The sequence below is a fragment of the Xenopus tropicalis genome, chromosome 1, assembly GCF_000004195.4.
Source record: "Xenopus tropicalis strain Nigerian chromosome 1, UCB_Xtro_10.0, whole genome shotgun sequence".
Taxonomy (NCBI): Eukaryota; Metazoa; Chordata; class Amphibia; order Anura; family Pipidae; genus Xenopus; species Xenopus tropicalis.
The window spans coordinates 211,821,340-211,953,839 of NC_030677.2; the positions used below are offsets into that span (position 1 = coordinate 211,821,340).

General features: G+C 47.8%; 5 protein-coding genes across 15 annotated transcripts in view; 3 read left to right on the forward strand and 2 right to left on the reverse strand.

Moving 5' to 3' along the window:
- Window positions 1–218: 218 nt before the first annotated feature.
- vwa5a.2 (von Willebrand factor A domain containing 5A, gene 2) lies at window positions 219–24,711 on the forward strand. 6 transcript variants are annotated; one of them, XM_031898705.1, is made up of 24 exons: window positions 224–471; window positions 3,985–4,043; window positions 6,434–6,636; window positions 6,981–7,203; window positions 7,624–7,793; window positions 8,014–8,128; window positions 8,632–8,801; window positions 9,168–9,256; window positions 10,019–10,163; window positions 10,596–10,675; window positions 10,774–10,888; window positions 11,211–11,369; window positions 11,465–11,568; window positions 12,693–12,907; window positions 13,593–13,643; window positions 14,952–14,993; window positions 16,486–16,599; window positions 16,703–16,786; window positions 17,634–17,717; window positions 21,203–21,262; window positions 21,350–21,433; window positions 21,813–21,943; window positions 22,112–22,238; window positions 24,251–24,711. In XM_031898705.1, the coding sequence occupies exons 2-24, from the start codon at window positions 3,998–4,000 to the stop codon at window positions 24,328–24,330; spliced, it is 2,691 nt and encodes an 896-aa protein (XP_031754565.1). In that variant the 5' UTR covers window positions 224–471; window positions 3,985–3,997; the 3' UTR covers window positions 24,331–24,711. The 6 variants fall into 6 exon arrangements, with proteins under 6 accessions (NP_001008062.1, XP_031754565.1, XP_031754570.1 ...); XM_031898708.1 differs by lacking the exon at window positions 224–471 and adding an exon at window positions 1,769–1,880; XM_031898710.1 differs by lacking the exon at window positions 21,203–21,262.
- Window positions 24,712–33,578: 8,867 nt separating this feature from the next.
- Window positions 33,579–54,916, forward strand: LOC101734291 (von Willebrand factor A domain-containing protein 5A-like). Its single transcript, XM_031906796.1, has 18 exons — window positions 33,579–33,818; window positions 34,945–35,167; window positions 36,208–36,377; window positions 36,585–36,699; window positions 37,017–37,177; window positions 37,637–37,725; window positions 38,436–38,580; window positions 41,097–41,176; window positions 41,275–41,389; window positions 41,703–41,861; window positions 41,955–42,058; window positions 42,887–43,101; window positions 43,390–43,454; window positions 45,072–45,150; window positions 48,318–48,365; window positions 52,855–52,985; window positions 53,154–53,280; window positions 54,461–54,916. The coding sequence occupies exons 1-18, from the start codon at window positions 33,579–33,581 to the stop codon at window positions 54,538–54,540; spliced, it is 2,346 nt and encodes a 781-aa protein (XP_031762656.1). The 3' UTR covers window positions 54,541–54,916.
- Window positions 54,917–56,292: 1,376 nt separating this feature from the next.
- Window positions 56,293–68,355, reverse strand: pigo (phosphatidylinositol glycan anchor biosynthesis class O). Of its 3 annotated transcripts, XR_004221053.1 has the most exons (12): window positions 68,253–68,355; window positions 65,077–65,577; window positions 63,618–63,761; window positions 63,251–63,374; window positions 62,475–62,634; window positions 62,060–62,239; window positions 59,939–61,517; window positions 59,175–59,378; window positions 58,233–58,414; window positions 57,604–57,674; window positions 56,582–56,777; window positions 56,293–56,493 (listed from the first exon to the last, which is right to left on the reverse strand). XR_004221053.1 is itself a non-coding variant. In NM_001126911.1 (11 exon segments), coding segments are annotated over 10 exon segments (3,267 nt in total). In that variant the 5' UTR covers window positions 65,570–65,577; window positions 68,253–68,296; the 3' UTR covers window positions 56,295–56,647.
- A 61-nt stretch (window positions 68,356–68,416) lies between these two features.
- kif27 (kinesin family member 27) lies at window positions 68,417–94,083 on the forward strand. Its single transcript, XM_031894957.1, has 18 exons — window positions 68,417–68,498; window positions 72,310–72,676; window positions 80,328–80,528; window positions 81,217–82,157; window positions 83,712–83,855; window positions 84,373–84,582; window positions 85,227–85,408; window positions 85,675–85,781; window positions 86,470–86,619; window positions 87,077–87,282; window positions 88,016–88,213; window positions 88,439–88,552; window positions 88,660–88,836; window positions 88,924–89,139; window positions 90,590–90,796; window positions 91,187–91,385; window positions 91,471–91,626; window positions 93,299–94,083. Exons 2-18 carry the CDS (start codon window positions 72,343–72,345, stop codon window positions 93,736–93,738), a joined length of 4,182 nt encoding a protein of 1,393 aa, XP_031750817.1. The 5' UTR covers window positions 68,417–68,498; window positions 72,310–72,342; the 3' UTR covers window positions 93,739–94,083.
- Window positions 94,084–119,452: 25,369 nt separating this feature from the next.
- The window catches only part of cntfr (ciliary neurotrophic factor receptor), a 283,796-nt gene continuing 270,748 nt past the window's right edge, over window positions 119,453–132,500 (reverse strand). For 3 of the 4 annotated variants that reach the window (XM_031892423.1, XM_031892427.1, XM_031892417.1), the window contains 3 exons: window positions 121,772–121,952; window positions 120,908–121,061; window positions 119,453–119,883 (listed from right to left, as the gene is read on the reverse strand). In XM_031892423.1, the coding sequence (XP_031748283.1) occupies window position 119,883; window positions 120,908–121,061; window positions 121,772–121,952 (336 nt within the window). In that variant the 3' untranslated portion in view covers window positions 119,453–119,882. 4 annotated transcript variants of the gene reach the window in all.

Genomic DNA, 132,500 nt, shown 5'->3' on the forward strand with positions numbered 1-132,500 from the left:
AGTAAGATTTGGGGGTATCGGGTACTTTATTAGGGGGACATTAGTTGTAGGGTTAGGGACTGGAATGACAGTAAGATTTGGGGGTATCGGGTACTTTATTAGGGGGACATTAGTTGTAGTTAGAGCTGGCATGCAGCCCCCTTTCCTATATAAAGACTAGTTATAGGGATGACTATAATGATATATGGGGTTTGGACCCATTAGGGTTCGGGTAGAACGTTCATTAGTGCAGTAGTTCGGCGGGTCGGTACTTGGGCTCGGTGCCAGCTGATCCCCGGGGCCCTGACCCGTCTCCTTATCTGGCGAATCCGGGGCGATATCGGGCTCACATCGCTCCTATCCCTGTGCGACCCGCCGCGGCCCCCCGGCTATTTACTGGCACTGACGCTGCTTCTGATCCGGGACCTTCCGGCAAGTGCCGCGCCCAGTTGCAGCCTCAGTGCGACAGCGTCGGGATCCGGCAGCGCTAAGGTGTGTGCAACTGCCGGCTATGGGGGGTACTGGGCCGGGGAAGCAGAACCGAAGCCGAACTCACTCTCTGGGACTGGAGATAAGATTGGGGGGGCGGCTGCCAAAACGTGGGGGAGGGGTCTGTGGAAGTGGGGTCGGGGGGAGGGGCCGTTACAACTTTGGGGGCACCTGTGTGTGTGAGAGAGGGAGAGGAGCTACTAAATCCTGAGGGTCCCACTGCTGGGGGAGAGGGGCTACTAAATCCTGAGGGTCCCACTGCTGGGGGAGAGGGGCTGCTAAATCCTGAGGGTCCCACTGCTGGGAGAGATGGGCTACTAAATCCTGAGGGTCCCACTGCTGGGAGAGAGAGGCTACTATAGCATGGGGGCTACTGCTGGGAGAGAGGGGCTACTATAGCATGGGGGCTACTGCTGGGAGAGAGGGGCTACTATATTATGGGGGGCTACTGCTGGGAGAGAGGGGCTACTATATCATAGGGGGCTACTGCTGGGAGAGAGGGGCTACTATAGCATGGGGCTACTGCTGGGAGAGAGGGGCTACTATAGCATGGGGGCTACTGCTGGAGAGAGGGGCTACTATAGCATGGGGGCTACTGCTGGGAGAGAGGGGCTACTATATCATAGGGGGCTACTGCTGGGAGAGAGGGGCTGCTATATCATGTGGGCTACTGCTGGGAGAGAGGGGCTGCTATATCATGGGGGCTACTGCTGGGAGAGAGGGGCTACTATATCATGGGGGCTACTGCTGGGAGAGAGGGGCTGCTATATCATGTGGGCTACTGCTGGGAGAGAGGGGCTACTAAAACTTGTTTGAGGGCCCCATTGGGACAGAGGTGCCATTATTATAAGCCAGTGGTTTCCCCTTGGGCTCCAGACAGTGTATGGGGGGGGGGGGGGGGGCAGGTACTTGACTGAACAAATCCCATCCGTCCCATTAACTTATGGCCTTGGGCAAATGACCCGATGCTGCCAATTCAACCAATTCCAATGCCTGTTGGAAAGTTGCTCAGGATTTAAATTATCTTCCATTAAACACATATAGGGTGCAGTTCCCCTTTAAATGTTAGTTGGGAAAATGCCATAAGATCAGTCACATTGCATTGATAAATATGCCCCCCCCCTCCTCTTTACAGGGTTTCTGTGGAATCCTTTTAACTTAAATGTCCTTCCCCTCAGCTCTATAGGCTCCCCCCCCCCTCCCCAATTATTCCCATATGGGCCAATAATTACCCACTGCCCAAGGCTTCTATTTCCCAGGAACTGGATTTGCTGCAGCAGCCCCACCCTTTCCCTATAACCCTGCCCCGGTGCCTTTATACACCCTCTTACTGCCCCAGCCCCTCCGTCTACTGCCCCAGCTCCTCCATCTACTGCCCCAGCTCCCTGCACTGTGTGCTGGCCCTTCTCCTGGTGAGTCTGCATGTGTGCCCCGGGTACCCCTGGAACTATAGCAGGTTGTTACCCCAATGTTTCTATATATCTGTAACCTTGTTATGGGCTAAGGGGGCCCAGCCTGAAGGCCAGTTAGGGGGGGATTTGGGGTGAGTGCTTATTTGTGCCCTGGGTACCCCTGGAACTATAGCAGGGTGACTGTTACCCCAATGTTTCTATATATCTGTAACCTTGTTATGGGCTAAGGGGGCCCAGCCTGAAGGCCAGTTAGGGGGGGATTTGGGGTGAGGGCTTATTTGTGCCCTGGGTACCCCTGGAACTATAGCAGGGTGACTGTTACCCCAATGTTTCTATATATCTGTAACCTTGTTATGGGCTAAGGGGGCCCAGCCTGAAGGCCAGTTAGGGGGGGATTTGGGGTGAGTGCTTATTTGTGCCCTGGGTACCCCTGGAACTATAGGGGGGTGACTGTTACCCCAATGTTTCTATATATCTGTAACCTTGTTATGGGCTAAGGGGGCCCAGCCTGAAGGCCAGTTAGGGGGGGATTTGGGGTGAGTGCTTATTGGTGCCCTGGGTACCCCTGGAACTATAGCAGGGTGACTGTTACCCCAATGTTTCTATATATCTGTAACCTTGTTATGGGCTAAGGGGGCCCAGCCTGAAGGCCAGTTAGGGGGGATTTGGGGTGAGTGCTTATTTGTGCCCTGGGTACCCCTGGAACTATAGCGGGGTGTTACCCCAATGTTTCTATATATCTGTAACCTTGTTATGGGCTAAGGGGCCCAGCCTGAAGGCCAGTTAGGGGGGATTTGGGGTGAGTGCTTATTTGTGCCCTGGGTACCCCTGGAACTATAGCGGGGTGACTGTTACCCCAATGTTTCTATATATCTGTAACCTTGTTATGGGCTAAGGGGGCCCAGCCTGAAGGCCAGTTAGGGGGGGATTTGGGGTGAGTGCTTATTTGTGCCCCGGGTACCCCTGGAACTATAGCGGGGTGACTGTTACCCCAATGTTTCTATATATCTGTAACCTTGTTATGGGCTAAGGGGGCCCAGCCTGAAGGCCAGTTAGGGGGGGATTTGGGGTGAGTGCTTATTTGTGCCCTGGGTACCCCTGGAACTATAGCGGGGTGTTACCCCAATGTTTCTATATATCTGTAACCTTGTTATGGGCTAAGGGGGCCCAGCCTGAAGGCCAGTTAGGGGGGATTTGGGGTGAGTGCTTATTTGTGCCCTGGGTACCCCTGGAACTATAGCGGGGTGACTGTTACCCCAATGTTTCTATATATCTGTAACCTTGTTATGGGCTAAGGGGGCCCAACCTGAAGGCCAGTTAGGGGGGGATTTGGGGTGAGTGCTTATTTGTGCCCTGGGTACCCCTGGAACTATAGCGGGGTGTTACCCAATGTTTCTATATATCTGTAACCTTGTTATGGGCTAAGGGGCCCAGCCTGAAGGCCAGTTAGGGGGGGATTTGGGGTGAGTGCTTATTTGTGCCCTGGGTACCCCTGGAACTATAGCGGGGTGACTGTTACCCCAATGTTTCTATATATCTGTAACCTTGTTATGGGCTAAGGGGGCCCAGCCTGAAGGCCAGTTAGGGGGGGATTTGGGGTGAGTGCTTATTTGTGCCCTGGGTACCCCTGGAACTATAGCAGGGTGATTGTTACCCCAATGTTTCTATATATCTGTGAGAGTATGGAGAGAAGCTATGAGGGGGGGGGGTTGCTGATATCACTATTGGGGAGGTCCCCATAAGGCGGGTTCTGCACGGATCAGATTATCTCCTATTAAAGGGCAACTGTACTTTTATAATATATATTTATATTTATGCTTCATTTCCTTATTTCCCTAGTTGCATTTTTAGCATTGCCCCATAACCCCCCTCTTGTGTTATATTCACAAGTCCCAGAGTAGAAAGCCAAGGGAGTGGTTTGACACCACAGGACCTGCCTTTAGGGTGCTGGGAGTTGTATAGCGGTTACTGTGTGTGAGTGCAGATCTGTACAACCAGATACAATGCATGTATATATCTGGGGGGGGAGGGGGGACAGTTTCTGTTAAACAAATCCCAAAATTTACTGTCTTTTTTTTTTTTTTTTTTTATCTTCCCTTTAAAGTAATTGAGACAACATGGATTCCTGCTGTGGCCTTATCATCTCCTGCTCCAAGGTCCCCGGTATGAGACTTTTCTGTTTAATCTTTCCTCCCTCTTAATCACCCTTCCTGTTACTGTGCCGTGCAGAGGATGCTGGGTAATGTAGTCCCAGACAAATGCCTCAGAATGCGCCTTGGGAAGCCAATAAGTGACAAACTGCGAAAAATACCTTCTTGGTTTGGATCAAGCAAAAGCCTTTGACCGGGTGCAACACCCGTACCTGTGGGCTACTTTGTCTAAGTATGGCATCCCGGTTCCATTTGTCAATTGGTTGAAAACATTATTTGCTTCCCCTTGATCAATGGTTGGCAGGGCGCTAGGTTCCCGGTGGGTGCTGGGGTGCGGCAGGGCTGCCCGCTCAGTCCACTCCTGTATGTTTTTGCCTTGGATCCTTTTCTGAGGCGACTGCGCAGTGGTGGACTGGTTGGAGTCTGCATCCCTCGGTCTCCTCCGGTCAGCTTGGTGGCTTATGCTGATGATGTCTCAGTTTGGGTATCTGACTCGTCAGAGGTAGATATCCTGATGGAGGCTCTTGACACCTATTCCGAAGCTTCGGGATTGGCGGTTAACATGGACAAGTCAGAGGCACTCTGGGTGTCGGACTCCAAGCCTGCCTTCCAAGTGGCGAGTTTTCCGACGACCTCCACCAAAATTAAGGCTCTGGGGATAAAGTTTGGGAGGGACGTGTCTGGGAAATCCAATTGGGAGGAGAAATTAGATGCCGGAAAAGAAAAGGTTCAGCGCTGGTGCAAATTGCGACTGACCTGCAGGGAAAGGGTTGCTATAGTCAAGGCTTACTTGGTCCCTATGTTTCTGTACCTGTCCTACATTTACCCAATACCTGCCACACTGTGTGCAGCTTTGCAGGCTATGTTTTTTACAATGCTCTGGGGTAACAAGATCACTTTGGTTAAGAGGGGCATTACTTACCTGCCAAAGAGCAAAGGTGGCCTCGACATGGTGTGCCCCATAGCCTTTTTTGCATCCACATTCTTGACATTTAACTTTTCCAAGTTGGATGCAGACCCCCCTGCATTGTGGCAGATAGGAATCTCATATTGGTCTGAGCCAAACCTCACCAAGTGGTATAAGGGAGAAAGGTTGACCCAAGTCAGACGGAACAATTGCAACATTCCTGAATATGTCATCACTGCTTTGGTATGGGTCAGGAAGTGGGCCTTGTCCAAGCGCCAGCTCGATACGGTCCCCCGAAAGGCCCTGTATAGTGAGATTGTTCAGGGTTATTTTGTTGCTGCCCCTGTGCTCAGTGACTGCATCGGTGACACCGCAGAGCGCTCACTTCGTCACTTGAACAGCAAATCGTTACCTCCCAAACTGTACGATGTTCAGTGGCTGTCTCTGCATGGGAAACTGAAGGTGCGGGGTAATTACCGGCACCTCTCTCGGCCGGACAGGGTGTGCCCCTGGGGTTGTGCTGTTGAGGAAACTCAATGCCATTTTTTGGTTCACTGCCCAGTGTCAACAGCGGTCAGGCGTTCCCTAGCAACAGAGTTACAGTTTCCTTCTCTCAAAGTGGCCGGATACGCTCACCTGGCCTATGGAACGCTAGATAACGCCGCCTACAGTGCTGACCACACCTACATCATTGTGTCGGTCTTTAAGTATTTCCTGTGGCAGTTCCGGTGCAAGCAGACCATTGGGCACCCTAACACCTCTGTAGACACCATGGTGAGGGCAATGGTTAGTGAGTTGGCCAAGCTGCACATCCCACTGCCATGATACCAGGGCCCACATTAGCCGCCCTTACCCTGTTAGCTGCTGCCTGGCTTACTGGTTATTTGTGCTCTCAACTGGGATCCCCATGGGGCCATAGTTCAGGTAATAATGTGTTTCTCCCAGGTTTTCTGGGAGTTGTCACGTTGTTATTAGACTGGGTTCTTACATGGGACTTAGAGCTTTCTGGACCTGCCAAGCTCACTATGTTGGATTTTGCTCCTTCAGACCCCCGGGAGCAACAGGATGTAAATGGTTTTGATTTTCTATCATCCTCTTCCAGAAATCCACGGCAAAATCATAGACTCTTCCCAGGACTGAGACTGCTTTTGTCCATATGTCAGGATCTTCATCAGGACATTTGGCCAGTGGACTGGGGGGGTGAATTTTAGTTGTAACTTGAAATTATTGGCCGGCATGTCGGTCTGAGTTCTGTTAATTCTCTTTTGTGAAGTTTTTAATAAAACCCCATAAAAACCCTTTCTGCTATCCAATTCTGACTCCTGAAACAATGTAGCAAATGTCAGTTCTCCTCTGGGGGGCCAATCAGCTGGCTGCTGCTACATTGAGTCAGGAGTCAGAGCCAGCAGTGCAGGGAATAGAGCCAAGGAGGCAGTGCTGTCAGTAACAGTGAGGATGAATGGACAGAGTAACAGTCTGTATTTGGCGCCCCCCAGTGCCGCTCCGTGGGATCTCGGTGGAGGTGCAGGTAAAAGGCTTCGTGGCTGATGTATGTGCCACACTGAGGTACAAGAACACGGAGGAGAAGCCCATAGAAGCCATCTTTGTGTTCCCTCTGGATCAGGACTCTGCCGTGTACAGCTTTGAGGCCACGGTGGAAGGGAAGACGATAGTGGCAGAGCTACAGGAGAGGGAGCAGGTAAGTGATCTGCCCCCGAGAGACAGGTGTCCCATAACCTGACTGCCCTTACAGTAAGGAACCCCTTCCTATGCTGATGGTGAGATCCCCTTTCCTCCCCACCCCGAATGAATCACTCATTCCCCCTCTCTTGGTAGGGAATCCCCATAACCTGACTGCCCTTACAGTAAGGAACCCCTTCCTATGCTGATAGTGAGATCTCCTTTCCTCCCCACCCCCAATGTATCACTCATTCCCCCTCTCTTGGTAGGGAATCCCATAACCTCTTTGCCCCCTTATCCACTGATCATATGCCCTCTAAGACACATTTTGTTATATTAAATGCCCCCCCTCCTGTCTCTCAGGCCCACAAAACCTATGATGAGGCCATTAGCCAAGGCCAGGAAGCTTTTCTGCTGGAGGAGGATAAGAGCTCTGGTGACATTTTCAGCTGCAGCGTTGGGAACCTTCCCCCTGGGCAGGAGGCTGAGGTGAAACTGAGCTTCGTGCGGGAGCTGCCAGTGGAGTCAGATGGTGCTGTGCGCTTTGTGCTTCCAACTGTCCTGAACCCCAGATACACCCCAAAAGGTAATGCAGGGGCCCCGGGGCAAGGAGGAATCAAATGTGCAGAGTTTTATGGTATCTCTCTGTACAGGCTATGAGCAAACTTAGGGGGCTGTTCCTGCTGAATTGTGCTTAGTACAGGGGAATCCCTATGTGCCATAGTTTTATGGTATCTCTCTGTACAGGCTATGAGCAAACTTAGGGGGCTGTTCCTGCTGAATTGTGCTTAGTACAGGGGAATCCCTATGCTGCCATAGTTTTATGGTATCTCTCTGTACAGGCTATGAGCAAACTTAGGGGGCTGTTCCTGCTGAATTGTGCTTAGTACAGGGGAATCCCTATGTGCCATAGTTTTATGGTATCTCTCTGTACAGGCTATGAGCCTGTGAGCCCCCCTGTTAGTTATGGGGGGGGCTTATTCAATTCCAATTCTTTTACCCCCAGATCACGACATGAGCGTAACGGCTGCCATCCCACGATTGCCCGCTGATAAGATCCCCTACAGCCTTGCTCTGAACGCTCACTTCCAGTCCGTCTATGGAATCTCCAAGATTGAGTCCAACTGTCAGCTCGAGCCGATCCAGTACACTGATGGGGACAAACTGTCGGCCAAGGTGAGTAAACCACGCGTTGGTAACAGGGTGTGTCACATGGCCTGGGGGCTGGAAGCCTATTGGCTGAGCATTCTCACCATAAGGTTCCTATACAAACCTCAATATTCCAAATCAGAACCTTAGTGTGTTCTGCAGAACCGTTGCTGATGGGCCCTTGTGTACCGACACTTCTCCTCTGTATTAACCCTTTACTGACCCTTTTCTCTCTCTGTGCCCCCAGGTGTCCCTGGCGCAAGGGCACAAGTTTGATAAAGATGTGGAGCTGTTGGCCTATTACCTGCAAGCAAACACCCCCAGCGCCATGGTGGAGGCGGGGCTTCCTGATGCTGTGGAAGGTAATACTAAACTCCATCTTTTATGATAAAGGCATCAGGAAATGCACACGTTTAACCAGAGCTCACTGGGCACATACAGTGCAATGAGCTCTCTCAGATCCCGGGGCTTTTATTGTCACTTCTGCTCTGGAGCCAAACTATAAAGTGACGGCATATAATCTATTGTTTTACCACCAAGTGGGGGTCATTTATAAAGCCTGGGCAAATTTGCACCTGGGCAGTATCCCATGGCAACCAATCAGATGTTTGCTTTTACTATTCTACCAGCAGCTGGCTGAAAAAAAAGCTAATCAGTGATTGGTTGCTATGGGATACTGCCCAGGTGCAAATTTGCCCAGTGTTTATAAATGAGCCCCTGTGTCTTGGCCAAACAGTTCATAACAATGGAGCCTTAGGAAAGACTGAAACTGCAGGGGGAGCCGGTAACCCGATAATTATCGGCGTGTCGTGACCCAGTCCTGGGCCCAGTGTGCGGTGCGTTTAACTGCCCTTCTCCTTCGTAGGTTCTATCATGGCCGACCCAGTGGTGATGCTGAACTTCTACCCCAACATTCCAGAGACAAAGGAGAAGGCGAACTCCGGGGAGTTTATTTTCCTGATGGACAGGTCTGGGAGTATGATGGACAACATGAGTTCCGAGCAGAACGCCCCGCGCCGTATCGACAGCGCCAAGGTCCGTGCAGCCCTAAACTTCTCCTGGCAGAGAATTTACAGTTTGAGCTTGAAAGGACCTAAATGTTAGCAGTTTTAGACTGCCAGTACCAGGATTTTGGCTCAGCCACTCATGGAAAGGCAGTGGCTCTGGTGTTAAGTGAATATGCAGGTCAGGCCCAGTCACTGGGGACTCTGAAAAGGCTGGTACTGGCAGTGTAAAACTGCTAATGTCTCATAAACCCTAAGGTACATGTCACCAGATCCTGTTGGGCAGAGTTGGAAGGTCTGTGGCCCTACAGCTACACTGACACATTCCAGATTGGGAAATGGGTAAGTATGGGCTCTCAGTTCTGACTCATGATATTTGGTCTGATTCCCTACACAGGAGACCCTGATCTTACTGCTCAAGAGCCTCCCCCTCGGCTGTTACTTCAATATCTTCAGCTTTGGCTCCGAATTCTCTTCCATTTTCTCGTGAGTGTTAATCCTTCATGTGTGACTGGGATAAATAACTACCCAGCATAGGGATTCCCCTGTACTAAGCACAATTCAGCAGGAACAGCCCCCTAAGTTTGCTCATAGCCTGTACAGAGAGATACCATAAAACTATGGCACATAGGGATTCCCCTGTACTAAGCACAATTCAGCAGGAACAGCCCCCTAAGTTTGCCCATAGCCTGTACAGAGAGATACCATAAAACTATGGCACATAGGGATTCCCCTGTACTAAGCACAATTCAGCAGGAACAGCCCCCTAAGTTTGCTCATAGCCTGTACAGAGAGATACCATAAAACTATGGCACATAGGAATTCCCCTGTACTAAGCACAATTCAGCAGGAACAGCCCCCTAAGTTTGCCCATAGCCTGTACAGAGAGATACCATAAAACTATGGCACATAGGGATTCCCCTGTACTAAGCACAATTCAGCAGGAACAGCCCCCTAAGTTTGCCCATAGCCTGTACAGAGAGATACCATAAAACTATGGCACATAGGGATTCCCCTGTACTAAGCACAATTCAGCAGGAACAGCCCCCTAAGTTTGCTGAGAGAATAACTGAGAGCTCCGGATCTTTCTGTACAAGCCACATGATCCTTTTAATTTGAATTTGACTCTTCTATAAAGTGTTGGGTTCAAGTGTAGAACGTGGGGTTCTAGGGGCAGTTGCAGTTTGGATGCAGAACACGGAACCCCATTGCTATTATGACCTGGGGCTGATTGTTGCCCCGTTGCAGGGAGAGTACGGCCTACACCCAGGAGTCCATGGCGGAAGCTGTGAAGCTGGTGAATCAGATGGATGCCGATATGGGAGGAACCGAAATCCTAGAACCATTGAAAAGGATCTACAAAACGGCTGGAAGGCCCGCTCACCCCAGACAGGTAAGGCTCTAGCATCTTTTAGTCCTTGCTGCTTCTTCTGGGAGCCAGTTGCCAGCACCCACTACTCTTTCAGTAGCACTTCCTGAGCACCCAACATGGAGCCCCAGAGCGCAACTTCCTACCTACAGGGGCATCAGTGCCAATTGCACCAGAGGCAGTTACCTATAACAGCCAATCAGATCTTTGATTTCAATTTCTAACTTCTTGCCAAACCCATAGCTTTTGGCGCATAAAACACAAGCATTTGTCCCCTAGAGGTCGCTGTTTCAGTGGAGTCTATGGACGAGTTGGCCTGCAGATACCCAGGTCTCCATTTGCACGATAAGCTGTGATTTCATGTCTTTGGAACATTTTATATGAAAAATAAGTGCTATATAGGATATACTTTGCCTTTAATTGATGCAGAAATCCCACAATGCCTTTTCCTTCCAGTTGTTTGTTTTCACCGATGGAGAAGTCGGGAACACAAAGTTCGTTATAGATGAAGTAAGAAGGAACGCCCATAATCACCGGTAAGTGGGTGGGGTCAGCGGCAGATAAACCTGAAGCCCAATGTGGCCAGCACGTGTCACTCCTGTTCCTACTTCTCATTGGTTATTTCTCCCGGCAGGTGTTTTACATTTGGTATTGGGGACGGGGCCTCCACGGCCCTCATTAAGGGCTTGGCCAGGGCGGCCAGTGGCACCTTTGAGTTTATCACTGGGAAGGAGAGGATGCAGCCCAAGGTAAGGGGCCCTTGTACAGGGGCCACTAAACTTTAACCTATCAGATTCATGAGCCAATAAATAGGGATTGAGAAACAGAAAGCACTTTCATTTTACACTGGATCCTCCCCCTGGTTCCTACGAGCAATAGTGGGAGGAGTTAATTCAATTTTCATCCACCTGTATAATAAACTCCTCCTTATCTGTAAGCCAGCAGTTAGGGGAGGGGTTTGTTTATCCAGAGATCTTTTTTAATATAGAAAAATATGATTTTTTTTTTTAGCCCTGAATATACTGCTATAGTGTTTCTCCATTTAATATCAATTGCCCCCTCTTTCCCTAGGTTCTTCAGACCCTGAAATGTTCCCTGCAGCCCATGGTGAAGGACATCACCCTGACATGGATTCTGCCTCCTGGGGTGGAGGCCAAACTGCTGTCTGGGACTCCCACTGCCATATTCCAAGGCCAGAAATCCATTGTGTATGCCCAGCTAAAGGGCAAGGTGAGCTGGCAGAGAAAGGGCACTTTAAAAAGGGGGGGGGGGGTAAAGGCAAAGTAAACTCCAGGAGCTGAACTGTTGTGCCCTTTCCCATCCAGGTGGAGCAGGGAACAGAAGGGCAAGTCAGCCTGGCATACAGCTTTAAAGATGAAATGGTCGCCAACGTACTGCGCTTCACCCTGAAGCTCACACAATCGGAGAGGTGGGCACTGCTGGCCGGCTTCCTGGCAACGGGCTAGTTATTGGGCGTGAAAGGCCACTGGATCAGGAAGCAGGAAGTGTTACTTTACTTAAAGGGTAGTGGGTGCAGGGAACTCACTTTCAGCAGATGCAGCTGAACCTTAGGGAAGGAAGGCAATAGTAAAAAGGTTAATGGATCCGAGTCCTGTTGTTCTGTAAGGGCCAATTCTAGTGGAAGCAGGAGGGGCTTAAGGATGGTAGGAAGTGCTACTTTACTAAAAGGGTAGTGGGTGCAGGGAACTCACTTCCACCTTAAAGTTATCTTTTAGTACTGCCTATTCTAAACAACTTTTTAATTGGTCTTCATTATTTATTTCTTGTAGTATTTTATCTATTTGCCTTCTTCTTCTAACTCTTTCAAATGGGGGTCACTGACCCCGGCAGCCAAACCTTATTGCTCTGTGAGGCTCCAGTTTTATTGTTATTGTTACTTTCTATTCCTTATCTTTCTATTCAGCCCCTCTTCTATTCATATTCCAGTTTCTCATTTAAACTGCTCCCTGGTTGCTAAGGTAATTTGGACCCTAGCAACCATAATACTAAAAGTTAACTCAAAGGTGGTAATGGTAAGAAGTGCTACTTTACTAAAAGAGTAGTAGGTGCATTGAACTCACTCCACACAGAAGCAGTAGAAGCTTAAGGAATGGAGAATAAAGGAAAGGGGTAATGTCAGAAAGGTTTACTTAATTGGAAAGCTGAGGGGTGCAGGGGCTGAAGGAGTAAGGGCAGGGGTTGAATTCTTCAAAAGACCCCCATGAACGTACAGTACGTGTTAATTGTGCAGATAAAGGGTTTTTTCATGTTATCGTTATGTTCCCATATTGTTATGTTCCCATAAAGGCAGTTCTCTTCCCACGGGCCAGGCTGGGGGTGGAGCATGAACGTGAAACAAGGGACTGATTGGGGGTTTCCCCAGTACATGGTTTTCAGTCTGGACTAAGCCCCGCCCCCCTGCCTGACCAGGGGGAAGAGAGCAGCCTGGCAGAGGAAGCAGTCAGAATTCTGTACCTGCAGGGACCTAATGGATCTAATGCCAAGGTGCTGCCTATGGGCCCCAGGTATCACTATGTGTTCCTTCTCCCCAAGGCCCACCATGCACAGACTAGCGGCCAAGGTGGTCATCTCTAACCTGATTGGTGGGGAAAACCTAGAGGAGAAATCGGAGGAAGTGCAGAAACAGATTGTGGAGACCAGTGTCCAATCCGGGGTCATCTCCCCCCTCACGGCCTATGTAGCTGTCAATAAGGAAACCAAGAACCCAGTGAAAGGCCCCCCGGTCCAGAGGTCCATCCCACTCTATGGTGAGACCCTTCTTCCAAGGAGGCATTGGGTGGGGGTGCTACAGTGTATGGCACCGGCTGGCAGCAGCACCCACTATAGAGCTTATTGTGACTGGGGTGCCAGGGGCCCAACAGAAACCCTTGGGGCAAAGGCCACCGCCTCTCTTCCCTCACCCTCATTCACTTATCCTTCCTTGTATCCAATGGGAAGTGGCCAATACAGGAAGCCACTCCAGGCATTTTCCTGGTGCCTCAGGGGGTTTATTACCTCTGGTGAGTGGCATGGGTTGGGCAGTGCCCCTGCCACCAACTATTGGCAGTCTTAGGATTGCCCTGGTTCTGTTACCAAGTACTGCTGCCCAAGGCTGGGGTGTCCCCTCTGCACAGGCACATTAATGCCCCTTCCTGCCCAACATGCCCCACCATTTGCACCATGAGGGTAGAAAGTGCAATTTTGAATATCATTCCAGTTTTACTCTCCTAGCCAAATCAAGTAAACCCCACCAGGCAGCAGTGCTGTAAATAAGCATGCCAGACAAAGTGTGCAATCCCTACCATAAAGCAAGACTGGACTGCTGTGTACCAGGAAGGAAGCACACCGTACCACACAAGCACTTGCACATTTACTATTTACTGTGTTAGTACATACCCTTTATTTTTATGATAATATACCTTTAAAGCAGTTATGTTTTTTGTTTTGCCCTAGGTGCACCAGTGGCAATGGCTTGCTGTATGCCAATGCCAAGAATGATGCCAGGTGAGTTTTTGAACATCTCTTCACTTTTATCTCCAACAACAATGTTCCCTAGCAACAGCAGGGTCAGCGTTATTAGAAATGCTGATTGGCTCCAGACTTAAAGGAAAAAGAAAGGTAAAGTCACTTGGGGGTGCCAAAATGTTAGGCACCCCCAAGTGACTTTAACCGCCTACCTTTTACCCCGGGCTGGTGCCGCTGTCAGGAGAAAATAGCACCAGCCCGGGGTAGCTGCCGGCGCTTCCTCCTTCCGGCTTCGCTGCGCGCGCATGCGCAGTAGAGTGAAAAGCCGAACTTAAACATTTAAGTCGGCTTTTTCGCTCTACTGTGCATGCCCGGCCACCGGCAGTTTAGGAAGTGGAAGGCGGAAGGAGGAAGCGCTGCGCTCCAGGTACCCCGGGCTGGTGCTATTTTCTCCTAACAGGGGCACCAGCCCGGGGTACAAGGTAAGCGGTTAAAGTCACTTGGGGGTGCTTAACATTTTGGCACCCCCAAGTGACTTTGCCTTTCCTTCCCCTTTAAGGTGCCCATATACTGTAAGATCCACTCGTTTGGCGAGGATGCGGATCTTCTCCCGATATACCCACCCGGGAAACAGCGGGTATAGGTGCTGTTGGTTTGGGGACCCCTTTAACGAGTCGATGCGGCCCCTGATCCGACGGAAAAATCAAGCCTGCCCAATTTCAGGCCAGATATTGGTCGGGGAGGCTCATCGGTGGTGCTGAATCGGTCTAAAGGATTGATATCGGCAGCTGAAATCGGCCTGTGTATGGCCACCTTAAGTAACCTATAACAACCAATCGGATATCTGCTTTTAAACAGCAACTGTGTAAACTCTACCTACCAACTGGTTACTATAAGCTCCTGTTACGACACTGCTTCCCCTTGTAGGAAAGGTATGTGATACTGTACAGGTATTTTTTCCCTGTATAACTCAGCCTGCAGCCTTGTGCCTTTATATGGGGGGCACAGAACCCCTCAGTGACTGCTAATATCCTTATCATTTACAGTAGGGGGTACATTATCCCTTATAATACATGAGTGATACTCAGAGTTCCCTGTATAACTCAGCCTGCAGCCTTGTGCCTTTATATGGGGGGCACAGAGCCCCTCAGTGACTGCTAATATCCTTATCATTTACAGTAGGGGGTACATTATCCCTTATAATACATGAGTGATACTCAGAGTCCCCCTGTATAACTCAGCCTAACCCCACTAATTTAGATCATGTGACACACAGTTGCCAGGTATTGGTAGATACATTTGATAGTTTCCCTTTATACTTATGTTCCCTTTTTTGTTTTACCATAGGTGGGCCACCAAGAGCGCTTGCTTGCAGTATGGCGGCACCAGGTGAGTTGTTTCCTGTCTACTTGTGAACATTGCTCCACCTTCATTACCCACAAGCAGCAACTGAACAATACCTTCTGGTTGGTATAGGCTGCTAGTCCTGAGTGACCTCTAATATCCTTATCAGTTACAGTAGGGGGTACATTATCCCTTATAATACATGAGTGATACTCAGAGTTCCCTGTATAACTCAGCCTGCAGCCTTGTGCCTTTATATGGGCACAGAACCCCTCAGTGACTGCTAATATCCTTATCATTTACAGTAGGGGGTACATTATCCCTTATAATACATGAGTGATACTCAGAGTTCCCTGTATAACTCAGCCTGCAGCCTTGTGCCTTTATATGGGCACAGAACCCCTCAGTGACTGCTAATATCCTTATCATTTACAGTAGGGGGTACATTATCCCTTATAATAGGGGGTACATTATAGCTAACTGCATTAAAAAAGACAGCATGAGTGAAATGAGAGCATTTCCCCCTGACACTTGTGTGTTACAGTTATGGGATATTGTGTTGTGTGTTACAGGTGTGTGTTATTCCCTGGATATGACTATTTTTATAATATTACCCACGTTCTGTTTGTATGAGTCCCCAATGGATGGTGTTTCCCCTGTACCCCCCTGCGCACTACTCTCTCCCTTTCCCATCCCAGGCATTGGGGTCCATTTACCAAAGCGTTACAGGTGCAGGTTTAGTACAAGCAGCCATGGAATATGAATGTGTCAGTTACTGATACAGGAGGCGTCTCCTGACTCTGCTCTGCTCTCTCACTGTGACAGGCGCCATAGAACTGAGCAGAGAGCTCCCAAGAGACACCTCCTGCATCAGTAACTAAAGGGCCAGCCATAACAGCAGGGGGAGCTCCAGGTATTAATCCATGATAGTAGCGGTGTAAAACTGCTACTATATTGAAAGAATAAGAAAAATAACAGAAGCTGCAACATTGCTCCCAACCTGCAGATGTGTCTCCCCCAGTGACGCTCTGGTGAACGAGCACAAATCTTTCTGCAATTCTGGGTGAAGGAGATCCTGGCGAATAGGGAGCCGGTGTCTGTGCAGCTTTCACATTAGCAACAGTTGCCTGGGGGTCACTTTGGGCTGAACTCCCCCTGCGCTTGTCCTTGTGGTGCCTTTAGACTGTACCTGATAAGGACCAATAAGGAACTGTCTCCGCCCCCACACATTCCAGATTGGGTAGAACCTCTAGGGATGCACCAAACCCAGTATCCGTTTGTGTAGGATTCAGGGTTCCACCAAACCCCAAAATAGTGGATTTGGTGCCTCCCTAATAACATCATTATTTTTTATGCTTTATGGTTTTTTTAACTCTTTAACCTCCTGCTCTGCACCCCCCCCCCCCTCCCCTATACTGGCACGGTTACCCTGCCCTTCCGCTCTGCGCTGGGGTCTCTATGGTTCTGCTCGTAGGGCACAAATCACGCCGTTTCTCGTTTTTAGTTGCACTTCCACTCATATTTTGTAATTTTCCAGGGGGGTATAAACCCCAAATTGCTGTTTGTCATTTCCCTGCACCCACTCCTATGCCAGCCATGCCACTCTTGCCCACTCCTGAGCTCGCTGACCCCACATCTGGTCCGGCAGAGGGTAGGTTTGGCTCCTATTTGCCCCGAGGGAATGGTGTTGGTTCATGGGCCAGAGGATATTCCGCTGCTGCTATTAATTGGAATTCATATTCTGTTCCTTCCAGGGTTGTCTGAACCAGAAATAGCGGTTTGTTATTGGTCAGACTCCGCTACTGTGAGCGACGGCGCCACATCTGCTCCCGCCGAGGGTAGGTTTGGCTAAATCATGTGACTGTGCCCTGACAGGCAGAGGGGTGTTGGTAACATGGGACTGACTTGGTGCTCATTCATTTATAGTTAAAGGGAAACTAAACCCAAATAAAAGAATTGATGTCGGCTTTCTCAGTCGTTTTAGACTAATATCAGGCTGTCAGCTCTGCAGCTCTTTAAAGGTCACTGACTAAAGATGTAGCAGTCTAAAACTGCAAATATCACAGAAAGGGATTCCAATCCCCCCTGATATATTCTCTCTTCCTTTTGGGAACGTCCATCAGTGGTGAATGGGCCACGCTCCCCCAGCATGTTCTTGCAGGATACAAGGGGTGCCTATAAGGGCATATACAGGCACGGGACCTGTTATCCAGAATGCTCGGGACCTGGGGTTTTCTGTAAGAACTAATTGTAGCTTATTGGTATCGAGAACAAAGTTTTCTGTAATTCGGAGCTTTCTGCATAACCGGTTTCTGGAATAATGGATCCTGTACCTGTATACATTCTGCTCTTAGTGTTGCCTTTAAGAAAATCGGTGTAGCCCTTTCGGTATTTTGCAGTTGGAGTGAGCACACGGGGTTAAATAGGTGCATTCTGTGGGCAAATCCCCTAAAGGGGACCTGTTACCCCCCAAAAAATCCTATTTTATTTTGCTAGTCGGGCAAAATAAACTTTATTTACACTAAATAAATTATTTTACATATTGTTTTTTTCTTGCACCAGAAGGAGGACTTGTCACATGTTCCCATGCACAGGGAGGGGGGTGTGAGGAGAGAAATGATATCTGGGAAGTGCAGAAATGAAAGTGAAAGCTATTAATTGGAATTCATATTCTGTTCCTTCCAGGGTCGCCTGAACCAAAAGTAGAAGTTTGTTATTGGCCAGACCCCGCTTCTGTGAGTGACGGCGCCACATCTGCTCCCGCCGAGGGTAGGTTTGGCTAAGTCATGGGATTGTGCCCCGACAGACAGAGGGGTGTTGGTAACATGGGATACGCTGACTTGGTGCTCATTCATTTATAGTTAAAGGGGAACTAAACCCAAATAAAAGAATTGATGTCGGCTTTCCCATTCGTTTTAGACTGCTAATATCAGGCTGTCAGCTCTGCAGCTCTCTATAAAGGTCACTGACTAAAGTCTAAAACTGCAAATATCACAGAAAGGGATTTCGATCCCCCCTGATATATTCTCTCTTTCTTTTGGGGACAGCCATCAGTGGTGAATGGGCCACGTGCCCCCAGCATGTTCTTGCAGGATATAAGGGGTGCCTATATTGCTGGGCTTAGGCCTGGCTCAACCCCACAAGCTGAGTCAGTGTAGCAAAGGGAATATACAGGTACGGGATCTGTTATCCAGAATGCTCGGGATCTGAGGTTCTCTGGATAAAGGGTCTTTCCATAATTTGGATCTCCATACCTTAAGTCTACTAAAAAATAATTTATACATTAAACCCAATATGATTGTTTCCTCCAATAAGGATTAAGTGTATCTTAGTTGGTATCGAGAACAAAGTAATGTTCTATCATTACAGAGAAAAGGGAATCATTTAACCATGAAATAAACCCAATAGGGCTGTTCTGCCCCCAATAAGGGGTAATTATATCTTAGTTGGGATCAAGTACAGGTACTGTTTTATTATTACAGAGAAAAGGGAATCATTTAACCATGAAATAAACCCAATAGGGCTGTTCTGCCCCAATAAGGGGTAATTATATCTTAGTTGGGATCAAGTACAGGTACTGTTTTATTATTACAGAGAAAAGGGAATCATTTAACCATGAAATAAACCCAATAGGGCTGTTCTGCCCCAATAAGGGGTAATTATATCTTAGTTGGGATCAAGTACAGGTACTGTTTTATTATTACAGAGAAAAGGGAATCATTTAACCATTAAATAAACCCAATAGGGCTGTTCTGCCCCCAATAAGGGGTAATTATATCTTAGTTGGGATCAAGTACAGGTACTGTTTTATTATTACAGAGAAAAGGGAATCATTTAACCATTAAATAAACCCAATAGGGCTGTTCTGCCCCAATAAGGGGTAATTATATCTTAGTACCTGTACTTGATCCCAACTGTTTTATTATTGCAGAGAATAAGGAAATCAGTTTTAAAATTCTGAGTCTATGGGAGACAGACTTTCCGTAATTCTGAGCTTTCTGGATAACGGGTTTCCAGATAAGGGATCCCATACATGTACTGTATAGAGAGGGGTACACTGAGGGGCAGTGTAAGCATATTCCACCCAACAGATCCCACTGATACATTAGACTGTTTCAAGAAAGGCCTTGGGTGCCTTTAGGGAAAATACAGGTTTACAGAAATGAATTCGTAGGGTCCAACTAATAATAAAATCAGTACTATATCACCACCCTGTGAGAAAAGGTTTTTTATTAAACCCCCCTAATTTGGATCTCCATACCTTAAGTCTACTAAAAAAATCAATAAAACATTAATTTAACCCAATAGGGCTGTTCTGCCCCCAATAAGGGGTAATTATATCTTAGTTGGGATCAAGTACAGGTACTGTTTTATTATTACAGAGAAAAGGGAATCATTTAACCATTAAATAAACCCAATAGGGCTGTTCTGCCCCCAATAAGGGGTAATTATATCTTAGTTGGGATCAAGTACAGGTACTGTTTTATTACAGAGAAAAGGGAATCATTTAACCATTAAATAAACCCAATAGGGCTGTTCTGCCCCAATAAGGGGTAATTATATCTTAGTTGGGATCAAGTACAGGTACTGTTTTATTATTACAGAGAAAAGGGAATCATTTAACCATTAAATAAACCCAATAGGGCTGTTCTGCCCCCAATAAGGGGTAATTATATCTTAGTTGGGATCAAGTACAGGTACTGTTTTATTATTACAGAGAAAAGGGAATCATTTAACCATTAAATTAACCCAATAGGGCTGTTCTGCCCCAATAAGGGGTAATTATATCTTAGTTGGGATCAAGTACAGGTACTGTTTTATTATTACAGAGAAAAGGGAATCATTTAACCATTAAATTAACCCAATAGGGCTGTTCTGCCCCCAATAAGGGGTAATTATATCTTAGTTGGGATCAAGTACAGGTACTGTTTTATTATTACAGAGAAAAGGGAATCATTTAACCATTAAATAAACCCAATAGGACTGTTCTGCCCCAATAAGGGGTAATTATATCTTAGTTGGGATCAAGTACAGGTACTGTTTTATTATTACAGAGAAAAGGGAATCATTTAACCATTAAATTAACCCAATAGGGCTGTTCTGCCCCCAATAAGGGGTAATTATATCTTAGTTGGGATCAAGTACAGGTACTGTTTTATTATTACACAGAAAAAGGATCTTTAATAAAAATGGAGTCTATGGGAGATGGCCTTTCTGTAATTCAGAGCTTTCTGCAGGTTTCTGGAATAACGGATCCCATACTTGTATATATTCTGTTTTATTTTGCTAGTCAGGCAAAATAAACCTTATTTACACTAAATAAATTATTTTAAATATTGTTTATTTCTTGCATCAGAAGGAGGACCTGTCACATATAATCAGTGGGAAGGGAGGGGGGGGTGTGAGGAGAGAAGTGACATCTAGGAAGTGCACAAATTAAATTGAAAGTGATTGCTGTGCCTGAGGCTTGCAGTATTGGAATTATTTAGCTTTTTTTCAGTTGGAATTTCAGCATCCATCTGGTTGCTAAGGTCTAATTTAACCTAGCAACTAGGCTGTGAGGAATATGAATAGAGGCCTAAATAGAAAGATAATTAATACCAAGTAATAATAAAATTGTAGCCTCACAGAATAGTTTTTATGGCTGCCGGGGTCAGTGGAGGACGGCAAATAATTCAAAAAGTATAAAAAATGAAGACTAATTGCAAACTTGCTGGGGGTCACTTTGAGCTGAACTGCCCCTGCGCTTGTCCTCGTGGTGCCTTTACACTGTACCTGATAGGGACCAATAAGGAACTGTCTCCGCCCCCACACATTCCAGATTGGGTGGAACCTCTAGGGAGGCACCAAATCCAGGATCTGTTTGTGTAGGATTCAGGGTTCCACCAAACCCCAAAATAGTGGATTTGGTGCCTCCCTAATAACATCATTATTTTTTATGCTTTATTTTTAACTCTTTAACCTCCTGTTCTGCAGCCAATACCCCCCCCCCCCCCCCGATACTGGCACAGTCCACTCATATTTTATAATTTTCCAAGGGGGTATAAACCCAAAATTGCTGTTTGTCATTTCCCTGCACCCACTCCTATGCCAGCCATGCCACTCTTGCCCACTCCTGAGCTCGCTGACCCCACATCTGGTCCGGCAGAGGGTAGGTTTGGCTCATATTTGCCCCAAGGGAATGGTGTTGGTTCATGGGCCAGATGATATTCCGCTGCTGCTATTAATTGGAATTCATATTCTGTTCCTTCCAGGGTCGCCTGAACCAGAAATAGCGGTTTGTTATTGGCCAGACCCCGCCCATACACAGGGAGGGGGGTGTGAGGAGAGAAATGATATCTGGGAAGTGCAGAAATGAAAGTGAAAGCTATTAATTGGAATTCATATTCTGTTCCTTCCAGGGTCGCCTGAACCAAAAGTAGAAGTTTGTTATTGGCCAGACCCCGCTTCTGTGAGCGACGGCGCCACATCTGCTCCCGCCGAGGGTAGGTTTGGCTAAGTCATGTGATTGTGCCCTGACAGACAGAGGGGTGTTGGTAACGTGGGATACGCTGACTTGGTGCTCATTCATTTATAGTTAAAGGGGAACTAAACCCAAATAAAAGAATTGATATCGGCTTTCTCATTCATTTTAGACTGCTAATATCAGGCTGTCAGCTCTGCACTCTCTTTAAAGGTCACTGACTAAAAATGTAGCAGTCTAAAACTGCAAATATCACAAGGGATTTCGATCATTCAGCGGAGGGCGGCAAATAATTCAAAAAGTATAAAAAATGAAGACTAATTGAAAACTTGCTAAAAATAGGCCATGTTATAACATGCAAAACCTGAAGGTTCCCTAATTGTCCTGTTCTTGCCCCGCAGCCAAAGCAGAACGGGCTCTGTTCCAGCTCATCTCCCTGCAGAACGCAGACGGGTCCTGGAACCTCAACTCGGAATTGGCTTCCGTCTTTGAAATGTCCGAAGAGGCTCTGAAAGAGAAAATCCCGGATCCGGTAAATTCCTCTCCGCGGTTGTAATCATTTTATTGGTGTTGCCTGGTTTCTGCTGTTTCAGGAGTCAGAACCCGTAGCTCAGAGAACATTTATGTCGTAATTGTCTCAAGTGACCAGGAAGCAAAATATTTGCCAATGAGATGTTTTTATTGCCCTTCCTGTCCCTAGAGCGTGGATGCCTCACTGTGGGCCACTGTTCTGGCCGTGATGTGGCTGCACGCCGCCCGCCCCCAGCAGAGAGACGAGTGGGAGTTGCTGGAGGACAAAGCTCTGGATTGGATTAAGGCAAAAGCAGGTAATGAGCAGGTTATGGCTGGAGATCAAGTCATTCCCAGACCGGCAGTTATACCCTCACTGGAGGATCCACCAAAGATGTGTCCATCCCAATTCATGCTCTATAGGCCGGGGTTCCAGGAGTATCTAGGGGAGCTAATGGGCTTTCTCCAAATCTCAGCCTGAGTGGCCTTCGTGTTGGGCCCCCCAAGCCACCATAGGTATTTGAACCTTTCATCTCCTCTTCTCCTTTCCGGTGGTGCAGTTGAAGGCCAGTTTCAGTTTAATGGCTCAGTCTGAGGAGCACTTTGTATCTATAATGTTTCATGTTATGCTAAATAACAAACAGGGAAGATATTGGCCAGGGGGACTGGTGGGTTTCATTATTATTGCCTTCCTAACGTAGAACATCACGGAACCCCAGGTCGGGTTGAGCAGTGTTTAAGACCAGGTAGTCAGTTGCGGCTCACAAGCAAACTCGAGGTGAGGGGATTTTAGGAAAGATGGGTTTGTCTTAAATGAAGTCACTTTATTCCAAAACTTGGCTGTTTCCTGGCATGGCCACATCATGGGCACAAAGCTAGATGAATGTTCCGCGTACGTGGGGCACTAGGCCATCTCAGCACTAGCCATTCTGCTTGGGTGCAGTGGCGCAATACGTAAGGCCATGGAGCATTTATGATTGAGTCTATGCCTTGTTGATAGGCTTTATGTGCATTTCACCCTCTGTAGGTCGTGTTGTAGGTCCTAAACGCTAGAGATGGTGATTGAATTGTGGCCACTAGATCAGGCTAAAGTGTTGTGAGCATTTCCTGAGGGGGTGGAGATTGGAGGGCAGAGTCACATGCCAAAGAGGCTAGCTGTGGCCAGGCAGTGGCACCCTGGGTCAGGTTTGAATTGCATACAGACCAAGCAGCTAGTTTATCTCTAGGCCTTGGGTTAAGTCTCAATCATTGTTCATGAGTTATAAATGGACCTTCTGGGACAGCATCTCATGGAGTTGCCATCTTGTGTATATACCGTATATACTCGAGTATAAGCCGAGGTACCTAATTTTACCTAAGAAAACTGGTAAAAACTTATTGACTCGAGTATAAGCCTAGGGTGTTTTTGTTTTTAACTATCAGGCAAGTTTGGGAAGGCTAAGGAAGCTGCCATACTAAACGATATACTTGTATATAAGTATATAGTATATATTTTACACTATATACTGTATAAGTATAGTGTATATATACAAGTATATAAACTATATACTATATACTCACATATGCGGTGCCATAACAAGTTCCCCGTGCTCCTCATATACAAGCAGCTGTCCTCACATAGGTGCTTCCCTTGACTCCCCCCCCCGTGGACGAACGGGTGGACAAAATACTGTTTGTAACTGCAGTTCTCCTTATATAGCTTATTGTATACATAAAGCACCCACTTATAGCCCAAGTGCATTTACAAATACTGTGTAGCTTTGCTGTAGCATACTCTAAACACAGTGGCCAATGGAAGTGCTTAGTCTGGGGGGAACACCTCCAGCAACCAGATTATAATATACCAGACAGAGTACCTGGTAGAACACAAATCTACACCTGATCTGCAATCCTATGAGCAAGCACAATGTGCATATTAACGGTGACTGTAGTAAATCTTCATAGCTCTCATTTATACTGTATCTTCAAACTCCTTTTTGTGGAAGATTTATAGTATACAGTACCAAAATGTTGACATAGCCAAGTTTGAGGACATTGTATTTAGGACTCCATTAACAAAGAAGTGACACGATATATAATTTATAAATACATGTTCCGTCTAATAGTAGTTTAGGTTACCAGCAGAATGTGATAGGGCCTACCTACAACACTTGTAATAGGCTATGAGCAGCTGTAGTTGATACAACTACAAGTGCGCTTTGGTTACCGTCACCCTCAAAGTAATCACTGGGTCGAGTATATACGGTAAGTAGGTGTTGTAAAAGGGGCAGGTAACCCCAAAGCAGGGGGCCACTAGTACAATAATAATACAGTTTATTATTTCCCTCAGCCCCTTCCTTGAGTGAGTGCGTCCGGGCCGGAAATCAGCTGCTGAACTGCTCCGTGGGCAGCGAAGTGTTTGGCCTGTGAGAAGAAGAGGCCAATGGAAACCGGAATCTAAACTGGGAAATACGTCTCTGTGTCATTGGTACAGTTAAAGGGGAAGCTCATCTGAACATTAAAAAAAAAATGTAGGTGGTAGAACGTTACATAAGGTTTAGTTTGTCTGCTCTGTACTGAGAATTAATAGGGTGAACTTGACCTTTTTATAGCTGCTTATTATCTGCTGCACTATAGTGGGGGGAACTGGAGACAATATTAATAACTACTACTGGTTTTAGTGGGGGGTTCTGGTACCCTGGGCCCCTACCTCTTCCTTCTGAACACCCCCAAACCTGAGAAACGGGGTTACTAACAGCCGCACCAAAGATTTTTCATTTTCACTAAAATAAAAGGAAAGAAAAAAAAGAAGTTGCGCCTCATTTGTATTGAGAGAATGTGAAGAAGCGGTGGGGGGGGGGTAATGTAACAACAGCATTTTTTTGCTCCTAGGTGTTTATGGGCTTGGGGGGGGGGGGGGGGAATTCACCAACTGTGCAGGGCTGACAAGGAAGTTGAAACCATTGGGGGGGGTGATTAAAATCTCTACATTTTTGGCCAAGGTGGGGCTCCCGTTTTGTTCAAAAACAAAAATATCTTGCTGGGAAATGTAACAACAGGGTTTTTTTGCTCCGAGGTGTTTATGGACTTGGGGGGGAATTCACCTACTTCCAAGAAGTACAATGCTGTGCCCCCAGCCCAAGGCTGCACAAGGAACACCAGGGGGCAGTAGTAAAATGGTGCCATTTTCAGGGGGGTAGAGAATCCAGGCCGGGTTTGCTATTCATAGAAGACAGGCAATTGTTAGCTCTTTGGGCACCTTAACTAATCGGCAACAACCCCTTTCCCCAGCATCCCGGTGCATACAAATGGCTCCCTGGCTGTGGGAATCCGGCCCATAGAACCATAGCAAGTAACCCCCAGTCAGCTGACTGTGGAAATGGAGTTTAGTTATACCGTATAGAGGGGGGTACACTGAGGGGCAGTGTAAGCATATTCCACCCAATAGATCCCACTGATACATTAGACAAGTGCTGTCCAACTTCTGTGGTACCGAGGGCTGGAATTTTTCTGGCCTACATGGTGGAGGGTCGATAGTGGAAGCCCTATGCTGCCTGTGTGTGCCATACTCTGCCTGCCCTATGCTGCCTGTGTGTGCCATACTCTGCCTGCCCTATGCTGCCTGTGTGTGCCATACTCTGCCTGCCCTACCCTGCCTGTGTGTGCCATACTCTGCCTGCCCTACCCTGCCTGTGTGTGCCATACTCTGCCTGCCCTATGCTGCCTGTGTGTGCCATACTCTGCCTGCCCTACCCTGCCTGTGTGTGCCATACTCTGCCTGCCCTACCCTGCCTGTGTGTGCCATACGCTGCCTTCCCTACCCTGCCTGTGTGTGCCATACTCTGCCTGCCCTTTGCTGCCTGTGTGTGCCATACTCTGCCTGCCCTACCCTGCCTGTGTGTGCCATACTCTGCCTGCCCTATGTTGCCTGTGTGTGCCATACTCTGCCTGCCCTATGCTGCCTGTGTGTGCCATACTCTGCCTGCCCTATGCTGCCTGTGTGTGCCATACTCTGCCTGTGTGTGCCATATTCTGCCTGCCCTACCCTGCCTGTGTGTGCCATACTCTGCCTGCCCTGCCCTATGCTGCCTGTGTGTGCCATACTCTGCCTGCTCTACCCTGCCTTGCCTGTGTGGACCATACTCTGCCTGCCCTGCCCTGGCTGTGTGTGCTATACTCTGCCTGCCCTGCCCTATGCTGCCTGTGTGTGCCATACTCTGCCTGCCCTGCCCTATGCTAAGCAGAGTATGGCACACACAGGCAGGGTAGGGCAGGCAGAGTATGGCACACACAGGCAGCAGAGGGCAGGCAGAGTATGGCACACACAGGCAGGGTAGGGCAGGCAGAGTATGGCACACACAGGCAGCAAAGGGCAGGAAGAGTATGGCACACACAGGCAGGGTAGGGCAGGCAGAGTATGGCACACACAGGCAACAGAGGGCAGGCAAAGTATGGCAAAGGCTGTTCCCTGTGTCTATCACCCATTTAGTTAAGAAGCCTCTGTTTATGTTCCCTTCTCAGGGTGAATACACACGGAGCTACTAGTAGCAGCTTCAGAAACAGACAATGCTGATCATCTACTGATAATTGTCTCTACGTGTGTTTAGCAGGGGCAATTCTCAGTATTGTCTATGGCAGGGGATTTTCTGGTGTTTAGTAGCTGTGACAAGTAGCAGCTACTAAGTAGCCCTGTGTGTGTGTTCACCCTTAATATCCCTCCATAGTAAGTAAGTTGGGTTGAAAAAAGACATACGTCCATCACGTTCAACCATAATGCCTATATATAACCTGCCTAACTGCCAGTTGATCCCTTTGACTTCAAGTTATGTCCCCTAGTTCTACTGACCTTGTGTTGCAGGAAATATTTCCCATTGGAACTGTGGGAATTTCCTACCTATATTTTGAATGTTTTGACTGTATTTTTCTCTCTGTCTCTGTCTGTTTATCTCTGTCTGTCTGTTTATCTCTGTCTGTCTATCAGTTTGTCTGTGTCTGTCTGTTTATCTCTGTCTGTCTGTTTGTTTGTCTCTGTCTGTTTATCTCTGTCTGTTTATCTCTGTCTGTCTATCTCTGTCTGTTTGTTTGTCTCTGTCTGTTTATCTCTGTCTGTCTGTTTGTTTGTCTCTGTCTGTTTATCTCTGTCTGTCTGTTTATCTCTGTCTGTCTGTTTGTTTGTCTCTGTCTGTTTATCTCTGTCTGTCTATCTCTGTCTGTCTGTCTGTTTGTTTGTCTCTGTCTGTCTGTTTATCTCTGTCTGTCTGTTTTTGTCTCTGTCTGTTTATCTCTGTCTGTCTGTTTGTTTGTCTCTGTCTGTTTATCTCTGTCTGTCTGTTTGTTTGTCTCTGTCTGTTTATCTCTGTCTGTCTGTCTGTCTATGTCTGTCTGTCTGTTTGTTTGTCTCTGTCTGTTTATCTCTGTCTGTCTGTTTGTCTCTGTCTGTCTGTTTATCTCTGTTTATCTCTGTCTGTCTGTCTGTCTGTTTATCTCTGTCTGTCTGTTTGTTTGTCTCTGTCTGTTTATCTCTGTCTGTCTGTTTTTGTCTCTGTCTGTCTGTTTATCTCTGTCTGTCTGTTTGTCTCTGTCTGTTTGTCTCTGTCTGTCTGTTTGTTTGTCTCTGTATGTCTGTTTATCTCTGTCTGTCTGTTTGTTTGTCTCTGTCTGTCTGTTTATCTCTGTCTGTTTGTTTGTGTCTGTCTGTTTATCTCTGTCTGTTTGTTTATCTTTGTCTGTCTGTTTGTTTATCTCTGTCTGTCTCTCTCTCTGTCTGTCTCTGAAGCCAATCAGTGCAGCCCTAGCCCCGGTGCCCTAGGGTGTGGCAGTGTAACCCTGCTGTCGGTTCTGACTGGCACTAGTGTATAAAAGAGTTAACTGGATCAGGACTCACTTTGGCGCAAACACCTTCCAGACCATGAGGTGCCTTCGCAGGATCATGGCGGCACAGACGCAGGACAGGAGCTGAAAGATACGGACAGGGGTTAGAACCCGCATTTTAGGGGGGAAAAAAGACAAACCCCCACATGTAATAAAAGGCACTACAGTAACCCATAGCAACCAATCAGCAGGTACAATTACTGGTCACCTGTTCAAAAGCAAACACCTAATTGGTTGCTATGGGTTACTGTTCCTGGGCAAATTTAGTTCCTTTCATCACATGTGGGAGGTTTGTCTTTTTTCCCTTTTATTACATAACCCCAATAAACCCCCCTGTACGTTAAAATACAAGATCGAGACTTTGTGATTTGACAGCCGCAGAACCCAGAAAACAGCCAATCACAGACTGCCCCTGCCTCAGTATGAAGAGCTGAGATTGGCTCAGTGCAGAAGCAGGAAGTAGGCACAGATACAAGCAGGTAAGTACTCAGGAAGCTCTGTATCATTTACCCACTGGTGTTTCCTACAAATCAGCTTCTCACAAATCCCCCCATTTTCTAAACGCTACTCCTCCTACAGGTTTAGGGGTACAGCACCCAAACTCCCCACACATCTTCGCCCTATAGGGGAGCAGGCTGCTTGTGCTTTTCTAAGTGATCCCGCCCCCCGTCTTTTTGTGGCGCCGCACTGAACCCCCTAATTTTCCCATTGACTTTGACAGGGAAGATATTCAAACTGCTGCCACACTTACAGCTTTGAAGCTACACCCCCCAAACTTGAATAACATAATAATGGGGTCACCCCAAATGAAGCAGCAACATTTGTTGGATGACCCCAAAGTGGGAGGGGCCAACAACAGCCAAATTAAATTTTACCCATTGACTTTAATGGGGAAATTGAAACTGCTGCCAAACTTACAGCTTTGAGGCCACACCCCCCAAACTTGAATCACAGTCATGGGCTCAGCCTGAATGAAAATATGAGGATTGTTAGATGCCCAAAAGTGGGCAGAGCTGTGAACAGCCAATCAGATTTTACCTACTGACTTGGTGGAAATCCAACCTGCTGCCAGTCTCACAGTAACAACGCCGGGGTCCCCAAACTTTGAAGGGTTAGGCACCAGGTAACTGCGGTTCAAGGTTAGAAAAAGTGGGTGGAGCCACCAACAGCCAATCACATTTCACCTATTTACTTTCAATGGTGAAGTGTAAAATGCTGCCATTCTCGCACTATTTATGCCAGGGCGCCACTGTTTGTCACGGGGTGACTTCCACTCAAGGTTAGTAAATGTGGGCACACCCACCAACCGCCAATCAGATGTCACTCATTGACTTTCAGTGGGGAAATTGAAATTGCTGCAATTCAGACACTAATAAAACCAGGGCCTAACTTTGCACAGCGGTTTTTACTATATAACTGTGGGTCCAAGGTTAGAAAAAGCGGGCGGAGCCAACAACAGCCAATCCGATTTCATTCACTACATTACTTCACTGGTCTCCCTGCATGTTCCTCGTCGTCTCCTCCGCTCCTCTCAGAGCCTCCGTCTTATTACCCCATCCACACCCACTGCGCTCTCTCGGCTTAACCCTTTCTATCTCGCTGCCCCTTCCCTCTGGAACTCTATCCCTGAATCCCTCCGTAGGGAACACTCACCCACTCTCTTTAAGAAAAAGCTCAGCTGTTACCTTCTGGGGCACTAAGACATTATTTTGCCCAATCCTGCGCTTAAGGGCAAATGCCCATACCTGGTGCCTCTTACCTTCCAGTTTGTGCCCGTATGTTACCCACCCACTCAGACTGTAAGCTCTACGGGGCAGGGACCTCCTTCCTACTGTGTCTCATACCCCATGGCACTTATATATATATATTTATTATATCACTTGTCCTCCCTGTGTGTAATTGTGTATATTGTAAGACTGTACAACGCCCTTGTGGCGCTTTATAAATAAAGTTATACATACATACATACATACATACATTCAGTGACTTCATGTTTTTGTTCTCAAATTTCCCTTTCTAGTTTCTTTCTGTTTCCTGGTTCTGACTCTTGAAACACTGAGTTACAGAGACTATAAACACTCACTGATTTACACCCATGCAGAGCACTTAATGAACACCTACTGGAAAGTTGCTCAGGATTTACATTTTCTTCCATTAGACAAAAAACAATTATGGGGTGCAGTTCCCCTTTAAATGTTAGTTGGGAAAATGCCATAAGATCAGTCACATTGCGTTGATAAATATGCCCCCCCACTCCTTTCTACAGGGTTTCTGTGGAATCCTTTTAACTTAAAGGGGACCTGTCACCCAGACATAAAAAGCTGTATAATAAAAGTCCTTTTCAAATTAAACAAGAAACCCAAATTCATTTTTATATTAACACATCCAAACCCATTATAAAGGCATTTAAAAATCCCAGCTGTCAATCATATATTGCCTTAGGCATAGGGGCGGGGCAGGCAAGTTCTCTCACTTCCCCCTCCCTCCCCCCAATCTAATTGTGTAGCCGGTGCCTGGGCCCCCCCATTCTGGCACATACACACAAAATGGCGCCGCCCTACTTCATGTGATGTGATTCCAGGACTGAAGGAAACAAGATTTATATTACTTATATAATGTAAGTGACGTTTATTTTGCTTAACAAACACAATAGAAAAGAATTTCAAATTATTTCTTAGGGTGACTATAACTGTCCTTCCCCTCAGCTCTATACCCCCCCCCCCCCCAATGATTCCCATATGGGCCAATAGTTACCCACTGCCCAAGGCTTCTATTTCCCAGGAACTGGATTTGCTGCAGCAGCCCCGCCCTTTCCCTATAACCCTGCCCCGGTGCCTTTATACACCCTCTTACTGCCCCAGCCCCTCCGTCTACTGCCCCAGCTCCTCCATCTACTGCCCCAGCTCCTCCATCTACTGCCCCAGCCCCTCCATCCACTGCCCCAGCTCCTCCATCTACTGCCCCAGCCCCTCCATCTACTGCCCCAGCTCCTCCGTCTACTGCCCCAGCTCCTCCGTCTACTGCCCCAGCTCCTCCATCTACTGCCCCAGCTCCTCCGTCTACTGCCCCAGCTCCCTGCACTGTGTGCTGGCTCTTCCCTGGTGAGTCTGCATGTGTGCCCCGGGTACCCCTGGAACTATAGCGGGGTGTTACCCCAATGTTTCTATATATCTGTAACCTTGTTATGGGCTAAGGGGGCCCAGCCTGAAGGCCAGTTAGGGGGGATTTGGGGTGAGTGCTTATTTGTGCCCTGGGTACCCCTGGAACTATAGCAGGGTGACTGTTACCCCAATGTTTCTATATATCTGTAACCTTGTTATGGGCTAAGGGGGCCCAGCCTGAAGGCCAGTTAGGGGGGGATTTGGGGTGAGTGCTTATTTGTGCCCTGGGTACCCCTGGAACTATAGCGGGGTGACTGTTACCCCAATGTTTCTATATATCTGTAACCTTGTTATGGGCTAAGAGGGCCCAGCCTGAAGGCCAGTTAGGGGGGGATTTGGGGTGAGTGCTTATTTGTGCCCTGGGTACCCCTGGAACTATAGCGGGGTGACTGTTACCCCAATGTTTCTATATATCTGTAACCTTGTTATGGGCTAAGGGGGCCCAGCCTGAAGGCCAGTTAGGGGGGGATTTGGGGTGAGTGCTTATTTGTGCCCTGGGTACCCCTGGAACTATAGCAGGGTGACTGTTACCCCAATGTTTCTATATATCTGTAACCTTGTTATGGGCTAAGGGGGCCCAGCCTGAAGGCCAGTTAGGGGGGGATTTGGGGTGAGTGCTTATTTGTGCCCTGGGTACCCCTGGAACTATAGCGGGGTGACTGTTACCCCAATGTTTCTATATATCTGTAACCTTGTTATGGGCTAAGGGGGCCCAGCCTGAAGGCCAGTTAGGGGGGGATTTGGGGTGAGTGCTTATTTGTGCCCTGGGTACCCCTGGAACTATAGCAGGGTGACTGTTACCCCAATGTTTCTATATATCTGTAACCTTGTTATGGGCTAAGGGGGCCCAGCCTGAAGGCCAGTTAGGGGGGGATTTGGGGTGAGTGCTTATTTGTGCCCTGGGTACCCCTGGAACTATAGCGGGGTGACTGTTACCCCAATGTTTCTATATATCTGTAACCTTGTTATGGGCTAAGGGGGCCCAGCCTGAAGGCCAGTTAGGGGGGGATTTGGGGTGAGTGCTTATTTGTGCCCTGGGTATCCCTGGAACTATAGCAGGGTGACTGTTACCCCAATGTTTCTATATATCTGTAACCTTGTTATGGGCTAAGGGGGCCCAGCCTGAAGGCCAGTTAGGGGGGGATTTGGGGTGAGTGCTTATTTGTGCCCTGGGTACCCCTGGAACTATAGCGGGGTGACTGTTACCCCAATGTTTCTATATATCTGTAACCTTGTTATGGGCTAAGGGGGCCCAGCCTGAAGGTCAGTTAGGGGGGATTTGGGGTGAGTGCTTATTTGTGCCCTGGGTACCCCTGGAACTATAGCGGGGTGACTGTTACCCCAATGTTTCTATATATCTGTAACCTTGTTATGGGCTAAGGGGGCCCAGCCTGAAGGCCAGTTAGGGGGGGATTTGGGGTGAGTGCTTATTTGTGCCCTGGGTACCCCTGGAACTATAGCGGGGTGACTGTTACCCCAATGTTTCTATATATCTGTAACCTTGTTATGGGCTAAGGGGGCCCAGCCTGAAGGCCCAGTTGCATTTTTAGCATTGCCCCATAACCCCCCTCTTGTGTTATATTCACAAGTCCCAGAGTAGAAAGCCAAGGGAGTGGTTTGACACCACAGGACCTGCCTTTAGGGTGCTGGGAGTTGTATAGCGGTTACTGTGTGTGAGGGCAGATCTGTACAACCAGATACAATGTACATATAGATCTGGGGGGGGATTGTTTCTGTTAAACAAATCCCCAAATCTGACTTTTTTTATCTTTCTTTTAAAGAGACAACATGATTACCTGCTGTGGCCTTATCATCATCTACTCCAAAGCCCCCGGTATGAGACTTTTCTATTTAATCTTTCCTCCTGCTTTTAATCACCCTTCCTGTTACTGTGCTGTGCAGAGGATGCTGGGTAATGTAGTCCCAGACAAATGCCTCAGAATGTGCCTTGGGAAGCCAATCAGGCGCTACTGAAAATACCTAAAACTCCAAATACTCACAGCCCTGCTCATTATAATAGCCCCACCCAGTTTCTTAAAGAGACAGTCACCTTAGTGGGTAAATGACAAGGAGCTGCCTGCAGTACTTACCTGCTTTTTATCCCTACCTACCCACTCCGATCCCTGGTTCTGTGCTGAACCAATCACAGCTCTGTTTGAGGAAATAATCGGTAATTTACTGGCTTCTGGTTATAGAACCATCACTATTGGCTAAAGCCAATCTTCGCTCTCTTGAGGGGGGCGGGGACTAAAAACACAGGGAGCAGCCAATCAAAAACCTAAATGCCATTGGGCACTAGCGCTACGAGCCTTTAGAGCCAACACACTCGATTGTATTATCCAGGGCAATTAAAGGGTTAAAGTGCAGATAATACCCAGACCTTCCATTTGTGCCGTGACTTATAATATATTTATTCTGTTCAATGTCCCAGTATCCCCTCTTGTTTATTCTCATAGTAATGTGTCTGTGCCATTGGCTCTGTCCCTTTCTGCTATCCAATTCCGACTCCTGAAACAATGTAGCAAATGTCAGTTCTCCTCTGGGGGGGCCAATCAGCTGGCTGCTGCTACATTGAGTCAGGAGTCAGAGCCAGCAGTGCAGGGAATAGAGCCAAGGAGGCAGTGCTGTCAGTAACAGTGAGGATGAATGGACAGTGACAGTGTCTGTATTTGGCGCCCCCCAGTGCCGCTCCGTGGGATCTCGGTGGAGGTGCAGGTAAAAGGCTTCGTGGCTGATGTATGTGCCACACTGAGGTACAAGAACACGGAGGAGAAGCCCATAGAAGCCGTCTTTGTGTTCCCTCTGGATCAGGACTCTGCCGTGTACAGCTTTGAGGCCACGGTGGAAGGGAAGACGATAGTGGCAGAGCTACAGGAGAGGCAGCAGGTAAGTGATCTGCCCCCGAGAGACAGGTGTCCCATAACCTGACTGCCCTTACAGTAAGGAACCCCTTCCTATGCTGATGGTGAGATCCCCTTTCCTCCCCACCCCCAATGTATCACTCATTCCCCCTCTCTTGGTAGGGAATCCCATAACCTGACTGCCCTTACAGTAAGGAGCCCCTTCCTATGCTGATGGTGAGATCCCCTTTCCTCCCCACCCCCAATGTATCACTCATTCCCCCTCTCTTGGTAGGGAATCCCATAACCTGACTGCCCTTACAGTAAGGAACCCCTTCCTATGCTGATGGTGAGATCTCCTTTCCTCCCCACCCCCAATGTATCACTCATTCCCCCTCTCTTGGTAGGGAATCCCATAACCTGACTGCCCTTACAGAAAAGAGCCCCCTCCTATGCTGATGGTGAGATCTCCTTTCCTCCCCACCCCCAATGTATCACTCATTCCCCCTCTCTTGGTAGGGAATCCCATAACCTGACTGCCCTTACAGTAAGGAGCCCCTTCCTATGCTGATGGTGAGATCCCCTTTCCTCCCTCCCCCAATGTATCACTCATTCCCCCTCTCTTGGTAGGGAATCCCATAACCTGACTGCCCTTACAGTAAGGAACCCCTTCCTATGCTGATGGTGAGATCTCCTTTCCTCCCCACCCCCAATGTATCACTCATTCCCCCTCTCTTGGTAGGGAATCCCATAACCTGACTGCCCTTACAGTAAGGAGCCCCTTCCTATGCTGATGGTGAGATGCCCTTTCCTCCCCACCCCCAATGTATCACTCATTCCCCCTCTCTTGGTAGGGAATCCCATAACCTCTTTGCCCTTACAGTAAGGAACCCCTTCCTATGCTGATGGTGAAATCTCCTTTCCTCCCCACCCCCAATGTATCACTCATTCCCCCTCTCTTGGTAGGGAATCCCATAACCTGACTGCCCTTACAGTAAGGAACCCCTTCCTATGCTGATGGTGAAATCTCCTTTCCTCCCCACCCCCAATGTATCACTCATTCCCCCTCTCTTGGTAGGGAATCCCATAACCTCTTTGCTCCCTTATCCACTGATCATATGCCCTCTAAGACACATTTTGTTATATTAAATGCCCCCCCTCCTGTCTCTCAGGCCCACAAAACCTATGATGAGGCCATTAGCCAAGGCCAGGAAGCTTTTCTGCTGGAGGAGGATAAGAGCTCTGGTGACATTTTCAGCTGCAGCGTTGGGAACCTTCCCCCTGGGCAGGAGGCCGAGGTGAAACTGAGCTTCGTGCGGGAGCTGCCAGTGGAGTCAGATGGTGCTGTGCGCTTTGTGCTTCCAACTGTCCTGAACCCCAGATACACCCCAAAAGGTAATGCAGGGGCCCCGGGGCAAGGAGGAATCAAAAAGTGGGAAATTAATGAGTTCTGTAGGGTTGTGTAACTGGAACGATAACATATAATGTGCAGAGTTTTATGGTATCTCTCTGTACAGGCTATGAGCAAACTAAGGGGGCTGTTCCTGCTGAATTGTGCTTAGTACAGGGGAATCCCTATGTGCCATAGTTTTATGGGATCTCTCTGTACAGGCTATGAGCAAACTAAGGGGGCTGTTCCTGCTGAATTGTGCTTAGTACAGGGGAATCCCTATGTGCCATAGTTTTATGGGATCTCTCTGTACAGGCTATGAGCAAACTTAGGGGGCTGTTCCTGCTGAATTGTGCTTAGTACAGGGGAATCCCTATGTGCCATAGTTTTATGGTATCTCTCTGTACAGGCTATGAGCAAACTTAGGGGGCTGTTCCTGCTGAATTGTGCTTAGTACAGGGGAATCCCTATGTGCCATAGTTTTATGGTATCTCTCTGTACAGGCTATTAGCAAACTTAGGGGGCTGTTCCTGCTGAATTGTGCTTAGTACAGGGGAATCCCTATGCTGCCATAGTTTTATGGTATCTCTCTGTACAGGCTATGAGCAAACTTAGGGGGCTGTTCCTGCTGAATTGTGCTTAGTACAGGGGAATCCCTATGTGCCATAGTTTATGGTATCTCTCTGTACAGGCTATGAGCAAACTTAGGGGGCTGTTCCTGCTGAATTGTGCTTAGTACAGGGGAATCCCTATGTGCCATAGTTTATGGTATCTCTCTGTACAGGCTATGAGCAAACTTAGGGGGCTGTTCCTGCTGAATTGTGCTTAGTACAGGGGAATCCCTATGTGCCATAGTTTTATGGTATCTCTCTGTACGGGCTATGAGCAAACTTAGGGGGCTGTTCCTGCTGAATTGTGCTTAGTACAGGGGAATCCCTATGCTGTACAGGCTATGAGCACACTATGGCCCCTAGAAAGCCACTGCTGCCTGAGTCCCTGTTAGTTATGGGCGGGGCTTATTCAATTCCAATTCTTTTACCCCCAGATCACGACGTGAGCGTAACGGCTGCCATCCCGCGGTTGCCCGCTGATAAGATCCCCTACAGCCTTGCTCTGAACGCTCACTTCCAGTCCGTCTATGGAATCTCCAAGATTGAGTCCAACTGTCAGCTCGAGCCGATCCAGTACACTGATGGGGACAAACTGTCTGCCGAGGTGAGTAAACTACGCATTGGTGCCAGGGTAAGTCACATGGGCTGGGGGCTGGAAGCCTATTGGCTGAGCATTCTCACCATAAGGTTCAATATTCCAAATCAGAACCTTAGTGTGTTCTGCAGAACCGTTGCTGATGGGCCCTTGTGTACCGACACTTCTCCTCTGTATTAACCCTTTACTGACCCTTTCCTCTCTCTGTGCCCCCAGGTGTCCCTGGCGCAAGGGCACAAGTTTGATAAAGATGTGGAGCTGTTGGCCTATTACCTGCAAGCAAACACCCCCAGCGCCATGGTGGAGGCGGGGCTTCCTGATGCTGTGAAAGGTATTATTAAACTTCATCTTTTTTGATAAAGGTATCAGGAAATCCACACGTTTAACCAGAGCTCACTGGGCACATACAGTACAATGAGCTCTCTCAGATCCCGGGGCTTTTATTGTCACTTCTGCTCTGGCAAATTTGCCCAGTGTTTATAAATGAGCCCCTGTGTCTTGGCCTAACAGTTTATAACAATGGAGCCTTAGGCAAGACTGAAAGTGCAGGGGGAGCCGGTAACCCAAAGCAGAGATACTTATCTGGCGCGTCGTGACCCAAACCTGGGCCCAGTGTGCGGTGCCTTTAACTGCCCTTCTCCCTCGTAGGTTCTATCATGGCCGACCCAGTGGTGATGCTGAACTTCTACCCCAACATTCCAGAGAAGGCGAACTCCGGGGAGTTTATTTTCCTGATGGACAGGTCTGGGAGTATGAATGAAAAAATGAGATCCGAGCAGAACGCCCCGCGCCGTATCGACAGCGCCAAGGTCCGTGCAGCCCTAAACTTTATTCCTGGCAGAGAATTTACAGTTTGAGATTAAAGGGAGGCTAAACCTAAAAAAAAGGAACTTACTCCGAGTGCGTCTCTAAATGTTAGCAGTTTTAGACTGCCAGTACCAGGCTTTTGGCTCAGCCGCTCATGGAAAGTCAATGGCTCTGGGGTTAAGTGAATATGCAGGTCAGGCCCAGTCACTGGGGACTCTGAAAAGGCTGGTACTGGCAGTGTAAAACTGCTACAGCAACACTTACACATTCCAGATTGTAACATAAATGGGTAAGTATGGGCTGAGGAACCCAGCTCCAGTATCTTCTTATATAAACCCAGCGTCCCCAACACTTAAACGCTGCTGAACATTGCAGCCAATAGGATACTGGGCCAATAAGATACTGGGAGTTGAAGGCTGCAGGCTGACTCCTCATGATATTTGGTCTGATTCCCTACACAGGAGACCCTGATCTTACTGCTCAAGAGCCTCCCCCTCGGCTGTTACTTCAATATCTTCAGCTTTGGCTCCGAATTCTCTTCCATTTTCTCGTGAGTGTTAATCCTTCATGTGTAACTGGGATAACTACCCAGCATAGGGATTCCCCTGTACTAAGCACAATTCAGCTGGAACAGCCCCCTAAGTTTGCTCATAGCCTGTACAGAGAGATACCATAAAACTATGGCACATAGGGATTTCCCTGTACTAAGCACAATTCAGCAGGAACAGCCCCCTAAGTTTGCTCATAGCCTGTACAGAGAGATACCATAAAACTATGGCACATAGGGATTCCCCTGTACTAAGCACAATTCAGCAGGAACAGCCCCCTAAGTTTGCTCATAGCCTGTACAGAGAGATACCATAAAACTATGGCACATAGGGATTCCCCTGTACTAAGCACAATTCAGCAGGAACAGCCCCCTAAGTTTGCTCATAGCCTGTACAGAGAGATACCATAAAACTATGGCACATAGGGATTCCCCTGTACTAAGCACAATTCAGCAGGAACAGCCCCCTAAGTTTGCCCATAGCCTGTACAGAGAGATACCATAAAACTATGGCACATAGGGATTTCCCTGTACTAAGCACAATTCAGCAGGAACAGCCCCCTAAGTTTGCTCATAGCCTGTACAGAGAGATACCATATAAAGTGTTGGGTTCAAGTGTAGAACGTGGGGTTCTAGGGGCAGTTGCAGTTTGGATGCAGAACACGGAACCCCATTGCTATTATGACCTGGGGCTGATTGTTGCCCCGTTGCAGGGAGAGTACGGCCTACACCCAGGAGTCCATGGCGGAAGCTGTGAAGCTGGTGAATCAGATGGACGCGAATATGGGAGGAACCGAAATCCTAGAACCATTGAAAAGGATCTACAAAACGGCTGGAAGGCCCGCTCACCCCAGACAGGTAAGGCTCTAGCATCTTTTAGTCCTTGCTGCTTCTGCTGGGAGCCAGTTGCCAGCACCCACTACTCTTTCAGTAGCACTTCCTGAGCACCCAACATGGAGCCCCAGAGCGCAACTTCCTACCTACAGGGGCGTCGGTGCCAATTGCACCAGAGGCAGTTACCTGTAACAGCCAATCAGATCTTTGATTTCATTTTCTAACTTTGTGCCAAACCCATAGCTTTTGGCGCATAAAGCACAAGCATTTGTCCCCTAGAGGTCGCTGTTTCAGTGGAGTCTATGGACGAGTTGGCCTGCAAATACCCAGGTCTCCATTTGCACGATAAGCTGTGATTTCATGTCTTTGGAACATTTTATATGAAAAATAAGTGCTATATAGGACCGCTCAAAAAAATAAAGGCAACACTTAACACAATGTAACTCCAAGTCAGTCACACTTCTGTGAAATCAAACTGTCCATTTAGGTAGCAACACTGACTGACAATCAATTTCACACACTGTTGTGCAACTGGAACAGACAACAGGTGGAAATTATAGGCAATTAGCAAGACATCCCCAATAAAGGAGGGGTCCTGCAGGGGGCGCCACAGAGCACTTCTCAGTTCCTATGCTTTCTGGCTGATGTTTTGGTCACGTTTGAATGCCGGCGGTGCTTTCACTCTAGTGGTAGCGGAGTCTACAACCCAGACTCAGGTAGTGCAGCCCCCCACAGGATGGCACATCAATGTGAGCTGTGGCAAGAAGGCTTGCTGTGTCTGTCAGTGTAGTGCCCAGAGCATGGAGGCGCTAGCAGGAGACAGGCCAGTACATCAGGAGACGGGGAGCAGGCCGTAGGAGGGCAACAACCCGGCAGCAGGGCCGCTACCTCCGCCTTTGTGCCAGGAGGAACAGGAGGAGCACAGGCAGAGCCCTGCAAAATGGCCTCCAGCGGGCCGTGCATGTGTCTGCCCAAACGGTCACTCCATGAGGGGGGGTATGAGGGCCGACATCCACAGGTGGGGGTTGTGCTTACCGCCCAACACCGTGCAGGACGTTTGCCATGATTGCCGAATTCCCCACCAGCGCCCTGTGCTCTTCACAGATGAAAGCAGGTTCACACCGAGCACATGAGACAGACGTGACCGAGTCTGGAGACGCCATGGAGAACGTTCTGCTGCCTACAACATCCTCCAGCATGAGCGGTTTGGCAGTGGGTCAGTAATGGTAACTACTGAGCCCCATCAGGAGCCTGCCCAGGCGTTGTAGGGGGGCCATACAGGCACGTGGGGGCCACACACACTACTGAGCCCCATCAGGAGCCTGCCCAGGCACTGTAGGGGGGCCATACAGGCACGTGGGGGCCACACACACTACTGAGCCCCATCAGGAGCATGCCCAGGCGTTGTAGGGGGGCCATACAGGCACGTGGGGGCCACACACACTACTGAGCCCCATCAGGAGCATGCCCAGGTGTTGTAGGGGGGCCATACAGGCACGTGGGGGCCACACACACTACTGAGCCCCATCAGGAGCATGCCCAGGCACTGTAGGGGGGCCATACAGGCACGTGGGGGCCACACACACTACTGAGCCCCATCAGGAGCATGCCCAGGCGTTGTAGGGGGGCCATACAGGCACGTGGGGGCCACACACACTACTGAGCCCCATCAGGAGCATGCCCAGGTGTTGTAGGGGGGCCATACAGGCACGTGGGGGCCACACACACTACTGAGCCCCATCAGGAGCATGCCCAGGCGTTGCAGGGGGGCCATACAGGCACGTGGGGGCCACACACACTACTGAGCCCCATCAGGAGCATTCCCAGGCGTTGTAGGGGGGCTATACAGGCACGTGGGGGCCACACACACTACTGAGCCCCATCAGGAGCATGCCCAGGCATTGCAGGGGGGCCATACAGGCACGTGGGGGCCACACACACTACTGAGCCCCATCAGGAGCCTGCCCAGGCGTTGTAGGGGGGCCATACAGGCACGTGGGGGCCACACACACTACTGAGCCCCATCAGGAGCCTGCCCAGGCGTTGTAGGGGGGCCATACAGGCACGTGGGGGCCACACACGCTACTGAGCCCCATCAGGAGCCTGCCCAGGCGTTGTAGGGGGGGCCATACAGGCACGTGGGGGCCACACACACTACTGAGCCCCATCAGGAGCATGCCCAGGCGCTGTAGGGGGGCCATACAGGCACGTGGGGGCCACACACACTACTGAGCCTCATTTTGACTTGTTTTAAGGACATTACATCAACGTTGGATCAGCCTGTAGTGTTTTTTTCCACTTTAATTTTGAGTGAGACTCCAAATCCAGACCTCCATGGGTTAATAAATTTGATTTCCATTGATAATTTGTGTGTGATTTTGTTGTCAGCACATTCAGCTATGTAAAGAACAAAGTATTTAATAAGAATATTTCATTCATTCAGATCCAGAAAGTCTTGTTTTTGTGTTCCCTTTATTTTTTTGAGCAGTGTACTTTGCCTTTAATTGATGCAGAAATCCCACAATGCCTTTTCCTTCCAGTTGTTTGTTTTCACCGATGGAGAAGTCGGGAACACAAAGTTCGTTATAGATGAAGTAAGAAGGAACGCCCATAATCACCGGTAAGTGGGTGGGGCCAGCGGCAGATAAACCTGAAGCCCAATGTGGCCAGCACGTGTCACTCCTGTTCCTACTTCTCATTGGTTATTTCTCCCGGCAGGTGTTTTACATTTGGTATTGGGGACGGGGCCTCCACGGCCCTCATTAAGGGCTTGGCCAGGGCGGCCAGTGGCACCTTTGAGTTTATCACTGGGAAGGAGAGGATGCAGCCCAAGGTAAGGGGCCCTTGTACAGGGGCCACTAAACTTTAACCTGTCAGATTCATGAGCCAATAAATAGGGATTGAGAAACAGAAAGCACTTTCATTTTACACTGGATCCTTCTCCTGTTTCCTACGAGCAATAGTGGGAGGAGTTAATTCAATTTTCATCCACCTGTATAATAAACTCCTCTTTATCTGTAAGCCAGCAGTTAATGGAGGGGTTTGTTTATCCAGAGATCTTTTTAATATAGAAAAATATGATTTTTTTTAGCCCTGAATATAATGCTATAGTGTTTCTCCATTTAATATCAATTGCCCCTCCCTAGGTTCTTCAGACCCTGAAATGTTCCCTGCAGCCCATGGTGAAGGACATCACCCTGACATGGATTCTGCCTCCTGGGGTGGAGGCCAAACTGCTGTCTGGGACTCCCACTGCCATATTCCAAGGCCAGAAATCCATTGTGTATGCCCAGCTAAAGGGCAAGGTGAGCTGGCAGAGAAAGGGCACTTAAAAAAGTGGGGGGGGTAAAGGCAAAGTAAACTCCAGGAGCTGAACTGTTGTGCCCTTTCCCATCCAGGTGGAGCAGGGAACAGAAGGGCAAGTCAGCCTGGCATACAGCTTTAAAGATGAAATGGTCGCCAACGTACTGCGCTTCACCCTGAAGCTCACACAATCGGAGAGGTGGGCACTGCTGGCCGGCAACAGGCTAGTTATTGGGCGTGAAAGGCCAGTGGATCAGCCTGTATCTTACTGTACCAGCTCAGCGTATGGGGTTGAGTGGAAATGATAACTGCTTTAGGAATGGCAGGAAGTGCTACTTTATTAAAAGGGTAGTGGGTGCAGGGAACTCACTTTCAGCAGATGCAGCTGAACCTTAAGGAAGGAAGATAATAGAAAAAAGGTTAATGGATCCGAGTCCTGTTGTTCTGTAAGGACCAATTCTAGTGGAAGCAGGAGGGGCTTAAGGATGGTAGGAAGTGCTACTTTACTAAAAGAGTAGTGGGTGCAGGGAACTCACTTCCACTTTAGAATAGGCAGTACTAAAAGCTAACTCTAAACAACTTTTTAATTGGTCTTCATAATTTATTTCTTATAGTATTTTATCTATTTGCCTTCTTCTGACTCTTTGCAGCTTTCAAATGGGGGTCACTGACCCCGGCAGCCAAACCCTATTGCTCTGTGAGGCTCCAGTTTTATTGTTATTGTTACTTTTTATTCCTTAGCTTTCTATCCAGCCCCTCTCCTATTCATATACCAGTCTCTCATTCAAACTGCTCCCTGATCGCTAAGGCAATTTGGACCCTAGCAACCAGATAACGGCTAAAATTTGTTAAACAAATAGTAAAATATTTAAAAATCCACAAATATTAAAAATTCAGACCAATTGCAAATTGTCTTAGAATATTGCTCTTTACAGTCAGAATTCTGTACCTGCAGGGACCTAATGGATCTAATGCCAAGGTGCTGCCTATGGGCCCCAGGTCCCACTATGTGTTCCTTCTCCCCAAGACCCACCATGCACAGACTAGCGGCCAAGGTGGTCATCTCTAACCTGATTGGTGGGGAAAACCCAGGGGTGAAATCGGAGGAAGTGAAGAAACAGATTGTGGAGACCAGTGTCCAATCCGGGGTCATCTCTCCCCTCACGGCCTATGTAGCTGTCAATAAGGAAACCAAGAACCCAGTGAAAGGCCCCCCGGTCCAGAGGTCCATCCCACTCTATGGTGAGACCCTGCTGCCCATCTGCACAGGCACATTAATGCCCCTTCGTGCCCAACATGCCCCACCATTTGCACCATGAGGGTAGAAAGTGCAATTTTGAATATCATTCCAGTTCTTATAAGGTTTACTCTCATAGCCAAATCAAGTACCAAATCCCTACCATAAAGCAAGACAGGACTGCTGTGTACCAGGAAGGAAGCAGAAATCCAGGAGGCACACACCGTGCCACACAAGCACTTGCACATTTACCCTTTATTTTTATGATAATATACTTTTCTGTTTTGCCCCAGGTGCACCGATGGCAATGTTTTGCAGTGTGCCAATGCCAAGAATGATGCCAGGGGAGTTGGTTACTGCCCACTTTTGAACATCACTTCACTTTTATCTCCCACAACAATGTTCCCTAGCAACAGCGGGGTCAGCGTTATTAGAAATGCTGATTGGCTCCAGACTTAAGGTGCCCATACACTGTAAGATCCGCTCGTTAGGCGAGGTCACCAAGCGAGCGTATCTTCTCCCGATATACCCACAGCGGGTATTGGCGCTGTCGGTTTGAGGACCCCATCAACGAGCTGATGCGGCCCCTGATCCGATGGAGAAGTCAAGCCTGCCCAATTTCAGGCCAGATGTTGGTCGGGGAGGCCTGTCGATGGTGCCCATACCCGGGCAGATAAGCTACCAAATCAGTCTAAACCAATATTGGCAGCTGAAATCGGCCTGTGTATGGCCACCTTAAGTAACCTTTAACAACCAATCAGGTATCTGCTTTTAAACAGCAACTGTGTAAACTGTACCTACCGATTGGTTACTATAAGCATGTAACAACACTGCTTCCCCTTGTTGGTAAGGTCTGTGATACTGTACAGGTATTTTTTCAATGTATAACTCAGCCTGCAGCCTTGTGCCTTTATATGGGGGGCACAGAACCCCTCAGTGACTGCTAATATCCTTATCATTTACAGTAGGGGGTACATTATCCCTTATAATACATGAGTGATACTCAGAGTTCCCTGTATAACTCAGCCTGCAGCCTTGTGCCTTTATATGGGCACAGAACCCCTCAGTGACTGCTAATATCCTTATCATTTACAGTAGGGGGTACATTATCCCTTATAATACATGAGTGATACTCAGAGTTCCCTGTATAACTCAGCCTGCAGCCTTGTGCCTTTATATGGGGGGCACAGAACCCCTCAGTGACTGCTAATATCCTTATCATTTACAGTAGGGGGTACATTATCCCTTATAATACATGAGTGATACTCAGAGTTCCCTGTATAACTCAGCCTGCAGCCTTGTGCCTTTATATGGGGGGCACAGAACCCCTCAGTGACTGCTAATATCCTTATCATTTACAGTGGGGGGTACATTATCCCTTATAATACATGAGTGATACTCAGAGTTCCCTGTATAACTCAGCCTGCAGCCTTGTGCCTTTATATGGGCACAGAACCCCTCAGTGACTGCTAATATCCTTATCAGTGACAGTAGGGGGTACATTATCCCTTATAATACATGAGTGATACTCAGAGTTCCCTGTATAACTCAGCCTGCAGACTTGTGCCTTTATATGGGGGGCACAGAACCCCTCAGTGACTGCTAATATCCTTATCATTTACAGTAGGGGGTACATTATCCCTTATAATACATGAGTGATACTCAGAGTTCCCTGTATAACTCAGCCTGCAGCCTTGTGCCTTTATATGGGGGGCACAGAACCCCTCAGTGACTGCTAATATCCTTATCATTTACAGTAGGGGGTACATTATCCCTTATAATACATGAGTGATACTCAGAGTTCCCTGTATAACTCAGCCTGCAGCCTTGTGCCTTTATATGGGGGGCACAGAACCCCTCAGTGACTGCTAATATCCTTATCATTTACAGTAGGGGGTACATTATAGCTAACTGCATTAAAAAAGGCAGCATGAGTGGAATGAGAGGATTTCCCCCTGAGACTTGTGTGTTACAGTTATGGGATATTGTGTTGTGTGTTACAGATGAGTGTTGTTATTCCCTGGATATGGCACCATGGAATGAACTAACAGACGGTACGAGTATTTTTACGACTATTTTTCTGTTTGTATGAGCCCCCAATGGATGGTGTTTCCCCTGTACCCCCCTGCGCACTACTCTCTCCCTTTCCCATGCCAGCCATTGGGGGCCATTTACCAAAGCGTTACAGGTGCAGGATTAGTACAAGCAGCCATGGAATATGAATGTGTCAGTTACTGATACAGGAGGCGTCTCCTGACTCTGCTCTGCTCTCTCACTGTGACAGGCGCCATAGAACTGAGCAGAGAGCTCCCAAGAGACGCCTCCTGCATCAGTAACTAAAGGGCCGGCCATAACAGCAGGGGGAGCTCCAGGTATTAATCCATGGTAGCAGCGCTGTAAAACTGCTACTATATTGAAAGCTAAAGAATAAAAAAATAACAGAAAAATAACAGAAGCTGCAACATTGCTCCCAACCTGCAGGTGTGTCTCTGGCTGAATGTCCCAGTGACGCTCTGGGGAATGAGCACAATTTAGGGGTTTAGCGGAAATACTATTTATTTTTGTAACAGGGAATGATAACTGCTTTAGGAATGGCAGGAAGTGCTAATTTACTTAAAGGGTAGTGGGTGCAGGGAACTCACTTTCAGCAGATGCAGCTGAACCTTAGGGAAGGAAGGCAATAGTAAAAAGGTTAATGGATGCGAGTCCTGTTGTTCTGTAAGGGCCAATTCTAGTGGAAGCAGGAGGGGCTTAAGGATGGTAGGAAGTGATACTTTACTGAAAGGGTAGTGGGTGCAGGGAACTGACTTCCACCTTTAAGCTAACTTTTAGTATATTACAGAACTGCCTATTCTAAACAACTTTTTAATTGGTCTTCATTATTTATTTCTTGTAGTATTTTATCTATTTACCTTCTTCTTCTGACTCTTTGCAGCTTTCCTTGCAGAACCCCCCAGTGACTGCTAATATCCTTATCAGTGACAGTAGGGGGTACATTATCCCTTATAATACATGAGTGATACTCAGAGTTCCCTGTATAACTCAGCCTGCAGCCTTGTGCCTTTATATGGGGGGCACAGAACCCCTCAGTGACTGCTAATATCCTTATCATTTACAGTAGGGGGTACAGTATCCCTTATAATACATGAGTGATACTCAGAGTTCCCTGTATAACTCAGCCTGCAGCCTTGTGCCTTTATATGGGGGGCACAGAACCCCTCGGTGACTGCTAATATCCTTATCATTTACAGTAGGGGGTACATTATCCCTTATAATACATGAGTGATACTCAGAGTTCCCTGTATAACTCAGCCTGCAGCCTTGTGCCTTTATATGGGGGGCACAGAACCCCTCAGTGACTGCTAATATCCTTATCATTTACAGTAGGGGGTACATTATCCCTTATAATACATGAGTGATACTCAGAGTTCCCTGTATAACTCAGCCTGCAGCCTTGTGCCTTTATATGGGGGGCACAGAACCCCTCAGTGACTGCTAATATCCTTATCATTTACAGTAGGGGGTACATTATCCCTTATAATACATGAGTGATACTCAGAGTTCCCTGTATAACTCAGCCTGCAGCCTTGTGCCTTTATATGGGGGGCACAGAACCCCTCAGTGACTGCTAATATCCTTATCATTTACAGTAGGGGGTACATTATCCCTTATAATACATGAGTGATACTCAGAGTTCCCTGTATAACTCAGCCTGCAGCCTTGTGCCTTTATATGGGGGGCACAGAACCCCTCAGTGACTGCTAATATCCTTATCATTTACAGTAGGGGGTACATTATCCCTTATAATACATGAGTGATACTCAGAGTTCCCTGTATAACTCAGCCTGCAGCCTTGTGCCTTTATATGGGCACAGAACCCCTCAGTGACTGCTAATATCCTTATCATTTACAGTAGGGGGTACATTATCCCTTATAATACATGAGTGATACTCAGAGTTCCCTGTATAACTCAGCCTGCAGCCTTGTGCCTTTATATGGGGGGCACAGAACCCCCCAGTGACTGCTAATATCCTTATCATTTACAGTAGGGGGTACATTATCCCTTATAATACATGAGTGATACTCAGAGTTCCCTGTATAACTCAGCCTGCAGCCTTGTGCCTTTATATGGGGGGCACAGAACCCCTCAGTGACTGCTAATATCCTTATCATTTACAGTAGGGGGTACAGTATCCCTTATAATACATGAGTGATACTCAGAGTTCCCTGTATAACTCAGCCTGCAGCCTTGTGCCTTTATATGGGGGGCACAGAACCCCTCGGTGACTGCTAATATCCTTATCATTTACAGTAGGGGGTACATTATCCCTTATAATACATGAGTGATACTCAGAGTTCCCTGTATAACTCAGCCTGCAGCCTTGTGCCTTTATATGGGGGGCACAGAACCCCTCAGTGACTGCTAATATCCTTATCATTTACAGTAGGGGGTACATTATCCCTTATAATACATGAGTGATACTCAGAGTTCCCTGTATAACTCAGCCTGCAGCCTTGTGCCTTTATATGGGGGGCACAGAACCCCTCAGTGACTGCTAATATCCTTATCATTTACAGTAGGGGGTACATTATCCCTTATAATACATGAGTGATACTCAGAGTTCCCTGTATAACTCAGCCTGCAGCCTTGTGCCTTTATATGGGGGGCCCAGAACCCCTCAGTGACTGCTAATATCCTTATCATTTACAGTAGGGGGTACATTATCCCTTATAATACATGAGTGATACTCAGAGTTCCCTGTATAACTCAGCCTGCAGCCTTGTGCCTTTATATGGGGGGCACAGAACCCCTCAGTGACTGCTAATATCCTTATCATTTACAGTAGGGGGTACATTATCCCTTATAATACATGAGTGATACTCAGAGTTCCCTGTATAACTCAGCCTGCAGCCTTGTGCCTTTATATGGGCCCAGAACCCCTCAGTGACTGCTAATATCCTTATCATTTACAGTAGGGGGTACATTATCCCTTATAATACATGAGTGATACTCAGAGTTCCCTGTATAACTCAGCCTGCAGCCTTGTGCCTTTATATGGGGGGCACAGAACCCCTCAGTGACTGCTAATATCCTTATCATTTACAGTAGGGGGTACATTATAGCTAACTGCATTAAAAAAAGACAGCATGAGTGAAATGAGAAGATTTCCCCCTGACACTTGTGTGTTACAGTTATGGGATATTGTGTTGTGTGTTACAGATGTGTACGAGTGCGTGGAAATTGCACCACCGAATGAACTAACAGAAGGTACGAGTATTTTTATGACTATTTTTATAATATTACCCACGTTCTGTTTGTATGAGCCCCCAATGGATGGTGTTTCCCCTGTACCCCCCCCCCCCGGGCACTGCTCTCTCCCTTTCCCATGCCAGCCATTGGGGGCCATTTACCAAAGCGTTACAGGTGCAGGTTTAGTACAAGCAGCCATGGAATATGAATGTGTCAGTTACTGATACAGGAGGCGTCTCCTGACTCTGCTCTGCTCTCTCACTGTGACAGGCGCCATAGAACTGAGCAGAGAGCTCCCAAGAGACGCCTCCTGCATCAGTAACTAAAGGGCCGGCCATAACAGCAGGGGGAGCTCCAGGTATTAATCCATGGTAGCAGCGCTGTAAAACTGCTACTATATTGAAAGCTAAAGAATAAAAAAATAACAGAAAAATAACAGAAGCTGCAACATTGCTCCCAACCTGCAGGTGTGTCTCTGGCTGAATGTCCCAGTGACGCTCTGGGGAATGAGCACAATTTAGGGGTTTAGCGGAAATACTATTTATTTTTGTAACAGGGAATGATAACTGCTTTAGGAATGGCAGGAAGTGCTAATTTACTTAAAGGGTAGTGGGTGCAGGGAACTCACTTCCACCTTAAAATTAACTTTTAGTATATTACAGAACTGCCTATTCTCTTTGCAGCTTTCTTTGAAGAACCCCTCAGTGACTGCTAATATCCTTATCATTTACAGTAGGGGGTACATTATCCCTTATAATACATGAGTGATACTCAGAGTTCCCTGTATAACTCAGCCTGCAGCCTTGTGCCTTTATATGGGGGGCACAGAACCCCTCAGTGACTGCTAATATCCTTATCAGTTACAGTAGGGGGTACATTATCCCTTATAATACATGAGTGATACTCAGAGTTCCCTGTATAACTCAGCCTGCAGCCTTGTGCCTTTATATGGGGGGCACAGAACCCCTCAGTGACTGCTAATATCCTTATCATTTACAGTAGGGGGTACATTATCCCTTATAATACATGAGTGATACTCAGAGTTCCCTGTATAACTCAGCCTGCAGCCTTGTGCCTTTATATGGGGGGCACAGAACCCCTCAGTGACTGCTAATATCCTTATCATTTACAGTAGGGGGTACATTATCCCTTATAATACATGAGTGATACTCAGAGTTCCCTGTATAACTCAGCCTGCAGCCTTGTGCCTTTATATGGGGGGCACAGAACCCCTCAGTGACTGCTAATATCCTTATCATTTACAGTAGGGGGTACATTATCCCTTATAATACATGAGTGATACTCAGAGTTCCCTGTATAACTCAGCCTGCAGCCTTGTGCCTTTATATGGGCACAGAACCCCTCAGTGACTGCTAATATCCTTATCATTTACAGTAGGGGGTACATTATCCCTTATAATACATGAGTGATACTCAGAGTTCCCTGTATAACTCAGCCTGCAGCCTTGTGCCTTTATATGGGGGGCACAGAACCCCCCAGTGACTGCTAATATCCTTATCATTTACAGTAGGGGGTACAGTATCCCTTATAATACATGAGTGATACTCAGAGTTCCCTGTATAACTCAGCCTGCAGCCTTGTGCCTTTATATGGGGGGCACAGAACCCCTCAGTGACTGCTAATATCCTTATCATTTACAGTAGGGGGTACATTATCCCTTATAATACATGAGTGATACTCAGAGTTCCCTGTATAACTCAGCCTGCAGCCTTGTGCCTTTATATGGGGGGCACAGAACCCCCCAGTGACTGCTAATATCCTTATCATTTACAGTAGGGGGTACAGTATCCCTTATAATACATGAGTGATACTCAGAGTTCCCTGTATAACTCAGCCTGCAGCCTTGTGCCTTTATATGGGGGGCACAGAACCCCCCAGTGACTGCTAATATCCTTATCATTTACAGTAGGGGGTACAGTATCCCTTATAATACATGAGTGATACTCAGAGTTCCCTGTATAACTCAGCCTGCAGCCTTGTGCCTTTATATGGGGGGCACAGAACCCCTCAGTGACTGCTAATATCCTTATCATTTACAGTAGGGGGTACATTATCCCTTATAATACATGAGTGATACTCAGAGTTCCCTGTATAACTCAGCCTGCAGCCTTGTGCCTTTATATGGGCACAGAACCCCTCAGTGACTGCTAATATCCTTATCATTTACAGTAGGGGTACATTACCCCTTATAATACATGAGTGATACTCAGAGTTCCCTGTATAACTCAGCCTGCAGCCTTGTGCCTTTATATGGGCACAGAACCCCTCAGTGACTGCTAATATCCTTATCATTTACAGTAGGGGGTACATTATCCCTTATAATACATGAGTGATACTCAGAGTTCCCTGTATAACTCAGCCTGCAGCCTTGTGCCTTTATATGGGGGGCACAGAACCCCTCAGTGACTGCTAATATCCTTATCATTTACAGTAGGGGGTACATTATCCCTTATAATACATGAGTGATACTCAGAGTTCCCTGTATAACTCAGCCTGCAGCCTTGTGCCTTTATATGGGGGGCACAGAACCCCTCAGTGACTGCTAATATCCTTATCATTTACAGTAGGGGGTACATTATCCCTTATAATACATGAGTGATACTCAGAGTTCCCTGTATAACTCAGCCTGCAGCCTTGTGCCTTTATATGGGGGGCACAGAACCCCTCAGTGACTGCTAATATCCTTATCATTTACAGTAGGGGGTACATTATCCCTTATAATACATGAGTGATACTCAGAGTTCCCTGTATAACTCAGCCTGCAGCCTTGTGCCTTTATATGGGGGGCACAGAACCCCTCAGTGACTGCTAATATCCTTATCATTTACAGTAGGGGGTACATTATCCCTTATAATACATGAGCGATACTCAGAGTTCCCTGTATAACTCAGCCTGCAGCCTTGTGCCTTTATATGGGGGGCACAGAACCCCTCAGTGACTGCTAATATCCTTATCATTTACAGTAGGGGGTACATTATCCCTTATAATACATGAGCGATACTCAGAGTTCCCTGTATAACTCAGCCTGCAGCCTTGTGCCTTTATATGGGCACAGAACCCCTCAGTGACTGCTAATATCCTTACCATTTACAGTAGGGGGTACATTATCCCTTATAATACATGAGTGATACTCAGAGTTCCCTGTATAACTCAGCCTGCAGCCTTGTGCCTTTATATGGGGGGCACAGAACCCCTCAGTGACTGCTAATATCCTTATCATTTACAGTAGGGGGTACATTATCCCTTATAATACATGAGTGATACTCAGAGTTCCCTGTATAACTCAGCCTGCAGCCTTGTGCCTTTATATGGGGGGCACAGAGCCCCACTTCTGTGAGCGACGGCGCCACATCTGCTCCCGCCGAGGGTAGGTTTGGCTAAGTCATGTGATTGTGCCCTGGCAGGCAGAGGGGTGTTGGTAACATGGGATACACTGACTTGGTGCTCATTCATTTATAGTTAAAGGGGAACTAAACCCAAATAAAAGAATTGATATCAGCTTTCTCATTCGTTTTAGACTGCTAATATCAGGCTGTCAGCTCTGCAGCTCTCTATAAAGGTCACTGACTAAAGATGTAGCAGTCTAAAACTGCAAATATCACAGAAAGGGATTTCGATCCCCCCTGATATATTCTCTCTTCCTTTTGGGAACATCCATCAGTGGTGAATGGGCCACGTGCCCCCAGCATGTTCTTGCAGGATACAAGGGGTGCCTATATTGCTGGGCTTAGGCCTGGCTCAACCCCACAAGCTGATTCAGTGTAGCAAAGGGAATATACAGGTACGGGACCCGTTATCCAGAATGCTCGGGACCTGAGGTTCTCTGGATAAGGGGTCTTTCCATAATTTGGATCTCCATACCTTAAGTCTACTAAAGAATCATTTAAACATTTAAACCCAATAGGATTGTTTCCTCCAATAAGGATTAAGTGTATCTTAGTTGGTATCGAGAACAAAGTATGGCCTTTCTGTAATTCAGAGCTTTCTGCATAACAGGTTTCCGGAATAACGGATCCCATACCTGTATACATTCTGCTCTTAGTGTTGCCTTTAAGCAAATCGGTATTTGCAGTTGAAGGAGTGAGGCACATTCTGTGGGCAAATCCATTCTCTCCTGGCCACAAGGGGGTGCCTTTGTGCCTTTCAGCTCCCTGTGAGTTGTCCCCCTATGAGGCCTTTCTGTCTCCTTCCTGCATTAATGATTCCCCCCCCCCCTCAGGACAAAGGTTTTGCCCAACAGTAAAGCTGCCCAATAGGCCGGGCTTGGGCACACCTGACTGACCACTGTCCAATCACTTGTCATTCTTGTCCGGAACCTTGTCTGGCCTCTGTTAATACAGTTTTGGGGCCTGAATCACTTACTACATTGGTGTCGTAAAGGGGACCTGTCACCCCCAAAAAATAACTAAAAATCCTATTTTATTTTGCTAGTCGGGCAAAAATTTGCCGTCATTTGTTTCATAATTGTCCTGTTCTTGCCCCGCAGCCAAAGCAGAACGGGCTCTGTTCCAGCTCATCTCCCTGCAGAACGCAGACGGGTCCTGGAACCTCAACTCGGAATTGGCTTCCGTCTTTGAAATGTCTGAAGAGGTTTTGAAGGAAAAAATTCCGGATCCGGTAAATTCCTCTCCGCGGTTGTAATCATTTTATTGGTGTTGCCTGGTTTCTGCTGTTTCAGGAGTCAGAACCCGTAGCTCAGAGAACATTTATGTCTTAATTGTCTCAAGTGACCAGGAAGCAAAATATTTGCCAATGAGATGTTTTTATTGCCCTTCCTGTCCCTAGAGCATCGATGCCTCACTGTGGGCCACTGTTCTGGCCGTGATGTGGCTGCACGCCGCCCGCCCCCAGCAGAGAGACGAGTGGGAGTTGCTGGAGGACAAAGCTCTGGATTGGATTAAGGCAAAAGCAGGTAATGAGCAGGTTATGGCTGGGGATCAAGTCATTCCCAGACCGGCAGTTATACCCTCACTGGAGGATCCACCAAAGATGTGTCCATCCCAATTCATGCTCTATAGGCCGGGGTTCCAGGAGTATCTAGGGGAGCTAATGGGCTCTCTCCAAATCTCACCCTGAGTGGCCTTCGTGTTGGGCCCCCCAAGCCACCATAGGTTTTTGAACCTTTCATCTCCTCTTCTCCTTTCCGGTGGTGCAGTTGAAGGCCAACAAACGCCCAGTTTCAGTTTAATGGCTCAGTCTGAGGAGCACTTTGGTGGCCACAAGTGGTTTTTTTTTGTATTTATAATGTTTCATGTTATGCTAAATAACAAACAGGGAAGATATTGGCCAGGGGGACTGGTGGGTTTCATTATTATTGCCTTCCTAACGTAGAACCTCACGAAACCCCAGGTCGGGTTGAGCAGTGTTTAAGACCAGGTAGTCAGTTGCGGCTCACAAGCAAACTCGAGGTGAGGGGATTTTAGGAAAGATGGGTTTGTCTTAAATGAAGTTGGTCACTTTATTCCAAAACGTGGCTGTTTCCTGGCATGGCCACATCATGGGCACAAAGCTAGATGAATGTTCCGCGTACGTGGGGCACTAGGCCATCTCAGCACTAGCCATTCTGCTTGGGTGCAGTTGCGCAATACGTAAGGCCATGGAGCATTTATGATTGAGTCTATGCCTTGTTGATAGGCTTTATGTGCATTTGACCCTCTGTAGGTCGTGTTGTAGGTCCTAAACACTAGAGATGGTGATTGAATTGTGGCCACTAGATCAGGCTAAAGTGTTGTGAGCATTTCCTGAGGGGGTGGAGATTGGAGGGCAGAGTCACATGCCAAAGAGGCTAGCTATGGCCAGGCAGTGGCACCCTGGGTCAGGTATGAATTGCATACAGACCAAGCAGTTAGTTTCTCTACACCTTGGGTTAAGTCTTTATCATTGTTCATGAGTTATAAATGGACCTTCTGGGACAGCATCTCATGGAGTTCCAATCTCCGCTCTAGTCCATCTTGTGTATCTAAGTAGGTGTTGTAAAAGGGGCAGGAGGGAGTTGCCCCAAAGCAGGGGTTCTGGTGATAAACTTGGTGGCCACAAGTTTCACTAGGCATCGTACAACCCTCGGCCTTAATACAGTTTATTATTCTCCTCAGCCCCTTCCTTGAGCGAGTGCGTCCGGGCCGGAAACCAGCTGCTGAACTGCTCCATAGACGGAAAAGTATTTGGCCTGTGAGAAGAAGCGGCCAATGGAAACTGGAATCTAAACTGGGAAATACGTCTCTGTGTCATTGGTACAGTTAAAGGGGAAGCTCATCTGAACATTAAAAAAAAAAATGTAGGTGGTAGAACGTTACATAAGGTTTAGTTTGTCTGCTCTGTACTGAGAATTAATAGGGTGAACTTGACCTTTTTATAGCTGCTTATTATCTGCTGCACTATAGTGGGGGGAACTGGAGACAATATTAATAACTACTACTGGATTTAGTGGGGGGTTCTGGTACCCTGGGCCCCTACCTCTTCCTTCTGAACACCCCCAAACCTGAGAAACGGGGTTACTAACAGCCGCACCAAAGATTTTTCATTTTCACTAAAATAAAAGGAAAAAAAAAAAGAAGTTGCGCCTCATTTGTATTGAGAGAATGTGAAGCAGCGGGGGGGGGGGGGGGGGGGGGTGCGTGTGTATATGTGTGTTATGTGCAGGGCTGGCAAGGAAGTTGAAACCATTGGGGGGGGGTGACTAAAATCTCTACATTTTTGGCCAAGGTGGGGCTCTCGTTTTGTTCAAAAACAAAAATATCTTGCTGGGAAATGTAACAACAGGGTTTTTTTGCTCCGAGGTGTTTATGGGCTTGGGGGGGGGGGGGGAATTCACCTACTTCCAGGAAATACAATGCTGTGCCCCCAGCCCAAGGCTGCACAAGGAACACCAGGGGGCAGTAGTAAAATGGTGCCATTTCCAGGGGGAGAGAATCCAGGGCCAGGTTTGCTATTCATAGAAGACAGGCAATTGTTAGCTCTTTGGGCACCTTAACTAATCGGCAACAACCCCTTTCCCCAGCATCCCGGTGCATACAAATGGCTCCCTGGCTGTGGGAATCCGGCCCATAGAACTGTAGCAAGTAACCCCCAGTCAGCTGACTGTGGAGATGGACTTAGGTATACAGGTATAGAACCCGTTATCCAGAATGATCAGGACCAAGGATATTCTGGATAAGGGGTCTTTCCGTAATTTGGATCTCCATACCTTAAGTCTACTAAAAAAATCAATAAAACATTAATTTAACCCAATAGGGCTGTTCTGCCCCCAATAAGGGGTAATTATATCTTAGTTGGGATCAAGTACAGGTACTGTTTTATTATTACAGAGAAAAGGGAATCATTTAACCATTAAATAAACCCAATAGGGCTGTTCTGCCCCCAATAAGGGGTAATTATATCTTAGTTGGGATCAAGTACAGGTACTGTTTTATTATTACAGAGAAAAGGGAATCATTTAACCATTAAATAAACCCAATAGGACAGTTCTGTCCCCAATAAGGGGTAATTATATCTTAGTTGGGATCAAGTACAGGTACTGTTTTATTATTACAGAGAAAAGGGAATCATTTAACCATTAAATAAACCCAATAGGGCTGTTCTGCCCCAATAAGGGGTAATTATATCTTAGTACCTGTACTTGATCCCAACTGTTTTATTATTGCAGAGAATAAGGAAATCAGTTTTAAAATTCTGAGTCTATGGGAGACAGACTTTCCGTAATTCTGAGCTTTCTGGATAACGGGTTTCCAGATAAGGGATCCCATACATGTACTGTATAGAGAGGGGTACACTGAGGGGCAGTGTAAGCATATTCCACCCAACAGATCCCACTGATACATTAGACTGTTTCAAGAAAGGCCTTGGGTGCCTTTAGGGAAAATACAGGTTTACAGAAATGAATTCGTAGGGTCCAACTAATAATAAAATCAGTACTATATCACCACCCTGTGAGAAAAGGTTTTTTATTAAACCCCCCTGTAGACGCCATACAAAGTAGCACTGCCTCGGGGCAATAGGCGCAGTTTGTAATGTTGCAGTCGGCAGCGGATTACCCAGCGTAAGACACTGCTGCTGATCAGAAGCAGTTGATTGGTCGCTGCAGTGAAGCCATCAGGAACGGACAGTAAAAATAAACTGCTATACAATACTTGCCCCTAATAATGGGGCTCAGTTTCTCCTCGATGGCGACACCCCTGACCCGGCTATATTAAGAGGAGAGCATGGAACACAATGGCCAGGGACCCAGGCGGCCATATTTAGTAATAGTTCTGGTTCGGCCATTAGGCGCTGGTTGCTATTTGCTACCTCTGCTGCTGGAGGATGAGGCTCTTGAACCAAGACTTGACGGCAGAGTCGACCCGGAGTAGCAGCACTATCCCGAGGAACAGAAATACGCTGCTCACCGTGAAACCCGCTGCTTCAAACAGGAACCTAGGAGAAGGCATTGGGGTACGTCAGTAGGTGGGCACAAAGGAAGAGGTGATTACATTACAACTCCCAGCATCCCACACAATCAAAGGCTGATGATTTGCTACTTACACCGTCTTGTCTCCCCATAGGCCCTGGGGCCAAACGATCGAATTCTAACAGCGGCAATGGGGCAGTCGGTTCGGGGACCGCTTCAACGAACCAATGTGGTCCCCGATCCAACTGGATTTTCTACCCTGGCCGATCGATACCTGGTCAATTTCAGGCCAGATATCGGTCGGCCAGGCCCCTCGTTTCTGCCCCTACACGGGCCAATAAGCTGCCAAATCGGTCCAAGGAACCCATATCGGCAGCTACTATCGGCTGTGTATGGTGACCTTTAGGGGGAAGACACACAGAGCTACTAGTAGCAGCTAGCAGACAATGCTGATCATCTACTGATAACTGTGTCTGTGTGTTTAGCAGAGGCAATTCTCAGTATTGTCTATGGCAGGGGATTTTCTGGTGTTTAGTAGCTGTGACAAGTAGCAGCTACTAAGTAGCCCTGTGTGTCTTCACCCTTAACATCCCTCCCTTTGACTTCAAGTTATGTCCCCTAGTTCTACTTACCTTGTGCTGCAGGAAATATTTCCCATTAGAACTGTGGGAATTTCCTACCTATATTTTGAATGTTTTGACTGTATCCCACCTCTCTCTCTGTCTGTCTCTCTCTCCGTCTGTCTTTCTCTCTGAAGCCAATCAGTGCAGCCCTAGGGCTGTGGCAGTGTAACCCTGCTGTCGGTTCTGACTGGCACTAGTGTATAAAAGAGTTAACTGGATCAGGACTCACTTTGGCGCAAACACCTTCCAGACCATGAGGTGCCTTCGCAGGATCATGGCGGCACAGACGCAGGACAGGAGCTGAAAGATACGGACAGGGGTTAGAACCCGAATTTTAGGGGGAAAAAAAGACAAACCCCCACATGTAATAAAAGGCACTACAGTAACCCATAGCAACCAATCAGCAGGTACAATTACTGGTCACCTGTTCAAAAGCAAACACCTTATTGGTTTCTATGGGTTACTACTCCTGGGCAAAATTAGTTCCTTTCATCACATGTGGGAGGTTTGTCTTTTTTCCCTTTTATTACATAACCCCAATAAACTCCCCTGTACGTTAAAATACAAGATTGAGGCCACAGAACCCAGAAAACAGCCAATCACAGGCTGCCCCAATATGAAGAGCTGAGATTGGCTCAGTGCAGAAGCAGGAAGTAGGCACAGATACAAGCAGGTAAGTACTTCAGGAAGCTCTGTATCATTTACCCACTAGTGTTTCCTTGGGGGGGGGGGGGGGGGGGGGGGGGGGGGGTTTCAAATTCCCAAATACAAAACATCAGTTTCAGGAGCAGCAAGTGGATAATAAGACCAAGCTGCTTGGATAGGATTATTGCTACGGCGGCCATTCCTGGCTCCTACCTGCACTCCCTGAATGAAGAGGTACTTGGTCCCCAGTTGTAGCAGAGCCCCTGCAAACTTGTCTGGGTTTTCCCTCAGCCTCATTTCCATCAGGGGCATCTCTTCTGCCTCTTTCTTTCCCTTCTTCTTCTTACCGGGGGTTTCGCACAGGAACGGCCACAGCAGCAGGAGAGAGGATCCAGCTTCCTCCAAAGACAAGATGGTTTATTATTGGGACATTGGCACATACAGCAGTAGGGAAGGTTACCTGGTATCGTAACCCACACAGGCTAGACCATTCTGTGCCTTCCCATTCCCTCCTATTGTGTTACTTTTAGCTGTTATCTGACCCTTGGCCATGACCAATGGAATCAATGCTTACGGCAGAGCTGCCATGCCAGGGCAAGATACAGTACAGAAAGCATAAAAGGTGGGCATACACGGGCTGCCAATTTGGGTCCTTAAGGCCAACTTGGCACCTTATCTGCCCGTGTATAAGCCCCTCCATCAAATTGTCCCAACAGATATCTGTGGATCGGACAGGCTTGATTTTTCATTGGATCGGGGTCCTTGCTCCGACTTTTCCTATCCCCTTTGTTGCAACGTGATCATTAGGCCCTAGGGCCAAACCCCTGCATTAGCACTGTATCACCCACCCAAGGTGGGCACACTGGGGTAAAGATTTGCTCATTTGGCAACCTCACCAAACTAGCAAATCTTATGGTGTATGGCCACTTTAGTACGGAGGTCCCACCATAGATTGAACGCCTCTGGTCACAGCGAAACGCGTCAGGCAAGCGTCACATCTGGTTTTATAGATGGAAACACACCTTTGACTGGACAGACAGATGGGAAGAGCATTTGCCTAATGTGGGGTACAAGAGAAGGGTAACTAAACCCCCAGGGCATGATATATTTTCCGTGTATAGTCAAGTCTTACCGCCATGTATTTAACCAACTTACCTGAAAACAAGATGTGCGCAGAGAAGGTGTTGGCCGCCACCAGAACTGCAGGAGTGATGTTGTTTTCATGTCCTTCCTGGAACCCTACGAAGGCTGAATTCCAGTGAATGGCTGGGAAGACCGGCTGATGGCCCGTGGAATAGAACCATTGGGTTCCAGCGAGGGCCCAAGAGATAACAGCGTACCATGGCACCGAGAACTGGTCTGAAACAGAACATAGTTACTAATAATACATTTTATATTATTCATATTTCCTAAACAATGAGTACCCCCCTCTCTTATTAATATTACAGTCATGTTAATAGATCACTTGGAAAAATGCGCTGAACATACAAGAATTCAGTCCCCCTTACTATTACCCAGGTTTAGCACTAGGAGGCTCTGACCTTCCTGGTTCAGGTCTCTTTCCCTTAGTCAGAGAAGGTAGGTGAATACAATCTCCCCTGGAACAGAGCTCATAGTTTCTGTACCTGGGCAGGTTAGTCAAGCATTAATCTGTACTGACAAGTTACACAGGGAGTCTTGTTTTGGGCGCAATCACCAGCAGAGCAGTAACAGTCATTTACTTCTCCCTCAGTACAGTTACCCTCTGCTGCCCGATCTGCACCTTTAGGGGCATATTTATTACAATGTGATGCTGCCCATAGCAACCAATTAGATCTTTGCTTTTGTTTTCTAAATGGCAAATCCAATTGTGGATGGTTGCTATGGGCAACACCACACTATAATGAATATGCTCCTTAATGTACATCAAAGGGACCCACCAGAGCTGTCAGGCGCATAGTAGAGATTCTGTACATGGCTGTGGATATGCAGGATCACGAAGGCTTCCACAAGCAGAATGAGAAAGGCTGGAGTTATCCTTTCGCTATGCAGCAGAAGCAGGACCATGGTGAGTAGGGACAGAGTAACAATCATGGCTGCAGAATACACACTGCCAAGGCCATAGGCTTCTATAGCAGCCCCTTTATTTTCTTCCTCTTCATCCGTTCCGTGACGGAGGCGGCTTTTCATTGTGCGCTGCATCTTCCTGTAGATTTGGGGGATGACGTGCAACAGTTCTGCCTGCGACCCAGGGGCTCCACTGTAGGTAGTGACGGTGTTGTCTGCATCCGAGTCCCGACTACTTTTCATAAATACAGTCACAGGGTTCCACAGTAGGAATACTAGGCCCAGGGCTGCAAGGCCATACACAGCTCTAGGACAGGCTACAAGAGCCAACTGTATGAGATCCCGTAGTCTAGCTAAGCTATCCTCCGCCCCGGCGCTCAGAGCCCAGTGGCAGGTAATAGCCAGGGCTATTAGAGGGAATCCCCAACGAACATAAAGAACCAATGCAGAGGAGCTGTTGAGGTTCCCGTAATGCTGCAGCCATTTCCTTACCATGTATACAATGGCCACCAAACATACAATACACCCCAGGTAGGAGATATTTTTTAACTGAGGATCCTTTACATTTGATAGAGGTGCCAGAAACAGAGAGGGATGGCAGTCTGGGGTCTCCTCCCGACAGTTATGAAAGATGCCAGAGAGTCGCACACACAAAGTCAAGGCTCCCAGAAGAGCTAACAAAATGGGCCCATCCTTTCTGTATCCTGTTGACAATGTAAGTTTCGTGGTATCGCCCCCTAGTGGACTTAAGGTGGGAAGAGTCAATCTGCCGTCCCAGTGCAACTTGTAAATAGTCAGTACCAGAAGGGACATTAGAAGAAAAGGAGCCACGTGGCCCTCAGCTACAACAAAGCTGTCTGAGAAGAGGGAACCGCAGCGGAATATCAGAATGAGACAGGGGCCAGAGAATAAAAGCGACAGCTGGCGGAATCTCAGTCTGACGCGCACTTGCATCTGCTTCCGGAAACTGTAGAAAAAGGTCAGCTGGGAGGCTGCTATAACTAAAGCCCACAGAGATAGACAGTCCCATTCTATCAGCGATAGCCACTTTCCAAATGCCAGCAGGGCTCCTGCACCCACAATCCCAAATAAAGGGTAAGTTAACAAAAACTTGCAGGAAAGATCCAGGGCCATGCCAGTCTCAGCTGCCAGGTAGCACAGAAGACAGGTAGCGGCAAGAATGGCGCAGCCTGCTAACATCCGCAGGGGATGGAAGCGAGCCCAGGACTCCATGCACACAGCCCTGGCCTGCACAAGGTAGCGCTGAACTCGGAGTACATGCTGCCGCAGCCGATTCTCATACTCCGACTCGGTCCAAGAGCCCCGGCTCCGCTCAGATATCAGCTGCTCGTACTCGGACGTCAGGGACGATAAAAGGCTTTTGAGGTCTCTCAGCTTGTCGGAGGGAAGGTCGCCAGCCGCCAACGAATAGGAATGCAAGAAACGGCCTACCTATGACAAGGGACAGAAACAGAGCCACAGTGTGACCAGCGGTAGCCATTAGCCAACCAGCCCAGATAGTCCACCCTAAAGAACTAATTATGATAATAATAATTAAGACATGTACACACTAATGTTATAACACCTAATTTGCTACAATTTCCTCTGTACAGAAATATCCTAAGACAAAACCCTGTGACACTTTCAGCTGAACTATAACTCCTATCATTCACCACAGCTGACCCTACTCTAAACTAAGCATATGTGCGTGTAGCATGGTACTTACCCTTTCACAAACAAGCTCTTCTGCCCAATCAGTATAACTGAGGAGATAGCTTCCTTTGAAAGCAAAGCAGAAAGAATTCTGGAAACATGGCCCAGATTTCCATTTAGATGGCCCACCTCCAATGCCAATGCTTAAGCCAGTGAGCAGGTTACAGACTTGGGGGTATTACGTGTAAATGGAAATCCTGGGAATGATCCTGGGCCTTTTAGCCTGAATTGCATCTCCATAGAGATGTAAAGTTACCTAGAATGTATAGAATGGCAAATACCTGCAGGGCGTTAATGTGGACAGCAGATGCCAGGGTCAAGGCGGCAGAGACACTGGACTCCTTTTTGGGCCAAGAGAAAAGATCAGGCATAACGGCACCCAGGTTGCTGTAAGGAATTGGGAGCCCAAGCAGGAGGGACAAGGTTGGGACCAAATTCACTTGCGGGACAGTTTCAGCTTCCTATAAACAAACAAACAAACACAGTCACAAAATAGAAATGCTGGCAAGATTATTCCAGTATAAATATCGCTCTTTTGTGCCAATGACTATACCTCCAGGGGGTTATTGTTTCCCCAAACATTATCTGGAGTGGGATGCCCCCATTTCTGGCTAAAGAAGAACCAACTATAAGCAACAGGCAAAGATGAAGAGCATTGATTTAAACCCCCTCCATACGGAGGACCAGGGGCCGTACCTTGCTCAGCTCATGGCTGAAGAGTGGAGACTTGCTGTACAAAAACAGGGCAGCCATAACTTCCTTCTCACTGTCTCCCCCGTGGTCTCCGGTATCTGTCATACCGTGGTCTCCTGCCACCAGTAACAGAGTCTCCTCATCCAGATGTTCTACCAGGGAGCTGAAACAGGAATGGCTGCACATTACTATAAGGTAATTTATTAATTGCAGTAATAAAAGTATATTGAATATTTACTTCAACTGTATAAAGGTGCCCATACACCTTCAGATCCGCTCGCTTGGCAACATCGCCACCTACGGGTGGGCGATATCGGGAGAATCCAGGCTAATTCAGTCATTTGGCCCTGGGGCCAAACGATCGAATCATAACGAAGTTGGTTCGGTTACCACTTCAACGAGCCGATCTGACTAGATTTTTTTTTTAACCTGCCCGATCGATATCTGGCCAGATATCGGTCGGACAGGACTGTCGTTAGTGGCCCTACACGGGCCGATAAGCTGCTGAATCTGTCTAAGGGACCCATATCGGCAGCTAGAATTGGCCCGTGTATGGGCACCTTAAGACTGCGTGGAATCAGAAGATTCCAGATTGAAAAAGCAGAAGAGAAAGTGGGAAGAGGAAGGAGACAAAGGGGGGTGTTATTTATGGGGGCAAAAATCTGCTGGTTTAAATTGCTACCCACAACCACAGCTCTATGGGTCCCAGCATGGTCCATCCTACTTGCCGTCCCCTACAGAGAATTCTGGGTAGGAAAATGACCCCGGGATGTACCCACCTGATGACCTGGTTCATTTGTGCGAGTTTATTAGCAGTCTCTGGGTGGTCGGGACCATGCTTGTGCCCACAGTGATCCACACCAAGGAAGTGGGCTACAATGACATCCCAGTCTCCACTGTCCCCTACAGGAAGAGCAAAAGGAAAAAGGCAAGAAAATAAATTATTTTAGGTCTTATAACGATTGCATCTGTAAATGGGATAAGCAACAGATTCCCACATCAGTTACAGGTACCCGACAGAAATACAAGTTCATAACGCTGATACCAATTCAAGAGAAGAGACCCTCGTTATTTCACCCCCCACCCCACTCTGCCCAGTAAGTCACAAGACTGTACCATTATTGTTTACAGGGTTCCCCATCTTACTTGTGGGATAGAGGTGCTGTAGGATCCCATTATCCACAGTGTGAAGGTCCTTTACATTAAAGGAGGGGAAGAAGTAGGATTTGTAGAACTTCTTTGGAAAGAGTCCGTCCCAGGTGTCATCGCCCATAAAGACCACTCTTCTGCCTGCAATGGGGACAATGTGTTTGTAGCTCATGAACTAGCACAATAGCAAGCTTACTGCTTGGGAAAATATATTGCCCTAAGCAATGACTTCTTTGTACAAAAACAACATTATATTATATTTTGGCCCCAGAACATACAGTTTGATGTTAACTGGCTTGTCTCAGCCATAAAGCAGGGCAGGACTGCTGCTTACAATGGGGGATCAGATAGGATCTGTGCCACTGTGACAGAATGCTCTGTTATACAGATAGCTAGAATCTCAGCCATAAAGCAGGACAGGACTGCTGCTTACAATGGGGGGATCAGATAGGATCTGTGCCACTGTGACAGAATGCTCTGTTATACAGATAGCTAGAATCTCAGCCATAAAGCAGGGCAGGACTGCTGCTTACAATGGGGGATCAGATAGGATCTGTGCCACTGTGACAGAATGCTCTGTTATACAGATAGCTAGAATCTCAGCCATAAAGCAGGACAGGACTGCTGCTTACAATGGGGGGATCAGATAGGATCTGTGCCACTGTGACAGAATGCTCTGTTATACAGATAGCTAGAATCTCAGCCATAAAGCAGGACAGGACTGCTGCTTACAATGGGGGGATCAGATAGGATCTGTGCCACTGTGACAGAATGCTCTGTTATACAGATAGCTAGAATCTCAGCCATAAAGCAGGACAGGACTGCTGCTTACAATGGGGGGGGGGATCAGATAGGATCTGTGCCACTGTGACAGAATGCTCTGTTATACAGATAGCTAGAATCTCAGCCATAAAGCAGGGCAGGACTGCTGCTTACAATGGGGGATCAGATAGGATCTGTGCCACTGTGACAGAATGCTCTGTTATACAGATAGCTAGAATCTCAGCCATAAAGCAGGGCAGGACTGCTGCTTACAATGGGGGGGGGGATCAGATAGGATCTGTGCCACTGTGACAGAATGCTCTGTTATACAGATAGCTAGAATCTCAGCCATAAAGCAGGGCAGGACTGCTGCTTACAGTGGGGGGGATCAGATAGGATCTGTGCCACTGTGACAGAATGCTCTGTTATACAGATAGCTAGAATCTCAGCCATAAAGCAGGGCAGGACTGCTGCTTACAATGGGGGGATCAGATAGGATCTGTGCCACTGTGACAGAATGCTCTGTTATACAGATAGCTAGAATCTCAGCCATAAAGCAGGGCAGGACTGCTGCTTACAATGGGGGGATCAGATAGGATCTGTGCCACTGTGACAGAATGCTCTGTTATACAGATAGCTAGAATCTCAGCCAATATAAGAGCCAACTACAGACCCTCAGAATGCCATTTCTCACCGTTCTCTACAAGTTGATGAATCAGATTGTCCTCTTGGATGGCATAGCTGGCAAAGTTACTGCCCACATCTACAAATGTTGGTAGCGATCCTGTAGTCATGCCCTTAATTCTCTGCATCGTAGTGGTCGGTGGGTCTGCCCGGAAGGGGTACAGCCGCGCATGCCTGGGCTGGGAGGTGCTGAGCTGGTGTATGACTGGCAGTTTGTTTTGGTACGGCTTGGGGTTGGTGATGCCCGGCTCATACTTGGCAAAGTCATACTTTAGTGCATCGATGATGATGATCACTGCCTTCTGAAACCTGCGAGGAAGCCAGCAGGTACCCGGATGTTGCTGGAGGGGCCCCTGGGGGCCGGAGGAAGGGAGATCAGCGCATGAACTTTGGTTGTTCAGCTCGATGCGCATGAGGAGAAATCCACTCATGAAAATCCAGATGCCGGAATAGAAAAGGATGGACACCCAGGCCAAAAAGAGCAGCACGTGGCCCCTCCTCATCCTGAGACCTGAAAAGCAAAAGCAAAAGGTCAACAAGCTGAGCAGATAAACCTGAGACTAACCTGGCGGGGCCTGCAGCTCTTACTCTTATTTTAATGGGTAATAGTTGTGTGTTTGCTACAGAAACCCTACTATAGTTTATATAAATACCCCGCTGTGTAGCCCCGGGGGCAGCCATTCCTGCACTGGTACAGCTGGGGTGTTTGCTACAGAAACCCTACTATAGTTTATATAAATACCCCGCTGTGTAGCCCCGGGGGCAGCCATTCCTGCACTGGTACAGCTGGGGTGTTTGCTACAGAAACCCTACTATAGTTTATATAAATACCCCGCTGTGTAGCCCCGGGGGCAGCCATTCCTGCACTGGTACAACTGGGGTGTTTGCTACAGAAACCCTACTATAGTTTATTTAAATACCCCGCTGTGTAGCCCCGGGGGCAGCCATTCCTGCACTGGTACAGCTGGGGTGTTTGCTACAGAAACCCTACTATAGTTTATATAAATACCCCGCTGTGTAGCCCCGGGGGCAGCCATTCCTGCACTGGTACAGCTGGGGTGTTTGCTACAGAAACCCTACTATAGTTTATATAAATACCCCGCTGTGTAGCCCCGGGGGCAGCCATTCCTGCACTGGTACAGCTGGGGTGTTTGCTACAGAAACCCTACTATAGTTTATATAAATACCCCGCTGTGTAGCCCCGGGGGCAGACATTCCTGCACTGGTACAGCTGGGGTGTTTGCTACAGAAACCCTACTATAGTTTATATAAATACCCCGCTGTGTAGCCCCGGGGGCAGCCATTCCTGCACTGGTACAGCTGGGGTGTTTGCTACAGAAACCCTACTATAGTTTATATAAATACCCCGCTGTGTAGCCCCGGGGGCAGCCGTTCCTGCACCGGTACAGCTGGGGTGTTTGCTACAGAAACCCCACTATAGTTTATATAAATACCCCGCTGTGTAGCCCCGGGGGCAGCCATTCCTGCACTGGTACAGCTGGGGTGTTTGCTACAGAAACCCTACTATAGTTTATATAAATACCCGCTGTGTAGCCCCGGGGGCAGCTATTCAGGCTGGAAAAAAGGAGAAAAGGCACAGGTTACATAGCAGATAACAGATTAGTTGCACAGAATCCCATTGTATTCCAAAGAGCTTATCTGCTATGTAACCTGTGCCTTTTCTCCTTTTTTCCAGCCTGAATAGCTGCCCCCGGGGCTACACAGCGGGGTATTTATATAAACTATAGTAGGGTTTCTGTAGCAAACACCCCAGCTGTACCAGTGCAGGAATGGCTGCCCCCGGGGCTACACAGCGGGGTATTTATATAAACTATAGTAGGGTTTCTGTAGCAAACACCCCAGCTGTACCAGTGCAGGAATGGCTGCCCCCGGGGCTACACAGCGGGGTATTTATATAAACTATAGTAGGGTTTCTGTAGCAAACACCCCAGCTGTACCGGTGCAGGAACGGCTGCCCCCGGGGCTACACAGCGGGGTATTTATATAAACTATAGTAGCCCCAAGCCTGGTTAGTGGCCTGGGCTGCTGTTCTTCCCCACGTAACCCACTCCCGGCATGCAAGCCCCAAGCCGGGCTACAGCCCATGTCCGTGAATGACTGCTCCGCCCCATGCTGCCCCCCTGCCTGCGCTAGGGCTCGGCCAATAAGGGAGGCTGAGAGTGGAGAGAGATAAGGGGATAACAATGTTGTTTCATTTAGTTTGAAGTTGACCTTGAAAAGATCAGTAACAACCTGTTTTATCCTGACCCAACCCAGACTGGCACCCCCAGCCCTACCCATGCAGTAGAACCCACCCGGGGGGGAACCAGGCGGCAGAACCCACCCGGGGGGGAACCAGGCGGCAGAACCCACACGGGGGGGAACCAGGCGGCAGAACCCAACCAGGGGGGGAACCAGGCGGCAGAACCCAACCAGGGGGGGAACCAGGCGGCAGAACCCACCCGGGGGGGAACCCACCCAGGGGAATATGTATTGGGTATTTCTGCTCTATATGCCAAGATCACACGGGTTCTTTCCTCCAATCAGCCGCTGTCCCTACCCACAGCCCATTGGGTGCCAACCGGCTGGTATTTGCCCCTATCAGCTGTAGGTAGTGGGTGATATTTCTGGCTACTCAGTCAGGGAGGTGCCAATCATTTCACCCTACTTTGTGCGTTCAACCAGCACAGGTTTAGCAATGTGGGGGGTAACTAGTGCCCACCCCTCCCTGTGTAGGGTAAGGGGGCATTAGATGCTGGGCTCTTCTGGGCAAGGTCAGAGTTAGAGAAGAAAGCCCCCTCCCAGCTGTTGGACTACAACTCCCAGAAGCCACCGGGCTGCCTTTGGCTGATGCAGAGCAGTTACAGTACAGCAGCAGGAGGGCTGCATAGTCTGAACTACATGTCACTGTAATGTACATTAACCCCCCCCTGGGGGCCCCTGAGCTGCTGTGGCCCTGGGCAAGTGCCCTGAAACTGGCGCTGCCATTGGGTGTATTGCTGTGTATCAGGTGTGAGATGGGGCAGTAACTGGGGCAACATCTAGAAATGCCCCCCCTTCCCTATTGTGCCGTGGGTAGCCTGTAGCACCCTGTAGCAGCACCCTGTAGCCCCCAGCTCCCCCAGCTCCCCCTGTAGCCCCCAGCGCCCCCTGTAGCACCCAGCTCCCCCACTCCCCAACACTCACCGGGCTCAGACCTTCACGCTGAGGTGACTGCTACCTGGGAGCGGACATCCCCTGTCACATGACCTTGCTGTAGCGGAAGGGGCGGGCTGATCGGGCCTGGATGGAACGCCATTGGACGCCATCTGGAACGTTTGAAAGATGTGTGACGTCAGTGACTGTCGCAGTAACAGGAAGTAGCCGTTACCATGGAAATGCGATGCTTCCAAACAGCTCCATGCGCTGTTCGGCGACGGGACCCGGGAATGTGTGAGTTTTTGTGGTAACGGACTGGCTACCTACCTCCCTATTAACCTACCTCCCTACTAACCTACCTACTTACCTACCTCCCTACTAACCTGCCTACTTACCTACCTCCCTATTAACCTACCTACTTACCTACCTCCCTACTAACCTACCTACTTACCTACCTCCCTACTAACCTACCTACTTACCTACCTCCCTACTAACCTACCTACTTACCTACCTCCCTACTAACCTACCTACTTACCTACCTCCCTACTAACCTACCTACTTACCTACCTCCCTACTAACCTACCTACTTACCTACCTCCCTACTAACCTACCTACTTACCTACCTCCCTACTAACCTACCTACTTACCTACCTCCCTACTAACCTACCTACTTACCTACCTCCCTACTAACCTACCTACTTACCTACCTCCCTACTAACCTACCTACTTACCTACCTCCCTACTAACCTACCTACTTACCTACCTCCCTACTAACCTACCTCCCTACTAACCTACCTACTTACCTACCTCCCTATTAACCTACCTACTTACCTACCTCCCTACTAACCTACCTACTTACCTACCTCCCTATTAACCTGCCTACTTACCTACCTCCCTATTAACCTGCCTACTTACCTACCTCCCTACTAACCTACCTACTTACCTACCTCCCTATTAACCTACCTACTTACCTACCTCCCTATTAACCTGCCTCCCTATTAACCTACCTACTTACCTACCTCCCTATTAACCTACCTCCCTATTAACCTGCCTACTTACCTACCTCCCTATTAACCTACCTCCCTATTAACCTGCCTCCCTATTAACCTACCTCCCTATTAACCTACCTCCCTATTAACCTACCTCCCTATTAACCTGCCTACTTACCTACCTCCCTATTAACCTACCTCCCTATTAACCTGCCTCCCTATTAACCTACCTACTTACCTACCTCCCTACTAACCTGCCTACTTACCTACCTCCCTATTAACCTACCTACTTACCTACCTCCCTACTAACCTACCTACTTACCTACCTCCCTACTAACCTACCTACTTACCTACCTCCCTACTAACCTACCTACTTACCTACCTCCCTACTAACCTACCTACTTACCTACCTCCCTATTAACCTACCTACTTACCTACCTACCTACTTACCTACCTCCCTACTAACCTACCTACTTACCTACCTCCCTATTAACCTACCTACTTACCTACCTCCCTACTAACCTACCTACTTACCTACCTCCCTATTAACCTGCCTACTTACCTACCTCCCTATTAACCTGCCTACTTACCTACCTCCCTACTAACCTACCTACTTACTTACCTCCCTATTAACCTACCTACTTACCTACCTCCCTATTAACCTGCCTCCCTATTAACCTACCTACTTACCTACCTCCCTAGTAACCTACCTCCCTATTAACCTGCCTACTTACCTACCTCCCTATTAACCTACCTCCCTATTAACCTACCTCCCTATTAACCTGCCTCCCTATTAACCTACCTCCCTATTAACCTACCTCCCTATTAACCTACCTCCCTATTAACCTGCCTACTTACCTACCTCCCTATTAACCTACCTCCCTATTAACCTACCTCCCTATTAACCTACCTCCCTATTAACCTGCCTCCCTATTAACCTACCTACTTACCTACCTCCCTATTAACCTACCTCCCTATTAACCTACCTACTTACCTACCTCCCTACTAACCTGCCTACTTACCTGCCTCCCTATTAACCTGCCTCCCTATTAACCTGCCTCCCTATTAACCTGCCTCCCTATTAACCTGCCTCCCTATTAACCTACCTCCCTATTAACCTACCTCTCTATTAACCTACCTCCCTACTAACCTGCCTCCCTATTAACCTGCCTACTTACCTGCCTCCCTACTAACCTACTTACCTCACATACTTGCCTCAGTGTGGGGGGGGGGGCTCCGATGCTTCTTTGTCTCCCTTCAAAATTCGTTCTGTTCGCTCGAGTCCCCCATTTCCCAGTTACACATATTTACTTTCCTTCCTCCGGTCCCTTCTCTCTTCTGCTGTCCCACCATCCCTCCTGCAGGCAGAATGCTCTGTTATACAGATAGCTAGAATCTCAGCCATAAAGCAGGGCAGGACTGCTGCTTACAATGGGGGGATCAGATAGGATCTGTGCCACTGTGACAGAATGCTCTGTTATACAGATAGCTAGAATCTCAGCCATAAAGCAGGGCAGGACTGCTGCTTACAATGGGGGGGGGATCAGATAGGATCTGTGCCACTGTGACAGAATGCTCTGTTATACAGATAGCTAGAATCTCAGCCATAAAGCAGGGCAGGACTGCTGCTTACAATAGGGGATCAGATAGGATCTGTGCCACTGTGACAGAATGCTCTGTTATACAGATAGCTAGAATCTCAGCCATAAAGCAGGGCAGGACTGCTGCTTACAATGGGGGGATCAGATAGGATCTGTGCCACTGTGACAGAATGCTCTGTTATACAGATAGCTAGAATCTCAGCCATAAAGCAGGGCAGGACTGCTGCTTACAATGGGGGGATCAGATAGGATCTGTACCACTGTGACAGAATGCTCTGTAATACAGATAGCTAGAATCTCAGCCATAAAGCAGGGCAGGACTGCTGCTTACAATGGGGGGATCAGATAGGATCTGTGCCACTGTGACAGAATGCTCTGTTATACAGATAGCTAGAATCTCAGCCATAAAGCAGGGCAGGACTGCTGCTTACAATGGGGGATCAGATAGGATCTGTGCCACTGTGACAGAATGCTCTGTTATACAGATAGCTAGAATCTCAGCCATAAAGCAGGGCAGGACTGCTGCTTACAATGGGGGGGGATCAGATAGGATCTGTGCCACTGTGACTGAATGCTCTGTTATACAGATAGCTAGAATCTCAGCCATAAAGCAGGGCAGGACTGCTGCTTACAATGGGGGGGGGATCAGATAGGATCTGTGCCACTGTGACAGAATGCTCTGTTATACAGATAGCTAGAATCTCAGCCATAAAGCAGGGCAGGACAGCTGCTTACAATGGGGGGGGGGGGGGGGGGTCAGATAGGATCTGTGCCACTGTGACAGAATGCTCTGTTATACAGATAGCTAGAATCTCAGCCATAAAGCAGGGCAGGACTGCTGCTTACAATGGGGGGGATCAGATAGGATCTGTGCCACTGTGACAGAATGCTCTGTTATACAGATAGCTAGAATCTCAGCCATAAAGCAGGGCAGGACTGCTGCTTACAATGGGGGGATCAGATAGGATCTGTGCCACTGTGACAGAATGCTCTGTTATACAGATAGCTAGAATCTCAGCCATAAAGCAGGGCAGGACTGCTGCTTACAATGGGGGGGATCAGATAGGATCTGTGCCACTGTGACAGAATGCTCTGTTATACAGATAGCTAGAATCTCAGCCATAAAGCAGGGCAGGACTGTGGCTTACAATGGGGGGGATCAGATAGGATCTGTGCCACTGTGACAGAATGCTCTGTTATACAGATAGCTAGAATCTCAGCCATAAAGCAGGGCAGGACTGCTGCTTACAATGGGGGGGATCAGATAGGATCTGTGCCACTGTGACAGAATGCTCTGTTATACAGATAGCTAGAATCTCAGCCATAAAGCAGGGCAGGACTGCTGCTTACAATGGGGGGATCAGATAGGATCTGTGCCACTGTGACAGAATGCTCTGTTATACAGATAGCTAGAATCTCAGCCATAAAGCAGGGCAGGACTGCTGCTTACAATGGGGGGGGGGATCAGATAGGATCTGTGCCACTGTGACAGAATGCTGTTTTGGGTTCCTTTAGGACAGCGCTGTACAGTCGCAGCCAATACAGTAAATGAAAACACGACAAGAAACTCCAGACAAAATCACAATGGAGGAGACTCCAGTCAAAGTGGCTTTGAGGGTCCGACCTCTGCTGTCCAGGGAGATCCTTCACAATCACCAAGTGTGTGTCCGGCTCGTCCCAAACACCCAGCAGGTCATCGTCGGGAAGGATCGGGTTTTCACCTTTGACTTTGTGTTTGGCAAGAGCTCCTCCCAGGACGACGTCTACAGGTCGAGCATCAAACCACTTCTGGGGTCATTAATGGAAGGGTACAACGCCACTGTGTTTGCCTACGGGCAGACCGGCTCCGGCAAGACTTACACTATTGGAGGAGGAAATGTCGGTAGGTCGTGGGTACCATTTATGTTCATCTATATCTATATATTATTTATAAAGGGACAACATATGCAGAACTGTACAGGAAATCATGTAAGCGATACCTATAACAAAAGGCTGCAGAATAAGGCAGTAATGGGAAACAGCTGCACACCAATGCCATAATACTGACCAAGGTGCCCACACATTTAAAGGGGATGTAAACCCTACCATAATGCTGTCCCACGGCGCCCCCCAGTTTTGCTGCAGAAGTTGCCAAAAAAACATAATTATAGATTCAAGGAAATTCCCCAGTGAAAATTCTACTGATCAAAAACTTCATTATAAATGCAAGAGAAGTGACCAATGAGAATGCTGATTCCCTGTGTCAGGCCCCTTGCCGGTACCTTACATATAGAGATAATGATGGCATTTTCCCGTCATTATATGGCACAGGAATCAGACATGGGGATAAAGGGACAGACTTGTTCAGTGCTGGGAAACTGTGCTTATTGCTCCCAACTCCAATTGCAGGAACAGAGAACAGGGAGCCGGATTTACTCACATCAGCTGGGATTCTCATTGGGGGATTTCTTGCATTTTAAAGGAGAAGGATAGGCTAATAAAGAGTTAATCCCAAGCTGCAGGCATACCTTCAGTTGTGCCCTTAAGTCTCCCCATATTTCACCTGTTCAGATGATCAGAAGCCAAACAGGAAGATAAAATGCTGAGCTGTGAAAAGAAAGTTCCCATAATGCCTCATTCCTGCACCGAGACCAAGTGAACATGCTCAGTTAGTTAGACTGAGTCAGCTTCCTGCTGATTGGCTCAGATCCACATTCCTAAGGGGGGGAGAGAGTTCTTAGCATTTTTCAGGGAGGGCGGAGCAGCAGGAGATGGGAGACAGCAGAGAGCTGGGTGTCTCTGGCACATGAGTTACAGACACAACACATCTTTTGACAGAGAAGTCAGTGCAGCGTTTCTGTGAGTGCTTATGGCTGTAATTACACAGACCTCTCTGATAAAGCTACTGAGTTTGTACCTTTCCTTCTGCTTTAATGCAGCCGCTAGCCCTGGAGATTTCATGGAAATTTTTGGGGAAAGTTTTATTGTGCAATATTGCTTTAAGAATACAACCCTGATGTTGCTGGACTACAGCTCCCAGCATGCCTCAGCCTTCATTATATATTACATTATTCTGGGATTTGTAGTCTAGCAACAGTCCAGTTTGGTTTAGCAGTGCAGCAGGGTTTAGGACCCCTTTAACCGTCTAAATGCCAGTAACCCCATGGCACATCTAAGCTCAAGGTGAAAGCCCAAAATGTAAAATCATAGTGTAGTCACAGTGTAGGTCTGTATAAAAATATATTGCATATACAAGCTTAAATGTAAAACCCTGCTTCATCTAAATAAACCATTTTCATAAAAATATAATTTTTTAGTAGTATGTGCTATTGGGTAATCCTAAATAATAAATTGCCATTTTAAGAATTAAGGGCCGTCCCCTGAGATCATAGGAGTCACAGTGCACACAAACAAGCCAAGGCACACATACATGCTAGGCCCCATCAGCCAATGAATGGGCAGAGTTCTGCCTTTTGCTCCCACACTACTTCCTGTTACAGTTAGAGCTGCATCACTTCCTGTCAGCTGATCTCTGAGGGAGCACACAGCCCATCACTAAATGGCGGCTCAAGGGAAAGGATGTAAAAGGGCAATATTTACTGATATATATATTCCAGTGTCAAGGAAAAACTGTTGGATAGGCCAGTTTGATTGTAGCTACATTTTATTCGTACGTACGAAGGCAGTATCCAGACATTCTTAAATGAGAATTGTCTATGAGCTGATACTACATTGAATGACCCAAAGCATGTTTGTCTTATAGTCCTGAAACACTCTTATCAGTAGTTAGCTTTGTTATCTCTAAGAACAGACAAAGAGGCCTAAGTTGACTAACACACCCAATATGCTTTTCACAAGATTGCGGACTCATCAAAAATGTTTTTACAACAGCAAAAAGAAACATTCTTATACAATGTATTTCACAACCCCTCTAATATTAAATGATATGAACAAGATGGAGAAAAAAACAAGATGGTTTCTTTTTTCTCTGACATTCCTCCCTGTTGTTCAAAATCTTGAACATATATATTCTTCTTACCCAGAACTCTATTCCGCTCACCTATAAAAGGTTAAGTGGCAGTACTGAGTTGCCTATCAGCAAGTTCTTCATTACCCTATTCATACAGGAATGGGATCCTGCTATGGATAAGGTCGGCCAAACACAGAAGGTTGCTGATCAGAAGAGGCTGTTGTATATTTGATCCAGGAGCTAAATGGGTGAGCGCCCTCCCTTCAGCTGCCCCTCCATGTAACCTCTGGATAAAATACTGTATTTGCAACAACACAGAATCAACCTTGCTATAATATATAACACAAGGCCCATTGCAATCCCACACATTCAGTACTATAAAAACTTTTAAACATTTGATAACCAAATCCTTATGATTCCCATAAATGAGAAAGGGTTCTGTAGGGCTCAATTGGGTCATGTGAGTCCCCAATCCAGGTACAACTCTCCTTACCTGCGATTGTGTAAACCCCACCCTCATCTATTAGTAGGTAATCTAGGACCATTCTATTCTATAATGCCATCTTCCTGACTTATTTCTCATTTATTATTTTGATGGAACTTATAGTTTCATTTATTATACCATCCCTCATACTAGCATACTTATTTAATCTATTAACTAATTCTATTCCTATCCAGGCAGGGAACCACATCCATCCTTTATCTGAGGTGGAAAATAATTCCTTTTTTTATTTATTACCCTGGAATGGATACCTTGATTGTCTATGTATGAGATGTTCACATATTGTCTGATAGTAGGTACAACTCTTTCTATGGTACAATTTCCCTACGCTCCCATAGGGAGCCATGAGTAAGCTTAGTTTCCAAATATAATATAGTTCTTATCTAAGTACCCTAGAAATGATTGTACCGTGATACCCCAGCCAAGTCTAAAACCATCTCATATTATCTGTCACCTTAAACTTAAACTCTTATCTTCATCTTCTCCTCGGTCAGGGCAGGAACACCTGGGGACATAAGAAGTATACATTTTTCCCAAGCCAACATAATCATTACAATTACCCTGCATTTTATCACATTTTTTTCCCATATAATACATGTAGAAATTCAGAATAGCATTTTCACAATCTGTGTTTCCCACATGAATCTTAGGTAAGTACATTAAGTGATTGTATGATTAGCAAACATGAATCCTACACATATGGTGGGTGTATCTAGTAACCCTGTTATTTCCAAATATGTACCCCAATCACTAATTGCATTTTAATACTTATGCTTTGTGTCTATTGCAACTTCATAGCTATAATCTGTAAGATTAATATCATTGATAGAGATAGGTATCCCTACTAAAGGTATCCCCTTGTGGTTGATGGAACGTGGGAACATCTCCAGCAGTCAGTAGTATGTAACTGCTTTGCAGCCTGCTGGTGTAAGAGCCATATAGAATTTGGCAACCCCCCTTTACTGGTGTAAAGCAATGATAAGGACCTTTACCCAGAATAACAAACACAGAGTCATTATTTTATAAAAGTCCTTTTCTTCCTGATGGTTCCTCTTCACCCAGAGTAGGCCCACGCTTAGTGTCAAAACCTCAAACTGGGACCGTTGGTTAACAGACTAGTGGGATTATTATTACCACTCTCGTCTGACTTACTTTAAAGATGATTTTTTATCCTCTTGATTCCGGAAGAACTGAATCAGTCTCCTTAGTTGTCTTTCTGTTGATGTGATCTCGTTGGGGGGGTTGAGTGTAGAGACAGGTTCAGACTCTGTCATTGGAGATAACACTCTGCTCAGGCTCTCAGTCACTGGAGATAGCACTCTCCTCAGGCTCTCAGTCACTGGAGATAACGCTCTGCTCTTGCTCTCGCAGGACTTCGTATGGGAAATACCTTCTTACAGTGTCAGATGTGTATTCAGTTTGGCTCACAAATCTCTTTATCACCGCCCAATCTCCTGATTGGAGAGAGTGAGTTCCAAATACAGTCTCTGAATCTGATAAAGAATAAAACACTTTTCCATACAAGTTAGTGAGCTGCTTATACAATTGCTTAACATAGTCAGTAAGAGAAACATGTTGTTCCTACCAATATTTGAATAAACAACCCAATATTTGGTGGTCTACCAAAAAGCAACACAAAGGAAATAACTGTTGGGGACCCTTAGGGGTGTCTCATAGATGACAATGCAAGGGTTAAAGTTTCTACCCAAGTTAGCTTTACCTGTTATTAGTTCTGTGGCTTTTGTTACTGGCCATGCCTCAAATCACCCTAAACATATCTATGCATACAAATACATAAAAACATTTAAATAGGTGAATACAATCTATCTGTAACCTTTGAAACTGATAGAATGGTTTAACCAGGTCTTATAAATATGATTTTTTCACAAATCCAAAAGCAAACCATAATTTGTTCACATAAATATACTTCCCCCCTTTTGGAAACATGAGATGGGAGGTGCAAAGTGTTTTACTAACAAATTAGATAAATGGGAGGGGCACACAAACAACCATAATCATGTTTCCAAATATCATCTTATATCTTATAACATTTACTGGTCCATTTAATATGGACTTGTGCTCCAGCCTTACTTTTGCAGCGTTTTAAAAATTACTAAAGTGACTGGTGTATGTGGCTGTCAGTTGGTGTATGTGGCTGTCAGTTGGTGTATGTGGCTGTCAGTTGGTGTATGTGGCTGTCAGTTGGTGTCCCTGTTAGAACCATACAAGCAGCCTGTTTGTCAGCAGCTTTATCTGCCTTATCATTCCCTGCAGTAATGTTATCTTTCCCTTTGAATATGCTTACAGCCTTTTCTAACAATTACTTAAAGTGACATTGACACCTTTAATTTTGTGAATCAATACTTACTTTGATAGCAATAAAAACTGTTATCCACAAAATCACTGACAAACATACCAGTTTAGCAATATATATATATACCCATACATATACATACACTTTCCATGGGTGTCTATATTTCCCTTCACCAACTGAGTGTTAAAGTTTATCCCACTTAGCCCTCAATCTGGTTTTTAAAGCTACTACTACTGTCAGAACTACTCCCTTTATTTCTCTCATTTGGTCATAACCCTCTACTTCTCCCTCACTCCGTGTCTTCCTAATCTTAGTTACATTGATCCCTACTGTGTGTCCCAATTCTAATAGAATTTCAGCATCCATCTGTTCCAATAAACTTTGACTGAATTTGTATAGGGTATCCCATTTGAGTGTACACCATCACATGGGATAGCCATACCGGTCTGTCTTGTTAATTTAGCCCATTTGTCTATTTAGCCACTTACCCACTGGCCATCTTTCATCACTGCCTCCCGGTGACAGTGATGACTCAGGAGCTCCTATTCTCTCTGTTCCCGGAACAGAAAAAAATCACAAGTCGGGGTCTGGCCACCCCTCGGTTTTGGGTAAAATGTTCCCCATATGGAACTGGGCTGGAGACGATCACGCTCCCCCCTTTTACACAAAACAAAAATCTATATATTCCCAATATACAGATTTTCACAAAAGTGGGTTTCGGTGGCTAAAATTCACATACAGGTTAACCCTTCATTTGTTCCCGCCAAAATTTCCAAAACAGATAGATACAAACAAATCCCATAAGAAGTGTTAGAACTAATTTCATTTGTATAACCATAACCAATGACTACACTCTATATCTGATGGTAGGCAATCCTTACTAGTATAATTCTACAATAAATCCTTATTAATATAGTTACACAGTGAGATTAATTAAAGAACAATTATCCCATAAAGGGCAGAGAGAGAGTTCTTATCATTAAACAAAAAATACTTTCACTGACACATTAGTACATTCACAGTTACCTGAACATGAACACAACATGTAACGGGTTATGCACATCTGTTACACTAACTCACAAGGGTTACACACAGACTAACACACTAACTCACAAGGGTTACACACAGACTAACACACTAACTCACAAGGGTTACACACAGACTAACAGACTAACAAAGAGACAAACAAACAACTTACGGCTGGCCTATCCAAGGTTCGTAGAGCGGGTTACTCCTGTAGATACAGCCAAGCGAGGGAATGAAAGTGATAGCGAGAGCTTATCAGAGACAAATCTTGGTCTCACCTTTATTGGCGCCTAAGGTCTCGGTATCCAATCATCTCCTCCTGTATGGCTGTCCTCCAATTTCTCCACTCCCGGGTTTCGGCACCAAAGCTGTCAAGGAAAAACTGTTGGATAGGCCAGTTTGATTGTAGCTACATTTTATTCGTACGTACGAAGGCAGTATCCAGACATTCTTAAATGAGAATTGTCTATGAGCTGATACTACATTGAATGACCCAAAGCATGTTTGTCTTATAGTCCTGAAACACTCTTATCAGTAGTTAGCTTTGTTATCTCTAAGAACAGACAAAGAGGCCTAAGTTGACTAACACACCCAATATGCTTTTCACAAGATTGCGGACTCATCAAAAATGTTTTTACAACAGCAAAAAGAAACATTCTTATACAATGTATTTCACAACCCCTCTAATATTAAATGATATGAACAAGATGGAGAAAAAAACAAGATGGTTTCTTTTTTCTCTGACACCAGTTTGGCGAGATTCTTTAATAGGTCACTTAGTATAATATAAACTGTCTGTTGGGTAAGTGTTTATTCTGGGGGTATAGTTTTCCTTTAATGGAACATTGGATTAATACATATCATTGGAACATAGGAAAATGCTGCACTGTGGGCGCATTAGCCAAGCGCAATCATTTAGTAGTGGGGAATAGGCGTCTGGGAAGGAATTGTGAAGGTACGGGCAGTGTGGGCAGTGGGAGTGCGAATGGAATGGGTGGTGCGGGCGGCCAGGGCTAAGTGTGGGCAGGCAGGGAACACGCAATCGTCCTCAATAGTTATGATCTAACAGAAGGGAGGTGCACCTTTAAGTTAACTTTCCCTGTGTTACAGAATGGCTTATTCTAAGCAACTTTTCAGTTGGTCTTTATTATATATTTTTTATAGTTTTTGAAGTATTTGACTTCTTCTTGCAGCTTTCAAATGGGGGTCACTGACCCCTAGAAGGCAGCCTTTAGATTTATTGTTATTCTTACGTTTTCCTATTCAGTCCCTCTCCCATTCATATGCCAGTCTCTTATTTAAACCCCTCCCTGGTTGCTAAGGTAATTCGGATCCTGGCAACTAGGATAGCTGCTGACACTCCAAACTGGAGAGCTGCTGAACAAAAAGTAAAATAACTAAAAACACTACAAATAATAAAAAATGAAGACCATTTGCAAATGATCTCAAAATATTACTCGCTACTTCATACTAAAAGTTAACTCAAAGATGAACAACCCCTTTTATCGCCTTGATTTCACCGATCCTATAGTAATACACAATAGCACCCACACCCTGTGTGTTTTACAATTCCTACACAATATGCCTCACTGACCCTGATTGATCCTATACAGTATATGGGCAATGTCGTCTGCACTTTTATACACAGCCAAGGCTGCCCAGCTACTGGGTTGGAGCACTACCAGCTCCGTGTCTTTAGAAGAAATACTGTGCTGAATATTTTCATGTTGTTTTTCTGCCAGCTTCCGTTGCAGATGAGGAAAAGGGCATCATTCCCCGTGCCATCCAGGAACTGTTCCAGTGCATCGCAGAACGCCATAATGTTGAATTCAGCGTTAGAGTGTCGTACATTGAAGTGTACAAGGAGGAGCTGCTGGATCTGCTGGAGCTGGAAACCAACATGAAGGATCTACACATTAGGGAGGATGAGAAAGGGAACACCGGTATCTGTCTTTGGCCTATCTATGGTTATCTGCCAGTAAGGATTTTCATGGGTCCCACATAAGGATGCTCTGCCACTTTAAAATTTGGGCAATATGTGTGGTCTGCATCATGCCTGGCTTAAGGCGGCCATACACACACTGATATTGTCATACAAAACGAGGTTTCATACGATATTCGGTGTGTATGGTGGATTGACGATCGCCATCGGGCGGGTTAGAAAATTTTGATCGGGCGCCATTGAAGGCACCCGAGCAAAATCTATGTTCAGGGCTGAATCGGCAGAAGGAGGTAGAAATCCTATTGTTTCTACCTCCATATCTGACGATTCAGCCCTGAATGTCAGTGGAGGGTTGGAAAGATTGAAAATCGCCACGTGTGTGGCCATCTTTAGATATCGGTCGCCTCGATGATGGGGCGGGACAGACAATTTTGAATAGCGTTTAGGGCTGAGTCATCAGACAGGGGTAGAATTCTTATTGTTTCTACCTCCATATCTGACAATTAAGCTCTGAATGTTAGTGGAGGGTACAAGCGGGAATGGTTGCAGGAAAGATCGTAATTGTAATGTGTATGGCCACCTTTAGCCTATGAATGGATTGTAAGATGTGGGAAACCCCAAGCAGTGTGCTTAAGAACCACTAGGGTGCTGATGAGAATTACTAACTGCTTTTATTTCTGTCTTGCCAGTCATCGTTGGTGCCAAAGAATGTCAAGTGGAAAATGCTGATGAAGTCATGAGCTTATTAGCAGCAGGCAGCGCAGCGCGCCATACAGGCAGCACGCAAATGAACGAGAGATCCAGCCGCTCCCACGCCATCTTCACCATCACTATATGCCAACAAAGTTCTCAACACGGAGACGACGCTGGCACAAACTCCATCCAGACAATCACTTCCAAGTTTCACTTTGTTGATCTGGCAGGCTCAGAAAGAGTGACCAAAACTGGGAACACTGGGGAAAGGTTTAAGGAATCGATCCAGATAAATAGTGGTTTACTTGCCCTTGGAAACGTGATAAGTGCACTTGGTGACCCGAAAAGAAAAAGTGCACATATTCCTTATAGGGATGCCAAAATCACTCGTATACTAAAGGACTCCTTAGGTGGAAATGCCAAAACAGTAATGATTACTTGTATCAGCCCTTCGTCTTCTGACTTAGATGAATCACTAAACTCTCTGAAATACGCCAACCGAGCCAGAAACATTAAAAACAAACCAGTTGTAAATTACAATCCTGACTGGGATAGGATGGATGAAATGGAGCTGGAGATCAAGGTTCTAAGAGAAGCTCTGCAAAACCAGCAGAGCAGTAGGGTCAGTCGTACCAGCCAGGTGTCCCAAGACTGGAGCCAAGGAAAAGACAAGATTCGTTCACTAGAAGAAAAAGTCGCTCAACTCCAGCTGGAATGTTTCAACCAACGGCATTGCACCGAGGAAGCATTCTCATTGTTCCTTGATCTAAAGGATATTTCTGGCTTACCCCAATCTGAGAAGAACAGAGTGCAGGACTGGCTTCACTTGGCAGAGGGCCTGAGGAGTCCGGTGGCAGCAGATGCCGAGGGCAGTAGCAGAGAAGAGCCACATCATGTCACCATCTTGCAGCTGAAGAGGGAACTGAAGAAATGTCAGGTATTAAAAGATATTTTAGAAAGTTCCACAAACCTGATCCCTATGCACTGAGTATCATTTAAGCACTGGGTGGCAGATTCAGATTCTAAAGCTGGCCATACATGGTAACATCCGCTCGCTTGGTGATCTTCTACCATCATTCCCACCTACGGGTGGGCGATATTGGGCTAATTCGGTCATTTGGCCCCAGAATGGCGGGTATAGGTTCGTGGACCACATCACAAGCTGATGTTGTCCCCGATCTGACAGAAAAATCAAACCTGCCCAATCGAGATCTGCCCAATTTCAGACTAGATGTCGGTTGGGGAGGCCTGTCGTTCGTGCCCATACACGGGCAGATAAGCTCTAATACTAATATTGAAAGTAAATTCTGCTTTATGGCAGCCTTACATATAAGTGATGGTGTTCAGAGTTTACTTCACTTGTAAAGGAATGAAATTAACCATTTAAATGTAGGAATAAGCTGAGTTGCTTAGAGAGGAAGGGCTTTATGGAAACAAAATAGTGGTGGAATGTATAGATAAAAGAGTCTTTGAATAATCAGAATTAAATTAAGGTAAACCAACCTCTTATCTATTTCCCAACAATCATATAAATATAGATAATGAGATAGGAACAAGCACCCCAAATCAAGTCATGGACTAAATGGTTTAAATGACGAATAGGTTGCCTGCAGAAATGAATCTCATATGTAATGCAGAACCAATCCTGGCACTTCTTATAGAGAAACTACAACTCTAGTGTGGGTGTTTGTATCCAGTTACCTACAGCAGCTTGTTAGGACCGTGGCAGACTGGGAGATTAGTCATCTGCGACAAATCTCCCTTGTCACGGGCGACTAATCTCCCCGATATACCATCCCACTGGCTTGAATGTAAATTTCCGGTGGGATGGCATATGCGGCGCCAGGATTTCCCGAAACTTCTGCGATTTCGGGAAATCGTGGGGTCGTGTATGCCATCCCACCGGCGATTTCGGGGAGATTAGTTGCCCGTGACAAGGGAGATATTTTTGGGGGGCAACTAATCTCCCCGTCTGCTGCGGCCCTTAGAAGCAAAAAGTGTAGCTTGCCATAAAGATAACAATTATATGAATAAGAGATCCCTCCACTTTTGTGACAGCTTCACCATTGCCAATAAAGCTCTTGAAGCAGTGACAGCAAGAAAGTGGCAGAGAAAAGCTGGGAACACAGGGGAAAGATCTAAGGAATCGATCCAGATACATGGTGGTTTACTTGCCCTTTAAAATGTGATAAGTGCACTTGGTGACTCCAAAAGGAAAGTTTACTTATAGGGATGCCAAAATCACTCCTATACGCAAGGACTCCGTAGGTGGAAATGCCAAAACAGTGATCATCACCTGTATCGGCATCTCTTCTAAATCTCTGAACTCTGAAATATGCCAACTGAGCCAGAAACAGAGAAAAAACAAAACAGTTGTTAATTAAAATCCTGACTGGCATAAGATGGATGAAAAGGTATCTTCAATAAATAGGAGGTATTTTGCTGTTAGTAAGTATAATTAAATGTATATTTCCCATGAAATCCCTTTCAGGATGCCCTAGCAACAGATGAAGAGGTTTTCGCTAGGAAGAAGCTGGAACTGAAAGGGTTACAAGAGCAAATTCAGTCGCTACAGCAAGAAACCGAAGAATATCAGAAGTGCCTGCAAGAGGCAGAATATACTAAGACTTTGCAGGTATGAACAGCATTCAGCACAGGATGGAAGTCTTCAGAGTCCTCATGCGACAATTTGCAATTGGTTTTCATTTTTTATTTGTAGTTTTTCAGTTATTTAGATTTTTGTTCAGCAGCTCTGCAGTTTGGAGTTTCAGCAGCTATATGGTTGCTAGGTTCCAAATTACCTTAGCAACCAGGAAGTGATGTGAAGGAGAGACTAGGAGAATAGGAGAAGGACTAAATAGAAAGATAAGGAATAAAATTAACAATAACAATAAAACTGGAGCCTCACAGAGCAATAGTTTTTTGGTTGCCGGGGTCAGTGACCCCTATGTGAAAGCTGGAAAGATATAGACGAAGAAGGCAAATAATGAAACTATTAACTATAATAACTATTAACTATAATAAATAATAATGATGACTAATTGAAAAGTTGCCAGGAATAGTACATTCTCTAACATACTAAAAGTTCTCTTAATGCCCAGGCAGCACTGAGATGAACTCACGAGATGAACTTCTTCCTTATATTTTTAAAGACTGAAAAACTGGTGGAACAGCAGCTCCTTATTGATGAATTGAAGTCAAAGAAGCCGGAAATCTACAGGCAGTTTTCGCAGGAAAATGAAGATGAAGAGGAACTTCCAAGGGAAATATCCCAAAGGCCACACACTGTGCCCCCCAGCACCCACACCCAGAAACTCTCGTCCAGTTCATTGCAGGCTGCAGGGCAGGCAGAGCCAAGGAAGGTATGGGACCGGATTATTTTATATTTGCACTTACTATCAGTTTGGGCAGATCCATTGGAATTGCTCTTGGCCTATTTGGCTAAGGTCAAGTATAGTATCTGTTCTTATCAGTTGGGGTAGTGTGCCAGCCCCTTCTGGTGGAAGAGAGGAGCACTTGATCCTCTGGCCAAAAGACCAGCAACTCTGAAGCTGTTTCGCTTCACTGCTGACGGGCAGTATAGACTCTAATGGGTCATGGTCTGTAAGATCTACACGGAGATGTGGCCATTAGGCTCCTTCACCCCCTGTCCCTAGCCCTGGCATTTGTGCATATCCCTATGAAGGCTTTGAATTCAAAGATCGCCCTACCATTATAGGCCTTATGGCTGCATGGTTTGAGATAAAGGGACCCCCCATCCTTATGGTAAATGGGGGGTCTGAAGACTTTTTCAGTTGCAGGTCTTCAAGGACAGGGCCTGAAGAACCTTACTCCTACAGGCCTTCTGGCTTTATTTTTTGGGTGCACTTGGGTGACTATGAAGAACCATAAAAAGAAACTTAACACTTTAGCCCTGCAAAGCAGAAGTGCTACTCACTGAGCCACTCTCCTTGCCTCATACTTTGCTTTTACTCAAAATAACAGCTTCTCTCCATCTTGCCTAAAGGTACGAACAAGCCCCCCTTCCTATTCCCTAGAAAGAATGGTAGCGGGATTCCGGACTCGCAGCCAGATGCTCCTGGAGCTCATAGAGGAGCAGGATGAAGTTCTGCATGAGAAGTTCTCAGACCAAAGTGAAGAAGAACCTGATGAGCCAGAGAAAGAAAACAGAAAGAAATCACCATTTAGGTAAAGGGGTTTCCTGTTGGTCACAATGTTCTACATGGGATCAGTTGAGAAGAAGGGCTTCATCTGTGGTGTTGGGTGTATAGTCAGGCAAGATGGTGTCAGGGGAAGGGGAAAGGTATCTTCATGTTTTTATTAACATTTCTGTGGACCACCTAGAAGTTAGGTTGGAAATACTTTAGCAACAGGTTAAGCTTGATGGGCGCATTGATGGGCATTTTGTAGGCTAATAAGCCATATGAACAGGTTTCTTGCCGATTATGTTTTAGGCGGTCTATCAATCGGACATGGACACGACGACAAGGCTCTGCCGGTGCGGAAACACTTAACTCCAACTCAGACAGAGAGAATGACGCAAACTCTAATGCTTGTCCAGGTACGATTGTCATCAGTGATGCACTTTAATGTAGAAAATAAAGATGTGTGGATTTTGACCATAGCATTTGGCCGTTCGGTTTATGGGACCAGGAAAAATCTAATTCCCCAATCAGAATTTCAGTATAGTAGCCATTGTATGACATGGTTGCCTGCCTGGCCTGGATTCCTGAGTTCAATTCCAGCCACTTGCTATATAGAGTTTTTATTTGTTCATGTGGCCCAAATTCTTGATTTGTCCCAAATTGATCCATAGTTTATGTGGCCTTATCATCTAGCTGATAGCATTATTAAATAATGCAATGGTGCCATCCCCAGGTCCCAATAGCCTTGGAATTGCACTTTGTTTTCTGTAAAGCTTTGTTTTGGGGTACATAGAACTTTAGGCAGTCAGCTTGCTGTGTACTCTCATAGGGAAGACAGCCTTACTTGCCTTGCTCCTCTGCACTTTGGGCAAACTGACACCTGTATTGTTATACTGCTGTAGCCCCAAAAATGTGGAGACTTGTCATTTCAAGTGCTTTAGGCAATCACCCTCTGTTGTACCATATGTGATAGGCCACAACTAGGTGAGCCAGCGCCCTCCAACAGTGCATGCATGGGGGGTAATGATCAGTACAAGTATTTGCCCCAAATCATGATTAAATTGTCTTGCTTTACCCCTTGTACTTTCTTTGCCTCGGGAACAGCTCTGGAATCCCTGCGAGAAAGTCAGGTGCTGAATGTGGAGAAACTGAAAACCTCAGACGTTCGCCTCGCTGATGCCAAGCAGAAGATGAGAGAATTAACAATAAACATCAAAATGAAGGAAGAACTCATTAAAGAGCTGATTAAAACAGGTCAGTGGGTGCCTTTTACTAGACAGTTCTTTCAACGATCTGATTTCTGTGGGAATGGCACGTTCCTAGGTGCCCAACCCTGCCAAGTAAATTGGTCCATCAAGGTGCAACATACAGGCTACTGTAACCTGAAAAGTCGCTGCGATGTAAGTCAAAGAGAGGCAATTTTAGGTGAATTTATTCTCTTTTTTCATGCTGCTAAAAAGACACAATGCTCAAATCACCCCCAAGTGCCCTGTGAGCCATTAAACTACATAACAGCCTCAATGGCTGCATCACAGCTAAAGCATATAAACTACTGTATAAAACAGCTTCTGACATGGTTTCTATGAACACAAGGTAACAATACAATATATTTATTTAAAGCCATTTCATCTTTTTTGTGCTATTGGCACATTACACTTTGAAAACACCGCAGAATGATCCTTGTAATCTCTCCTTAACCTGTTGCTTTAAGGTAACGATGCCCAATCAGTGAACAGGCAGTATTCCCTGAAGATAGCCCATCTGGAAGGAGAAGCAGAGCAGGCCAAGTCAGAGCTGTCTGAAGCACAAAGGCAACTGCAGGAGTTGGAGAACAAGGAATTAAGGGACGTGGCGCACAAAACGAAACTGCAGAGAGATTTCCGTAAGAAAATGGAAGAAGCAAAATTAAAAATGCAGGTATGGTTGCTCTATATGTACTGGATGGCCCTAGGCCAAAAGTTGAATTAATTGGCCGGCATGTCGGTTTGAGTTATGTTGATCTTTTTATGTAAAGTTTTTAATAAAAAAAAAACATAAAAACCCTACAGAACAGCATTCGTAGGTAGGGTAAAGTGTCGATAAAGCAAAGTAAATGGGTTTCATAGCTCTGTAGCAGTGGGAATAAGGGCTCAGCTGGGCATGGTAGGACTTGGCTGAAAATCTGGAAAGGGCAGAGAAAAGTATATACAGCCCTTACCCTCATGTTCTGATTCCAGATCAACCCCATACCCATATGGACGTACCCAGAGAATACACACAAACTAGATTTTGGGTGAAAAAAGCCTGATTTCCTAGCCATTTAGGCTCCCAGGTGTGGGCCGTTACAATCCTGGTTACGCTGCCTCTGGAGTGACGTTACTTCTGGGTTATAGTGACATCACTTTCATGTTACTTCCTGGAAAACCCAGTTTAGGTCTGGTAGCAGCTTTAGGCTACAGTCAGTGGGTGTAGTTTGAGATACAGGTCTGCCTGACCAGACACACACAGGGTTCAGCATAGCAAATACATATTTTAGCATCCACTCAATATACAGGTTAAAGGCTAACTGTGCTGCTGAAATGGATTCTTTTTTTTAAAAAAAGCTGCTGTTTCAGAAAGGAGGGAAACTTGAAAATTGCCATGCGTCACTAGTTTTACTTCACCCAAACAGGCAGTGCAAACCAAACAACAGGACACCAGGAAGCTCGCCTCCCTCTCCGTCAGGAACGAAAAGCGCGTGAGAGAACTGGAAGTGAATGTGGAGCAGATGCGCCAACAGCAAGCCCAACTGCAGCGAAAGCTCAAAGCCGAAACTGAGATGAAGCGCAAATTAGAGGGCACCATTCAAAAGGAGCAAGAACGGATCAAAGTAAGGCTAAATCTAAATTCTAAGTCTTCCCCTTTTATTACAAGAATGTTTCACTGTGGTTTTAATGTCTGCATTAGCACTTTGCAGTTGGCCCATTCGGCTCTCCTTGCCGTAGGCTGATTGAGCTGCAACTTGACCCAAATACTTTTAGGTGTTTTCATTGCACAGAAGGCAGGTTTCCTCCTGGAGTTATTTGCAAATAATACATTTGGCTCCTTTATTCAGGAGCTGCAGCTCAAGACCGAGCAGCAGAACAAGATATTGAGGATGAAAAATGAAGAGATTGCTGCAATTAGAAGACGAAAGAGCATTCCCAGTGTCTCTGATAACCTCCAACTTGTGAGTATACAGGAGATTACTTGGATTCCTGGTTGCACTGTGGCACTTTGGTAACCCCACGTACTTACTGGCTTCCCTGCACCTTTCATTTTGTTTTTGTTATTTAGAAACTGGAAGAACAGACCAAGTGGCTTGATGAAGAGGTTGAAAAGGTACTGAAAGAAAGGCAAGCACTCGCCGAGCTGGAAGAGGATTTAAGGAAAAGGGAAGAAAGCGTCACAAAGATGGAGGCGCTCTTGCAAGAAAAAAGCCACCTGGAGATGAAGAAGCTTCGATCGAGCCAGGTACGGCGGCACATTGCCATTACACATTACTGCACTGCTATAAACTTTTCCTAAACCATTTTCTAATAATAACCACTACATTTTTAGGCTATAACCAGTGACGTGCTAAAGCTGTCCAATCGCTTGAATGTTGTGGAGAATGAGCTCATGGATAAAAGCCAATTCCTGCAGAACGACGCTAGTGATGAGCACAGGAAGGCATCTGAGGAGGTCAAAGAGCTGCAGAAGGAACGGGACGGTCTACTAAAGAGAAGAGATAGCCTGGACGAGAAGCTGAGAAATGGCAGCGTTCTCTCCCCAGAGGTTGGTATATAGGATTTCATTTTATTTCTAATCTTATGTCTGTCATAAAGGTCAGAGTCCCTTCCCAGAGGCTATTATCCCCCCACTGCTACTATAGGCATCATCTTTCACTACTATACCTGCTATCCCAGAGCCCCAGTCCCTTACCAGAGGCTATTATCCCCCCACTGCTACTATAGGCACCATCTCTCCCTACTATACCTGCTATCCCACAGCCCCAGTCCCTTCCCAGAGGCTATTATCCCCCCACTGCTACTATAGGCACCATCTCTCCCTACTATACCTGCTATCCCACAGCCCCAGTCCCTTCCCAGAGGCTATTATCCCCCCACTGCTACTATAGGCACCATCTCTCCCTACTATACCTGCTATCCCACAGCCCCAGTCCCTTCCCAGAGGCTATTATCCCCCCACTGCTACTATAGGCACAATCTCTCCCTACTATACCTGCTATCCCACAGCCCCAGTCCCTTCCCAGAGGCTATTATCCCCCCCACTGCTACTATAGGCACCATCTCTCCCTACTATACCTGCTATCCCACAGCCCCAGTCCCTTCCCAGAGGCTATTATCCCCCCCACTGCTACTATAGGCACCATCTCTCCCTACTATACCTGCTATCCCACAGCCCCAGTCCCTTCCCAGAGGCTATTATCCCCCCACTGCTACTATAGGCACCATCTCTCCCTACTATACCTGCTATCCCACAGCCCCAGTCCCTTCCCAGAGGCTATTATCCCCCCACTGCTACTATAGGCACCATCTCTCCCTACTATACCTGCTATCCCACAGCCCCAGTCCCTTCCCAGAGGCTATTATCCCCCCACTGCTACTATAGGCACCATCTCTCCCTACTATACCTGCTATCCCACAGCCCCAGTCCCTTCCCAGAGGCTATTATCCCCCCACTGCTACTATAGGCACCATCTCTCCCTACTATACCTGCTATCCCACAGCCCCAGTCCCTTCCCAGAGGCTATTATCCCCCCACTGCTACTATAGGCACCATCTCTCCCTACTATACCTGCTATCCCACAGCCCCAGTCCCTTCTCAGAGGCTATTATCCCACTGCTACTATAGGTACCATCTCTCCCTACTATACCTTCTATCCCACAGCCACAATCCTTTCCCAGAGGCTATTATCCCCCCACTGCTACTATAGGCACCATCTCTCCCTACTATACCTTCTATCCCACAGCCACAATCCTTTCCCAAGTCTCCACTGCTTCTGATGGGCTCTTGACCTGCACCAGGGTCCACTGGTTTCTAGATACCAGGCTTGTTGCACGTGCAGTTTTGTGGCAAGTTTGAAAAATGTCATTGTACTCCTACACCCAGTTCTTTGCAGAGGCCTGGGTAGTCACATTCTCTTGGACTCCAAGAGAGAGAATAGGATACATATAAAATACCTAACCTGACAGTGATTGCTCTCTGCTACCTGTTGCCATAGGAAGAGCACACACTGTTCCAGCTGGAGGAGGGGATAGAAGCCTTGGAAGCTGCGATTGAATATAAGAACGAATACATTCAGAACAGACAGAAGGTTCTGAAAGACTCCTCTCAGATTCTCACCCAAAGTGAAGCCAACATCATTGAAAAGTTTAGCTCTCTCTCGCCTTCAGAAACCCAATCCATCCTTGTCCGATACTTCAACAAGGTTTGTTGTTTTTATGAATGAGTGTAAATGTTTTGGAATATTTTATAATTTCTATGGAGAAGGAATGTCCAACCTATAGCCCTGTAGCATTACCTCTACTAGAATGCCTCTGGCATTGAGTAGTGGCGATTAAATGTCAAACAGTGTGGGGTCTGTGTAAGGAGGGTAATAAGCAGCCGCTGTGGGTTTAGGTTGTTTACCTTCCTTTACAAACAGTACCTAGTAGTGGGAAGTCTGCCATTACAAACCATTCTAGCTTGGGGGCAGTTTATGCTTTCTTCTACCCTATCAGTACCCAATGAAATGCTGCTGAGAGCGATGCCAACAATGTTTTACGTAGCCTTGGGCTACATGAGGAGAAGAGCAACTCTGGGCCCTTTCTCTTTCCAGGTCGTGAGTCTTCGTGAAGCAGAGCGGAAACTGCAGCTGCATTCGGCGGAACTGGCCATGAAAGTGACAGAGAAAGAGAACATGTTACGAGAGCTGGAATCCTCCCTGGAACATCTCATGCTTCAGAATGATCGAAGGCTGACCCAACAGCAGAAGGAGCACGAGCAAAAGCTACAGCTCCTCTTACAGCACTTTAAGGGTAAGGTTCTGCTAGAACTCTAGGAATGTGCCGTTTCTGATCTTTGTAAGATTGTTCTGACCAATTCCTATCATTATCATTTCAGATAACGACAATGAAGCAGTTCCAGAAAGCATCAAGGCTTACGAGGCAAAGGTGGCCGAGCTGGAGAAGGAGCTGTTCTTTTATAAGAAAACCAGCCGGGAGCTGAAAAAGAGGCTAAAAGAGCTGCTTGGGGAACCCAAAGTGGCGGTTTTGAAAAGTATGTATTTTTGTATTGCTGTGCCTGCCTGTGTGAGGGGAAATACAGAAACCCTTCTTCTGAACATTTTAGGAATATTATTTCTTTTTACCTGCCAAGACCTTAGGAATTGTAGCTGGCAGAGGTTTTTGTTGGCTTTGATCATAGGTTCTTAGGGGCAACTGTTATGCACCTTTACTGTGCCCTCCAGTTGCACTAGATCCCCAATCGAAAAGAAAATAATAAGGAGATCCACAGGTATGTATAAAAAAAGAGCAGTAGGGCCACCAAAAAAAAAAACATTCTGTTGAATTATGACTTTTAATCTCATAATTATGATTTTAAAAAGTCAAAATTATGAGTTTTAACAGCAGGTTTTGTACATAATTATGAGAATAAATTTCAACAGAACTTTTTTTTTTTTGGTGGCCCTAGTGCTTGGAACCCGATATTAAACATATTTTTATCTTATTTATTAAATCTGCGAGTCTTTCAAAAACATCAAAACAATGTTTTATTTCGATTTTGGGCTCCACATGCCACAAATCTGGATAATCCTATATTAATTAAAAACAATTGTTAGTATAAGCGCACCTGTTCTGAGTCCGCAGTTTATGCAGTAAATACGCAATTGAGTTCAGAACATGGTTCAAAAAACTAAGGGCCGGTAGCTAGAAATGATTTTATGCACATATCTGGAACTGGAAGGGGCTCTTGATAGCCGGCGGCAGAACTGGGAGGGGAGGACTTTGGGGGGGTGGCTGCTAGCCTTATGGGAGCGTGCGATGGGATAGCGATGATTTCTAGATGGGAATGGTTATGATTTTGATTGAGCGGCGACTTTAGGCCGTTTTCAGCATTGGGGTGGTGGATGTTGTTAGGAGTTTGGGTCTGCTCAAAGAGCCTTCTTAGCCTCAGATCCAAATAATAGTCTGAAGTGAGTATAACAGTTTGAATGCTTGGCTGATACCCTCCCTAAGTCTCTACTCATATATGTGTGATTGAAACTTAATTACTATTTGACTGTCGCGTTTATTCCCCTGTATGTGCCCATGAGGCTCCGCTGTCCCTCATTCCCCCCTATGTGTTTGTGTGTGCATCTAGATATAGCTCTACTTAATTTTCAATGGACAAACTATAGCTTGATTTTTAATTGGGTAATCCATCCCCTCCCATCTCGTTAGTGACTATGTGAACGAATATAACTGATTTCTAGCTACCGGCCTTTAGTTTTTTGAACCATGTTCTGAACTCAATTGCGTATATACTGCATAAACTGCGGACTCAGAACAGGTGCGCTTATACTAACAATTGTTTTTAATTAATATTGCACTAGTTGACACGGTACACGTTTTCACTAATGATTTTATATGTAAATTAAAAGTTATGTTTTAATTGTAACAGAGAACGCACAAAATACAATTCTTGCATCGTTTTGATTTCATGGGTGGGAGACACCTTGTGCTGGTCTGTGCTAATCTTGGATACAGTGAGTATCCTTTGTGTAACTAATCCTATGCATATTGGTCATTACATGACCCATGACATTCATATTAATAATGTTTTATTTTTGGAGCCAAAGATTTAGGGCAGATTTGCTATAAAGCCATCAGTTGGAATGTAACTGATATTTAGGTTTTGTTTTTCTGGTGCGGTCTGTTATCTCCATAAAACCTGTTACACCTCCTTTCAGGCAATAACACTGCTGGAGTCTTGGATGAACCGGGTTCCCCGGCAGCCAAAGAATTGAAGTGGACCCCCCAGCTGGAAAGCAACAAAGCTGCCGGAAAAGCAAGAGAGTCCCAACATCCCGACCTTCAGCGCAATCCTTACAGAGCCGCAGGGGATATTCCCGAAGGTGACCCTACCTCCAGCTTCCCCAGGCTTCCCTCTAGAAGCCATATCTCCAGAAGGGCCAGCTCAGAAGACGAGGAGCCGGGACATATTCCCACCCAGTCCATATCAAAGATGGAACCGAGCAAAAGTCTTTGTGTCACTCCGGTGAAAATATCCCGAAGGGAACTGCGGCAGATCTCTGCGTCCCACCTATCGACCCGCCGCTCCAGCCTCACCAGCACCCCCGCCGACTCCATTGAAGTAGCAAGGACTGGAAAAGACTTTAAAGCTCAGTAAGATTTCATTACTGATAAGACTGGCACTTACAGATGGTTAAACATATATATATTCCTATATAAACCCAGATTAGCAAACCGCACTGGGGACTTGCCATGTGCTACCTACTAACTGTTTCCAAGACTCTGACTTCTGTACTTCGCATTTAAAGAACTAACAGACTAACGTTGCCTTGATATTTAATATCCTTGGTAAAGACTGGCCCTGAAATCACCGTATGCTCTTATGCCCACCCCCATACATTTCCCATTGGTGTTAGAGGAGAAAACTGATGATCTTAAAGGAACAGTAACACCAAAAAGAGGAAAGGGTATCAAAGTAATTACAGTATAATGTACTGCTGCCCTGCACAAAAGTGTGTTTGCCTTAGAAAGACTTCTATAGTTTATATCAGGGGGTCCCCAACCTTTCTTACCCGGGAGCCACAGTCAAATGTAAAAAGACTTGGGGAGCAACACAAGAACCATAACAGTTCATGGAGGAGCCAAATAAGGGCTGTGATTGGCTATTAGGGGCCTCTATGCACCCTATCAGCTTACAGTGGGCTTTATTTGGTACTAAATCTTGTTTTTATTCAACCCGAAGTCAGGAATTCAAAAATAACTCCCTGGTTTGGGGGCACTGAGAGCAACACCCAAGGGGTTGGGGAGCAACATGTTACCCCTGAGCCACTGGTTGGGGATCCCTGGTTTATTTAAATACCCTGTTGTGTAGCCACGGGGGCAGCCATTCTGCTATGTACCCTGTGCCTTTTCCCCTTTTAAATGGCTGCCCCCGTGGCTACACAGCAGGGTATTTACATTAACTATAATAGTATTTCTGTTCTGCACTCACAGCAGTACATTATGTTTTAATTACTTTAAAGCCATTTCATTTGTTGGTGTTACTGTTCCTTTAAACAAGTTTCCAATCAAACGGCTGGAAATGCTGCATTTACCTACAGAACATTAATGATCCAGTAATAAAGCCCGACACATCCCTTGTAGCGTCTCTAGGCTGCGCCATTGTTTAGCCCTACTTACCTATTGTGCTTATTTATTGTGTATATAGAAGTATCGGCTCCACAAAAGAAGCAATAAGGCACCTACTCTGCCCACTAAATGCTTCATTGTGTTTTAATCCCAAGCTCCCTGTGTATCATCCTATAAATCCCTACAGTCCATTGGTCCCCACCACGTCGGCACGGAGGCGGCTCCGTGTATTTATTTCTTGGGATGCACTGAATCCGCCATTTTGGGATCCGGCCAAACCCTGAATCCTTTGTGCAAGATTCAGCCGGAAATGGAACTGAATCAGGCCATGGAGGGGTTAAAGAGAACCACACGCTTCATTTTTTTATGTGACAAAAAGTCACGTGACTTTACGGATTCGGATTGGCCAGGCATGTGGATTCAACCAAATCCTGCTGGAAAAGGTGGAATCCTGGATTTGGTGCATTCCTATTTATTTCTCTTTCTGTAAATAAGTCATTGTTAAAGGGCCAATCACAGTAAAGATGAAGATCATGTGATATTACTATTATTGCTATGTATGTAAATATGTTTTATTTGAAAGGTTTTCCCTGTGCTTTACTGCATGGTGCTTGCTACCCGCTCGGCTGGGTTCCGCCATCTTTTATCTGCTGGCTAAGCCCCGCCTGGGCTTAAGGTGGCCATACATGGGCCGATAATAGCTGGTTATAATAGGGTGTATGGGGCCCCCCAGACAGGCCTGCCCAACCAATAGCTGGCCGATTGTGGCCGATTGGGTTTAAAATGCAGTGGGGGCTGGTTGTTGTGGGTCGGGTGGTTCTGTTGAAGTGAATAGGAGGTGGCACCACTGCTCTCGGCGACTTACAAACAGCCCATTTGCTATCAGCGTTAGATACATTTCCATATGTTCCAGTCACACAGTTGGCTCCATGGCCGGGCACATTGGGCAGAACATGGTCTGTGCTGGTTTCTGTGCCTGGGGCAGCAGGGAGGGTACATTACCCCCTCATTAGGGGAATAAGGATCCAAACCCAAGTGCAGTGAACGGGAATATGAAATTAACTCTTAATACTGCCCAGAGTTGCCCATTATGCCCCTAATGCAGCCAATCCCATGTAGGGGGCGTGAAGCAGTGGCAGGGGAGGTGGGGCTTAGCCTGAAGGGCACTTATGGTGACATTTGTAAAGAATTCCTATTAGTTACCCTACATACCCCTGAGGGCCAGTTAGGGTGACATATGGGGGCCAGTTAGGGTGACATGTACCTTACTTGCTGCCCCTGGAATTACTGCTGAATGACGGATACGCCAAGGTCTTCCTATATCTGTAACTGCCGTATTTAAACCAACTGGGCTTACAGTCCCACCACTTTCCCGCCCCCCTGATGTCACAGACCCACCTCTGCCCCGCCCCCCTGACACCACAGCCCCACCTCTGCCCTGCCCCCTAACAACACAGCCCCACCACTTCCCTGCCCCCCTGACATCACAGCCCCACCTCTTCCCAGCCCCCTGATGTCACAGCCCCACCACTTCCCTGCCCCCCTGACATCACAGCCCCACCTTTTCCCCACCCCCCTGATGTCACAGACCCACCTCTTCCCCACCCCCCTGACACCACAGCCCCCACCTCTGCCCCACCCCCTAACAACAGCCCCACCTCTTCCCAGCCCCCCTGACATCACAGCCCCACCTCTTCCCGCCCCCTGATGTCACAGCCCCACCACTTCCCTGCCCCCCCTGACACCACAGCCCCCACCTCTGCCCCGCCCCCTAACAACAGCCCCACCTCTTCCCTGCCCCCCTGACATCACAGCCCCACCTCTTCCCAACCCCTGATGTCACAGCCCCACCTCTTCCCAACCCCTGATGTCACAGCCCCACCACTTCCCTGCCCCCCCTGACATCACAGTCCCACCACTTCCCCGCCCCCTGACATCACAGTCCCACTACTTCCCCGCCCCCTGACATCACAGTCCCACCACTTCCCCGCCCCCTGACATCACAGTCCCACCACTTCCCCGCCCCCTGACATCACAGTCCCACCACTTCCCCGCCCCCTGACATCACAGTCCCACCACTTCCCCGCCCCCCTGATCAAACCCATTAATTATTATATATCTGTTATTAATCTCCAGCTTCTAGGGCCCTGCTTTATACACACAAAATAGCATGGATACTGCTACATTATATTCCGGTGCTTATCTGGCCTTTCTGGGCCGGCCTGTTGGGCTTCTTTATCATACCCCCCAAGCTTTCCGCGGGACAGTCCCGGTTTTTACAGCGCGTCCCGCTGTCCCGGATTGTTCCATGAATGTCCCGCATTACGGAAATGCAGAACAGTCATTAAACTATCCAGGACAGCGGGATGTGCTGGCTGCAGCGGAGCGCTCCGACTCCGTCTCTTCTTGTGGCTCCTGCTCCTTATTCGGCTCCTCGTACGGCGGCGACAGGTCCTTTTATAAGGTTGCGCCCGTGATTACGTGTGATGTCACACCCACAGGCGCAACCTTATAAAAGGACCTGTCGCCACCGTACAAGGAGCCGAATAAGAAGCAGGAGCCACAAGAACTCTATGGGGGGCACTATGTATGGGGGGAATTTTCTATTGGAGGTACTCTCTATGGGGCAATTGTGGGGCTACTGTGTATGGGGGGGCACTGTATGGGGGGACACTGTGTAAGGAGGGCTACTGTGTATGGGGGGGCACTGTGTATGGGGGGCACTCTGTAAGGAGGGCTACTGTGTATGGGGGGCACTGTGTATGGGGGAACTGTGTATGGGGGGTACTGTGTATGGGGGGCACTGTGTAAGGAGGGCTACTGTGTATGGGGGGCACTGTGTATGAGGGGTACTGTGTATGGGGGGTACTGTGTATGGGGGGGCACTGTGTAAGGAGGGCTACTGTGTATGGGGGGCACTGTGTAAGGAGGACTACTGTGTATGGGGGCACTGTTTATGAGGGGTACTGTGTATGGGGGGTACTGTGTATGGGGGGGCACTGTGTAAGGAGGGCTACTGTGTATGGGGGGCACTGTGTATGAGGGGTACTGTGTATGGGGGGTACTGTGTATGGGGGAACTTTCTATGGGGGCATTGTGTATGGAGGGTACTTTTCTATGTCTGTGGGGCAATTGAGGGCATGGTCTATGGCAGTGTTTTTCAACCTTTTTTGGGCAAAGGCACACTTGTTTCATGAAAAAAATCACGAGGCACACCACCATTAGAAAATGTTAAAAAATTTAACTCTGTGCCCAGCAGCAGTGCCCCCCTAGTACACTGGTGCCCAGCAGCAGTGCCCCCCTAGTACATTGGTGCCCAGCAGCAGTGCCCCCCTAGTACATTGGTGCCCAGCAGCAGTGCCTCCCTAGTACATTGGTGCCCAGCAGCAGTGCCCCCCTAGTACATTGGTGCCCAGCAGCAGTGCCCCCCTAGTACATTGGTGCCCAGCAGCAGTGCCCCCCTAGTAAACTGGTGCCCAGCAGCAGTGCCCCCCTAGTACATTGGTGCCCAGCAGCAGTGCCCCCCTAGTACATTGGTGCCAAGAGCAGTGCCCCCCTAGTACATTGGTGCCCAGCAGCAGTGCCCCCAGTACATTGGTGCCAAGAGCAGTGCCCCCCTAGTACATTGGTGCCAAGAGCAGTGCCCCCCTAGTACATTGGTGCCCAGCAGCAGTGCCCCCCAGTACATTGGTGCCAAGAGCAGTGCCCCCTAGTACATTGGTGCCCAGCAGCAGCGCCCCCCCTAGTACATTGGTGCCAAGAGCAGTGCCCCCCTAGTACATTGGTGCCAAGAGCAGTGCCCCCCTAGTACATTGGTGCCCAGCAGCAGTGCCCCCCAGTACATTGGTGCCAAGAGCAGTGCCCCCCTAGTACATTGGTGCCCAGCAGCAGTGCCCCCCTAGTACATTGGTGCCCAGCAGCAGTGCCCCCCTAGTACATTGGTGCCCAGCAGCAGTGCCCCCCTAGTACATTGGTGCCAAGAGCAGTGCCCCCCTTGTACATTGGTGCCCAGCAGCAGTGCCCCCCTAGTACATTGGTGCCCAGCAGCAGTGCCCCCCTAGTACATTGGTGCCAAGAGCCAGCCCCCCTAGTACATTGGTGCCCAGCAGCAGTGCCCCCATAAGTCAGTGTGCCCCGTGGCCCCCCCTAATACATTGGTGCCCAGCAGCAGTGCCCCCCTAGTACATTGGTGCCCAGCAGCAGTGCCCCCCTAGTACATTGGTGCCAAGAGCAGTGCCCCCCTTGTACATTGGTGCCCAGCAGCAGTGCCCCCCTAGTACATTGGTGCCCAGCAGCAGTGCCCCCCTAGTACATTGGTGCCAAGAGCCAGCCCCCCTAGTACATTGGTGCCCAGCAGCAGTGCCCCCATAAGTCAGTGTGCCCCGTGGCCCCCCCTAATACATTGGTGCCCAGCAGCAGTGCCCCCCAGTACATTGGTGCCAAGAGCAGTGCCCCCCTAGTACATTGGTGCCCAGCAGCAGTGCCCCCCTAGTACATTGGTGCCCAGCAGCAGTGCCCCCCTAGTACATTGGTGCCCAGCAGCAGTGCCCCCCTAGTACATTGGTGCCAAGAGCAGTGCCCCCCTTGTACATTGGTGCCCAGCAGCAGTGCCCCCTAGTACATTGGTGCCAAGAGCAGTGCCCCCCTAGTACATTGGTGCCAAGAGCAGTGCCCCCCTAGTACATTGGTGCCCAGCAGCAGTGCCCCCCTAGTACATTGGTGCCAAGAGCCAGCCCCCCTAGTACATTGGTGCCCAGCAGCAGTGCCCCCATAAGTCAGTGTGCCCCGTGGCCCCCCCTAATACATTGGTGCCCAGCAGCAGTGCCCCCCAGTACATTGGTGCCAAGAGCAGTGCCCCCCTAGTACATTGGTGCCCAGCAGCAGTGCCCCCCTAGTACATTGGTGCCCAGCAGCAGTGCCCCCCTAGTACATTGGTGCCCAGCAGCAGTGCCCCCCTAGTACATTGGTGCCAAGAGCAGTGCCCCCCTTGTACATTGGTGCCCAGCAGCAGTGCCCCCTAGTACATTGGTGCCAAGAGCAGTGCCCCCCTAGTACATTGGTGCCAAGAGCAGTGCCCCCCTAGTACATTGGTGCCCAGCAGCAGTGCCCCCCTAGTACATTGGTGCCAAGAGCCAGCCCCCCTAGTACATTGGTGCCCAGCAGCAGTGCCCCCATAAGTCAGTGTGCCCCGTGGCCCCCCCTAATACATTGGTGCCCAGCAGCATTTTACTCTTCGGCGGCTTCAGCAGCATCTTCCCCTCACGCGCGCTGCCTCTGCAATTCTGCCTACACGCGACCGCACACAGGCCCTTTTATAACGTTGCGCCCCGTGCGTACTGACGTCACCCGTACACACGGGGCGCAACCAATGACAGGGCCCGGATTTTTTTTTGAAAGTAAAAATTGGGGCCCTGCCTACGGCACACCAGGCAACATCTCGGAACAGTGGTTGAAAAACGCTGGTCTATGGGGTCAACTGGGGGCACTGTCTATAGGGGTGCTGTCTATTGGGCCATCGGGGGCACTATTTTAACAATTTTAAAAATTAATTTTAAAAATGGGGTGTGGCAATTGGGGCATGGCCCTCTTTTCATTTTTAAAATGTTGGGAGGTATGCTTTATTTCAATACATTTTTATTTAACATCAGAGAAAAATGAACAAATGAAAATGAACTGACCGATTGATTTATGGGCAAATATAACGTTTCAACACAGACAGTGTTAGTAACATCCGACATCTTGGTAACTAATGAGAATTATGACATATTAAGTAAATGTCAGCCTGTGTGTCTACAAAACGGGGGCTAACGTTCTCCTTATCAGGGGCCTAAAGGGAAAGTTACCCATAGACTCTTAGACTAAAAAGATGGAAAGGAATAAAATAAAACTGTGTTATAAAGGGGAACTGCACCCACAAACTGTTTGTACCTAATCAGAAAAAACGATTCTAAGCAGCTTCTCAAAATACAGGTATAGGACCCGTTATCCAGAATGCTCAGGACCAAGGGTATTCCAGATAAGGGGTCTTTCTGTAATTTGGATCTCCAAACCTCAAGTCTACTAAAGTATCTATAAAACATTCATTAAACCCAATAGGGCTGTTCTGCCCCAATAAGGGGTAATTATATCTTAGTTGGGATCAAGTACAGGTACTGTTTTATTATTACAGAGAAAAGGGAATCATTTAACCATGAAATAAACCCAATAGGGCTGTTCTGCCCCCAATAAGGGGTAATTATATCTTAGTTGGGATCAAGTACAGGTACTGTTTTATTATTACAGAGAAAGGGGAATCATTTAACCATTAAATAAACCCAATAGGGCTGTTCTGCCCCAATAAGGGGTAATTATATCTTAGTTGGGATCAAGTACAGGTACTGTTTTATTATTACAGAGAAAAGGGAATCATTTAACCATGAAATAAACCCAATAGGGCTGTTCTGCCCCCAATAAGGGGTAATTATATCTTAGTTGGGATCAAGTACAGGTACTGTTTTATTATTACAGAGAAAAGGGAATCATTTAACCATGAAATAAACCCAATAGGGCTGTTCTGCCCCCAATAAGGGGTAATTATATCTTAGTTGGGATCAAGTACAGGTACTGTTTTATTATTACAGAGAAAAGGGAATCATTTAACCATGAAATAAACCCAATAGGGCTGTTCTGCCCCCAATAAGGGGTAATTATATCTTAGTTGGGATCAAGTACAGGTACTGTTTTATTATTACAGAGAAAAGGGAATCATTTAACCATGAAATAAACCCAATAGGGCTGTTCTGCCCCAATAAGGGGTAATTATATCTTAGTTGGGATCAAGTACAGGTACTGTTTTATTATTACAGAGAAAAGGGAATCATTTAACCATTAAATAAACCCAATAGGGCTGTTCTGCCCCCAATAAGGGGTAATTATATCTTAGTTGGGATCAAGTACAGGTACTGTTTTATTATTACAGAGAAAAGGGAATCATTTAACCATGAAATAAACCCAATAGGGCTGTTCTGCCCCAATAAGGGGTAATTATATCTTAGTTGGGATCAAGTACAGGTACTGTTTTATTATTACAGAGAAAAGGGAATCATTTAACCATGAAATAAACCCAATAGGGCTGTTCTGCCCCCAATAAGGGGTAATTATATCTTAGTTGGGATCAAGTACAGGTACTGTTTTATTATTACAGAGAAAAGGGAATCATTTAACCATGAAATAAACCCAATAGGGCTGTTCTGCCCCAATAAGGGGTAATTATATCTTAGTTGGGATCAAGTACAGGTACTGTTTTATTATTACAGAGAAAAGGGAATCATTTAACCATTAAATAAACCCAATAGGGCTGTTCTGCCCCCAATAAGGGGTAATTATATCTTAGTTGGGATCAAGTACAGGTACTGTTTTATTATTACAGAGAAAAGGGAATCATTTAACCATGAAATAAACCCAATAGGGCTGTTCTGCCCCAATAAGGGGTAATTATATCTTAGTTGGGATCAAGTACAGGTACTGTTTTATTATTACAGAGAAAAGGGAATCATTTAACCATTAAATAAACCCAATAGGGCTGTTCTGCCCCCCGTCCTCTTCTTCTAATACCCCCATCCCCTCAGAGGTACATGCCTGTATGGCACTGACTCTCCTCCCACTGGCACTGCCGGGTCCCCCGTCTTCTTCTTCTAATACCCCCATCCCCTCAGGGGGTGCATGCCTGTATGGGGCTGCTACTTGATTTGCCCCTGCCCCTAGGGGCCACCCCCTCATTATCCTGGGGCCGTGCCGGGGTAACAGTGAGGAGCTGTAGGCATATCTGAGCCGCTCATAGGTAATGAGCGGTGAGTTTTACCCGGTGTAACTGTAACTACGTATAAAGGTATTGTAAGCTCTTTTGGGCAGGGCTCTCTTCCCCTCCTGTATCGGTTACTGATTGCTTTATATGTTACTCCTTGTAGAGTGTAAGCTCTTTTGGGCAGGGCTCCCTTCCCCTCCTGTATCGGTTACTGATTGCTTTATATGTTACTCCTTGTAGAGTGTAAGCTCTTTTGGGCAGGGCTCCCTTCCCCTCCTGTATCGGTTACTGATTGCTTTATATGTTACTCCTTGTAGAGTGTAAGCTCTTTTGGGCAGGGCTCCCTTCCCCTCCTGTATCGGTTACTGATTGCTTTATATGTTACTCCTTGTAGAGTGTAAGCTCTTTTGGGCAGGGCCCTCTTCCCCTCTTGTATCGGTTACTGATTGCTTTATATGTTACTCCTTGTAGAGTGTAAGCTCTTTTGGGCAGGGCTCTCTTCCCCTCCTGTATCGGTTATTGATTGCTTTATATGTTACTCCTTGTAGAGTGTAAGCTCTTTTGGGCAGGGCTCTCTTCACCTCTTGTATCGGTTACTGATTGCTTTATATGTTACTCCTTGTAGAGTGTAAGCTCTTTTGGGCAGGGCCCTCTTCACCTCTTGTATCGGTTACTGATTGCTTTATATGTTACTCCTTGTAGAGTGTAAGCTCTTTTGGGCAGGGCTCCCTTCCCCTCCTGTATCGGTTACTGATTGCTTTATATGTTACTCCTTGTAGAGTGTAAGCTCTTTTGGGCAGGGCTCTCTTCCCCTCTTGTATCGGTTACTGATTGCTTTATATGTTACTCCTTGTAGAGTGTAAGCTCTTTTGGGCAGGGCTCTCTTCCCCTCCTGTATCGGTTATTGATTGCTTTATATGTTACTCCTTGTAGAGTGTAAGCTCTTTTGGGCAGGGCTCTCTTCACCTCTTGTATCGGTTACTGATTGCTTTATATGTTACTCCTTGTAGAGTGTAAGCTCTTTTGGGCAGGGCCCTCTTCACCTCTTGTATCAGTTACTGATTGCTTTATATGTTACTCCTTGTAGAGTGTAAGCTCTTTTGGGCAGGGCTCTCTTCCCCTCCTGTATCGGTTACTGATTGCTTTATATGTTACTCCTTGTAGAGTGTAAGCTCTTTTGGGCAGGGCTCTCTTCCCCTCCTGTATCGGTTACTGATTGCTTTATATGTTACTCCTTGTAGAGTGTAAGCTCTTTTGGGCAGGGCTCTCTTCCCCTCCTGTATCGGTTACTGATTGCTTTATATGTTACTCCTTGTAGAGTGTAAGCTCTTTTGGGCAGGGCTCTCTTCCCCTCCTGTATCGGTTATTGATTGCTTTATATGTTACTCCTTGTAGATTGTAAGCTCTTTTGGGCAGGGCCCTCTTCCCCTCTTGTATCGGTTACTGGTTGCTTTATATGTTACTCCTTGTAGAGTGTAAGCTCTTTTGGGCAGGGCTCTCTTCCCCTCTTGTATCGGTTACTGATTGCTTTATATGTTACTCCTTGTAGAGTGTAAGCTCTTTTGGGCAGGGCTCTCTTCCCCTCTTGTATCGGTTACTGGTTGCTTTATATGTTACTCCTTGTAGATTGTAAGCTCTTTTGGGCAGGGCTCTCTTCACCTCTTGTATCGGTTACTGATTGCTTTATATGTTACTCTGTATGTCCAATGTATGTAACCCACTTATTGTACAGCGCTGCGGAATATGTTGGCGCTTTATAAATAAATGTTAATGTAATGTAATGTAATAAGGTATAAAATAAACATTACACGTTAAACAACAGAGATATAAGGGGTGCCACATACAAGCCGTACTTCAAAGATCTTTCCCCCAAACTGGCAAGAACCCCCAGTTGTTGCCCCCACACTCTTAAGGATTTATAACTCTGAAACAATAAAAGTTACTCTTCCAACTGCCACTGGCTCCCTAGTTTGTGCTTTCTGTGAGAATACTGGAAAAGATGCTACTTTTCAACATATTTTGCTCATAGACTTTCCCCTATTTCTATTCTTTTGTGTATTTTCCACCTAAAACCCAATGCCTGGCACCTTGTGCCTCCTCCTATTATGACCAACTTAATATTTTCTTCTCAAAGTCCTCGTTCCCCTCCTGCCCCACTGTAACTGTTCCTAGTGGCACGCGCTGGTTGTCACATCTCCCCTCCTCTTCCTGATGGGGCAGCTTCCTATCAAAGGCTCCCTCCTCTGCTCTGACTTGTGCCAGACTAATGCTGCCAATTGCTCTCCCTGCCGGGGGCGCTGCCTCTCAAAGTCCTCCTTCCCCCCTTCTTCAGATTCCCCGTGGCACACACTTGCTGACTGAAAGTCCTCCTCCTTTTCTTTAAATTGCCCCAATGGCACGCCCTTGGCATTTAATGCCCCCTCTGTTCCCTGATGGGGATGTTACTTTCCAAAATCCTCCACTTCTTCCAATTGCCCCCATGGTATAACTGTCAGTCATGGCCCTATCACTGGGTGGATACTGTGCGGCCATCAGGCGCCTTTCCCCTCCGACCCTGGCACTGCTGTGGGCACGCCCCCTTAGACCCCCATCCTTTACCCTGATGGCAATGAAGGGCCTGATTGGGTGATAATTCAAAGGTAAGTATAGATGGCATTCCTGGGCACTTTCTGGGCCACTTGGGGAAGCCTGGGGGCCCCCGATTCTGCTGCTCTCTGCGCTCAGTACGGAGCAGCTTCAGGATCCGGTACAGACAGTGCCCTGGTGCAGGGTCGGACTGGGGGGTGCAGGGCCCACTGGGGCTTCCGCACCCCCAAGGTGCCCAGTCTGTGGCCTATACACCCCTGTAGGGGCCCCCTACTACTAACTACTCCCCCCTTCAAATTCACTTACTGCCCCCTAAGCTTTGGGAGTAAGATTTGTTTCATACCCATATAGTGATACTGAGTATGGGGGGGTTAATGTATTTATATTAATGGGGAAAGAAACAAACCAATGCATCCCATATGGGGGGGGGGTAGTTAGATAAAAACCTGAGAGAGATAAAACGTGGAGGGAGAGTCGTCTGAATTGGGAAAGGGCCGGCAGTTCCCTCTCAGCCAATGAGCTGAATGTGCCCGCTGTGGGCAGTGCCAGGCCTGATGCCTTTGCAGGAGCCCAACACAGGGGCCCAGGCTGCATCTTCTGCACTCTCTGGCCAATCAGGCCCAAGCTTTCTGGGTACCCACTCACTCCATCCAAGTGATGCCCTGTAGGGGGGGCTCTCAGCCCTTCCCTGAGTCACACTCAGTGAGTGACCCCCCAGCACTCTGTCTGTCCCCCATTATCTACTATATATATCCCCAATATTCAGGGGGCCCCTACATAGGGAGACTTTCCACTCGCCTGCAATTGCTCTGCCACTTTCCCTCTGAAGGATTCTAATTAAACTCACAGATTGGAAATGATTCATATCAGGAGATTTCCCAAATACCCCGACATTTGCCCCAAACAAACCTTCCTTTTCCCACATGTGCATATGAGTAACGGCAGCTTCTGATTGGGGGAATGTGTTGGTGCTTATTGTTAGGAGCCGCTGTATTGGAGCCCAAACCTCCCATTGCTCAGGAATCAGGTGTCTGAGAGGCCGATCTGGTCTGTACTGAATACATTTGGCTGTAAAACTGCCCCCCCTTTAGCATGAAACCTAATTATGGGTTAAAATGATTTGATTAATTACTCATTTCTCCATTTTATACAATAAATGCAATGGAAGCAGCTGATTATCCCAGTAGGAGTTTTCTCCCTGAGAATATCCCTTTAGTGGCCACCGGGGGGCAGACAAACACCAATAATAACAAAGCGATTTGTGCCCCTGTTTATAGGAAGGATTTATCATTTGCGCCTCAGCGTCACCGGGGGGGGGGGGGTCACATGGTCACTAATTATATTGTTGGGGAAAGAAAATAGATTTCTTGGTTTTCTTTAAAATTGACTGATTTGTGTGAGAAGGAAAAGTTCCGGAACGAGAGATAAAACCGAGTAGAAATAGAAATTCTCTCCCTCTGCCCCCCCCAGCCCCCCCGGCTGCTCTGCCCCCCCAGCCCCCCCCCGGCTGCTCTGCCCCCCCAGTTCCCCCGGCTGCTCTGCCCCCCCAGCCCCCCCCCGGCTGCTCTGCCCCCCCAGTTCCCCCGGCTGCTCTGCCCCCTCCCTGACTGTCGGTCCCTGACTGTCACACTCTGACTGTTGGTCCCTGACTGTTAGTCCCTGACTGTCGGTCCCTGACTGTCACACTCTGACTGTTGGTCCCTGACTGTCGGTCCCTGACTGTCACACTCTGACTGTTGTCCCTGACTGTCGGTCCCTGACTGTCACACTCTGACTGTTGTCCCTGACTGTTAGTCCCTGACTGTCACACTCTGACTGTTGTCCCTGTCGGTCCCTGACTGTCACACTCTGACTGTTGGTCCCTGACTGTTAGTCCCTGACTGTCGGTCCCTGACTGTCACACTCTGACTGTTGGTCCCTGACTGTCGGTCCCTGACTGTCACACTCTGACTGTTGTCCCTGACTGTCGGTCCCTGACTGTCACACTCTGACTGTTGTCCCTGACTGTTAGTCCCTGACTGTCACACTCTGACTGTTGTCCCTGACTGTTGGTCCCTGACTGTCGCTCCCTGACTGTCACACTCTAACTGTTGATCGCTGACTGTTGGTCCATGACTTTCAGACTCAGACTGTTGATCCCTGATTGTCCGTCCCTGGCCGACAGCAGTGCCCCTTCCAACCTTCTGCTCTCAGTTATATACATGTGCCCCCCCCCCCCCCGGCCTCTCTGGTGATGTCAGCATGCTCAGTAGGGGCTGAAGGTGCTGCTGGGAAATGTACCAAGGACCGTACCAAGCAGTTGGGGGGGGGGCAGGAATACACAGAGTTACCGAGGTCTCGGGCTGGAAATCTCGTGGCTTCAATAACAGGAGCTTTTTCTCCCTGATATTCTAGATAAACAAAGCGGCTCGGGGGGGGGGGGGGGCGGAGAGTGAAGAACTTTCCAGCTGGAGAGACAAATTCCGATTGTTTCCCGGGGGGGATTAGCGTTTTGCTTTTTAATTCATTTTGCTGCTCAATCGCCGAGATGGAAGGGGATTATCTCATTGGCTCACTGGGCCGGAACTGTCCCCACGGAAACCGGCGCCGCTTCTAATTGTGAAGTCTGACCGGCCCGGCGGGGATTTCCTTCAGCAAAGCTTTCTCGTTGGGGCCCATAGTCGCCCCCCCAGGTTCCCTCACCATTAGTAATAGGGGCCACACAGACAAAATCCTTCTGTTTCTCAGAACATTCCTAAAAAAAAGGGTCGGTTGAACTGTAAGTGGGAGGGGAGATAAATATAGGGGTGCAAACCTTCAGACTAAACCTCATTGGCTGTCAAACGTTATCAGTTCAAGCCTTACTCGGGGGTCCAACCTTTGTTCTACCAGGGGCCCCCCATGAAGGTCCAGCCTTGGGCCCCACTGAGCTCATGAAATGAATAAACATTGGTGCGTCCGTCAGTCATGGCTCCAAGAATATGGCGGAAACACAATCACCCCAAATATCACCCCAACTGACCCTCCCAAATGGCCCTTCCCACTATAACTGGCCTTCAGGCTGAGCCCCCACTGACGCTGCTCCGAGCCCCCCAGAGAGACCAGGCCCACAGTTCTAGACCCACAGGGAATGGGGGGCTCCCATTACAGAGGCAGAAGTTCTAGGGTTGCCATCTGGCCAGTTGGCACAGTGATGCTTGATGCCAATGTTATAACTGTGGGGGCTTGGCCCCACCCCCAAATACCCCACCATCACCCCCATAACCACACTCATGTGACCTGCTACCCCCATCACTTGCCCATACCCCCCCTTTGGGGTCTTTCCCCCCTTATAGTTACACCCCCCCTGTGCCAACGCGAGGAAGGATACAGACAAAGGCAATGAGGCACCATGACCACTAGGGGCAGCGTTGGGATCAGTGGTGCCCAAGGCCTGGCGCTGCCCAATAACCTATCGGAACCTCTGCTGATTCGTTAGCAGCTCTGTAATTAGCCTGAAATTAAGACTGAAATCCCTAATTACAAATCAGCTCGATCAGATCCGGTTCTGCTATCGGGAACCTCAGGCAGCGACGCGGAACAATTACCCTAATTACCGGCCCAATTAGTGTGTGAGGCTTATTATCTATTGGCACAACATTGTGGCGCCGTTATTGCGCAGCGAATGGATCACTAATGGCGCAACCTGACTTTGTGTTCATGAGTCGTATCATACCATGAAGGGGTGCGGCAGCAATGCATTGTGGGCAACATGGAGGCAAATGCCCCGACTCCTGTCTACGGCGCATTGGTCTGAAAGTCGACTTCCCCTTTAAATAGCACAGGGGGAGGTTTGGGGCGCAGGGAGTTGTGGGTAACGATATAATTACTGTTCCGGTGATTCATGGCTTCGTGCAAAGAGCGGCGTCTCTATAGCCGGATCCGGAACTCATTTGCCCCATCCCTCGACCCAGCGACACCCCGACACCCCGACACCCACTCTGTCTGCCCCACTGCCCCGACAGATTGTACAGCAGCAACCGGGGGGGTACCCAGGGCACAAATAAGCACTCACCCCAAATCCCCCCCTAACTGGCCTTCAGGCTGGGCCCCCTTAGCCCATAACAAGGTTACAGATATATAGAAACATTGGGGTAACAGTCACCCCGCTATAGTTCCAGGGGTACCCAGGGCACAAATAAGCACTCACCCCAAATCCCCCCCTAACTGGCCTTCAGGCTGGGCCGCCTTAGCCCATAACAAGGTTACAGATCTATAGAAACATTGGGGTAACAGTCACCCCGCTATAGTTCCAGGGGTACCCAGGGCACAAATAAGCACTCACCCCAAATCCCCCCTAACTGGCCTTCAGGCTGGGCCCCCTTAGCCCATAACAAGGTTACAGATATATAGAAACATTGGGGTAACAGTCACCCCGCTATAGTTCCAGGGGTACCCAGGGCACAAATAAGCACTCACCCCAAATCCCCCCTAACTGGCCTTCAGGCTGGGCCCCCTTAGCCCATAACAAGGTTACAGATATATAGAAACATTGGGGTAACAGTCACCCCGCTATAGTTCCAGGGGTACCCAGGGCACAAATAAGCACTCACCCCAAATCCCCCCCTAACTGGCCTTCAGGCTGGGCCCCCTTAGCCCATAACAAGGTTACAGATATATAGAAACATTGGGGTAACAGTCACCCCGCTATAGTTCCAGGGGTACCCAGGGCACAAATAAGCACTCACCCCAAATCCCCCCCTAACTGACCTTCAGGCTGGGCCCCCTTAGCCCATAACAAGGTTACAGATATATAGAAACATTGGGGTAACAGTCACCCCGCTATAGTTCCAGGGGTACCCAGGGCACAAGCACTCACCCCAAATCCCCCCCTAACTGGCCTTCAGGCTGGGCCCCCTTAGCCCATAACAAGGTTACAGATATATAGAAACATTGGGGTAACAGTCACCCCGCTATAGTTCCAGGGGTACCCAGGGCACAAATAAGCACTCACCCCAAATCCCCCCCTAATTGGCCTTCAGGCTGGGCCCCCTTAGCCCATAACAAGGTTACAGATATATAGAAACATTGGGGTAACAGTGACCCCGCTATAGTTCCAGGGGTACCCAGGGCACAAATAAGCACTCACCCCAAATCCCCCCTAACTGGCCTTCAGGCTGGGCCCCCTTAGCCCATAACAAGGTTACAGATATATAGAAACATTGGGGTAACAGTCACCCCGCTATAGTTCCAGGGGTACCCAGGGCACAAATAAGCACTCACCCCAAATCCCCCCTAACTGGCCTTCAGGCTGGGCCCCCTTAGCCCATAACAAGGTTACAGATATATAGAAACATTGGGGTAACAGTCACCCCGCTATAGTTCCAGGGGTACCCAGGGCACAAATAAGCACTCACCCCAAATCCCCCCCTAACTGGCCTTCAGGCTGGGCCCCCTTAGCCCATAACAAGGTTACAGATATATAGAAACATTGGGGTAACAGTCACCCCGCTATAGTTCCAGGGGTACCTGATGGTGCCGGGGGGGTAAGAAGTTTTGCCCATACAGTGCACGTTGGTAGAATTGCCATTAGGGGGCATTTATAGGCGGAGAATGATGAGTTCGAGATCAACTGCTTATTATTCACATTTAATTCTCCAATGGAAAGCCTTTTACCTATAGCCCCGCCCCTGGGCAGGAAGGGGAGGTGCCACAGTGAGGCCAAGGTGGCATTGCCAGTTTATACTGGGAGCTGCCCTCTTTGCTGGGTGCAGTTGTTACGACCAATTACAATCCCCGATGGGTCGGACTGACACGTGATGTTTTTGGGGTATAAATAGGGATGTTTCTGCCCCGGGGGCGGGGCTAGAGGAATATATATGAATATGTGTCTGGCTCCAGGCCCTGCTGCCATGGAAACGGTGCCTGTTTGCCTTGCAGCTAATTGCCCCCCCCCCCCCTGTGTTTATGAGGCGCAGACGGCGGAAGTCGCCTATAAATAAAGGAATCACAAACCCAATCAAATAAATGCGACTCATGAACAAATTAGGCCTTTAGTTCCTTCTGCTCCTCAGAACTTAATTGCTTATTAGATCTGTGGCCGAGACAGAGAGCCGGGTCCCAGGCTGCTCCCTGTAACCCCTTGTGCGCCGGACCCTCGCTGAGCCCCCATTGGATCAGCCTCAGGGAGACTTTTAAAGGGGAACTAACCCTACGCTGAGTGTAAATCTATTTCCCAGTGACACTTTGCAGGGAATTCCAATGAATCTATTTCACATGGAGGCGGCTGCATGGTTCCCAAACTGATCTCGGCCATTGCCTTAACCCTCTCTGTGCCGAGTACAGCGCTGCGGAATATGTTGGCGCTTTATAAATAAATGTTAATAATAATAATAATAATACCTGTATGTACTGAGGGAAATTGCAGTGAGGTAGTTCTGACTTATATACCCCCCCATTACTGTATGTCCATCCCTGTGTAAGAGCCCAGCCCATGATCTGCTCATACCCCTCCTGCCCTAATGCCCTGTGCCCAGGGGCATCTCTTTGGGGATGGAGAATGGGCTCCCGGGGGTGGGTACAGACCGCCATATAGGCTGCCATATGCAGAGGGGCAGTAGGGAGGCAAGACTTGGGTACGGTCACAGAGGTTAGTGGGGGGAAAATGAAAAATGGGGGTACAAGGTGGGACCCAAAATCATGGGGTATCACAGCAGTTTGCCTCTATCCAAAGTGTCTGGTTCTGAAGGTCTGAAGATGAGGAGCAGCCCCCCAGCCCACAAGTCCTGCCCCAAAGACTCAGCAAAATCCTTTTAGCCAATGGGGTCTTTTTTGGGGGGGTGATATTTGCTTTTTTAGTAGCACCCCCCTTCCCCTGAGAAGTACTTGTATCCCAACACACTAGTGGTATATATATATATATAACACGGAGCCCCACAGGCCGTACCCCCGAACCATACACACCCTTTAGGTTTCATATTGCTCCTTACTGGCCCGGATTCTACTTCAATAAATTCACTAGGGGGGGACAGGGGGTACAGGGGGGACCGCAGTCGGGGCCCCTGTACAGCATTAGAGCAGATTGTAGCCTATAGCGTTACAGTCATTATAGGTTCCATATAGATGGATAAAAACCCACAGTTAATTAAATTGTTCTATATATGTCTGAGGTGTCAGACTTACTGGCTTGTAGTTACCTGTGAGTAACAGTGGGAATGTGTCCTATGGAGGGATAACTGGCATTTTACCATCTGGCGGATAGGTCCGGGTTGGGCAGATTCAAGGAGAACACTACCTGCCCCCATAGTAATGCCCCTATAGTAATGCCCCCATAGTAATGCCCCCATAGTAATGCCCCCATAGTAATGCCCTCATAGTAATGCCCCCATAGTAATGCCCCCATAGTAATGCCCTCATAGTAATGCCCCTATAGTAATGCCCCTGTAGTAATGCCCCTATAGTAATGCCCCCATAGTAATGCCCCCATAGTAATGCCCCCATAGTAATGCCCCCATAGTAATGCCCCCATAGTAATGCCCCCATAGTAATGCCCTCATAGTAATGCCCCCATAGTAATGCCCTTATAGTAATGCCCCCATAGTAATGCCCCTATAGTAATGCCCCCATAGTAATGCCCCCATAGTAATGCCCCTATAGTAATGCCCCCATAGTAATGCCCCCAAAGTAATGCCTCTATAGTAATGCCCCTATAGTAATGCCCCCATAGTAATGCCCCTATAGTAATGCCCCTATAGTAATGCCCCCATACACAGAGCCAGGTCCTACAGAATGGGCTTTGCTGGGATGGGAAGAACTGGTTCCCAAGAGCCTGGTTTTGTGCTGAGCCAATGGCTGATCTTCTAAAGGGGATGGGGCAGTCAGTGATTGGTTAAAGAAACATTGCAATTAGCTAAGGCAGTGAGAGCAGGGCGCCCCCTATTGGTTAGTACTGTGCATTGTGCTGAGCTGTATGGCAGCTTCCGGGAGCAGATAGAAGTGACTGCTTGTTATTTATTTCTTATACCCGGCGATAATATAAGTTCTCTATTGGCCGGAATACGTCTCAGCCGAAAACTTTCCTATCAATTTACCAACAGGCGGCGGTGCTGCACCCATTATTCACCCGGAGTATCATTGGGGGGGGGGGGGCAGCCGCGGTTTTATGGCACCTTAATATTCTCAGCCGGCACTCAGTATCTGGCACTCAGCCTTATACTGTGATACAGTGCCCCCCCCCCCACCTCGTTACCCGGGGCAACCGGGCATATTTAAAGGCAAAGTAATGTTTGTGTTCACCTTTACGTTACCTTATAGTATATTACAGGATGCCCTGTTCCTAGCAACTATGCGATTGGTCCCCATTATTTATCGTTTTTGAATTATTTCCCTTCTTCTCCTGACCCTTTCCAGCTTTCAAATGGGGGTCACTGACCCCGGCAGCCAAACCCTATTGCTCTGTGAGGCTCCAGTTTTATTGTTATTGTTACTTATTATTACTTATCTTTGTATTTAGGCCCTTCTTGGGCAAATGAGACCCGGCTGCCCGCAGTACTTACCTGCTTTCCATTCCCGCTCTACTCCCTGGTTCTGAACCAATCGCAGTTCTCATGAAGTGGGCGGGACAGTCAGTGATTGGTTGGGTTCTGGTTTATAACCTATTCCGTTAGCTGAAGCCTGAAGGGGCAGTGAGTGAGCCGCCTGTGGCCCCTCCCCATCATGTGACCCAGGAAAGCTCAGCAAAACCAGAGTCAGTGAAACCCTCACAGCGTTTATGAGCCGTGGATTTATTATATTCATTGCTCCGCACTATTTTGCCTTTACGAGGAAATGAACTCTGATTTTGAGGGCAAAACTGACAGTTAGGGCTGGGGGGAGGGGTGATACAGAGCTGGGGGGGGGCAGTAGCCAGATGTCATATTAGCGTCTGTGCGGCGTCTGGGCCAGACCCAAGGTAAGTGAATTACCCTTATCCCCCCCATCGGCACAGACTCCCGGCCCCGGGGCTACAGGGATAAAGGGACCCGACGAGCCGCTCTAATAGAATCTCCCCCCCCCCCCCCCGCTCCCACTTGGAACATTCCGCCATCGCAGACACGCCCAGTTATTACTAGGGGGGCACCAAATCCTGCTGAAAAAGGCCAAATCCCAAACCGAATCCTGGATTTGGTGCATCTCTAATTATTACCCCGGGGGGGGGGGCAGAAGCTTCAGTTCTGGGGAAGTCGAGGGGTTAAGTTGGTGCATCTCTAATTATTACCCCGGGGGGGGGGGGCAGAAGCTTCAGTTCTGGGGAAGTCGAGGGGTTAAGTTGGTGCATCTCTAATTATTACCCCAGGGGGGGGGCAGAAGCTTCAGTTCTGGGGAAGTCGAGGGGTTAAGTTGGTGCATCTCTAATTATTACCCCGGGGGGGGCAGAAGCTTCAGTTCTGGGGAAGTCGAGGGGTTAAGTTGGTGCATCTCTAATTATTACCCCGGGGGGGCAGAAGCTTCAGTTCTGGGGAAGTCAAGGGGTTAAGTTGGTGCATCTCTAATTATTACCCCAGGGGGGGGGCAGAAGCTTCAGTTCTGGGGAAGTCAAGGGGTTAAGTTGGTGCATCTCTAATTATTACCCCGGGGGGGGGGCAGAAGCTTCAGTTCTGGGGAAGTCGAGGGGTTAAGTTGGTGCATCTCTAATTATTACCCCGGGGGGGGGGGCAGAAGCTTCAGTTCTGGGGAAGTCGAGGGGTTAAGTTGGTGCATCTCTAATTATTACCCCGGGGGGGGGGGGCAGAAGCTTCAGTTCTGGGGAAGTCGAGGGGTTAAGTTGGTGCATCTCTAATTATTACCCCGGGGGGGGCAGAAGCTTCAGTTCTGGGGAAGTCAAGGGGTTAAGTTGGTGCATCTCTAATTATTACCCCGGGGGGGGGGGCAGAAGCTTCAGTTCTGGGGAAGTCAAGGGGTTAAGTTGGTGCATCTCTAATTATTACCCCAGGGGGGGGGCAGAAGCTTCAGTTCTGGGGAAGTCAAGGGGTTAAGTTGGTGCATCTCTAATTATTACCCCAGGGGGGGGGCAGAAGCTTCAGTTCTGGGGAAGTTGAGGGGTTAAACAGAAGCTGCAGCTCAGAGACCATCAGCACAATGGACCATGGGATCCATCAGAGAGGAGGAGGAGCCACTCCAAGCTCCACCCTCCCCGTGGTGCCACTGGCCGCCATGTTGCTCCAGTAACGTTTCCCATAAGATCCCTCTGCCCCACTGAGCCGGGAATCAAGCAGTGGGTGGGGCTTAACTACTCTAATGAAGCTTATGGGGGAGGGGCCAGTAACTCCAAGTGGGTGGGACTAGATCACTCTAATGGCAACTCTCGAGTGTTTTTACCCTTTAATGTATATATATTATATTCCCATCGCCATTCCAATCTTAACCCCTAAAAAACCACAAACAATTTGTTGTCATGAAATGATCACATTTAATGAACAACCCCCCCCCCCCCGTCATATTTACATCTATAAAAATTCAAATACAGCAAGTTTAACATCATCGTGGGGGTTGGGTTTTTTTTTTTCATTTTTTATCATATTTTTTAATACTCGGACAAACAGTATTAAATACTGAGGCTGCAGAGGAAATGGGGGCGGTCTTACAAAATCGGAGGGGCGTGGCCGAGAGAGGAAGGGGTTAACGGCGGCTCTGTGTCACATTCCTTGTTCATAGTAAATATCAAACGAGCCGAATGCAATTCAGCGCCGCGGGGGGAACTCAGGATCTGATTGGCTCGGCTGAACGTCCAGTCAGGGAGCAGGGATTTGCCTGAGACAAACAGTACGGTGGCCCGGATGCGCCAATGGGTTCAAGACTCGCTAAGCACCAAGATTCTGTGATCGTATTTATCAAATTGTACAATCGGCCGTGAAATGTGCATGAAATTGTCTCAAAAAGGGGGCGGCGCCCTACATGGACACCGGGGGGGGGCGGGGCTCAATATAAAACCATGTGATGTTTCCCGTAATACATAATGAGCTTGTGAATTGTGGAAATTTCAGGATCAACGTTGGGATCTTCTGGCTCCGCCCTCAACCTGTGGCTCTGCCCTCAACCTGTGGCTCCGACACCCCAACATTCAGTTATTGGGATTTGAGGTTCAGCCACAAGTTGAGGTTCTATTTCATTCCCCTCGGATTTAACAATTTTTTTTTTCAAAAAATTCACAAAAATTGCATCGAATTTATCTCCATCGTTATTTCCTTCCTGGCTCTACAGGAACCAATCACATCGCTCGCTCCCAATGCTGCAAACGCACAGCCCTTTGGCGCCCAAGGAGGCGTGGCCAGGTTTAGCTGCCATGTTTATTCATTTGAATTTGTAAGATTTTATTTTTTTGCCCCATAAATCTCAGAAATTCAAAAATGTCAATTCCAAACTGTCGACATCACGTTATTTTGCAGCGATTTTATCAAAACACGGAAAAAACTTCAATGATAACAAATACTATTCCGTAACCGTGGATACTCGTTACAGATACAGAGGGGTCTCTAAGGCAAAAAGATTGACTAAAGTACAAAAAAACCCACTGGGGAACCAATAGAACCAGTCCTTGAATATCCTTAAAGGGGACCGGTCACCCTAATAAAAAAATGGCAAAATCTTTTCTATGGGGTTAGTAAATCCTAATAAACTTCATTACACTGTATAAATTATATCAATCCTGTTTCTTTCAGTCTTAGAATTAGCCAATCACAGCCAGCAGGGAGCCGCCATTTTGTTAGTAAGGAAAGCATTGCATCCTGCCAAACTCTTGTTTCTGAATGGGAGGAGCCGATGCCCAGGCCTGTACCCTGGATATACAATAAGGCTGAATAGAAACTGAAAGTAATTGGATGCCCCGCCTCTATGCCTAAGGTAAAGAGGCGGGGCAAGCAATACATGGTTGACAGCTGGGATTTTTAAATGCCTTTAGAATGGGAACAGGTGAGTTAATAAGAAAAGGCATTTGGGTTTCATGTTTAATTTGAAAGGGACTTTTATTCTACAGGTTTGTATGTCGGGGTGACAGGTCCCCTTTAAATAGTTTTTTTTTTGCAGGGGGGGTTTAAAAGTTCCCCCACTGTCTGCCAGGGCCCCACGTTGGCCGCTGACCCACAGACCATTCTTTACTTTCTTCACTTTCTGCTGTTCCAATTTCTCCTGTTTTACATTTCTGGAAAGATTGAACAAAAATCCAAAAACATTCACAGATTTCTGAAAATTCCCAATTCCGATTCTCATTTTTATCCCCTAAAGTGATAATTTCTCACATTTCTCAGATCAATTTCAGTGCAAAGTCTCCCGAGAAAAACTTTCCCTCCTTGTGAGAAATTCCCGAGACTCCACGGCAACGAACATTTCCCGGAACTTCCCAGAATTCCTGACTAAGGAGCGGGACGGAGATATTTAACTGCAAATATGCCGACTGGGTTTAACGGAATCTCGGGGCCCCTGAACCCCCAAACACTTTGTTAAGAAGATGTCAGAAAAACTCAATAAACGAAAATCTTTGGGGAAAATGTTTTTTTTCAAGCAAAATCTCCATTTTTGATAAATCTGCTCTCGTGATTGGCTGAGCCGTTTGTGACATCACTGAAGGCAGAAATTTCATGAAAAAAAATGAAATTTAGAGAACGATTTTCCCCCCGATCTGACATTTTTACTGAATCCGGCAGATTTACCTCAATTTGAAATATTCTAATAAAATAATCACAAACCGATTTTTTTTCTCAATTACCGACAGATTTTCAATGAAAACTTAAATCGGAAAAAATTCTTTGTGTTAAATTGTGTAAAAAAATCAAATAAAAAACAAATTTATACATTTTTCAAAGTCTACAAAAAAAAAAAGCTAAAAATGGGAACGGTTGAATTTTCAGAATTCGTCCCCCCAAGTTTTTGAGGATTTTTTTGTTAATAAATTCTGGGAAAAAACTCAAATTTGAAAACAATGTGCATCAATTCCCTGCGAAAAACTCGACAAAACGCAATTTCGAATTTTAAAGGGGATGTTCAACTTTGAGTTAACGTTTAGTAGGATGTAGAGAGGGATATTCTGAGACAATTTGCAATTGGTCTTTATTTTTCATTTTACTTTTTGTTTTGGAACTCTCCAATTTAAAATTCTAGCAGCTATCTGGTTGCTAGGGTTCAAATTACCTTAGCAACCAGGGAGTGGTTTGAATGAGAGATGGGAATATGAATAGGGGAGGGGCTGAATAGAAAGATAAGGAATAAAAAGTAACAACAACAATAAAACTGGAGCCTCACAGAGCAATAGGGTTTGGCTGCCGGGGTCACTGACCCCCATTTGAAAGCTGGAAAAAATCAGAAGAAGAAGGCAAATAATTCAAAAACGATAAAAAATTAATAATGAAGACCAATTGAAAAAATGCTTAGAATTCTATAACAATCTAAAATTTAGCTGAAAGGTGAACCGCCCCTTTAACAGATCAGCCCCAGCCAATGAATACGGAATAGAACATAATCATTTTCCGTGGATCAATGATTCCCTGCTATTGGCCCATTCCCAGGGATAGAGGCAGAGAGACCTTGAGGAGGAGCCTGGCAGCCATTTTCATCGTCGATGTGAAGCGGAATGCTCTTCGAAACGCCATGCTACAAAATGTCCCACATTTCCAACTTTTTGTCATATTAAGCCCCGTTTTATCGGTGATTCGACACAATTTGGTCTTTACTGTAGAGATTCCGACCCCCCCGACCAGCGACATTGGCTCAACCTGAATATCGCCAGAGTCAGACAGAAACAGGGGGAGGAAAAAACCCCCAAAAACATCAAAAATAGATGAGAATGCGACATTTCTGCTGAAAAGCTTGAAACAAGCGAATGCTTTGTCCGTGGCGCCGCCCCAGGAACCCGGAAACGTGGAACCCCCGCGGGGGGAGGTCTCTGTGAGTCTCACAATAAATCTCCCACACTTCCGTGTAAGAAAAACGTTTTATCTCCGGGAACTTTTTGTTTTTTTTTGTACTTTTTCCATAATTCCGTAGGGGGAAGGGATTCCCGGCGACCGCGAGACGCCTCGGCCGAACAGTCCGACCCAGCGAGTTCCTCGTATCAAATCGACGGACGTACGAAAGTTTTTACGAAAGTTTCTCCAAACGTTTTGCTCCAAAGGAAAAAACAAAATGAAAATTCAAAAACAAACAAACAAAAAAAACGAAGGAGAAAAAGTCGCCCATAAAGAAACGATCTTTCCTGTTACAGAGCAGGAGGGGGGGGGGGTGGCTCAGAGTATCCCAGAAAGCTTTGCTCCGGGGAGTGGGGGGGGGGGGGGTTGTATTATTTTTACCAAAAGTGAGAAGTTTCGGAGGGGGGGTGTGTCTTGGGAAGCACAGCATTGTGGGAAAGAAAGCTGTCTTTGGCATGACGGTATAGCTGTATGATCTATGACCATCTTAGCGGCCGCTTCATTTTCATTCCAATTCCTTCATTTTAATTCCTCCCCCCCCCCAAAGTTTTTTGATAGTAAAATGACCTTTGTCCGGCCCCCCCAACATGCTGTGCGACTTTGTACGGGAAGCTTACACTCAAGCTCCGCCTTTGGGAAGCTTACACTCAAGCTCCGCCTTTGGGAAGCTTACACTCAAGCTCCGCCTTTGGCCGGCGTTTCCCGCGACAGATCCAAGTTTTCCGGTGATGAACGTTGAGTTTCTTCGATTCGTTTTTTTCCCTAATTACCTGGGCGGAGCCAACCTTAATGTCATTGGACTTGTCCATTAAAAACAAAAAATAAAGATAAAATGCAAACGGTTTGCTTCCTCCGTAACATGTGCAAAATAGAGAAAAAAAATATCGAAATTCTTTCTTTTGCCCAAACGCATCTGTAAGAGAAGAAGGGACGCAGGTTAGTTAAAGGGGATATAAACCCACCCATATAACAATTATTGAATTATATCAATTTTTATATTTTAGTTTTCATGACATCGGCAGTTTTACACCGCTATTATCCCGATATCGTAGCAGGAGAATCCCCTGATGTTTTGGTGGGTTTCAGGAGTCACAACCGGTTGTACAGAGACTATAAAGGGACGCGGCACTCACCACATAAGTTAAAGGGGATATAAACCCACCCATATAACAATTATTGAATTACATAAATTTTTATATTTTAGTTTTCATGACGTCGGCAGTTTTACACCGCTATTATCCCCATATCGTAGCAGGAGAATCCCCAGCTGTTCTGTTTGGGTTTCAGGAGTCACAACCGATTGTACAGAGAATATAAAGGGACGCGGCACTCACCACATAAGTTAAAGGGGATATAAACCCACCCATATAACAATTATTGAATTATATCAATTTTTATATTTTAGTTTTCATGACATCGACAGTTTTACACCGCTATTATCCTCATATCGTAGCAGGAGAATCCCCAGCTGTTCTGTTTGGGTTTCAGGAGTCACAACCGATTGTACAGAGAATATAAAGGGACGCGGCACTCACCACATAAGTTAAAGGGGATATAAACCCACCCATATAACAATTATTGAATTATATCAATTTTTATATTTTAGTTTTCATGACATCGGCAGTTTTACACCGCTATTATCCTCATATCGTAGCAGGAGAATCCCCAGCTGTTCTGTTTGGGTTTCAGGAGTCACAACCGATTGTACAGAGAATATAAAGGGACGCGGCACTCACCACATAAGTTAAAGGGGATATAAACCCACCCATATAACAATTATTGAATTATATCAATTTTTATATTTTAGTTTTCATGACATCGGCAGTTTTACACTGCTATTATCCTGATATCGTAGCAGGAGAATCCCCTGCTGTTCTGTTTGGGTTTCAGGAGTCACAACCGGTTGTACAGAGAATATAAAGGGATGCGGCACTCACCACATAAGCAAAATCCCGACTGGCGCCAGTAAGAGCGCCGGGAGCCACGAGACTCTGACTGCTGAGCCTCTGACAGATGCCGGGTCGCAGTCCTTGGTAGATGAAAGCGCCACGTAAGTGGTGGTGGTCGTTGTTGTGATTCTTGTTGTTGTTTCTATCAAAAAGAAGAATTCACATTCAGAATTAACATTGAGACTAATAGCCCCGCCCCCTCTGGCAGAAACACCCCCCAGTATTTACCGCTGTGTCTTAGGTTAATACAATGCTTTAAATCCATTACGTCAGTTATTATATTGGCATGGCGGGGGTTAATGCAATGCTCTGAATCCAGTTTTGCAGTGATCTTACCGCCATGTCTGGGGTTTATGTGCTCATTATCCATTTCTCCCGCTGATCTACCAGACATGGTTAATGCAATACATTTTCTGCAGCGATCTTACCTGCATGTCTGGGATTTATGTGCTCATTATCCATTTCCCCCGCTGATCTACCAAACATGGTTAATGCAATACATTTTCTGCAGTGATCTTATGGCATGTCTGGGGTTTATGTGCTCATTATCCATTTCCCCCGCTAATCTACTAGACATGGTTAATGCAATACATTTTCTGCAGTGATCTTATGGCATGTCTGGGGTTTATGTGCTCATTAGCCATTTCCCCCGCTGATCTACCAGACATGGTTAATGCAATACATTTTCTGCAGTGATCTTGATGCCATGCCTGGGCCTATATGGCTAATAGGGGGGCCAAACGGGGCAGGGCCATGGCAAAGTGGGTGAAGCCTAATAAATGTTTGGCACTGAGCTAAATACAGTCCATTTTTGGGACTAGTCCCGGTGCTGACCCAGTCTGGCCCACTCACCTGTTTTCTGGGATTCTGTGGTTATGTACTTGGGCTCCTCTGTCCACGGGGTGGCGTAGGCGGCCACGCTCCAGTCGCTCCACGTGCCGATCTCATAGTCTTTAGCTGCCACCTGGATGATGTACTCCTTGCCGGCGTAGGCGTCCGTGATGGTGTGCGACGTCCCTTCCGACAGCTCCACCTGTGGCGGCGACAGAGACATCAGTACTGTAATGGCGGCACTCCCACCCTGTACTGTACCAGCGATGTCGCCCATAGCAACCAGTCAGCAATTTTACCTGAACGGTCACCTACCAGGTAGCAATCAAAAGCAAAGATCTGATTGGTTGCTATGAGCAACATTACAGGTGATGCTGGCTTACCCACTATAATAAACACGCCCCTTTATATTCATGATACCACATCCCCCCCACTGACTTTGCTCTGTTTAACCCTTTACAGGAAGCTCACGTTGCAGCAGGGAGGGGCTTATTGAAAGGTCATTGCCCTTTGTAGGAAACCAATAGCATTGGCTGCTTTGTACTGGCCGGGCATCGGCAGCCCCACCGGCTCTAGAGCCAAGATGGGGGGCAGGACTCCGATTCCTGCCCTTTGTGTGAGGGGCAAAATCCTATATTATAAACAGGACCTGTGTGCCATGGCTGGTCTTGCAGGGGCACTAAGGGTCATTTGGGCACGGAAATCTGCCCCCTGGGGGTGGGGGAGACTGAGCCCTATATCCAATGGGATACAGGCCCCCAGCCAAGGAATAGGAATTGGCTTCTGGCAAGGAAACAACATTCCAGTCTCACTTTATGGCAGAGATTACAGGATCATTTACACTTTACCAGTTGGGGGGGGCAAATCCCTACCGGGGCAGGGGGGCAGTGGGGCAGGGGTACAGAGGGGCAGGGGTACAGAGGGGCAGGGGCAGAGGGGCAGTGGGGCAGAGGGGCAGGGGTACAGAGGGGCAGGGTCAGGAGGGCAGGGGGGGCAGAGGGGCAGGGGGGGCAGAGGGGCAGAGGGGCAGGAGGGGCAGGGGGGCAGAGGGGCAGGGGCAGGGGGGGCAGGAGGGCAGGGGGGCAGGAGGGCAGGGGGGCAGGGGGGGCAGAGGGGCAGGGGGCGCAGAGGGGCAGGGGTACAGAGGGGCAGGGGCAGGAGGGCAGGGGGGGCAGAGGCAGGGGGGGGGCAGGGGGGGCAGAGGGGAAGGGGGAACATGATCCCTGTTATTTCTGGGAAGCGGAATGGAGCGACGCAGCAGCCACAAAGCAAAGGGGCCATAAAAGTCAGGGCGGACGTTTTTATGTGGAGTGACGGGATTGAGGGATAGGGTGCTAGGGCCGGGGGTGCCGGGGGGGTCGGACAGATCCAAGGCCTAGGGAAGGGGCTGCAGTTCGGTGACACAGAACAGACGGAACAGTTGCCTTATTGGCCGAGCTCAGGTGGCGCTGACTGATACACAATGGCTGTCAGGGGGCTCCCAGGGGCCCCCCTGCTTGGGATTAAGGCTGCGCCGGCGCTGACAGGCCCAACTAACAAGCTATCGGGTTTAAAGCGCCGCTCCCCTCTCCCCTCCGCTGTGAGTGTTACAGACATCAAATGGGCCCAGGTGACTCCCAGCGCCTGCGTGTCCCCCCAACCCGGCCCGCTCCGGGGCCCCCCGGCCCAGACTCTCTGGCTGCTTCCCTTCAGCACAGGAAAGGCATTAAATTACCTGGGAATATTCCAGGCAGTGTTACACACACACACACACATATATATATATATATAGGACTTGCTACACTCAATAGGCCAAGCCCCCTAGTGGTAGCACCATAAATCCTGTCTGTATATGAGACTGACACACTGTACATAAACAACCTCCACCCTGTAACCATGGCAACACTGAATGAGACATCGTAAAGTATTTTGATGTAACAGCAAATATTGTTTGTCTCCCAAAATAAGTTCATTATAAGCAGTGAAAGCGATAAAGGAAACTGCCGGCCCCTAGGTGGCGCTGTAACTTCACTACTGAAATTCCTATTGGCTGTTACACTTATTAATAGCAAATATGTAGCCAGTAACCCTGTCAGCGCCGCTCTGGCACAGGAGCAACCGGTGTCACATTGATTAAAGGGTAAATATACGGCGTATCATTCCCTCCTGCCATTAATGAAATATATGATTGCCAGGAAGCGCAGGGACTGGCGCAGGGGGAAGGGGCGGGGCTAGCGTGGGATTTATAAGCCAGTCCTGCCAACTTCTGCACATTTATCGACAGGGTATTTCTATGTAATTGATGGGGGGGGGGTCACTGGGATGGATATATAGGAGGGACAATTTCATGACCAGGATCATTAACTTTGGCTAAAATAGAACTTGATTTTTCAAGGGTAAGTTAACCTCAATGACTATAGTGTATTATTGCACAGGGGGCTCCGCTCAGTGGGGGCGCCTCACTAACATGCCCCAAGCACTGTCCCACCCATGGGTATGAGCGTAAGGAGTCCCACCCCACCGGGGAGAATCCCCCCCCAGAGATAGCAGGAGGGTGGGGGCAGATTCCTATGGGAGAGCCAATAACATCGCTCACACAACTGCTGCCAATTAGGGCCCCTCTCTACCCACAAATGCGCCTGTAGTGTAAGGGGGTCGGGGAGTAGAGAGACAGAAGGGAAGGGGGTCGGGGAGTAGAGAGACGGAAGGGAAGGGGGTCGGGGAGTAGAGAGACAGAAGGGAAGGGGGTCGGGGAGTAGAGAGACAGAAGGGAAGGGGGTCGGGGAGTAGAGAGACAGAAGGGAAGGGGGTCGGGGAGTAGAGAGACGGAAGGGAAGGGGGTCGGGGAGTAGAGAGACGGAAGGGAAGGGGTCGGGGAGTAGAGAGACGGAAGGGAAGGGGGTCGGGGAGTAGAGAGACGGAAGGGAAGGGGGTCGGGGAGTAGAGAGACGGAAGGGAAGGGGGTCGGGGAGTAGAGAGACGGAAGGGAAGGGGTCGGGGAGTAGAGAGACGGAAGGGAAGGGGGTCGGGGAGTAGAGAGACGGAAGGGAAGGGGGTCGGGGAGTAGAGAGACGGAAGGGAAGGGGGTCGGGGAGTAGAGAGACAGAAGGGAAGGGGTCGGGGAGTAGAGAGACGGAAGGGAAGGGGGTCGGGGAGTAGAGAGACGGAAGGGAAGGGGGTCGGGGAGTAGAGAGACGGAAGGGAAGGGGGGTCGGGGAGTAGAGAGACGAGAAGGGAAGGGGGTCGGGGAGTAGAGAGACAGAAGGGAAGGGGGTCGGGGAGTAGAGAGACAGAAGGGAAGGGGGTCGGGAGTAGAGAGACAGAAGGGAAGGGGGTCGGGGAGTAGAGAGACAGAAGGGAAGGGGTCGGGGAGTAGAGAGACAGAAGGGAAGGGGGTCGGGAGTAGAGAGACAGAAGGGAAGGGGGTCGGGAGTAGAGAGACAGAAGGGAAGGGGGTCGGGGAGTAGAGAGACAGAAGGGAAGGGGGTCGGGGAGTAGAGAGACAGAAGGGAAGGGGGTCGGGGAGTAGAGAGACAGAAGGGAAGGGGGTCGGGGAGTAGAGAGACGGAAGGGAAGGGGGTCGGGGAGTAGAGAGACGGAAGGGAAGGGGGTCGGGGAGTAGAGGACAGAGGGAAGGGGTCGGGAGTAGAGAGACAGAAGGGAAGGGGGTCGGGGAGTAGAGAGACAGAAGGGAAGGGGGTCGGGGAGTAGAGAGACAGAAGGGAAGGGGGTCGGGGAGTAGAGAGACAGAAGGGAAGGGGGTCGGGGAGTAGAGAGACAGAAGGGAAGGGGTCGGGGAGTAGAGAGACAGAAGGGAAGGGGGTCGGGGAGTAGAGAGACAGAAGGGAAGGGGGTCGGGGAGTAGAGAGACAGAAGGGAAGGGGGTCGGGGAGTAGAGAGACAGAAGGGAGGGGGTCGAGGAGTAGAGAGACAGAAGGGAAGGGGGTCGGGGAGTAGAGAGACAGAAGGGAAGGGGTCGGGGGAGTAGAGAGACAGAAGGGAAGGGGGTCGGGAGTAGAGAGACAGAAGGGAAGGGGGTCGGGGAGTAGAGAGACAGAAGGAAGGGGTCGAGGAGTAGAGAGACAGAAGGGAAGGGGGTCGGGGAGTAGAGAGACAGAAGGGAAGGGGGTCGAGGAGTAGAGAGACAGAAAGGGAAGGGGGTCGGGGAGTAGAGAGACAGGAAGGGAAGGGGGTCGGGGAGTAGAGAGACAGAAGGGAAGGGGTCGGGGAGAGAGGGAAGGGAAGGGGTCGGGAGTAGAGAGACAGAAGGGAAGGGGGTCGGGGAGTAGAGAGAGGAAGGAAGGGGTCGGGGATAGGAGACAGAAGGAAGGGGTCGGGGAGTAGAGAGACAGAAGGGAAGGGGGTCGGGGAGTAGAGAGACAGAAGGGAAAGGGGTCGGGGAGTAGAGAGACAGAAGGGAAGGGGGTCGGGGAGTAGAGAGACAGAAGGGAAGGGGGTCGGGGAGTAGAGAGACGGAAGGGAAGGGGGTCAGGGAGTAGAGAGACAGAAGGGAAGGGGGTCGGGGAGTAGAGAGACAGAAGGGAAGGGGGTCGGGGAGTAGAGAGACAGAAGGGAAGGGGTCGGGGAGTAGAGAGACAGAAGGGAAGGGGGTCAGGGAGTAGAGAGACAGAAGGGAAGGGGGTCGGGGAGTAGAGAGACAGAAGGGAAGGGGGTCGGGGAGTAGAGAGACAGAAGGGAAGGGGGTCGGGGAGTAGAGAGACGGGAAGGGAAGGGGGTCAGGGAGTAGAGAGACAGAAGGGAAGGGGGTCGGGGAGTAGAGAGACAGAAGGGAAGGGGGTCGGGGAGTAGAGAGAGGGAAGGGAAGGGGGTCGGGGAGTAGAGAGACAGAAGGGAAGGGGGTCGGGGAGTAGAGAGACAGAAGGGAAGGGGGTCGGGGAGTAGAGAGAGGGAAGGGAAGGGGGTCGGGGAGTAGAGAGAGGGAAGGGAAGGGGGTCGGGGAGTGAAACTCTATAAATGATGTCACAATGAAGCGTGAAATGTGTAAGTGAAATGCTATAAAATATGCATCAGGTTCTGTGTCGGGATTGGCTGGCTGCGCGGTGGCGCTGGGACGAGCTTCATTACCCCGAGAATCATTTGATGTTGTTTAAAAAAAACATGAGAACATAAAGTGAATGGGAAATGCCACTTAGACTGGAAAAATCCCAACCTGACACCCACAGCTATGGCTCAACTACAACTCCCAGCCTTGTGCCTTTATATGGGCACAGCACCCCTCAGTGACTGCTAATATCCTTATCATTTACAGTAGGGGGTACATTATCCCTTATAATACATGAGTGATACTCAGAGTTCCCTGTATAACTCAGCCTGCAGCCTTGTGCCTTTATATGGGGGGCACAGAACCCCTCAGTGACTGCTAATATCCTTATCATTTACAGTAGGGGGTACATTATCCCTTATAATACATGAGTGATACTCAGAGTTCCCTGTATAACTCAGCCTGCAGCCTTGTGCCTTTATATGGGGGGCACAGAACCCCTCAGTGACTGCTAATATCCTTATCATTTACAGTAGGGGGTACATTATCCCTTATAATACATGAGTGATACTCAGAGTTCCCTGTATAACTCAGCCTGCAGCCTTGTGCCTTTATATGGGGGGCACAGAACCCCTCAGTGACTGCTAATATCCTTATCATTTACAGTAGGGGGTACATTATCCCTTATAATACATGAGTGATACTCAGAGTTCCCTGTATAACTCAGCCTGCAGCCTTGTGCCTTTATATGGGGGGCACAGAACCCCTCAGTGACTGCTAATATCCTTATCATTTACAGTAGGGGGTACATTATCCCTTATAATACATGAGTGATACTCAGAGTTCCCTGTATAACTCAGCCTGCAGCCTTGTGCCTTTATATGGGGGGCACAGAACCCCTCAGTGACTGCTAATATCCTTATCATTTACAGTAGGGGGTACATTATCCCTTATAATACATGAGTGATACTCAGTGTTCCCTGTATAACTCAGCCTGCAGCCTTGTGCCTTTATATGGGGGGCACAGAACCCCTCAGTGACTGCTAATATCCTTATCATTTACAGTAGGGGGTACATTATCCCTTATAATCTATGAGTATAACTTATACCTACTATATAATATGCGGATAGATTACAGCAGGGGGTATATAATCACTGCCAATATCACAGTAGAAAACAGGGGGTTACACAAGGGACAAGTGAATGTGCCTCTGTCTGATCGGGGGGTGAAGGCTACGAGGGTCCCACATGGGGGGGGGGGATGTGCGGGGGCAATAAGGTTACTGTGAGGCCAAACCCCCAGTCTCCCCGCTCTCACAATGCGCTTTTCATAAGTCCCAAACCCAGTCGCTGGCACTCGCCCCGGGGCTATTCCTGGGTTCAGCTGAATGTGCCCCCCACCAACACGGAGCCCCTCATTGTCTGCAGCCCGGAATGTTCCCTAAAGCTCATGCCTGCCCCCTGTTTGCCCCTGTATGATCCCTGTTTGCCCCCTGTATCCCCCCACATGATCCCTGCTGGGCCGGCACTGGGTTTTTCCAGCACTTAATCCAATTGTTAGAAACAATGTTGCTGCTCTGTACGCACTTAATAGGCCAGTTTAGGGGGGGCATGCTGGGTGCTGCTGGGGGGGGCATGCTGGGTGCTGCTGGGGGGGCCATGCTGGGTGCTGCTGGGGGGCGGCCATGCTGGGTGCTGCTGTGGGGGGCCATGCTGGGTGCTGCTGGGGGGGCCATGCTGGGTGCTGCTGGGGGGGGCCATGCTGGGTGCTGCTGGGGGGCGGCCATGCTGGGTGCTGCTGGGGGGCGGCCATGCTGGGTGCTGCTGGGGGGCGGCCATGCTGGGTACTGCTGGGGGGCGGCCATGCTGGGTGCAGCTGAGGGGGGGCCATGCTGGGTGCTGCTGGGGGGGGCCATGCTGGGTGCTGCTGGGGGGCCATGCTGGCTGCTGCTGGGGGGGCATGCTGGGTGCTGCTGGGGGGGCATGCTGGGTGCTGCTGGGGGCGGCCATGCTGGGTGCTGCTGGGGGGGCATGCTGGGTGCTGCTGGGGGGCGGCCATGCTGGGTGCTGCTGGGGGGGCATGCTGGGTGCTGCTGGGGGGCGGCCATGCTGGGTACTGCTGGGGGGCGGCCATGCTGGGTGCAGCTGAGGGGGGGCCATGCTGGGTGCTGCTGGGGGGGCCATGCTGGGTGCTGCTGGGGGGGGCCATGCTGGGTGCTGCTGGGGGGGCCATGCTGGCTGCTGCTGGGGGGGCATGCTGGGTGCTGCTGGGGGGGCATGCTGGGTGCTGCTGGGGGGCGGCCATGCTGGGTGCAGCTGAGGGGGGGCCATGCTGGGGGGGGGGCACACTGGGTGCTGCTGGGAATTGGCTCAGATATAGTGGCTATACCAGACACAGAGACGGGCCGGGGCCCCATTTAGCTCTCTGCGCCCCAAGTTCCTCCCCAGTGAGCGTCACACACAAGGTGCCGGGGTTTGTTCTGTTTATAAATGGGGCCCCCCTGCTGTTTGGGTCGGCCCTCTGCTGGAATGAAGGAATTTACTAATCAATAGGGAATATCTATCAGAAGGAGAGGGCGGGGCTTCCGGGCACTAATGGGAATATATAGAAGTTGCTAATTACCTCTCCTTATTCCTCTCACTAATTAAGGGCTGATGATATTGGAAGTACAGAAATAACAGCTAATTATTGGCTGCGCAGCCTGGGAATCTCTCTTTGGGGCCTAATCAGCCGTATCGGAGATTAACCCATTCTCTGCCGGGGCTACTGGGATTTATGGGAAAGCTCCCAATTCGCCTGCATTAGACCTGGGCATGTACTGGGCACCCACGTCCCTGGCAATGTGGGTGCTCCGTGACCTTGGGATGTACCATGTGCAGATTAGGGGGGCAGCCGTGGGTAATGAGCAGGAACTACATATAAATACACCCCACTTATACCCTGTTATTAGTTACTAATATTTGGAAACAGGGGGTAACTGGAGCTACACTGTGGGAGCACACTGCACCCCAATAATAAATCATCCCCATTGGCTTTAGACTTGAAGACTGACAACAATACAGTCCTGACCCAAGAGGCACCCAATAATCCAACAGGTACATGGGATGCTGATATATTACAGATGGACTTTCCCTTTAGACATGCATCATGCACATTTATAGTGTAATTGTAATTGTGTATTTTTAAGTATAATGAACTTTTCACAGATGTTATTGATGAACTCAGTGTTTGTTTGGGAATGAACGATAATCAAGCAATACATGCGGAAACTTTGGAATTTGATGGACACTTCAGAACACCAATCAGTGGACACAGGGGGTGGAGTTACGGTTTAAATTGTTCACATTGTTAATTGATATTTTACACTTGATAAAGGGCGTCACATTGCCCGAAATAAATAGCGTTTAGCAGAATTCTGCTGTATGGCGCTCCCTCTATATCAAAGGATCGAGTTGAAAGGCTCAGCGGTGTGCGAGGATTGATGCATCTGGCCTGACCTAGGGGCTGTGCATTGAATACCTATTCTGTTGGCAAACTGTCCTGTTGTTGCTATGAAAAGTGACCCTAGCAACCATAAGGCTAATGGGCATAACTTTCTATCCATTCACTTTCCTGTGTAACTGCCGGATCCGTATTCCAGAGCTGCTCCTGCCTACGGGTCACACTGTGACTTATTCCTTCTTATTCCCTATTCCTGGCTGATAAGCGCCTATCAGCATAGCAACCATTAGCATAGCAACCCCTCCCACTCCCGCATATACTGCCCAATCCCCCCCCCCCCACACTGCTACTGTAGGCACCATCTCTCCTGTCCAATCCCATTGTGCTATTATCCTGTCCAATCACAATACGGTGTGCACTTTAGCATGACAATAAGCTCAGTATTAAGCTTAGTATTTTAGTGCCCCGGGGTCACCATCATGGGGCAGGTTGTTCAGTTACCTGTTAGTATGATGTAGAGAGTGATATTCTGAGACAATTTGCAATTGGTCTTCATTATTTATTATTTAAAGTTTTTTAGTTATTTCACTTTTTGTTCAGCAGCTCTGCTGTTTGAAGTTTCACAAACGATCTAGTTGCTATGGTCCAAATTACCTTAGCAACCAGGGAATGGTTTGAATGAGAGGCTGGTATATGAATAGGGGAGGGGCTGAATAGAAAGATAAGGAATAAAAAGTAACAATAACAATAAAACTGGAGCCTCACAGAGCAATAGGGTTTGGCTGCCGGGGTCAGTGACCCCCATTTGAAAGCTGGAAAGCGTCAGGAGAAGAAGGGAAATAATTCAAAAACTATAAGAAATAAATAATGAAGGCCAATTAAAAAGCAGCTTAGAATAGGCCGTATGTTTTTCTGTTGGGGCCCCAATCTACTCAGTAGGCCCAGGCAGGTAACTGGGGCCCCATTATCTTATTGTATCCCTTAATCAATAGGACATTAGCGCCATCCAGTGGCTGAGTTGCTGGGAGCCCCATCTTTACCTGTAGATTGTCAGATGGGGCCCAAATGAAGCCTATGAATAAGTGTGCTTGGCATACGAAACGCGTTAGGCGTTCCTTCTTTTAATGCAACAATAAAGATTTGATTTTATGAGAGACCCCGGAGTCCGGAGCGCTTGGTGTCCATTACGTTGGAAAGGGGCCCAAATGCTACAGCGGAACTGGAAGGCTGTACTGAGGCTCAGCCCCAAACAGCACTGCATGCTGGGAGCTGTAGTCCAGCTATTACCTAATGTAGGGAACCATGGCTGCCGCAGGCAGAGCTCAGTCCCTCCGTCTCGCCGCACAGACTTATTGGTACCGGCGGGGGGGGAGACAAAGGGATTATTATTCCTGCTCAGCGCCAGGTACCCGCTCTGCAGGTGAGTGAAGCGATGAGAGGGAATGCGCTGCGTTGGGAGAGAAACGCTTTGTAGCCGGAGCCTTTCATTGGCCGCCCGTATAATGGGATGAATCCACTAAGCGGTACGGTGCAACCTTCCCGGGGTCATTAAAATGTAAAATCCAGCACAATACCGGGGGGCACAATACCGGGGGGCACAATACCGGGGGGCACAATACCGGGCGGCACAATACCAGTCGGCACAATACCGGGCGGCACAATACCGGGGGGCACAATACCGGGCGGCACAATACCGGGCGGCACAATACCGGGGGGCACAATACCGGGCGGCACAATACCGGGGGGCACAATACCGGGCGGCACAATACCGGGGGGCACAATACCGGGCGGCACAATACCGGGGGCACAATACCGGGGGGCACAATACCGGGGGGCACAATACCGGGCGGCACAATACCGGGCGGCACAATACCGGGGGGCACAATACCGGGCGGCACAATACCGGGGGGCACAATACCGGGGGGCACAATACCGGGGGGCACAATACCGGGCGGCACAATACCGGGGGCACAATACCGGGCGGCACAATACCGGGCGGCACAATACCGGGGGGCACAATACCGGGGGGCACAATACCGGGCGGCACAATACCGGGCGGCACAATACCGGGCGGCACAATACCGGGGGGCACAATACCGGGGGGCACAATACCGGGCGGCTCCTCCACTCGTAACGGCACATAAACCAGAAACCTGCTTATTTAACTTCTGCTACATTGTTTCAAGAGTCGGAACCAGAGAACAGAAAGGAATAAACCCAAACTGTTAGAGGACTGTTTGCCGCCCTGACTGACGCAGCCCACAGAGCTCTATGCAACCAATCAGCTAACAGCGTGACATACACACGCTCTGCCCCACTCGGAAGCA

Bases quoted from the DNA above. Each gene is read 5' to 3' on its own strand.
- vwa5a.2 (XM_031898705.1), top strand. From the start codon at position 3,998: ATGGATTCCTGCTGTGGCCTTATCATCTCCTGCTCCAAGGTCCCCG. The intron at 6,637-6,980 runs GTAAGTGATCTG...CCTGTCTCTCAG, and splicing joins AGCTACAGGAGAGGGAGCAG to GCCCACAAAACCTATGATGA. The intron at 21,944-22,111 runs GTAAATTCCTCT...TCCTGTCCCTAG, and splicing joins AAGAGAAAATCCCGGATCCG to AGCGTGGATGCCTCACTGTG.
- LOC101734291 (XM_031906796.1), top strand. From the start codon at position 33,579: ATGGACAGTGACAGTGTCTGTATTTGGCGCCCCCCAGTGCCGCTCCGT. The intron at 35,168-36,207 runs GTAATGCAGGGG...TTTTACCCCCAG, and splicing joins CCCCAGATACACCCCAAAAG to ATCACGACGTGAGCGTAACG. The intron at 36,700-37,016 runs GTATTATTAAAC...TCTCCCTCGTAG, and splicing joins GCTTCCTGATGCTGTGAAAG to GTTCTATCATGGCCGACCCA.
- kif27 (XM_031894957.1), top strand. From the start codon at position 72,343: ATGAAAACACGACAAGAAACTCCAGACAAAATCACAATGGAGGAGACT. The intron at 83,856-84,372 runs GTATGAACAGCA...ATATTTTTAAAG, and splicing joins AATATACTAAGACTTTGCAG to ACTGAAAAACTGGTGGAACA. The intron at 91,386-91,470 runs GTAAGGTTCTGC...TTATCATTTCAG, and splicing joins CCTCTTACAGCACTTTAAGG to ATAACGACAATGAAGCAGTT.